Here is a 144,179-nt window from a genome sequence, read left to right on the forward strand (position 1 = left end):
AATAATAATAATAATAATAATAATAATAATAATAATAATAATAATAATAATAATAATAATAATAATAATAATAATAATAATAATAATAATAATAATAATAATAATAATAAAAGAAATAAGGAACTTAAATAACTACCTCAAAAAGAACACTGTTGCGAACCAGACTCGAACTCGCGACTTCCCGCTACACCAAAACACCCCTAAACCATCTCACTACTTCCATTTTTCTGAAAATAAGATCGCCCCAACGGTATATAACCCATTTTCAATATCTTCCTACATAATGCCCAACTTCTTGGCCCAACTACAAAAACGGCCCACCCTAAAAGAAAGATCTCGGCCCAACTTATTCATAAGCCCAACTCGAAAATCCCTTTAAGTACACCAGACTCATTTTATGATTTGATTAAACATTCGTGGTTGTGGGGCTGTAGGTTTCGACAAAAGTAGAAAACATAAACCGAATTACTTTTCATCATCGTTCTTTTTGATTCGTTTACCCGGTTCATTATCATCGTATTAATCTTAATCATCTTCAATCATATCATTTGATCTTCTTCATCCCTAAACTAATCAATTTTTATCATCATATATCATCTTATCATTATCATACAAAAAATCATAATCATGATTTTCGTTTTCGTCTGTCACCTTCACTATTGGATTCACGATTTATCCTCCTCATTAGTTACCTTTTCTTTTAACCTACTAATCTTCTTATCCTATTACTAATTGCCTCGTAAAGAAACAAGGATTGTGATGATTTCTGACCAAATCCAAAACATAGACCCAATTTGTAACGTGGCAAACCAATCGGCCCAACAACTAAAAGGTTTCTACGGCCAAAAAGAAGGAAGCAAGTGGCTCAAAACACAACACCATAAACATTACGGTTTGCAAAAAAAATAATAATACCATTGTCATCTCATAACCCCACTGGTCGACCAAAATTTCCACACGCACATGTGCCAGAACTTTTAATAAAGTGTTTTATAAAGAAGTATTAAACAAACTATGTGTATGTAATACTCAATTCATCAACTTCCTTACTTTTCTATTTGTAATATAAAAGAGTAGAGGTTGAGCCAAGAAAACTTACCTAATCCCACTTGCTTATTGATAAACGTATTTTATATATTTATAACAAGGTTGGCAAACTTTAGACTATAACTCTTTCTATCTTCTCAATTCTTTATATTGCTCACCAAAAAAAATCTACATATGGAGTGGAGGTTTTTACGAAAAAGGAACCCAAGAGAATAGGAGGTGTCAATGGTTATTGGTGATTGTGGTGTTGGTCTAGGTGGCTCGAATGATAGCAATTTCCAAGTGGGTTTGGGTTTGGTTTGTAGTCGACTAAAGTTGATTTGTTCGTTGTTTTAAAAGTCACCAACAATAAATATATATATGCTCATGTGTCCGCAAACGAGAGAATAAGGTGGGTTCAAGGTGATTAAATGGGTTTGGTGGTTGTGATGATGGTGTTGACTTTCGATTTGTTAACATGAAGGGGTGTTCATGGTGGTTTATCTAAGGTGGTTTTGGGTCTCGGTTCAGCAAAGTAACGAGTACTTATTGTGTGGTGCCGATGAAGGTGATGATGTTGGTCTCCGGTGATGATATGGTAGGTTTCGTTCCTTTGATAAACCAAAGGTGATATTCGAATGATAATGGTTATGGTTGGTTTGGTTTAGGTTTCACCGAATACAAGTTGATCGATGGTGTGTTTAAAGATGGTAGCAAACAATAGATTGGATGATGGTTGAGTGTTGAGTGAGTTGTGGGTACACGAATGAAAAGCAAGAACTCGGGTTTTAGTTTGTTAACTAACTCACAACAATAGTGAGATGTTGAAACATATGATGGACAGTTGCGGTGGTGGTTTGTGAAGGTGTAGGGTTGTGATGGTTCAATGAGGATTCAAGTGATCTTCATATAGCAATAACCGAAGCAAGAATGATTCGGTAGTGATAGTTTCGTTTTCATTGATATTTGAATTCCCTAAGGATATACATATATGTTATGTATATATGAAATAAGAGATCTTTTAGATATAGATATTGGTAAATGGCAGACAGCAAGTACGCGCATAATGTATTAGGTAGATAAAAGTTTAAAACAGATATGCTAAATCTAACATATTTGGATTGGTCTGTGAATGAACTGTGAATTGTACTGGATTGAGGTCATAAAGCAATACTTCATTCATCATGACAGTGATGCAAAAACAGAACATATTTATCTTTATATCTATACGCTATATAATTATATTTAGGTATATATTTATATATATTCTGTTTACGTATTTATAAAAACCTATGACAGTATTTATCAATATACTATATCTACAATTTTATATATCATAGTTAAAATTTATCTTTTATATATATTTCATAGAAGTCATATATAGATTCATAATAACACACATATATATATATATATATATATATATATATATATATATATATATATATATATATATATATATATTTTAACAGTAACTTAATTATACTATGTATTATTTTACATTTTTAAATTAAAGTATACTTTATTAATCCAAAATATTATATATATATATATATATATATATATATATATATATATATATATATATATATATATATATATATATATATATATATATATACTTATAATTATATTTATATTTACATATTTATTTACAAACAATTGTTCGTGAATCGTCAAGAATGGTCAAAGGGCAAATGCATTCATGTAACTGTTTCAAAGTTTTCGAGACTCAACTTTACATAATTTGCTTATCGTATCAAAATCATATAAAGATTAAGTTTAAATTTGGTCGGAAATTCCCGGGTCATCACAGTACCTACCCGTTAAAGAAATTTCGTCCCGAAATTTGAGTGAGGTGGTCATGGCTAACAATAAAAATGTTTTCATGACGAATATGAGTTGATAAATTGAGTTTTATCATCATTGACTAATATAGATAAAACAATTCGATTAGGTGAAGCTTACGAATGAAGTTGTCACAACAGATTGAGATAGAGATTTAACTTTTGACGTATTCACGGTGGAATTTAGAAAATAAGGTGCGTCTTAACTTTTGACGTAGAGGGTTGAATTTCGGAATTAAAGGGATTTAAAGAAAATCTTCGAAATCTAAAAGATGTGATTATTCGGTGTATAAGAAAATTAAGATCTCTATACTTAAATACGGTGATCTGCTTCGATTCATCGGTCTAATATTTTCCATTATAAATTAAACTCTTTTGTTCCATTATTCTCACCATTCCTATACTTTCTTTCTTAGTTCTTACATCCAAAAGATTTTGAAAATGCTTAATCCCGTTCTAATCCTTGACAATTTTCTAATCTTCATTTCTGTCATCTTTTTTTTTTTTTTTTTTCAATCTTCCACCAGAAGAATCTGTTTACTTCTACTATTACCTTGGGGTGATACTATTCTTAATTCTACCATGTCTTTATTTTGCTATTCGTATTAATATACACGGTTTGTAACCTCTGCGTTGTTATTGGGCTTTATATTTTCTCTTATATTATGGAGCTCTTTGCCTTTTTATTCTCTTCTCGATCTCTAGTAAAGCGAGTAATGGTCCAGAGTTCATAAGTATGGAGTTTCGAATGAACTTAATGTTCTAAACAAGAAAGAACATAATCACACGATTTGATTTGTCAAATTTCCAGAATCACTGAGAATAGAACTATCAAGAATATATTTTCTTGATATGTTCAGAAGTTAAGTAGAATGAAAGAATCATGTAACATGGCATGTGATGACGTTAGGATCTGTGAATCATCACGTCTCATTAGAAACTCAGCATGACTTACTGTAATATAATCACGTTGATCAAGTGTCATTATATTATACTAACTCATGCATCAGTTCCCAACATTAATTCAATAACATTCATATTTTAAGCTCGAAAGTTTACAGAATATAGAAACTAACAGTTTCTATATGATGTAATACTGATAGCACGAAGAGATTAATGATTTCAGATAAGATTAGTTATGAAAATATATTCAGAAATATCGATGATATTTATAATGAAAGATACGATAATATTTCGGAATATCTAAGATCAGAGGATGATAGAAACTATTGTCCGTAAGGGTTTAGAGTAAAGAGCAAGATATTCGCTAAAGACTTTAGCAGGCATTGAATCATTTGGATTCTTTGAAGTCAAACTTATTCTTTATGATTTGTCCACGGTTTCCTTCATAGTTTCGCATAATCCGCTTTTCGGTACTAAATTTTCTATTGAATGTTTCCAATATTCCATTCTTTATCATCAAACCTTCGACGGTTAAGGTCGTGTACAGTTTTTTTTTTTTTTTTTTTTTTAGAATTTGTGGTATTGATTTGTAGACTGGGTGCTTTTCAGAATTTCAGAATGGAATGTCATAATTCTAAGAAATAAATGTCATACATATAACTGTTGATGTAGATATGCTGTGAGTTTTCAAAGTACTGATTGCTGATTCCCGGTAATTGTTATGGCAGTTCTCGTTACAAGATGCGGATGAGTACATGACGAGACTTCAATAGATAAATATAGTGATTTGTTGGAGGGATTTAAACTAAGGAGCGACAAGGTTGCTGGTACATTTGCTGGTAATGTGGTGGAATATAAAGAATTCTCTGGTATCAAAAGGGTAATTGTATATATCAGGATTATAGTAAGGCTACTTCGGATGAAAAGTCGAAGTTGACTTGCTGGAGCTGTGACAAAATTTGCTACTCTGAAAAGGGATCGTAAGTTATTTTATTTTTTTTGCTAATAAATGCTAAAGGATCTGACGCGGCTACATGTTAAACTTTTACCCAGCTGCTGAGAGTTTCTCAGGTGTGTAACTATATGCATAAATCTTTCCTTCCGTAGATGAAGCGCGGTTGATTCATCCTATCGACTGAGGTGTTTTCAAGAATCATGAAAGGTTTGAACGCAGATTGTAATCGTCAAGATACAAATGAGGTTTAAGATGAAATCAAGTGGCAAACTCGAAGAAATGTTTAGTTTCATATGTTATAATCAATATTTTAATTCATTTAATTATTCAATGTCATTAGTCCACAGTCGATAATCCACAGTTAACAGTCCAATAATTCATATATAATTTAATATATAATATTCGAAGTAATTAATACATATCGTGACCCGTGTACATGTCTCAGACTCGATCACAACTCAAACTATATATATTATTATAGAATCAACCTCAACCCTGTATATAGAACTCAATCATTACTGCATATAGAGTGTCTATGGTGATTCCAAATAATATATAGATGCGTCGATATGATATGTCAAAACCTTGTATACGTGTTCCGATATTTAAAATGCGTAAAATAAATAACAGAACATAAATGACGATAAATAAAATTGCGAGAATGTAAATTGCGATAAATAAACTGCGATAAATAAATTGCGATAATTAAATGGTACTACGAAATTAACAGTTAGCTAGGAATAGTTAGCTAGGATTTTGTTAGCGTGGATTCTTAATAGAATTTCATATTGTTAATTAATCTGTTTCTAATCAATTTTTATTGTGTCCATTATTTCTTCATTATGCCACTTGTTGGATTCTGATAGGTCAAAATCCAAATATGAAATTGAACTTGGATGAAAATAGTTATTCTTTGGTGAACAGATACGTATATCGGTGGATGTAAGTAGGATAGTATATGACTGTTGAATTAGATTTAAAGAATGTACAGTGTACTTATTAATGTGAAATCTAAATATTCCTCGGGTATTACCTACCCGTTAAAATATTTTCACCATTAACAGTTTGTACAAGAGAATTTTTAACTACAATCTTTATGAAAACATATATACATATATATATTTTCTTCAGATGTATTTATGGATTTAATGAGTTAATATGATATTAAACTCATTTGCTTTTCAGTTGGAACTAGAATAAATAATCTCTAAAACTTTAGAGATTACATATTAGCCATGTCGAACGAAGATAAATGAGGTAGAACGATACGTAGAACAAAGATCATACTCAAAGTACAGATGATGATATTGAAGCATGGATTGTTGATGGTACTGATGCTGTTATTGATGGTACTATTGGTGTCGGTACTGTTGCTGAAGCTGGTACATTTTGCACCATATTCTCCTAATTGATTATTCGAGCGCGAAGTTCGTTGACTTATTACTCCAGGATGATTGTCGGTTGGAACGAGCGGATGAATAAGATTCAGAATTGTGGTTAGAATATAATCTTGTCGAGTTACCCTGGAAATGAGACTGAAAATGGTGTCTCGAACAGGTTCACCGGTAAACGCTTCAGGTTCATTGTCAAGAGGTGAATTCGGTTGATGGAAGGGATTGCCTTCTGCACGTTTTCATTAATTAAGCCAACTACGAACCCATCAGATGATTTGATAATAGCTGATTGGTTGATTCATGCCGATGACACTGTTTTCAGAGCTTAGGTGAACATCTATGTCGGAATAGCTGTCAGAATAACTATCGGAATAGCTATCGGAATCTGAGGGACTCGAACTGGTTGCAGGATTCATCTCGTACGATCAGATGAAAGATTTTTCGATAAGAAATGGATTATAGGATGTAGATTAGTACCCTGCAATACATAATTTACATATGCATATATAATACTAAAATCCCATAAATTACTGAAGAATCTACGAAAGTTGTCAGGCAAAGTTACAGTAACAGATACGCTAAGATATGAAGTAGCAGATACGCTAGGATATGAATTTTGTCTATACACTATTCATGCAGTCAATGCAGTAAAACGTGTCTAGACTAAGAATGATAAGCAAGTGATATTTTCTAAGAATGATAAGCAGGTAATTTTTTTTTTGACACAAAATGATAAACAAAACTTTTGACATGCAGATACGGTCAAAGTCCAGACTCACTAATGCATCCTAACGACTCATCAGTTAGACACACTAATGCAGACATAGTTCGCTAAGACCACCGCTCTGATACCAACTGAAATGATCCGTCCTAATCCATCTGGACGAAGTCCATATCGATTATAAACGATTTACAACAGTTGATTACATCGCGAGGTACTTGACCTCTATATGATACATTTTACAAACATTACATTCGTTTTTAAAAGACAAACTTTCATTACATCGACAGTTGACAGACATGTATAGCATTTCATAATATATCCAAATATAATTGACTTAATAATAATCCTGATGAACTCAATGACTCGAATGCAACGTCTTTTGAAATATGTCATGAATGACTCCAAGTAATATCCCTAAAATGAGCAAAATGTACAGCGGAAGATTTCTTTCGTACCTGAGAATAAACATGCTTTAAAGTGTCAACCAAAAGGTTGGTGAGTTCATTAGTTTAACATAAATAACCATTATCATCATTTTAATAGACCACAAGATTTCTATATTCAGTTCTCATAAATATACGTCCCATGCATAGAGACAAAATATCATTCATATGGGTTGAACACCTGGTAACCGACATTAACAATATGCATATATAAGAATATCCCCATCATTCCGGGATCCTCCTTCGGACATGATATAAATTTCGAAGTACTAAAGCATCCGGTACCTTGGATGGGGCTTGTTGGGCCCGATAGATCTATCTTTAGAGTTCGCGTCAATTAGGGTGTCTGTTCCCTAATTCTTAGATTACCAGACTTAATAAAAAGGGGCATATTCGATTTCGATCATTCAACCATATAATGTAGTTTTGATTACTTGTGTCTATTTCGTAAAACATTTATAAAAGCAGCGCATGTATTCTCAGTCCCAAAAATATATATTGCGAAAGCATTTAAAAAGGGAATAATGAAACTCACACATATAAATATTGTAAAACAGTTAATAAAGCATTTGCATGTATTCTCAGCCCAAAAATGTATATAAAAAGGGAATAATGAAACTCACCATACTGTATTTTGTAGTAAAAATACATATAACGGCATTGAACAAGTATAGGGTTGGCATCGGATTCACGAACCTATACAATTCGTATATATATTAACACACGTAATTGTAATCGGATAATTATATATATTATTAGTTGTGATATAATTTTTATATTACTAATTTAGCTACTTCATTATATAATCATTTTATATATGAAAATATTTATATATTCAAAATATGAGCATTAATATATTTTTATATAAATAATCTTTTATTTATAAAGTACCAGTTATAATAGTACCAAAATAAGTATAATGATAATAAAAATAATTTTAATAGTATTAGTAAAAATAATGATAATAACTACAATACTAGTCCTAATAACAATAACTAATAATGACAATAATAATAATAATAATAATAATAATAATAATAATAATAATAATAATAATAATAATAATAATAAAAGAAATAAGGAACTTAAATAACTACCTCAAAAAGAACACTGTTGCGAACCAGACTCGAACTCGCGACTTCCCGCTACACCAAAACACCCCTAAACCATCTCACTACTTCCATTTTTCTGAAAATAAGATCGCCCCAACGGTATATAACCCATTTTCAATATCTTCCTACATAATGCCCAACTTTTTGGCCCAACTACAAAAACGACCCACCCTAAAAGAAAGATCTCGGCCCAACTTATTCATAAGCCCAACTCGAAAATCCCTTTAAGTACACCAGACTCATTTTATGATTTGATTAAACATTCGTGGTTGTGGGGCTGTAGGTTTCGACAAAAGTAGAAAACATAAACCGAATTACTTTTCATCATCGTTCTTTTTGATTCGTTTACCCGGTTCATTATCATCGTATTAATCTTAATCATCTTCAATCATATCGTTTGATCTTCTTCATCCCTAAACTAATCAATTTTTATCATCATATATCATCTTATCATTATCATACAAAAAATCATAATCATGATTTTCGTTTTCGTCTGTCACCTTCACTATTGGATTCACGATTTATCCTCCTCATTAGTTACCTTTTCTTTTAACCTACTAATCTTCTTATCCTATTACTAATTGCCTCGTAAAGAAACAAGGATTGTGATGATTTCTGACCAAATCCAAAACATAGACCCAATTTGTAACGTGGCAAACCAATCGGCCCAACAACTAAAAGGTTTCTACGGCCAAAAAGAAGGAAGCAAGTGGCTCAAAACACAACACCATAAACATTACGGTTTGCAAAAAAAATAATAATACCATTGTCATCTCATAACCCTACTGGTCGACCAAAATTTCCACACGCACATGTGCCAGAACTTTTAATAAAGTGTTTTATAAAGAAGTATTAAACAAACTATGTGTATGTAATACTCAATTCATCAACTTCCTTACTTTTCTATTTGTAATATAAAAGAGTAGAGGTTGAGCCAAGAAAACTTACCTAATCCCACTTGCTTATTGATAAACGTATTTTATATATTTATAACAAGGTTGGCAAACTTTAGACTATAACTCTTTCTATCTTCTCAATTCTTTATATTGCTCACCAAAAAAAATCTAGATATGGAGTGGAGGTTTTTACGAAAAAGGAACCCAAGAGAATAGGAGGTGTCAATGGTTATTGGTGATTGTGGTGTTGGTCTAGGTGGCTCGAATGATAGCAATTTCCAAGTGGGTTTGGGTTTGGTTTGTAGTCGACTAAAGTTGATTTGTTCGTTGTTTTAAAAGTCACCAACAATAAATATATATATGCTCATGTGTCCGCAAACGAGAGAATAAGGTGGGTTCAAGGTGATTAAATGGGTTTGGTGGTTGTGATGATGGTGTTGACTTTCGATTTGTTAACATGAAGGGGTGTTCATGGTGGTTTATCTAAGGTGGTTTTGGGTCTCGGTTCAGCAAAGTAACGAGTACTTATTGTGTGGTGCCGATGAAGGTGATGATGTTGGTCTCCGGTGATGATATGGTAGGTTTCGTTCCTTTGATAAACCAAAGGTGATATTCGAATGATAATGGTTATGGTTGGTTTGGTTTAGGTTTCACCGAATACAAGTTGATCGATGGTGTGTTTAAAGATGGTAGCAAACAATAGATTGGATGATGGTTGAGTGTTGAGTGAGTTGTGGGTACACGAATGAAAAGCAAGAACTCGGGTTTCAGTTTGTTAACTAACTCACAACAATAGTGAGATGTTGAAACATATGATGGACAGTTGCGGTGGTGGTTTGTGAAGGTGTAGGGTTGTGATGGTTCAATGAGGATTCAAGTGATCTTCATATAGCAATAACCGAAGCAAGAATGATTCGGTAGTGATAGTTTCGTTTTCATTGATATTTGAATTCCCTAAGGATATACATATATGTTATGTATATATGAAATAAGAGATCTTTTAGATATAGATATTGGTAAATGGCAGACAGCAAGTACGCGCATAATGTATTAGGTAGATAAAAGTTTAAAACAGATATGCTAAATCTAACATATTTGGATTGGTCTGTGAATGAACTGTGAATTGTACTGGATTGAGGTCATAAAGCAATACTTCATTCATCATGACAGTGATGCAAAAACAGAACATATTTATCTTTATATCTATACGCTATATAATTATATTTAGGTATATATTTATATATATTCTGTTTACGTATTTATAAAAACCTATGACAGTATTTATCAATATACTATATCTACAATTTTATATATCATAGTTAAAATTTATCTTTTATATATATTTCATAGAAGTCATATATAGATTCATAATAACACACATATATATATATATATATATATATATATATATATATATATATATATATATATATATATATATATATATATATATATATATATATATATATATATATATATATATATATATATATATATATATATATATATATATATATATATATTTTAACAGTAACTTAATTATACTATGTATTATTTTACATTTTTAAATTAAAGTATACTTTATTAATCCAAAATATTATATATATATATATATATATATATATATATATACTTATAATTATATTTATATTTACATATTTATTTACAAACAATTGTTCGTGAATCGTCAAGAATGGTCAAAGGGCAAATGCATTCATGTAACTGTTTCAAAGTTTTCGAGACTCAACTTTACATAATTTGCTTATCGTATCAAAATCATATAAAGATTAAGTTTAAATTTGGTCGGAAATTCCCGGGTCATCACAGCAGCTGTCCCACGAGCTGCTACTGCTCAACGAAGGAAATGATAAAAAGTGAAGGTTGATGATGAAGATTTTACAGTAGATGATGATGAATGAGGAAGACGATGAATAGTGATGATGATTTAAGGATGATAATAATGATCACGAAGTACTGTTCGGGTGAAGAATAAGATTATGATAGTAATGATATATATTGATATCGGTATGATTATGATATGAAGATGAGTACGTTAATTTTTCTTTGTAATAAAAGATGCTACACTTGAGCATCATTAGTTACAATAAGCACCCTTATTCCGATCCTTTTCTTCGTTCATCAACCCGAGGTTAAAGATAAAACTTAAAATTTGAATCATGTTATGATAAGGTTATGATTATGAGGTTAGATGATGTTAGTTGATGATATAAATGTGGCCGGAGCGAGTCGAAAAAGTAGTGATCGCGTGTTCGGGATTGAACATGAGACCGTGTGATAACGGAGAGTTGCCAAAATGAGCTAATGTTGAGACGATTGAAACATTGATGCTGCCCGTAACAGTCGGGAAGTTACGGACGTTGATGCATTTAGCAGCAATCATTATCAATCGTGTTTTTGTTCTCAACGATTTTATTGATGTAAGTTTATTTTCTATTCAAATTTAAAGCATTCTATTTATGTCTTTTTCATTCGTTTTCAATAGTAGGACTAAATAATTGATTATTGTTGTATATCAACTTCAGTCTCAAAAGAAGTATTATAAAATAAAATTTATCATTGATCATAAAATATAAAATATTAATATTAAAATGTAACTATTATATTACCTAAAACATCATAAAAGAGTATGGTCTAATAATTTACTGATGGTACGCCATGTATGATATAAAGTTTCTATAGCCATATAGCTATTTACTTTGTAAAACACTAACGTAAGATTTTTAAATAATATCATAAATAAATATTGCACAATATCAAACCTAAGATCATATAATTGTCATTAACATTATATCTCAGAGTGTTGGGTTTAAATGAGAGGTCTTGGGTTCGAGCCCTGTCAGAGGCAATTTTTTTTAGGAAAAAGCTTTAGAAAGTAGTTTCCATTACCAAAATTATTATTATTATTAATGTTATTATTATTAGTATTATAAATTATAATTATTATTATTTAATACATAAAATATACTTATTTCATATACTATAATTATATTAATATTTCATATAACTATATATCAAAAATATTAACATTACTTATATAAATACTTAAATATAACAAACTATTGATTTTAAGTATTTATATATAAATACTATAATTGTCTCTCGTATCGTTCGGTGCATCCTGAGGTCATTATGGCTGAGGACGACCTTCTTTGCTCATGAGCTTGAGTGGTTTTCTTTTAGTTGTGTGGCTTCGGGGATGTCTACCGTAAAGGTGCATGAGTGGTGCTTTGGTTTGTTACGGGTGGTTGGCTCTTTGCTTGTGCAACAACTTCCACCCGGCATACCTTTCGTGTTCTGTTTACAAGGTCCCTTGGCTTTAGTTATTGAGGCAACACCAAACGTCGATTAAGTGGCGTCTTGACTGCCGCTTAGAGCCTAAATTGATTTTCAGGCAGGCTTTTAAACCCATGAAAATTTGATTCTACTATTTTCATGGCGTCTCAATTTTTATGTATTTATTTATTTATTTATTAATTTTTTTTTTTTTAAAGGCCGGAGGTCCACTCGGAAGCAATCTCTTTATCCGCCGAATAAAGAGAGGGATGACTTCCTCTACTTTTCTGGGTGGAGAAATGACTTATTTTTATTCTCGGATAAAGGAAAGATTGTCTACATCTCACCTCCCCCATACACCTCTCAAGTGGTATTGGGTACTGTTGTTGTTGTTGTTGTTGTATTGACTTTTTTTACTAAATGTATAGATATTAATCCTTTTAAATATATATACAAAATAAATAAATAAATATATATATATATATATATATATATATATATATATATATATATATATATATAACATATAAATTAAGATATATTATAAGTATATGTTTTTAAATGGAATTTAGTATAAATTCTATATAACTACAAATATATAAATAATATATATTATTAAATGAAATTAAGTGATTTCCATTATATGTTTTAATAGAGATACAATTGATATAGGTTCGTGAATCTGAGGCCAACCCTGCACTTGTTCAGTGCCGTCGTATGCATATTTTTACTACAAAATATCGTATCGTGAGTTTCATTTACCTTTTTACCCTTTATATTTTTGGGCTGAGAATACATGCGCAATTTTTATAACTGTTTTACGAAATAGACACAAGTAATTGAAACTACATTATATGGTTGAATGATCGAAATCGAATATGCCCCTTTTTATTAAGTCTTGTAATCTAAGAATTAGGGAACAGACACCCTAATTGACGCAAACTCTAAAGATAGATCTATCGGGCCCAACAAGCCCCATCCAAAGTACCGGATGCTTTAGTACTTCGAAATTTATATCATGTCCGAAGGAGGATCCCGGAATGATGGGGATATTCTTATATGCATATTGTGAATGTCGGTTACCAGGTGTTCAATCCATATGAATGATTTTTGTTTCTATGTATGGGACGTATGTTTATGAGAAATGGAAATATGAAATCTTGTGGTCTATTAAAATTATGAAATGAATATTTATGTTAAACTAATGAACTCACCAACCTTTTGGTTGACACTTTAAAGCATGTTTATTCTCAGGTACGAAAGAGATCTTCCGCTGTACATTTGCTCATTTTAAAGATATTACTTGGAGTCATTCATAGCATATTTCAAAAGACGTTGCATTCGAGTCGTTGAATTCATCAAGATTATTGTTAAGTCGTTGATAGTCTGATATATTATGAAATGTGATGCATGCCTGTCAACTTTCGATGTTGTCTTCTAAAAACGAATGCAATGTTTGTAAAATGTATCATATAGAGGTCAAGTACCTCACGAGGTAATCAACTGTTGTGAATCGTTTATAATCGATATGGACTTCGTCCGGATGGATTAGGACGGGTCATGAAACATATAACATTTATCCCTTAGAACTATGATCTTTGTGACGACCCGGGAATTTTCGACCAAATTTAAACTTAATCTTTATATAGTTTTGACACGATAAGCAAAGTCTATAATATTGAGTCTCGAAAACTTTGAAACTGTGTTCATGTATTCAATTACCATTCGACCATTCACGAACAACTAAATTACAAATAAATATATATAGATACATGAATAAGTGTGTATATATGTATAAGTATATATGTATATCTATATATATATATATATATATATATATAAATATAAACAAAAGTATATATAATCGTTTGAAATAATAAAATACAATTTAACCAATCCAAATTAAAAATTTAAACTAATGAACAGAATAATTAAGTTGCTATCACTATATGTATTTATGAAACCTATACATAAGTAATGATATATATATATATATATATATATATATATATATATATATATATATATATATATATATATATATATATATATATATATATAATTTATAAATATTCAATATATGATAAAAGATATATATATATATACATATATATATACATATATATATATATATGTATATATATATATATATATATATATATATATATATATATATATATATATATATATATATATATATGTATATATATATATATATAGTGTTTACATATTATATATTATTAGTAAACATTATATAAGTATTAAATTGTAACATTAACATATTAAAAGTAATTACAAGTTAAAATATAGTTGTTATAGTTAATATTATTAATATCATATTGTTAAAATTAGTATTATTATTATTATTATTATTATTATTATTATTATTATCGTTAATTATATTATTATTATCATTATTAATACTATTATTGTTATAATTATAGTAAAATTATAATTCCTGTCATTATTATAATTATTACTATTATGAGTACTACAAATTTGGCAAAAGGTTTAATCTGGCGGAGAAACCCTGATCCCGTGTGCCTTTGGCACCTATACCGCCCACCCAGTAAGGGCTAAGTATACCGTGTAAAGCACCTCCCCCAATACCCAACGAGAACTTGCAGGCTGAATATCGCCCCCGGAGGGATTCGAACCTGCACCTCATTTTTGGCAAAGGGCATATTCTCGTGGGCCCAGGGTTCATAGGTGACTGGTACCACTGAAGCACTGCTTCGTTGGTATGAGTACTACAAATTTATCATTTCCATTTAAAATTATTATTTCATTATTTTTATTACATTTACCATTATTGTTATTATCATTAATAATGTTAATATTAGTATTATTAAATATCTTATCATTAATAATATTAGTAAATCTATTATTATTAATCTGTATTATTAATATAACTATTATTAATTAGAAGTAATACATTTACTTAAATATTTATTAATTGTTAATAGTAATTATATAAATTATAAATTTATAAATTCATACATGGAGTACGAATTGGTTTGCAGTCATTGTCTTACTTTAAATTGCGTCAAATTGTTTGGTAACCAGTTCGAATTAAAGTTACAGATCAAACAAAAATATGTTTAAAGTCTCTATCTTCTTTATATTTTTTTTTTATCTTTTTCTTCTTTGATTCATTCAACTGTCGACACCACAACTTAACATAAATCGATTTGCTTCAGTGTTAAATAACTCATTTAACCTTTTACTACCATTATCAAATACACAAAAACCTTTAACAGCTGTGAAATTAATTTTTTTTTAAAGAAACTGCTCGATATACCTGTTCATGTTCATTTTTTTTCAAACCACGATTTCGAAAACAACTTCAAAATATAATAAAGCCATTTTGTTGGAAATCGTTTACTTAAACAAACTAGAAAGTTTCAAACATCAATTCATCGAATTGAATCTCAATTTTGGAGTCAAAGTTTAGATTTCAAAAAGTCAAAATTTGTTCTTGGATCGAATTCACGTTCGTGTTGCTGTTTTCGATCAAATTGATGATTGATATAGTTTATAGGAATGATTTGAAACAAGTTTGGTGTTTTAACATTTGGCTAAAATATTACCATATTGAAAATTAAATTTTTTGTTTTGTTTATACAGCGAAGAACACAGACGGGTTTTTTTAAGTTTTTTATTTATTTATTATTATTTTTTACTTTATTTAATCTAAATTGATTGTTTATGTAAACGTTTTAAAGCCTTAAACAAAATTTTGTAAAAATTCGTTTTCATGATCTATCTGGTCGACTCGTTTTTTTAAGAAGAAGATGAAGATATAAAGAACAGAATACACGGTTTATATATATATAACTGTACATTAAAAACAGAGTTATGGGGCTGGAGGAGTGGTTAAGCGATGGTGTCGAGTATCGAGAGGTCTCGGGTTCGATCCTAGCTTGGTGCAATTGTTTTTAAAATGGTTCTTTAAGGTAGTCTTTATTTTTTATTTTTTCTTAAATTGATTATTATCATTATTATTATTAATATTATTATTATTATTGTTATTGTTATATTATTATTATTATTAGTATTTACTGTTATTATTATTATAGTTATTACTACCAATATTATTTCTAATGAAAGTATTAGTACGATTTATTATTATTATCATGATTATAATTACAGTTAGGATTATTATTATTATTACTGTTAATACTAATATTATTATCATTAGTAGTATTATTATTAAGTAGAATAGCTATTGACATTATCATTAATACTAAGATTGTTAATATTATTATTACTATTATTATGATTAAGATTATCATTAGTACCACAATAACACAAATTATTAATATTATCACTAATATTAGTATTAGTATCATTAAGTATTTTTTTAGTATTATTAGAATCATTATTAATATATGTATTATCATTAGTATCATTTTTATTATTAGTATTATCGTATTAATAAAGTTATTATTAGAAGAACTATTATAGAAAATCATTAATATCAAAACTATTATTTTTAACAGATAAATATTTTTATACATAAAATGTACTTGTTACATATACTATAATTATATTAAAATTTAACATAACTATATATAACAAACCTATTAATATTATCATATAAATACATACAAATAACAAAATATCAACTTTTAAATATAACATTAAACAATTATGTATATAAATATGAATATATTAATATAACTATATAAATATTAACCATTATGAATATATATACACAGATTAAACATACATAATACATAAATTAAAGATATAATAAATAAATTTATTCATTTACGATTATATGTTTTAATATATATACAAATAATATAGGTTCGTGAATCTGAGGCCAACCCTGCATTGTTCAATGTCGTCATATGTATTTTTACTACAAAATAGAGTATTGTGAGTTTCATTACTCCCTTTTTAAATGCTTTTGCAATATATATTTTTGGGACTGAGAATACATGCGCTTTTATAAATATTTTACGAAATAGACATAAGTAATCGAAACTACATTATATGGTTGAATGATCGAAGCCGAATATGCCCCTTTTGCTTGGTAACCTAAGAATTAGTAAACCAGTCTACTAATTGACGCGAATCCTAAAGATAGATCTATTGGGCCTAACAAACCCCATCCAAAGTACCGGATGCTTTAGTACTTCGAAATTTATATCATGTCCAAAGGAGGATCCCGGAATGATGGGGATATTCTATATGCATCTTGTTAAGGTCGGTTACCAGGTGTTCAATCCATATAAATGATTTTTGTCTCTATGCATGGGACGTATGTTTATGAGAAATGAAAATATGAAATCTTGTGGTCTATTAAAGTTATGAAATGATTATTTATGATAAACTAATGAACTCACCAACCTTTTAGTTGACACTTGAAAGCATGTTTATTCTCAGGTACGAAAGAAATCTTCCGCTGTGCATTTACTCATTTTAGAGATATTACTTGGAGTCATTCATGTCATATTTCAAAAGACGTTGCATTCGAGTCGTCAAGTTCATCAGAATTATTATTAAGTCAATTATAGTTAGATATATTATGAAATGGTATGCATGCCGTCAACTGTCGATGTAATGAAAGATTGTATTTTCAAAAACGAATGCAATGTTTATAAAATGTATCATATAGAGTTCAAGTACCTCCCGATGTAATCAACTGTTGTAAATTGTTTATAATCGATATGGACTTCGTCCGGATGGATTAGGACGGGTCTTCACAGTTGGTATCAGAGCGGTGGTCTTAGCGAACCAGGTCTGCATTAGTGTGTATAACTGATAAGTCATTAGAATGCATTAGTGAGTTTGGACTTCGACCGTGTCTGCATGTCAAAAGTTTTTCTTATCATTAGTGTCAAAAATTATTTGCTTATCATCCTTAAAGTCTAGACACGTCTTACTGCCTCTATTGCATAGACTGTGTATAGATAAATTCATATCTTAGCATGTCTGTTATTGTTACCTTTGCCTGACAGCTTCCGTAGATTTCTCCGTAACTTATGGGATTTTAGTATTATGTATGCATATGTAAATCATGTACTGCAGGGTACTAATCTACATCCTATAATCTATTTCTTATCGAAAATCCTTTATCTGATCGTACGAGATGAATCCCTCCACCAGTTCGAGTCCCTCAGATTTCGATAGCTATTCCGATAGTTATTCCGACAGCTATTCCGACATGGATATTCACCTAAGCTCCAAAAGCGGTGTCACCAGAATGAATCAATCAATCAGTCATCCCCAATTCATCTGATGGGTTCGTAGTCGATTTAAACAAAGGAGACGCAAAGAAGGCGATCCTTTTCATCCACCAAATTGTCCTCTTGGCGAAGAACCTGAAGCACCTACCGGCGAGTTTATCCGAAACACCATTTTCAGCCTCATTTCCAGGATATCTTGACACGATTATATTCTATCCACAATTCTAAACCTTATTCATCCACTTGTTCCGACCGACAATCATCTCGGAGTAATAGCAGAAGTCAACGAGCTTCGCGCCCGAGTTGTAGCCTTGGAAAATATGGTGCAAAACGTACCAGCTTCAACAACATCACCGGCACCAACAGTACCACCAACAACCCAAGTTTCAACATCACATGCCTCAACATCTCATTCTGTACCTCGAGTATAATCATCATTCTACATGACGTTCTACATCATTTATCTTTGTTCGACATGACGATTATATAATCTCTAATGTTTTAGAGATTATATATTCTTATTCTAACGGTAACTCAAATGAGTTTAATATCATATTGACTCATTAAATCCATGATTACATCTGAAGATGATATATATGTATATATATTTTCATAAAGGTTGTAATTGAAAATTCTTTCGTACAAACTGTTAATGATGAAAATATTTTAACGGGTAGGTAATACCCGAGGAATATTTAAATTTCACATTAATAAGTACACTGTACATTTTTTCAAATCTAATTCAACAGTCATTTACTATTCTATTTACAACCACTGATATACGTATCCGTTCACCACAGAATAACCATTTTCATTCAATTTCATATTTGGATTTTGACCTATCAGAATCCAACAAGTGGCATAATGAAGAAAACATTGGACAAAATAAAATTTGTTAGAAACAAACAAATTAATTATGAGAAAAATTTTGTTAAGAATTCACGCTAACTGTTCCTAGCTAACTGTTCCTAGCTAACTGATTACATTTTATTTATCACAGTTTATTTATCGCAATTTAATTATCGCAATTTTATTTATCGTCATTTAATTTCTGTTATTTACTTTGCACACTTCATTTATCGTCATTTAATTTCTGTTATTTATTTTTACGCACTTTAAATTTCGGGACACGTATACAAGGTTTTGACATATCATATCGACGCATATATATATATATATATATATATATATATATATATATATATATATATATATATATATATATATATATATATATATATATATATATATATATATATTATTTGGAATAATCATAGACACTCAATATGCTGTAATGATCGAGTTCGCTATACAGGGTTGAGGTTGATTCTATAATAATATATATACTTTGAGTTGTGATCGAGTCTGAGACATGTACACGGGTTACGATACGTATTAATTAATTCGAATATTATATATTAAACTATATATGAATTATTGGACTGTCAACTGTGGACTATCGACTGTGGACTAATAACAATGGACAATTAAAATGAATTAAAATATTGATTATAACATATGAAACTAAACATTTCTTCAAGTTTGCCACTTGATTTCATCTCCAACCTCATTTGTATCTTGACGAATACAATCTGCGTTCAAACCTTTCATGATTCTTGAAAACACCTCATTCGAGAGGATGAACCAACCGCACTTCATCTACGGAAGAAAAGATCGATGCATATAGTTATGCACTTAAAAACATTCGGAACTTGAGTAAACGTTTAACACGTATCTGTGCTAACTTCTTTGGCGTTGTTATTACCGAAAATAACTTTGCAACTCTTTTTCACAATAGTCAGTTTTGTCACAGCTCCAGTAAGTCAACTTCGACTTTTCATTCGAAACAACCTTATTATGACCATGATATATATGCATACTCTTTTATTGTTACCGGGGAACCTTTTATATTCCACCATATTACCCTCAGCGTTTAATCATCTAAAAACACAATTCTCTTGAAATCACCTCGGATTGATAATCGATGACTCAGATATGGTAGCATTAAATGCAGAGGAAACAGAAAAATTATAGATGGTCTAAACGGCAAAAAGTTTGATGATAAAGAAGGGAGTGTTAGGAACGCTCGATAGAAAATTTGGTACTGAAAAACAGATTGAGCAAACCACGAAGGAGTCTCTGAACGAATCACAAGGACTAAACTTGTACATTAAGAATCCTGATGATTCTGTTTCTGATGAAATCATTAGCGAATACCTTGCTTCTGACTCCAAACTCTTGCGGACAAATTTTCTTCACCATCCTTCGATATTAGAAATTCCAAGATATCATAGTATTTTTTTCATTATAAATATCCTCCATATTTCTGAAGATATTTTTATAACTATTCTTATCTAAAATCATTAATCTCTTCGTGCTATCAGTATTACATCATATAGAAAGTATTAGTTTCTATATTCTGTAAACTTCGAGCTTAAAATATGAATGTTATTGAAGTAATGTTGGGAACTGATGCATGAGTTAGTATAATATAATGACACTTGATCAACGTGATTATATTACATTAAGTCATGCTGAGTTTCTAAATGGGACATGATGATTCACAGATTATAACGTCATCATATGCCATGTTACACGACTCTTACATTTTATCTGATATATAAACATATCAAGAACATATTTTCTTGATAGTTCTATCTTTCCCGGGTATTCTGGTAATTTGACGAATCAAGATCATGTTATTACCATTTCTTTCTTAGAACATTAACTATGTTCATTTCGAAATTCATATCTATGAATTCTGGACCGTTGCTCGCTTTAATAGAGGTCGAGAGGATAATAAAAAGGCAAAGAGATCTAAAATATAAGAGAAAATATAAAGTCCAATGACAACACCAAAATTACAAACCGTGGATATCAGTACGTATAGCAATATAAAGACACGGGAGGATTATAAATACAATAATCCCTAGAGCATAATAGAAATAAACAGATTCTTCAGGTGGGAGTTGGAAAAGAAGAACGATCATTACGATAGTTAGAATAAGAACAAGGATTAGAACAGGGTTAAGCATTTTCATAAATCTTTTGAATTTGGGAATTGAGTATAGAAGTGGTGAATACTAATGGAACGGGAAAGATAAATTTATAGTGGAAAAATCAGACGTAGTAATTGAGGCAGATCACCGTATTTAATTATAGAGATCTTAATTCCCTTAGTCGCCGAAGAATCAAATCTCTCAGATTTTAAAGATTTTCTTTTAAATCCCTTGAATTCCGGAATCCAATCGAGACAACGTCAAAAGTCAAGATGAACCTTATTTTTTTTTCCTAAATTCAACCATGACTAGTCAAAAGTATGATGAAACTTGTCTTTCTTATTTCTCCATTTAGTGATAGCTTCACTCGTACGCTTCAAATAACCGAATCATTTTATCCAAATTCCTCAATGTTGATAAAACTCTATTTATCAACCTATGATCGTCATGAAAACATTTTTATTGTTAGCTATAACCATCCCACTCAAATTTCGGGACGAAATTTCTTTAACGGGTAGGTACTGTGACGACCCGGGAATTTCTGACCAAATTTAAACTTAATCTTTATATAGTTTTGACACGATAAGCAAAGTCTATAATGTTGAGTCTCGAAAACTTTGAAACTGTGTTCATGTATTCAATTACCATTCGACCATTATCGACGATTCACGAACAACTAAATTACAAATAAATATATATAGATACATGAATAAGTGTGTATATATATAAGTATATATGTATATATATATATATATATATATATATATATATATATATATATATATATATATATATATATATATATATATATAAACAAAAGTATATATAATCATTTGAAATAATAAAATACAATTTAACCATTCCAAATTAAAAATTTAAACTAATGAACAGAATAATTAAGTTGCTATGACTATATGTATTTATAAAACCTATACATAAGTAATGATATATATATATATATATATATATATATATAGTAATATATATATATATATATATATAATTTATAAATATTCAATATATGATAAAAGATATATATATATATATATATATATATATATATATATATATATATATATATATATATATATATATAGTGTTTACATATTATATATTATTAGTAAACATTACATAAGTATTAAATTGTAACATTAACATATTAAAAGTAATTACAAGTTAAAATATAGTTGTTATAGTTAATATTATTAATATCATATTGTTAAAATTAGTATTATTATTATTATTATCGTTAATTATATTATTATTATCATTATTAATACTATTATTGTTATAATTATAGTAAAATTATAATTCCTGTCATTATTATAATTATTACTATTATGAGTACTACAAATTTATCATTTCCATTTAAAATTATTATTTCATTATTTTTATTACATTTACCATTATTGTTATTATCATTAATAATGTTAATATTAGTATTATTAAATATCTTATCATTAATAATATTAGTAAATCTATTATTATTAATCTGTATTATTAATATAACTATTATTAATTAGAAGTAATACATTTACTTAAATATTTATTAATTGTTAATAGTAATTATATAAATTATAAATTTATAAATTCATACATGGAGTACGAATTGGTTTGCAGTCATTATCTTACTTTAAATTGTGTCAAATTGTTTGGTAACCAGTTTGAATTAAAGTCACAGATCAAACAAAAATCTGTTTGAAGTCTCTATCTTCTTTATATATTTTTTTTATCTTTTTCTTCTTTGATTCATTCAACTGTCGACACCACAACTTGACATAAATCGATTTGCTTCAGTGTTAAGTAACTCATTTAACCTTCTACTACCATTATCAAATACATACAAACCATTAACAGCTGTGAAATTAATTTTTTTTAAAGAAACTGCTCGATATACCTGTTCATGTTCATTTTTTTCCAAACCACGATTCGGAAAACAACTTCAAAATGTAATAAAGACATTTTGTTGGAAATCGTTTACTTAAACAAACTGGAAAGTTTCAAACATCAATTCATTGAATTGAATCTCAATTTTGAAGTCAAAGTTTAGATTTCAAAAAAGTCAAAATTTGTTCTTGGATCGAATTCGCGTTCGTGTTGCTGTTTCCGATCAAATTGATGATTGATATAGTTTATAGGAACGATTTGAAACAAGTTTGGTGTTTTAACATTTGGCTAAAACATTACCATATTGAAAATCAAAATATTTTTTTTTTATACAGCGAAGAACACAGACGGGTTTTTTTACGTTTTTTATTTATTTATTTTTTTTTTTTACTTTATTTAATCTAAATTGATTGTTTATGTAAATGTTTTAAAACCTAAAACAAAATTTTGTAAAAATTCGTTATCATGATCTGTCTGGTCGACTCGTTTTTTTAAGAAGAAGATGAAGATATAAAGAACAAAATACACGGTTTATATATATAAAACTGTACATTAAAAACAGAGTTATGGGGCTGGAGGAGTGGTTAAGCGATGGTGTCGGGTATCGAGAGGTCTCGGGTTCGATCCTAGCTTGGTGCAATTGTTTTTAAAATGGTTCTTTAAGGTAGTCTTTATTTTTTTTTCTTAAATTGATTATTATCATTATTATTATTAATATTATTATTATTTTTATTGTTATTGTTATATTATTGTTATTATTAGTATTTACTGTTATTATTATTATAGTTATTACTACTAATATTATTTCTAATGAAAGTATTAGTACGATTTATTATTATTATCATGATTATAATTACAGTTAGGATTATTATTATTATTACTGTTAATACTAATATTATTATCATTAGTAGTATTATTATTAAGTAGAATAACTATTGACATTATCATTAATACTAAGATTGTTAATATTATTATTACTATTATTATGATTAAGATTATCATTAGTATCACAATAACACAAATTATTAATATTATCACTAATATTAGTATTAGTATCATTAAGTATTTTTTTAGTATTATTAGAATCATTATTAATATATGTATTATCATTAGTATCATTTTTATTATTAGTATTATCGTATTAATAAAGTTATTATTAGAAGAACTATTATAGAAAATCATTAATATCAAAACTATTATTTTTAATCGATAAATATTTTTGTACATAAAATGTACTTGTTACATATACTATAATTATATTAAAATTTAACATAACTATATATAACAAACCTATTAATATTATCATATAAATAAATACAAATAAAAAACTATCGACTTTTAAATATAACATTAAACAATTATGTATATAAATATGAATATATTAATATAACTATATAAATATTAACCATTATGAATATATACACAGATTAAACATACATAATATATAAATTAAAGATATAATAAATAAATTTATTCATTTACGATTATATGTTTTAATATATATACAAATGATATAGGTTCGTGAATCTGAGGCCAACCCTGTATTGTTCAATGTCATCATATGTATTTTTACTACAAAATACAGTATTGTGAGTTTAATTACTCCCCTTTTAAATGCTTTTGTAATATACGAAATAGACACAAGTAATCGAAACTACATTATATGGTTGAATGATCGAAGCCGAATATGCCCCTTTTGCTTGGTAACCTAAGAATTAGTAAACTAGTCTACTAATTGACGTGAATCCTAAAGATAGATCTATTGGGCCTAACAAACCCCATCCAAAGTACCGGATGCTTTAGTACTTCGAAATTTATATCATGTCCGAAGGAGGATCCCGGAATGATGGGGATATTCTATATGCATCTTGTTAAGGTCGGTTACCAGGTGTTCAATCCATACGAATGATTTTTGTCTCTATGCATGGGACGTATGTTTATGAGAAATGGAAATATGAAATCTTGTGGTCTATTAAAGTTATGAAATGATTATTTATGATAAACTAATGAACTCACCAACCTTTTGGTTGACACTTGAAAGCATGTTTATTCTCAGGTACGAAAGAAATCTTCCGCTGTGCATTTGCTCATTTTAGAGATATTACTTGGAGTCATTCATGTCATATTTCGAAAGACGTTGCATTCGAGTCGTCAAGTTCATCAGAATTATTATTAAGTCAATTATAGTTAGATATATTATGAAATGGTATGCATGCCGTCAACTTTCGATGTAATGAAAGATTGTATTTTTAAAAACGAATGCAATGTTTATAAAATGTATCATATAGAGGTCAAGTACCTCGCGATGTAATCAACTGTTGTGAATTGTTTATAATCGATATGGACTTCGTCCGAATGAATTAGGACGGGTCTTCACAATCTTCCATTCTGAAATTCTGAAAAGCACCCAGTCTGCGAATTAATGCTCTGAATTTTGAAAAGTTGAATGAAGCAACAAAAACTGTAAACGACCTCAACAGCCAAAAGTTGATGATAAAGAATTGTATGTTGGCAAAGCTCAAAAAAAGTTTGAAAATGAAAAACTGATTGAGCAAACTAAGAAGGAGTCTCTGAACAAATCACAAGGACTAAACTTGTACATTAAGAATCCTGATGATTCTGTTTCTGATGAAATCTTTAGCAAATACCTTGCTTCTGACTCCAAACTCTTACGGACAAATTTTCTTCACCATCTTTCGATATTAAAAATTCCAAGATATCATCGTATCTTTCATTATAAATATCCTCCATATTTCTGAAGATATTTTCATAACTAATCTTATCTGAAATCATTAATCTCTTCGTGCTATCAGTGTTACATCATATAGAAACGGTTAGTTTCTATATTCTGTAAACTTTCGAGCTTAAAATATGATTGTTATTGAAGTAATGTTGGGAACTGATGCATGAGTTAGTATAATATAATGACACTTGATCAACGTGATTATATTACAGTAAGTCATGCTGAGTTTCTAAATGGAACATGATGATTCACAATTATAACGTCATCATGTGTCATGTTACATAACTCTTTCATTCTGATTAACTTCTGAACATATCAAGAAAATATATTCTTGATAGTTCTATTCTCAGTGATTATGGTAATTTGATAAATCAAATCGTGCTATTACGTTCTTTCTCGTTTAGAACATTAAGTTCATTCGAAACTCCATACTTATAAATTCTAGACAATTACTCGCTTTACTAGAGGTCGAGAAGAGAATAAAAAGGCAAAAGAGCTCCAAAATATAAGAGAAAATATAAAACCCAATAACAACACGGAGATTACAAACCGTGGATATTAATACGAATAGCAATTTAAAGACACGGTATAATTAAGAATAGTATCATCCCAAGGTAATAGTAGAAGTAAACAGATTCTTCTGGTGGAAGATTGAAAAGAAGGATGACATGAATGATAATTAGGAAAATATCAAGGATTAGAACGGGATTAAGCATTTTCACAATCTTTTGGATGTATGAACTAAGAAAGAAAGTATAAGAATGGTGAGAATAATGGAACGGAAGAGTTTAATTTATAATGGAAATATCAGACAGAGTAATCGAAGCAGATCACCGTATTTAATTATAGAGATCTTAATTTCCTTATTCGCCGAAGAATCAGATCTTATAGATTTTCAAATATTTTCTTTTAAATCCCTTAAATTCCGGAATTCAACCGAGACAACGTCAAAAGTTAAGACGAAACTTTATTTATTCATTTCACTCTTTTATGATAGCTTCATTCGTGCTCTTCGAATAATCGAATTGTTTTATCCATATTACTCAATGATGATAAAACTCTAATTATCAACTCATATTTGTCATAAAAACATTTTTATCGATAACCATGACGACCCCACTCAAATTTCGGGACGAAATTTCTTTAACGGGTAGGTACTGTGACGATCCGGAAATTTCCGACCAAATTTAAACTTAATCTTTATATGAATTCGATACAATAAGCAAAGTCTGTTAGGTTGAGTCTCAAAAATTTTGAACTATTTCATATATGCATTTGACTTTCGACTGTTCTCGATGATTCACGAACAATTAATTGTAAATAGATATGTGTGTATATATATATAAATAATAATTCGAAATATAATTTGAAGTATTATATGTTGTTGTTATTAAAAATTAATAAAATAAAAATAGGATATTATAATAATTATTATTTAAAATATATCTCTATATATAAATAAAGTATATTAAAAATAAATATTAAATGATTGTAATACCCGTTTGATGTTTCGATTGATATTAAGCAAGTTAAATTCAAACTTATGTAATTTTAAAATAAACAGTGATACGAAAATGAGCTCTATAAATTTTAGACTTATTAAAAATGTATTTAGGAACTATTTGTTAAATTTTAAAACTTTTTATATTTTACTTGTGGTTAGGAGTGAATAATTAATGTAATTTTTATTTAATAGTTAATGATCGAATTTTATACCATAATGACCAAAATAAATAAATATATCTAAAAGTTTGGGATTTTTCTGAGTCCTTTTTATCCGCCATTGATTTATCAATGGAGCACGAATGTCAGTCCATGAATGAAATAGTAGATGACGGCTAATATTATCACACGTTTATATCTTAAATAATATTATAATTACAATACTGTGCTTAATTGATTGAAAGATTGATATTTATGTGTTTTTTTCTTTGCAATTCTGTTTACCATCTTATCAATATATCTTGTTCTATATTTATGGTCACATATGCATATGGAGAGAAATTGAAAAGCAACCCACTATTCTTACTGTGTAAAATTGGTACTATGTTTTGTCCGTGCTCGTTTGTTTAGAATATGAAATATTCCCACTTGACTTTATGATATCTAAACATATACATATGCCTTACTTTATCACCTATCAATAATATCTATATCTATAAATCTATATGTTATGTATGTGAGAGATATATTGGCCTCTTTACAAACAACTATGATCAATAGATAACCACCCATCACTTGTATTTCTTCTTCCTCTCCCACACCACAACCGGCGGCCAACACTTAATCTTCAACCACACTTTCAATCACCACCCTAACCCCGACCAAGAACCACCCTTATTCCACCACCTTAAACAACAACTGCTACCACCAACTTAAAAATCATCTCAACCTCATCACCTTCGACATGTTTCGTCTCTTTTTCTCTCACCCTCTCTATCTATCTCTCTTTATTGTACATGCTCGAAAACAAACCTAACTAACCATAATCGAGTACCATCATCGACGACCCAAAACTATATGTTAACTACTCGTTGACGTTATTTTCTGTTTTATGAACGGAACCCAAATCAACATCTTCAACATATTCTCAAACACCACCACTAAACCTGCCATCATCGAACACCCACTCCACCACCTCCAATCCCACACCCACCTTCATCTAAACCGTCACCACTTCCGGCAATTCACAACATCAAAATCTATATTTATGTTATTTCTCTTTTCCTTTGCTTTTATTTCTGTTTCAAACATCATAAACCACATACTCACTTGCCTTGTTCTTCTATTTAAAAGCCAATTGCTACTGCTAATATTTCGAAGGGAATGAAGAAGATAATGATAATTGTGGTCATACTTAAATAGTTATTTATTCACACAAAGCATTTTTGTAATTGTCGGTAACATGGCTATTATGATTGCGATAATGGAAATTGACATGGGATGATGTGAAGGTGACGATTACAATCCTTGTATCTGTTTAATATATTTTTTTTCTTCCGGACGTCAAGCTACACCACCAAATGGATCCGAATTATTTAATTAGGTTATTTCATTGGGCCATAGGTTTGTTTAGTTAGTAGACTGTTGGGCCAGAAATCTATTATTCTATTGGGTCGATAGCTGCTAAGGTTGTTTTTGGTTGGGCTGGCATATAGCCCGTTCATGTTTCTGAGTCAAGGTATAACAACACCAGACACTCTCGTCTCTATTTCTATTTTATTGCTATGAGCCGATTGATCCTGATACTATAATAATCAAAGTTGATGTAATAGATTAAGATGATGATATAGATATAATGAAGGGTCGATAAGATACTAAATCATGATTTTAATTATGATCGGGTATTGAGAATGATTATGGTTATGATTATGATAACGATATTATTAGTGATGAAGATGATCGTGAAGGTTATGTATTAAGCTGAGAAAAAAACCAATTTCGATGATGATTGTGTACGTATATTAGGGATAACAATGATATTATAGCCGTAAGGTGATTATGAGGGTTATTAGGACGATAATGAGGAACAGGTTGTATTAAGATGATGATCGTGATAATATATATAAGGTGATGATGACGATCATTCGTTATGATGATGGTAAGACGCGAATATAATGATGATATAGTTATAGCTATGATGATATCTAATTGATGATGATAAAAGAAATATGGTGAATACGAACTGTGTTTAGTATATAATAAATTTATAGTCGAACGGGTTAAAACATAAACAAATGAACGGTCCATTGGTTGGGGGTGTGGACATTAAACGAGAGGTCATGGGTTCGAGCTTAGGCTGAGGCAGTTTATTTTCTTTTTGGAGCTTTTCCTCCTAAGGTAGTCTTATTATTATTATTATTATTATTATTATTATTATTATTATTATTATTATTATTATTATTATTATTATTATTATTATTATTATTATTATTATTATTATTATTATTATTATTATTATTATTATTATCATTATTATTATTATTATTATTATTATTATTATTATTATTACCATTAGGTTATTATTAGTAGCATCATTAGGATTAAAAACCGTTATCATTAAAATTAAAAATTATTATTATAGTTATTATCATTATTATCAAAACTATTAATATCAGTATCATTACTAAATCTAATTATTTTTAGTATTATTATTATCATAAAAAGATACAAATTTTTATTTTCATTATTAATATTATCTTACCAAATAAAATATTAGTTACATAAAAATATATTTAATACGTAGAACATAAATATATTAAAATGTTTATAATAAATAATAATTATTTATTTAAGGCATATATAAAATAAATGCACATAATTAATTAATAAAACCTATAGATTATTAAATATAACAACTATATCACTAATAATACATAAATTTGTTTGATTACTATTATATGTGTTAATATATATATATATGATATAGGTTCGTGAATCCGAGGCCAACCCTGCACTTGTTCAATGTCGTCATATGTATTTTTACTACAAAATACAGTATTGTGAGTTTCATTACTCCTTTTTAAATGCTTTTGCAATATATATTTTTGGGACTGAAAATACATGCGCTTTTATAAATATTATACGAAATAGACACAAGTAATCGAAACTACATTATATGGGTGAATGATCGAAGCCGAATATGCCCTTTTTACTTGGTAGCCTAAGAATTAGTAAACCGATCTACTAATTGACGCGAATCCTAAAGATATATCTATTGGGCCTAACGAATCCCATCCAAAGTACCGGATGCTTAAGTACTTCGAATTCGTTTTTATCATGTCCGAAGAATTTTCCGGAATGATAGGGGATATTCTTATATGCATCTTGTTAATGTCGGTTACCAGGTGTTCACCATATGAATGATTTTTATCTCTATGTATGGGATGTATATTGAAATATGAAATCTTGTGGTCTATTAAAATGATGGAAATGATTATTTATGTTAAACTAATGAACTCACCAACCTTTTGGTTGACATTTTAAAGCATGTTTATTCTCAGGTATTAAAGAAATCTTCCGCTGTGCATTTGCTCATTTTAGAGATCTTACTTGGAGTCATTCATGACATATTTCAAAAGACGTTGCATTCGAGTCGTTGAGTTCATCGAAATTATTATTAAGTCAATTATAGTTGGATATATTATGAAATGGTATGCATGCCGTCAACTTTCGATGTAATGAAAGTTTGTCTTTTAAAAACGAATGCAATGTTTGTAAAATGTATCATATAGAGGTCAAGTACCTCACGATGAAATCAACTATTGTGAATCGTTTATAATGTATACGAACGGGTCCTTTCATGACATTGGCTGGAATACCCCAAAGAAAAATTCTTGCTTCTTTGCGTCAACAGAATCTAAACTTACCAGCTGTATCAAGAACTATCTACAACTTCAAGAAACAAATGCTTAAAGATAACTTAGGAAATCGTTCGATAATTGGTGAATCTGATATGTTCTTTGAGCCGGTAACTCAATAGCCAAAAGGAAGACCTCCAAAACATAAAAAGAAAAGAGGAATAACCTCTACTAAAAGAGATCCTTCAAGATTTGAGCATGTGGAATCATCACAAATGCACAATTCTTCAAGTTCTACTTTTGTATCTAGTCATGGAGACAACTTAATCAATTTAGATGTGTATGGAGGCATTCAAGGTATACCTAAGTCATCTATAATACTAATTATTCATATTTTATCATGACTTAAATAATGATAATTGATGTATTTATCTCTTATTTATATGTTCAGATCAAGATGCTGATTTGAAATTTCGTTAGAGATGGTGGTCATGAGTTTTGATTCACTCAGAATGATGGTTTTTGGTTTTTCTTGTTTGAACTTTTAGTGAAATTATTTTGAAGTTCAATATAGTATATGTGTTGATGTAGTCAAAATTAATATTACTGCAATACATAGCGTATTTATAAGAGTTAGCATTAATTATTTCTTGCGTTTGGCATTGATATTATTGTAATATCTTACTATACCTTAAAAGAGAACTTTTATTAACAAATAAGTCTTCCTAATCTATCCTTTGATCACCATTAGATTAACATTAGACTTTTATCTACCTTTTGATCTAACGGTTCAAATTAATCCTGTAAAACCATTACTTAATCTAGAAATTGCGTACTTAGTGGTACAATAATACCCTTTTTAAATAAATCCATATCAATTTGAATTTTGAATTTTAAATGCACCCTATAATTATGGAATGTTGACCAAAATTTTAAGTCTTCATTTGAACCATCATAAAGTTTTGGCAGTTTAATGTTTATTTATCCAATATCCCTCCCATTTAAATCGATTGAATTGGATCTCCAATACCCCATTTCTTCTACGCTTTTGCTTCCCTTCCGATTATAGGTACACATCTGATGTCATCCAAATCAAAATTTCTTTCTAATTGTTTGCGATTACAACTCATTGTTCTTATCTTTTTTTTTTTAATTTTAAATTGCGCAGATAAGTGTAATGTCGCTCACTAATTAGGTTGTTATTGTTCAATCATAAGTTCATACCTTCTCCATTCGTGATCTTCACAAAGGAATCGCAACCTAAAAAATCTGCTATCCGTGTGCAGCTATGATTCATGGCCATCGAAGCATTCCACTAGATGAAATTAGAGTTCACAAAATTTATTACGTATCCAAGAAATCGACGGGATCCCAAAAATATTATGTATACGATCGAAGCGTTTCAGGGTATGTGTTTTGATTATTGATAGGGTTTTCTTTACCATACCTATTATCGTCATCTTTGTACCGGTGGTATCTCCACCATAAATTCATCACTTACAGGTTCTGGTGGATTTCTTAGTTTTTTTTTTTTTTTTTTTTTTTTTTTTTTTTTTGGAATTAATATTTTTCGTATCCATGGAAGACATTCATCTTCATCTTCTTCGCTTTAATTGTTATATCCTTAATCTTAAATTTTGTTGTTATTTAATCGTACAGACTAAAACCTTAGGTGACCATTTTTAATTTTGTTTACAGATTTTGTTCACATGATGGATTTAGAAGATGATATCAGTGGCCAACGAAGTTGATTCTTATTATGAACACATTATGGTAGTGGTGATATTTCGCTCTTATTCCAGGGTTAATATATGTAAAGGTGATTCAAACTCTGCGCTAAATTATAATATGTTACATATGTCTATATAATTATGTATTCTATATATAATTTTTAATATTTACGGTGAAAAGATGTGAATGGATTCAATGGGTTTGAATCTTAAAGATTCAGTCAGTGGAAATTTATTGTTCTCCTGTAGATTTGATTGAAATCCACATAGAGTTTATTCCTGAATGATGAATTTTTAACTCTTTATGAAACTATTTTGGATGTGCTTTATTCATATATGAACTTATTGCAAGCAGCTTTTATGCAAACCAATTGTTTATTATTTTCTCTATGCCAAATATTTGGGAGCCATGAAAAAAATACCATGATTGAGTTACTGGAAGTTATATGGAGGCCTGTCATATGTAAGTTCAGGACCTGCCCTTCTTACTTATATTGGATGCACCATTCATTTCATTTATTTCAAATTATTATCAATTGGATGTTTGCTAAGATACTATGTAAAATGAATTTTTATTGTCGAAAAGAGCAAGGTTTAAAAAAACGGAAACGTGCCTCGAGGCGTTTTCCCTTTGTGAGGCGAGGCGTACGCCTCGAGGCGAATGGAGGCGTACGTTCGAGGCAGAGTTGACCAACGTTGACTTTTTAATATAAATATATATTTTCTGATATTATATAAATAATAGGGACTGTTATAGTCATTTAATAAAAAGTTCATGGGTGCATATCAAGTTTGTTCTTATTATTAAAGTTTGGTAAAAGTTTATGGGTTGTTATTGTCATTTGATAAAAGAAAAAGAAAAAATATATGTAAAATATATATAAATATATAGATAGATAACTGACCAGGTCCAGATCTAAAAGATCTAAAAAGTAAACCTACTACACCTTCTTTAATATACGGGGTATTCACCAACAACTCTACAGTTACAAACCCTAGAGTACGACTCTCAGTTCACTAACCACTCAACAGCCGCAATTCAATCTTAAGGTATCATCTTCTTCAACCTTGTTTAATTCACCAGTTCTTTGAATCATTCTTCTTCTTCTAGCCGCCCTAATTTACTTTCCCGCTATTTTCAAAGAGGCGTACGTTTTTATCAACCTGTTAGGCGTACCAAAAATCGAACCGCCTCTAAGCTTGAGGCGGACGTTTTTATGTATGCAGTGAGGCGTGCGTTTCAAACCGGTCAATTTCAAAAACGTATCGAGGCGCGCCTTGAGGCGTACGCCTCAACCGTTTTTTTAAACCATGGAAAAGAGATGTGAGGTGTTGTATTTGTATTGATTTCAAGTTTTAATATGTAAGAAAATTTTAAGTTTATGCGAAAGTGTTGATGCAGAGATATACACAACTTATTATTGATCGATTAACAGCATGCCATGTTACTTGTGGGAACTGAATCCATGCAAAAATGAGTAAGCTGTTACCTTTTACGCGCATTATATCTGAATCCATGCTATACTAAATCCATGCTATACTACATTTAGTAGTATAGCATTTGTTAACTGTGGTACAACTTGATTGGTTGTTGAAGCAGTATATATACCTTCTTGATATCCTCGGGTTCGAGTCTGTTCCATTCTTATTTTAGTATTTGCTTAATAATGAGTACTGGTTTATCTATGGCCACGTGTTATGTTTATAATTTATTTTCGAAGCAAAAAGTTCTCCATTGGCGTCTTCTTCGCAACACAGCTATTCTTTGACCCATCATCTGTAGGTTTTTACCACCTTTTTATCTTCAGTTGTTATTCCTCATTTATTTCATCTTATTAGTATTGTGTATTTATTTATATACTCTCTAAATAAACCATATGAAGATATACATGTTTTTTTATTCATCTGTATTTTAATTTTAATTGCAGATTACAGATGCATATGAGATTATATGTTTAATCGATTCCACCTTATTCAGCAGCGATGATGGAAATCCTATTCAGCAGCAATGGTGAAAACCCTTACATATGTGCATCAAGTTCACCTTATTCATATACCATGAGGTAACCCCTTACATCGAGTGCACCGCTGTTCAATTGTATTGATTGGGTCAATTAGATACCCGTTTGAAGGCATAGATTGCACGGTCGATTTTAGCTTAACTGTTGATAATCGTTTTCCTAGCTTGAAAAAGGGTTCGAATATATTCTTTTTGTGGAGTGGAGTAAATATGTGAGCTCTAGAACACTCTTCCAATCATTTTACAATAGTCTGGTCACATTATGGTTGATCCGAGGGCGCTGATTCGATGACAAGGTAAATCATATGTTATGAATATCAGTGAACAAATAGCATATATTGTATTTATGCTGGTAATTTATATATAGGTTCAAATTGAGCGTACTACTTCATTTGAAACACAGAACAGAAATGTCAATGGTTCCTTGAAATATATAGAATGGTACAAGCATCATAAAATAGCTTTGTAGATCAATGCCTTTGCCATTGTTACTAATAAACGTTTTTTTCTTTACCTTATTTTCCAATTTTATAGGGAATTAAACTTCTTTTATAGTTACGCACGTAATGTCTATATACTATTTATTCGTCGGTTGTAGGGAACACTTTACAAATTCGTGATATTGTGTATGTTATATTGAGTACTTTATGTCACCGACTAATGGTATTCATATGTTATGGTATGTTCAGGGTTTGCAAGGGTTGACATTATTGGTCTGACAGTTTGTGATTAAAGGTTTTATCCATTTCCTCTACAAGTAAAAGGTCACATGTATGTGTCTAAAGGCACTATGTTGCAATTAACATGGTCAAATCTTGCCAGGTTTAAAGTTGTATGATTAACGTGATAAAAATTACAGGGTAAAAAAGTCCTATATTGAACATCAAATGGAGTCAAACTCTCTTAACTCTATAGGGATCCTCAACCAGTAAGTGTATTTTTGTTATTTTATCATATATACTATTCATATGTTATTTACAAATCTGAATCCAAATCGATAAGAGAATAAAGGTATTTCTTGATTGACCCATCAAATATGCATAACAATTACACACAAATGAACTACAAGTTTCCATTAATGAGATTAACACCATCAGGTAACAGTATTTCCCGTTGATGACATGTGTTGAGTATTGTTAAATCTTACATCTAGGCATTAAGGTTTATATGCGATGGTTTTGGTACTTCTACAAAGGTGATGATATTGAGAGTTATACCTTAACAGAAGGTACTTCAATGAATAGATGGTTGGTCGTTTAGGTTGTCATGTTTTTCCTGAGAATTACATTCATTTTAAATTTAGATGTTTTTTTTTCTTTTGTTTTTTTTTTTTTTTTGCGTGTGTAAGATTCTTCCAAACGAAGTTTTTTTAATTCTCGAAATTGTAGAGATGATTACATATGATACTATCAGCAAAATCAAAAGCATTTTGATTGACCAAAAGTTGATTGATGGTTCAGATGCTAATGGAAGGGGAAAATGTTCATCTCTCTAATCTTCGAATTTCAGGTAAGCTACAAAACTGTTTTTTTTTTAAGTCTAATATAGTGGTGGCTATATGGGTAGGATAACTATCGTGTTAGTAGGCTAAGCTTTGTGTGAAACCAAAACCATGATACTATGTAATACAACTATTAAAGTATCAAATTAGAATCCAAATGTAATAGTTAAGAAATAATATGTACATGAATGAAGACAATAATTCTGTTAAAACCTATTAGTTAGTTTTTGAGACTGTTATTTTAAAACGTAACAGTTGTTGGGGATGTATATTAGATGATAATCTGCAAGCTTAAAATATGTGATATTATAGTGGTACTAATTGATAAATATAATAGAGGATCATTCTCTGAGACCCTTTGTCTGCATGGATTGCATTTTGTTGTTGCAACTTGCAAGATTAGTGGTGTTTCTTATGAGTCAAACGGGTGGGGTGAACACATACAATTGGTATTGCTTTAATGATATTTGGGTCATATATACATAGAAGCTACTGTCTATTAGTTTAATATATCAATACATTCCATGACATTTTATGACTTGATGTTACATTGTAAGAGACTTTTGACTGGTTTGAGCAATCCAAACCATGTTTTTGGGACCCATTTCTCTTATAGAAGTTGACCATTTTAAGTTTGTATAACTTTGTATATATAACCATTTAGGTCTGTATATGGATAGCCTTAAATCCGCTGATATATAAATATTGCAATCAGATATGATAGATTGGTAAACAGGTGGGTTGAGCCGGTAGGATATGGGTCAAAACTGGTCATCTTTTGTATTACTCCAAACATGCCGGGATGGGTTTGCCTTTAGGAGTTTGCGTTTTTATTATGATTCTTTTCACTTCAACAAGGTTTAGTAATTATTAAACTTTGCATAATGAATGTCAGCTTGGTTAATGTGAATTTTAACCCGTTATTCTTAAGGGTTTTCCTTGACAAGCTGAAGCTTCTTCGAAGTTTCTTTTTGATAGCCGATTCTTGAGTTCTATAATGGCTATAAATTTTAACCTGCTTATCTTTGGATAGTGAAATGCATTAGTATGGCCGTTTCTATGTACCTAATCAGGCTCAAAGAAAAAAGATGTGTAAGCTAAACTATATGCCTTTATAGGGTACATGAAATGCATCAGTATGGCCGTTTGCCCGTTTCCATGTGCGTAATCAGATTCCTGATTATATAGAAGTGTTAAAGTGGGCGTTTTAGGTGACGATTGAAATAAGGTTAATATAAGGTTATAGGTGAACAGTGAAATAAGATTTGGGTCATGACTAATGGTGCAATCAAACTTACTGGTGACAGGTAAGGAGAGGCTCTTGCCTTTGCAATTGTTTTTATTTCTCCCTTTAAAAAGTTTATTATTATTTTTAGTTGTTAAATAATAATTTTTGTTAAGATTGACTAATTGAGCAAAAACTGATTACTTTTGTATGCAATCATTAGGGCAAATCAAATGTGTTTGTCTTATAAATAATAGTTTGATCTTAGTAATAGTAATATGCATATCATCATAATGACTTTTTATTAAAGCAGGTGTGGATTATTGGAGTTGCTAATGGGATATAGCTGATTGACCAGTCATTTTTTTTATGATGTGGTCAATGCAGGAAGATGTATAGTATGTCATCTGACTCTACAAGATTTATTATTGTAGGTTATGAACATTTTATGAGTAGATTTTGATTAAAAAAATGTTTTTTCAAGAAGCATGTTATATCAAATGACATGTTTGGACATACCAAAGGTCTTGGTACTGAAATAGAGCGTCTTGGTATTCACATATTTTTTTCCCTTATTTTCTCAAACATCTAATAAATTATTAAATGTAGTTTGTAATATGTAGTTTATGACATTGTATGTATTGTCAACTTTTTGTGCATGTTTCTTGTGATTATATTACATACCTTTCAAAGAGCATTTGCACTCCATTGCATGGAGATCTTGCAAGGGTAATAATTATGATATAACCTTATGAAATATAAAAGATCGGGCTATATTAATGTTATTAAATTGGATCAACCTCATTGACAGGGAACGCACTTCATAGTTCAAATGAAGTACACTACTACTTTAAATTAATACATTGATTATAAATATTAATCGTCAATAAACCCTCACAAAGCCCCGCGAATTCATGATCACCTAAAACGGTCAACTACTTTGTCAGACATGTGGGAAAGTACAATAAACCTTTGAGAAAACAGCACCAACACATGAAGATTATTTCACTTATTTAAATTTTAGGAATAATTGTTGCTAATCTTTTTATTGCAATTTCAATATGTAACGCATAATTCGCTATTATTTATTTCGTTATTTCTAAATAATCTAAACGTGCACAAATCACTCAAACTATTTGAATGTGTGACCCATAATTCATTATGAGTATAATGTACGTTCATCATTGTTGGTATATTTTGTGTACATTAATATACACCGTTTATTGTTCAACAAACATAACTACAAAAGTCCTGCGAAATCGCGGGTCTTTAACTAGTATAGCTTGATAATTTCGCATGTGAAGTGAGCAAAGCAAGTGGGCCTTTATGGTGCCTTTTAATTAGTTTATTAGTGTTAAGTTTAAAAAGAATTAAAAAGGTTAATAGATGAATAATTAGAGGATAGATTAAGCAAATTAATGTAAAGGGTATTTATTGTCATTATATATCATGTTTTTCCTACTCACTTGATTATTTAATTTAAAAAGGGCAATATAGTAATTTTATATTCCCATTAGTTCCCCACCAGTGCTTCCAGATGTTTCTAGCGAGTTTTAGCACCCTGTCTCACTTTCACCCAAATATAAACCGTAATAATTACATCTGCCTTCGTTCCATTTGATCCCAGTAAAATTGCTTCAGCTCCTTGCTGTCGTCTTCGTCAAACGTTCTCCCATTAAAAACTTAGGGTTTAATCAGTTTGAAAAGCTAGGATTTCATCAGTTTGAGGAGATTTGCAAAGTTATGAAAAATAGGTTTCATCAAGCTGCCGATAATATGTTGCGAATCCAGTTGTTTTCCAAGGTTCAATTTTTTATTTTTATTTTTATTTTTTTGGCTTCTTTCTGATTTGTCTTCGTATGTGAATATCTGTGATTTTGTTATTGATGAACCTCCACGTTGTTTTCGTAATATGTATACAAACACACGTATTCCGTGATTATCAACTTGGTTGTAAGCTTCGTGTACGTAATTGGCATCTGTTTTCAGGTATTGTAATGTTTACATTGAACTGTAGTCTTTTTTATTTATATATTTGTATTTTTTCCTTGAGATTACTACTATAAGTATTTGCACTCTTCTCTTTATGCCTAAAAGGTGTTATATGAAATGCTCTAACAATGGTAGTTACATATAGCTTCATGGGGTAGTCTATATTTCTATTTGCTTTATGAATTTGTTTACAAATGTTTTGTTTCATACTAATATAAATTTTAACTTTTTAATTTTTATACTACAGTTAATCAATTTTGTTTTTGTAGAGATTCTTAAACTCTTATGAGTTATATGGCCCCTTAAAAAATCAGGCGTCAATATTTATTCATGAAAAAGTACTAACTTAATAAAGAATTTTCGATATTTGATAGTTTCATGGATGAATAATTGAAATACTTTACTTCTGATTTGAGCAGCTCCAAATATGAGGCAACCACAAAGTTGCAAAAAGTATATAGAAGCTTCCGAACGTGAAAAAAGATGGCGGATTGTGCAGTTTTAAATGAACACAGGTGGTTAGTATTTATGATCTTTATAAGTATTCTGATTTGTTTAATGATTTTCCGCTAACGCGTAGGTTGCTAAATGATTGATACGATATACGAATATAATTGAATTTGATCAAGACGTAGTTGGGTGAGAGTGGTTTTGTATTAGTGAGTATACTTTATCCTATTTATAACTCTCAATTGCAAAGGTTTTGAAAAGAGAGGTTGTGATGATGAATATATGGGAGCTGGGTTGGGCAATGAGATGGAAAGGTGTTCGTATCTTGGCGGGGCAACTTATCGATTGCAGCCATGGCAATTCGCGTTCCATTTCCTATTTTGTACACAAAATGTGAACCAAACTTTTCTTTCTAATTATTTTTGAAATTAGTGTTATCTTTGTTAGCTACTGTTAATGGTGGCACACATGATGTAGGTTGCTTTTAAATTGAAAACTCGATCCCATGCTGTTTATGTGTGTAATTATTTTAGTATATGTATGTTAGCTATATTCTAAGTTTTGTTTGTGTTAACCTCTTATATGTCTATTATTTTTTAGGAAAAAAATATCCATTAAGTAGAGTTGTTGCTGTAGTTGTTCATATCTTTATTGTATTTCTCGGGTTCATCGGCATCTCTTCGAAAAACTTATTAGAGATAAGGTATAGTTCAAGGCTATGAGTATGAGCATTTTGTTCACCTTTTTAATATGTTTCTGGCTTACTATTCCATTGTATTTGATTTTTACAGATCTTTAAATGGTATATTGAGATTGAGCCACAACTTGGTGACGTAGATTGTTATCGGAAGCTATATGAAAAATATCTGGAATGATTTTCTGAAAATTTCTACACCTGAAGCAATATGGTAAGTTGGAGAGGTCTGTAAGTGAAACTTAGCACTTGACATGCCTACTTTGTTGTGGAAGGCAATTACTTCTTCTTAAAACTTTATATTCGTTTGCATTTAAAGTATAAAGTGTAATGTGATATGAATTAATGTTTTTAAAATATATAGTTGGAGACTAAAAAAAAATTGTAGCATAAAAATAAGGGGTATGCCGCCGCAATGCGCGGCTGACCCCAAAGCTTGTTTTATATAAAAGTGTGTAGATGGATGAAAAAAAAGAGTACAAGTATCACCTACCTTACTTTTAATATGCTTTTTTATTTTATATAAAATAAGTGCACTTTTTAAAGACAAACTTACAAACACATTACATATATATATTTAATATAATCTACGAAATATATCTACCACAGAACATCATGTCAAATAAAACAAACTTTACCTCATTTTTTCTATCTATTAATGAAAATAAATAAAATTAACTTGCAACAACTTAAAATAAAATATTGTACAATGATTTAGACAAACTTTAGTTATTAAAATAAAAAATCTTATAGAAATAGAACATTGAAAAAAAAAACTTTAGAATATGGGTTAAAATTAATTTTAATTACTCTCTTCTCTTATACATAGACTAGGTGATCTTCGACCGTGCATATGCACGGCCCAGCCCGACTCAAGATTTGAAAGCGATTTGCAAGTAACAGCTACGCCCTAGGCAAAAATACAATAAGCTTTGCTACGCTACATGGAACACAATTGTTATTCTTTGATATGAAATATGCAATATCAAAATTTTGCTTCTTTGAACTTATTCACACACTCTAAACTGCACGTTCAAAATACCAAAGGCCGATTGCTATCTTCTTTATGACACAATTACACATCATGACAACGTTAAGTTAATTAACCTAAGCTATTATTTCCATCTACAAAGCCTAACTGTGTTAACATGACATAGACATGTTCTTAAAACTACTACACAACTTTTTTTTTTAAAAAGATTTTACTGGTAAATATTGTTAATAAAATTAATTAAAAAAATAAAAATAAGAATAACGACCAGAAACAAGCCTTGCGACCGCACAACTTATGATATCAAGATCCGAAACATAAAGCATTCATGTACCTCGCTCTAGTTCAGAAATAATACAAATTAGTAACTTGTAACCTTGTACCCTTGCTGAAAAAGTGAAAATCCTAATCTTACCTGACAATACTTCCATCAGCACCCACAAGTTTCGTTTTTAACTAACTCCGAAAACCAATAATGATTAGTTAAAATAATTTTCTACCACTTCTACTTTATTAACTAAATTTCTACATCTAATACCAAATAAAATCCTTCCATCTATGAGCAAATGCAAATATTTTCTATTGTGGAATACCTCAAATCAGCTTTGGAGGCTTAAAGATTGTCTGCACATTATATAAATATTATATAAATATAGTTATACTAAAAAAAATGTGAACGAATTACAACCAATTCTTTTTTTTTTTTTTTTTTGAAAGCAGAGAGTATTATTAGTCCGTATTAAAAAAATGAAGATTCACGCATGTACAATATATAACTCACATATGAGAGACAAATCACATGAATGAAAACAAAACAGCAGCTTCCATACGCGAATATACTTATTAGCTAATGCGACCAATCCTACTCTAACAAAATCAAAAGCTAGAATGATGTAAAAGAAACACAAAAACACCTGCAACCCAAAATAAGAAGAGTGCAAGAGAAACGAAAAGGAAACAAATTATAAGAACAATTTTTAGATAAAATGATAGCATCCTTTGTCTAAATCTACACAACTCAAATAAAAAATGAAATACTAACCAGTAGACGTCGCAAAACAGGTTTTGACAACGTTCCCACTTCAATTCTCTGATAATATATGGTTCCGGTAACCACCTGCAACCCCGTTTTCATTACTTGAAAAACTTCATTCCTCCGTCACCGTCGTTTGGCAACCGATACCAGCTGAATACCTTTCGAATTCCCGAGTATCCTTATTTGATTAGGCATCTGAAATGAGAAAACAACATCGAGATCAATTATCATCCACCTAAAGTATACACGAAGATCACTACTATTCGAATGAAGTACATAGTTGAAGCTATAGCAACGAAATTAGTCCTAAATCTCAATGAGGGTAAAATCATAATACTAATGTGTTAAGCACAGAACAATAACTAATAGCAACCTAATTACACAAATATAAAACAAATTGTAAGAGAAAAAATCTACCCAATTTGACAAATAACAACAAACCTAAAACCCCAATTCACATAATATTACATAACTTCAATAAAACCGATCCAAATAAAAGATACGGAGTAGTTTCTCATTCACTTCATGAATTCAAGAAACCATTTAGAGTTCTAGATAAAATTTACGGCTAAATGAACTAAACCTCATTTTTAGATTTTTAATTTCCCCACCTAACCCTTAGATAAAAACCCCAACTTGCTGAAATCTAAGAGATACACAGCTGCAGCTGCACAAGTAGTCCCAACAACAACATCAACAATATATGCAGCCTGAACTCATCTTAATTCAAGAGAAGATGGAAACATCTTACTTCATGTAGCTTTATTTAGCTAGTTTGTTAGACACGTGTACTCTGCTAGTTAGAGTTAGTTATTCAACTAGTTAGATATTTTTGGTATATATATGTACAATGTCGTCTTCTTCATTCTCTGTAACAGAATATTATGAATGATACGAAATCCTTTGTTCAGTCAATTTCTTCTTATGGTAACAGAGCTGAGATACGATCTCTGTGACAAATCTCACATCTAAATTCATCAAATTCTTCATCCAAAATCAAATCACATCACTCGATTTCACAAATCACTCAGCAAAACTCAAAATCAAATTAAGGAAAATTAACCTAATTTGGACAAATGACGATCAATTCTGCAGAAACATCAACGGAAGATGATTTCAATTCACCGAATCATCCACTATTTCTTCATCAATAAGATCATCCAGGCTTGATTCTCATCTCGAAGAAGCTCACTGGATCTGACAATTACAGCACATGGAGGCGATCGATGATGATTGCACTGAATGCCAAAAACAAATTGAAACTCATCAATGGCGAATTTGAAGAACCAGATTCTAACTCAAGAACAAGAGCACTCTGGGAACGAAATAACGATATGATTATATCGTGGATCCTCAATACAATTTCAGATCAAATAGGTAATTTCTTAAACTTTGTTAACACAGCTAAGGACATGTGGAATGAATTACAGGAACATTATGCTCAATTAGATGGACATAGGGTTTATCAATTGACTCATGAGATTGCATAGTTGAAACAAACTAATTGCATAATTGAAGTGTACTATCATAAGCTGAAAGATTATTGGGATGAGATTGATGCCCTAGAATCTCCATAGATCTGTTCATGTCCATGTACCTGTGAAAATGGGAAATTGAATGAGGAAAGGGATCAAATGAAGAGACTAATGCAGTTTCTCATGGGCTTGGATGAATGTTATTCTAATATTAAGGGACAAATACTTCTTATGCAACCATTACCTACTGTTGCACCGGCCTAAGATATGATTAGGCAAGAGGAAAGGCAAAGGGAGAACTCCACTATCAAAACATCCATCTCTGCAACCTTATCCATGCAATCAAACAACAGAAGCTACAACAATTCATCTAGGTGGAATTCAACCAAAGTTACCACAAATAATGCAGCCTATGAAAAGAAAAGCAAATTCAAGAAAGGAGTGATATGTGGAAACTGTGGATTTGAGGGACACATGAGAGAAGAATGTTATAAACTGGTTGGGTATCCAGTGGGTCATCCACTTCATGACAAATACAAACCTCCAAGCAAAGTCTCAACCTACTCTGCAGCTCAACCATACTCTACACAGCCATCAAAGAATGTCAATATGGTGATTGGAAAAAGCAATGAAAACAACATAGAAATGGCCATGAATGCTAGAATGGATCAACTTCAAAATCAACTCAATCAAATGTTATTAATGATGCAGGCATCTCAACCAGAATCTGAAACTAATATGGGCAGTGCCGCAACAGGTATTCACAGAATCATTGCCTCTCATATAACTGCACAAAAGTACATATTCGTTACTTCTATTATTTCACATTTAAAAGATGCTTGGGTGGTTGATAGTGGTGCTACTGACCATATGTCTACATCACTCACTTCCATGAAAAATGTCTACACCTGCACAACACCAATATATGTAACTCTACCAAATGGCCTAAACACTCAAGTCACAAAATGTGGCACTATCACAATTAACTCCAAAATTACACTTCATGATGTTGTCTACATTCCAAGCTTTTCATACAATCTCATATCTGTTAGCAAATTAGGATCACATCATCTACCTCTATCTGTTGTGTTTACTCATTTGTCTTGCTATTTTCAGAACCACAACAAGAGGATTGCTCATGGCACCCTCTTTAATGGTCTTTATGTGATTCAACAAGAAAAACCAGCTCAAATCAACTCATTCCATCATTCTGACAACACATCTATCAAGGATTTTAATGAAGCAACTCTGTGGCACTATAGATTAAGGTCATTCATCTTTTCATGTATTAAAACACATCAAAAACATACCATCTGTAATAAAGTGTACTCATCATTCATGTTCCTGTAATGTTTACACATCATGCTTTACCATTTACTTTAAGCAATTCTCATGCATCATCTTTATTTGAACTCATTCATGTTGATATTTGGGGCCCCTATAAACACTTCACACTCAATAGCTGCAAATATTTTCTAACCCTAGTTGATGATCATTCAAGGGCCATCTGGACTTACATCATACCAAGCAAACACCATGCAATCTCACACATCAAAATCTTCAACACTTGTGTCCAAAACCATTTCAACACAACCATCAAAACCATCAGATATGATAATAGGTCAGAATTTGTCAACCACAACCTAAATGAATACTTCACTATGCATGGAATTGTACACCAAACCACATGCCCCTACACCCCTTAACAAAATGCTAGAGTTGAAAGAAAACATAAACAACTTCTTGAAATAGCTAGAGCTCTTCGTTTTCAATCACACATTCCAATTCATCTATGGGGATACTGCATTCTTGCAGCTACTTATATCATATACAGACTACCATCACAACCTTTAAACAACAAAAGTCCTTATGAAATCATATATAAAACACCACCAGATCTACTGTGACAACCCGGAAATTTCTGACCAAATTTAAACTTTATATTTATATTATTCCGACACGATAAGCAAAGTTTATTAAGTTAAATCTCAAGAATTTTAAAATTTTGTTCATACATTCATTTAACCTCGACCAAACTCCGACGATTCATGAACCATTATATAAATGGATATGACTGCATATATATATATATATATATATATATATATATATATATATATATATATATATATATATATATATATATATATATATATATATATTATAACTGGAGAATATTAACAAAGTATTAAACGTATAATACTTTACATGAACATATTTTTTTCAATATGATTATTGATGGAAGTAGAAGATAATATCAAATGATTGATTTATCAGATACATTGTATGATTACGAGTCTCTGTTGAGAGGTCCACTTTGATTTAGGAAACCTGGCCTTTTTAACGGTATTCGGAATAATTGGTAAAGTGAATTACAAGTAAGAACAAATGTGTCAATTAACGAAAACTAGATAAGGGTTAGTGGAGATTCCTGTTTGAATTTCAATTTATGATTTACAATATTATCCTAGTGACTTTTAGTACGGTAATTATTAGCTTTCATAATATTTAATGTGAAAATAATATTATGGAATATAGATAACTTAGAAAATAAATATCGACATTTATGTATAATTTCATACGTTCCTTTAACCTCTTAACGTTATCTCACACTTCATCATCAAATGGTAATTTAAAAACTTGAAACCTATTATGAGTATTTATAATTTTATTTTCTAATATATTTTATGATATAACAATTTCTATTATTTTAACTTTTAAACAAAATGATTCTGAAATACAGTTAGTTTTGGAAAACAAAATCTTTATATTTATTTGATATAGTTTCAAACGTACAAAACGTTTTCAGTTTAAAAAGAACGTTATTATTAAAACATTTTATAAGATAATTTGTTTTTGAATTTTGAAGGATTTTAATTAAAGCTTATATTATAAATTACAAGTATATATATAGTATTTCAAAAACGAAAAAGAAATACGACATAATATATTTCCTATTATTTAAACGATTATAAATGAACTTCGAAATATAATTATTTTTGAAAAACTAAAATATAATATCTTAATTCTAAATGATATGTACAGATATATATATATATATATATATATATATATATATATATATATATATATATATTACAAAGTGATTAATTATAATATTAACTTAATACAAAACGTTTTGGATTTAAATTAATACTATCATGTGTATATACAACGAGACGTCGATTTATAGAAGCAAATGACCACAACACTTATACGTTCAAGTTACATTTAGAGTGATATAGTTTATTAATAACTTAAGTTATATTTTGTTAAAGGTACACGTCGCGAAACGTAAAGCACTAGTTTTCTAAGCGTACGAAAACGCGTTCGAGAAACCGGAACCGAGACATAGGTCGACTGACAACGTACGAGTCATTGGAACTAAAATTATGAGTCAACTATACACGTAAATATAATATAATATATAAATAATTATATAGATTTAATATATAAATATATAAATAATATAATAAAAGTGTCGGCAGTTTTGATTGATCGAGCATGAGCTGGAGGTAGCACCCATGTGATCGCAAGGCTGCACCACACAAACCCCATGCGATCGCATGGGGGGTTTGGTGGGCTGAAGTGTTTATAAATCGAATTCGAGGCAGTTTGATTCATTCATTACACATACTCCGTAATATTATTAACTATATTATTATTATTATTATTATTATTATTATTATTATTATTATTATTATTATTATTATTATTGTGACGACTCGAAAATTCTCGACCAAATTTAAACTTGATCTTTATATGTTTGTGACATGATAAGCAAAGTCTGTAAGATAGAAGTCTCAAAATTTTTGAACTGTTCAATTGACCTTCGACCAATCTCGACGATTCACGAACAATTATTTGTAAATAGATATGTATATATTTAATTACATATATGTATAATAATATTAAATGACTTAATTGTTAGAATGAAATATATAAATAACTTACGATAAAATAAAACGCATTATTTAAAAATGTGTTTATATATATTGAATATATATATATATATATATATATATATATATATATATATATATATGGTTTTGAATCTATTTAAGAAAACGATAGTAACACTCGTTATCATTCAATGATTATTTAAACAAGTTAAATTTCAACTTATGTGATTTTTAAAAATAAACAGTAATTCGAAATAAGTTATATCAATTTTAGCTTTATTGATGAGCTGAGTTTTAATACTCCGTACATATTACTTGGAACTACAAATAAATATTAGATGAACCTTTTTAATCAGGTTTCAAACAATAAATGAGCGAAATAATTAAATGTACTTAATCTAAAAACATGAAATTTTTTTGGAAAACTTTTATGTTAAACTGTTTAGCACAGAAGCACGAAATAAGATCTGTAAAATTCGATGACGATGACATACATCCAAATCTATGGCTGTTATAATTTAAACATGTTTACTTAATTATTATACTTTATTAATTATGATTGATAACTTGCTAGTGACATATGAAAATTAACACACACACTATATTATGCGTTTACAATCTCATGTTCTCCTTTATTTTTTTTTGAAGTAATTAGTTTAGTTATTATAATAGTTAGCACACCCTTGATTATGAGTCAGGCACTGTTTTTACTTTTTAATCATCATTCAATTATTATATATACATGATACATTTATAATTGATAAATCACTCACTACCATCAAAATGAAACCCACTTAACAAACATCACCATCTTCGGTTCTTTTTCTTTTCTTTTTCCGGTTTATAACCCATCACCAAATTAAATGATGCTACACCTAATTACATTTTTGTTCTTGATCGAGTACCATCCCCAAAACAACACTCTAAACCCATTAAAACATGATTCATTGTTTGCTATTACCTGCTACAACCATCACAAACCTACAACCCAATTAAGTGAAACCATCTATCAATCACTCTATCCTTCCTACTTCTGTTTCTTCTTCTTTTGGTCGATTCACAACCATCAACCACCGGCTACATCAATCCACGAGAACAACTTTTCTAGCTTCATAGTCATCACCACCTTTGTGAACTCTAGCACCTCCGTAGTACACAACAACCACGACCACTATTAGAAACCATGTAAGTCTTGCTGTTTTAGGTTCAATTCGAACAACCACCACCGAGCAATAGCTGCTGCTACAACCGAGAACATAAGCACCAACACCCATCACCGTTTTGCTGTTTTAGTCGTAAACCTCACAACACCCATTTGTTGCTCCATCGAAACCTACCGTTTTCCCTTCTTGTTGCTATCAACCAAACACAAACCCAACCCACTTGAATTATCACCATGTGTGTATGCAAGTCATCACCATCATTTATTAACAATCAAACCTAAACAAAACCGCCACCATCAATATCACTTACTACTATATGCTTCTATCTGTTCTTGTTCGAAAGCATCAAAAACCCACAATCACACATAAGCAACCACCTTTAATCTAAGTTATATATACTTGCATATGCAATGAAAAATAATCACCATACAACCCACTTCTCCATCAAAACCCATCACCACGATCACCTTTGAACAATGATCACCCTACATCAACCACCACTACAATCATCAACGTGAAAAATTCTTTTCTCTCTTCTTTCTTTTCTGTCCGAGAGTATATCACGACCAACCAATACTCAAAGTCACTATGTTACCATGTTTACATTGTTACTATTTATCTCCTGTCAACCACGAAGGCCACCACACCATCGTGAATATTGTTTACTGTTTTCTGTCCAAGACCTATTCATCTTCTTCGTGATCCTGCTGCTCGAAACCCACCTACATCAACACACTTGTTGCTTGTTGTTAAACGGAAACAAGACCTCCACCACACACACCTAGTTATTGCTGCTACTTTGTTTATTTTTTTTTACAAGATGATGGTATATTTGAGGAAAGATGATGATGGTCGACAAACAGACAAACCCCACTTGAAGATTTTTGAGCTGTTTCATTTTTTTATTTGGAATTCCTTTTGAGTCGGGTAACAAAACATAAATCCGGAAAAGATAATTAGTGGACTGATGTGTTATTTTGGGCCGATATCCTTTTCTTCTAATGGGGCCGTTTAAGCTTAATTAACTCTAAGTAAGCCCAAAATTTGAAGTCCACTTTGTGTGGGCTGCTGTGACTAGTCGACCTGTTACCACTGCAGTTTCACAATCCATTTCCCTGTTCAAACAGCCCCTTTGTTGAAGACGCTACTCATATTCTGTTTCGAGCTATTACCTTTCGGTTTTTCCTGTTCCGATCACAACAAACCCACTTGATTAAATGGGTTTGTTTGTGTACTGTTTCCATTTCTACTTCTTTGCCTGTACGAGTGTAATGATGGGATTAACGATGACATGATTCTGTTAATGAAATGATGAAACGTTGTTGATGATGAGGTTATGATTAGAAAATGATAATATGCATATGATGATTGTGATTAAAGTCTTGATGATTAAGAAGAAGGCACGAAAATAAGGGTTATATACATTTAGTGTAATAATAATTTTAGAAAAACAAGGAACCACTTAATGGTTCAGGGTGTTGGGTGTAACCGAGAGGTCTTGGGTTCGAACCCAGGCATAGGAATTTATTATTACTCTTATTATTATTATTATTATTATTGTTATTATCATTGTTATTATCATTGTTATTATTATTATTATTATTATTATTATTAAGTATTAGGTATTAATTATTATTATTATTATTAATATCATCCTTATTATCATTGTTAGTAGAAGTATTATTATTATTATAGATATTATAGTCATTATTATTACTACTATTATTATTATCATTATCATTTTTTTTATTAAAGTCATCAATATTACTAAAATTATCATTAAGATCATAATTATAATTATTATTATCAATATTATTATTATTATTATTATTATTATTATTATTATTATTATTATTATTATTATTATTATTATTATTATTATTATTTTCATATTAACAATATTATTATTACAAAATAAATATTTTCTATATAAAAGTATATTTATTACAACTACCATAATATTACATATAATTATATATATTAAAATTATTTATATAAAGATTTACATATAACAAATTATTGATTTTTAATATAATATTAATTATATATATATATATATATATATATATATATATATATATATATATATATATATATATATATATATATATATATATATATATATAAAACTATATAAATATTAATTATTTTAAATACATATACAAAATTAAATATATAAGATATATAATCTGAGATATAATATATAACTATCTGATTACCATTACATGTGTTAATATATATATAAAAGATATAGGTTCGTGAATTCGAGGCCAACCCTGCATTGTTGATAATGCTAAAAACGAACATATATTTCATAGCATTATTCCTCAAGAAAGACAAGCTTTTAGTTGCAATTGTTCTATTTACAAGTGATATTCGTTTAAATAATAAAAGGTGAAGACAAAAGACAGATTCGACGATTTGAAGACGCAAACGACCAAAAAGCTCAAAAGAACAAAAGACAATCAAAAAGGTTCCAATTATTGATAAGAAACGTCTCAAAATCACAAGAGTACAAGATTCAAAACGCAAAGTACAAGATATTAAATTGTACGCGAGGACGTTCGAAAATCCGGAACCGGGACTAGAGTCAACTCTTAACGCTCGACGCAACGGACTAAAAATTACAAGTTAACTATATATATAAATATAATATAATATATAATTAATTATATTAATTATATATATATTATATATATATATTTAAAACCGTCGGCAGCAGGAAACTCCAAGGGTGTAAAATGAAAATACCTCTCCGCGACTCGCGGAGTTTGAAGGGCTTTTTGCCGCGAGTCGCGGAGCCCCAAAAATCATTCCTGGCTATAAATCAACCCGAATTCTGATCAAAATAACATCTTTTTTTTCTCAATCTCTCTCAATATATACGTAATATATATTTATATTTATAATTTATATTTTAATTTTAATTATAATTCTAATAATAAGGGTATGTTAGCGAATGTTGTAAGGGTGTAAGTCGAAATTCTGTCCGTGTAACGCTACGCTATTTTTAATCATTGTAAGTTATGTTCAACCTTTTTATATTAATGTCTCGTAGCTAAGTTATTATTATGCTTATTTAAAACGAAGTAATCATGATGTTGGGCTAATTACTAAAATTGGGTAATTGGGCTTTGTACCATAATTGGGGTTTGGACAAAAGAACGACACTTGTGGAAACTAGACTATGGGCTATTAATGGGCTTTATATTTGTTTAACTAAATGAAAGTTTGTTAATGTTAATATAAAGATTTACAATTGGGCGTCCCTATAAACTACCATATACACTCGATCGGACACGATGGGCGGGGTATTTATATGTACGAATAATCGTTCATTTAACCGGACACGGGAATGGATTAATAGCCACTAGAATAATTAAAACAGGGGTGAAATTACATTCAAGGGTAATTGGTGTAATTGTTAACAAAGTAGTAAAACCTTGGTTTACACGCAGTCGATAACCTGGTGTATTCATTAAACAAAGTATTAAAACCTTGTTACAATTCGAATCCCCAATTAGTTGGAATATTTATCTTCGGGTATAATAATAATTTGACAAGGACACTTGCAATTTATATTTATGACTGATGGACTGTTATGGACAAAAACCAGACGGACATATTGAATAATCCAGGACAAAGGACAATTAACCCATGGGCATAAAACTAAAACCAACACGTCAAACATCATGATTACGGAAGTTTAAATAAGCATAATTCATTTATTTCATATTTAATTTCCTTTATTTTATATTTAATTGCACTTCTAATTATCGCACTTTTATTTATTTTATTTTATCGCACTTTTAATTATCGTACTTTTTAAATTATCGCAATTTAATTTTATCGCATTTTTATTATTCGCAATTTCATTATCGTTATTTACTTTACGCTTTAATTTAAGTCTTGTATTTATTTTATATTTTACATTAGGTTTTAACTGCGACTAAAGTTTTAAAATCGACAAACCGGTCATTAAACGGTAAAAACCCCCTTTATAATAATAATATTACTTATATATATATTTGTATTTTTATAAAAGTAAATTAATATAGCGTTGAGCTTTGTTTAAAGATTTCCCTGTGGAACGAACCGGACTTACTAAAAACTACACTACTGTACGATTAGGTACACTGCCTATAAGTGTTGTAGCAAGGTTTAAGTATATCCATTCTATAAATAAATAAATATCTTGTGTAAAATTGTATCGTATTTAATAGTATTTTCCTAGTAAAATAATAACTATTTTATATACACCTCGCGAAACATCAAGTATTTTTGGCGCCGCTGCCGGGGAATATCTTAAAAGCCGGAAGCGCAACGCTAATATATAAAAAAAAAAAAAAAAAAAGATTTTTATCTACTTTTATTAAAAGTCGTTTTTGTAAAAATTACGTTTTAATTATTCAAAAATATAAAAAGAAAAACAAAAATATAAGTATTTTTAGGATTTTGTTAAATATTTAAGTTTTATAAGTTTCTTTATCTTTGTTTTAATTTATAAAAATATAAATTTTATTAAAAATCGTTTATTAAAAACAGAAAACAGAAAATAATAAAAAAAAAAAATAAATAAATAAAGAAAACGCGTAAAAGTGAAACCTGTCAACTGTTTTTCTGAACCCCGCGACTCGCGGGGTTTTCTTCTCTTTTTGCCGCGACTCGCGGAGGTCTTCTGACACACGGACAAAACCCTAAAGTTGCATTAATTACGGAGTTTTAATTTATTATTATTATTATTTAACTTAATTATTATTATTATTATTATTAATTTTAGTTTTATTTTTACTTTTTACTTTATATATGTATTTTGTTTAATTAGTTTTATTAAAATTGTAAAATTAGTAGTTTTATTAAATAAATAATATAAAAATAATATTTTTATAAAAATTGTACTTTTTATAACTTTTTGTATATTTTTATATTTTGTCCCTTTTTAATCGTTGTAGCGTAATATTTGTATTTTTTAGCTCATAATTAATTTTAAACTTAGTTTTTGCTATAATTATTTTTACTCCTATATTTTTAGGCTTTGCCGTAGAATTCCTTAAGTGCTTTTTCTTTAGACTAAGATTTAGGTGCTTTAGAATTTTGCGACGCCTTTTTAAGTTTTAGTTTCTTTTTAAGTTATTTCCATTTGGGATTTAGTTTTTTTTTTCTTGTAAGCTTTAATATTTTTAGACCTTTTACTATGTACCAATTATCATTCCAATTAGTAATTTCAATTTGCGATTATAATTTTAAGTTAGTTATAGTAATAAGGTTAAATTAGTTAAGTATTTTTAAGTTTTTATAAGTTTCTTTTATTTTTCCGTCACCTTTTATTTTTCAACCATTTCTTTTTCGACATTTTGCGACGAACTCTTTGTCTTTCTTATTTCTCGCTATTCTAGTTTTTAGGACATAGAATTTTTTCTACTTCTTATCTAAAATTCTTAAAATTACGAAAATTTATTTTAAGTGGTTAAATTGATAGACATCAAAATTTTCTGGTTCGTAGTAATAGTTGGATTTGTACGTGGACCGGGTTATTGGAGCCAAACAGTCCTCAATTATATTGAGACCAAACGAATCCTGCCCCTCTGCTGCATCTTTTGGCTATTCGAAACGTGGGCAAAATCAGAAAAGTCTATTGATTGGATAACTTATTATAATTTTTCTTTCCTTTTTAAAACTAATAGGATATTCTGTGAATGCACCGAGCAAGACGTTCACCACCTTTTGTACGTTCACCACCTGTAACTAGATCAAGACATCGTTTAACAAATATAACCGCCGTTGATTTTTCTTTAGAATCGTCATCCAGTCGACCAAGTACTTCAGTTCAAATTTCCGATAATCCAGTTTTTGAAACAAACCTCACAATTGAGAATCCAGAAAATATTCAGGAACGGTTCATAGATCCTGAACCACTAAACTTTCCTCCGGAACCACCAATCATTCAAACAGAGATTGTTGAGGAACGAACTATTAAATCAGAATCATCTAGTGATACTGATTCTACAAATTCAATTATGGAGAATCTGGAACCTTTAAGTATGGAAGACCGAATGAGAGCTAAACGCACTGGCCAAGGTCACGCAATTACTCATCCAGACATTAATGCGCCAGATTATGAAATCAAAGGACAAATTCTACACATGGTGACTAATCAATGCCAATTTAGTGGTGCGCCGAAGGAAGATCCAAATGAACATCTACGTACCTTTAATAGGATCTGCACACTATTTAAAATACGAGAAGTGGAGGATGAACAGATATATCTCATGTTATTTCCCTGGACTTTAAAGGGAGAAGCCAAAGATTGGTTGGAATCATTACCTGAAGGGGCGATTGATACATGGGACGTTTTAATTGACAAATTTCTTAAACAATTCTTTCCTGCATCTAAAGCCGTAAGACTTCAAGCAGAAATTGTTACGTTCACACAGAAACCAAATGAAACTCTATATGAGGCGTGGACAAGATATGGAAAGTTATTAAGAGGATGTCCGCAACATGGTTTAGACACCTGTCAAATAGTACAAATATTCTACCGAGGATGCGACATCACTACAAGAAAAGACATAGATATAGCAGCTGGTGGTTCTATTATGAAGAAAACCGAAACTGATGCTTACAAAATTATTGATAATACTGCTTCCCACTCACATGAGTGGCACCAAGAAAAAGATATCATTAGATCATCTAAAGCAGCTAGAGCCGATTCTAGCCATGACTTAGATTCCATTTCCGCAAAGATAGATGCTTTCGAGAGACGAATGGAAAAGATGACTAAGGATATTCACTCAATACGAATTAGTTGTGAGCAGTGTGGAGGACCACATTTGACAAAAGATTGTCTCAGTATTGAATTAACAATGGAACAAAGAGAGAATATTTCATACATAAACCAAAGGCCTGGAAATAATTATCAGAATAATTATCAACCGCCAAGACCGATTTACAATCAAAACCAGAATTATAACCGAAATATTCCATACAACAACCAACAAGGTCCTAGCAATCAACAAGTATCCAACAATACTTATAATCAGCAAAGACCGAATTTTCAAAACAAACCACCACAACAAACCGATGATAAAAAGCCGAATTTAGAAGATATGATGACGAAGCTAGTTGAAACTCAAACGCAGTTTTTCACATCTCAAAAACAAACAAATGAACAAAATGCTCAAGCATTTAGAAATCAACAAGCTTCTATTCAAAATCTGGAACAAGAAGTAAGTAACCTAGCAAGGTTAATAGGTGAAAGAAAACCGGGAAGTTTACCTAGTGATACAAATGCTAACCCCCGGAATGAAACAGCTAAAGCTATTACCACAAGAAGTGGTACAACACTTAAACCACCTGAAATACCTGTAACTTCTGATGAAACTATTCCTACTACACAAGAACCACAACCTGATCAAGATAAGGAAAAAGAACCGGTAGTTGAGAAGGTTAATGAAGATAACACAGTTAAAAATAAACCTTATGTTAAACCATACCAACCACCACTTCCTTACCCGAGTAAAATGAAGAAGGAAAAACTTGAAGCCGAGCAATCCAAATTCTTGGATATGTTTAAACAGATAAATGTAAATCTTCCTTTCATTGATGTGATTTCAGGAATGCCAAGGTATGCTAAATTCTTGAAAGATCTAATCACGAATAGAAAGAAAATGGAAGAACTCTCGGCTGTTACTATGAATGCTAATTGTTCAGCAGTGCTGTTGAATAAGATACCAGAAAAACTATCTGATCCAGGAAGTTTCACAATTCCATGTTTTCTGGGTAGTCTTAGTTCAATAGAAGCATTAGCAGACTTAGGTGCTAGTATAAATCTAATGCCGTATTCACTATACGCTAAACTAGACCTTGGAGAATTAAAACCAACAAGAATAAGCATACAACTAGCCGATAGATCAATAAAATATCCTAGAGGGATAATGGAGAACATGCTAGTTAAAGTTGGTACTTTAGTATTTCCAGTAGACTTTGTTGTTTTGGACATGGAAGAAGATTCTCAAGTTCCTCTCATATTAGGAAGACCATTCTTAAACACGGCTAAAGCAATGATAGACGTGTTCGGTAAGAAACTGACCCTAAGTATAGAGGATGAGAGTGTTACCTTTTCAGTTGATAGAGCAATGCAACAACCAATATCTGCAGATGATACATGTTATTATATTCAAACTAAAGATGCACATGCAGAATTATTAGAAGAATTTCCAGAATTACAAGGAACAGGAGAATGTTCTTTAGGAGAAGGAAATGAACCAATTGATGAATCTGAAATGTTAGCTACACTTATAGCTAATGGATATGAACCAACAACAGAAGAAATTCAAATGCTAAAAGAAGAAGACAGATATCGATATAAATCATCGATAGAAGAACCTCCGAAATTAGAGTTAAAGCCACTTCCAAACCATTTGGAATACGCTTATTTACATGGTGAATCTGAATTACCTGTAATAATATCGTCTTCTCTTACTGAAAATGAGAAATCACAACTCATTTCTGTGTTGAAAGCTCATAAACCAGCCATTGCATGGAAGATTCATGATATTAAAGGAATAAGTCCTTCGTATTGCACACATAAAATCCTTATGGAAGAAGGTCATAAAACGTATGTGCAACGCCAACGAAGACTAAATCCTAATATGCAAGATGTAGTTAAGAAAGAGATTATTAAACTGCTAGATGCAGGTTTGATATATCCAATTTCTGATAGTCCATGGGTAAGCCCAGTTCAATGCGTGCCTAAGAAGGGTGGCATGACTGTCATCACAAATGAGAAAAATGAGCTTATTCCTACTAGGACTGTAACAGGATGGCGTGTATGTATTGATTATAGAAAATTAAATGACGCCACCAGAAAAGATCACTTTCCCTTACCTTTCATAGATCAAATGTTGGAAAGATTAGCCGGAAATAGTTACTATTGTTTTCTAGATGGATTTTCCGGATATTTTCAAATTCCAATAGCACCCGAAGATCAAGAGAAAACCACATTCACGTGCCCTTATGGTACTTTTGCTTACAAACGCATGCCATTTGGACTTTGCAACGCCCCTGCAACCTTTCAAAGGTGTATGATGGCGATTTTTCACGACATGATAGAAGAATGCATGGAAGTATTCATGGATGACTTTTCAGTCTTCGGGGATACATTTAAATCATGTCTAGTTAATCTAGAACGAATGCTAATTAGATGCGAAAAATCAAATCTAGTACTTAATTGGGAGAAATGCCATTTCATGGTTAAAGAAGGCATCGTTCTTGGACATAAAATTTCAAAAGAAGGAATTGAAGTGGATAGAGCTAAAGTAGATGTAATTGCTAAACTTCCACATCCCACCAATGTTAGAGGAGTTAGGAGTTTTCTAGGGCATGCCGGTTTTTACCGACGTTTCATAAAAGATTTTTCTAAAATTGCCACTCCTATGAATAAACTCCTAGAAAAGGATGCGCCATTCATCTTTTCAGATGAATGTATCAAATCTTTTAATATTCTTAAAGAAAAACTCACTAATGCACCGATCATGATAACACCAAATTGGAATCTACCATTTGAACTAATGTGCGATGCAAGTGATTTTGCAATGGGAGCCGTTTTAGGACAAAGGATTGAAAAACGATTTCAACCTATATATTATGCTAGTAAGACATTACAAGGAGCACAAACGAACTATACAACTACTGAAAAAGAACTCCTTGCTATTGTCTTTGCTTTTGACAAATTTCGATCATATCTAGTTCTAGCAAAAACGGTGGTCTATACCGACCATTCTGCTCTTAGATACCTATTTTCAAAACAAGATGCTAAACCAAGATTAATCCGTTGGATCTTACTCTTACAAGAGTTTGATATTGAAATCCGAGATAAAAAAGGAGCAGAAAATCTCGCCGCTGATCATCTTTCTCGTCTTGAAAATCCCGAATTAGAAGTTCTGAATGAATCGGCCATACAAGACAACTTTCCTGATGAATATCTATTGAAGATAGATTATAAAGAAATCCCATGGTTTGCAGACTATGCAAACTACTTAGTTTGTGGATTCCTTGAAAAAGGATTATCGTACCAAAGACGAAAGAAATTCTTCAGTGATATAAAACACTATTTCTGGGAAGATCCACATCTGTTTAAAAGTTGTCCCGATGGAATAATACGCCGATGTGTATTTGGAGATGAAGCTAGTAAAATTTTAAACCATTGTCACACAGGACCAACAGGAGGGCATTATGGGCCTCAACTAACAGCAAGAAAAGTTTATGAAGCTGGATTCTATTGGCCTACAATTTACAAAGACGCACACCTTCTTTGCAAATCCTGTGATGCATGTCAAAGGGCCGGAAAAATAAGTCAACGTGATGAAATGCCACAAAATGTCATCCAAGTATGTGAAGTATTTGACAATTGGGGTATTGACTTTATGGGTCCATTTCCAAAATCTCATAATAATCTATATATACTCGTAGCCATTGATTATGTATCTAAATGGGCGGAAGCACAAGCTCTCCCAACTAACGATGCACGAGTTGTAGTCAACTTTTTGAAACGTCTTTTTGCAAGGTTTGGAACACCGAAAGCTTTAATAAGTGATCGGGGTACTCATTTCTGTAATAATCAACTTGAGAAAGTTCTTAAAAGATATGGAGTAACTCATAAAATCTCCACCGCATATCATCCACAAACAAGTGGACAAGTTGAAAATACCAACCGAGCTTTAAAACGTATACTAGAGAAAACCGTAGGATCAAATCCAAAGGAATGGTCCATTAAATTGGAGGATGCACTCTGGGCTTTTAGAACAGCCTACAAAACTCCAATTGGAACCACACCTTTTAGACTTGTGTATGGAAAAGCGTGTCATCTTCCAGTAGAAATTGAACACAAAGCATTTTGGGCTTTGAAGACATGTAATCTTGATTTACATGAAGCCGGACGTCTACGATTAAGTCAACTAAACGAATTAGAAGAATTAAGACATGAAGCATACGAAAATTCGTTAATCTATAAAGAAAGAACGAAGAAATGGCATGATAAAAGAATCAGAAGTTCAAAAGAATTCAAAGAAGGAGACAGAGTTCTTCTTTTCAATTCACGATTCAAGCTATTTCCTGGAAAATTGAAATCAAGATGGTCTGGACCATTCATAGTAAAAAGAGTTTTCCCATACGGAACGATAGAATTGATAAATTCAAATGGGATTGAATTTAAAGTTAATGGTCACAGAGTTAAACATTACATACATGGTCCGATGGAAGTCGACAACGAAGTTAATCACAATTTCGACACCACAGCTAACTAAGTGTGGGGAGAATCAAGTCTTTAAAGGATAATATGAATTTCTGTTAGAGTTAGATTGTCTGTTTTCGTATAGTTCTCGAAAATGGAACACGTATGGTCTTTCCCTAGCAGACCCTAAAGAACTAGTCTTCTCCCCCCATTCTGAATTTTTATTTTTTTTAGGTTTTTACGAAATGAAGACTGCCTGTGAACTAAACCATGGTCTAATGCTACACGCTTTGATCACTAAACGTAATAATGACATACTACCGAGTGAATTAGTATCAGTAATCAGAGAAAGAATGGACGGAGTTAGAAAAGGATCCAGATGCGAAGATAATAAGTTACAATTTGGTAAAGGAAAATCAAAATCCGCAGCAAAAAGAAGAGCACGACACCTAGAAAAATGTCACAAATGCGGAAAATGGTCACATGGAGGTAAATGTTCAAATAATCAAACCTATTCAAATACCGAATTTGTTACTTTATGCAGAGACGGACCGTTCATATGTTTAGAAGAAAAGACAATGAATGCTCGAGGTTACGCCTATGCAGCCATGGAAGACCAATTAAACCGACTATCTTATGAATATAATAGATCATATAACTAAGAAATCTATTTCACAGGTATGTCTGTACAGTTTTTATTTTTATTTTTATTTTTAACCTTTTGATAATAAACGCTAATTTGTTCGCTAAAAAGTATTAAATTGGTATTAAATAAAATTAGGTTTGGCGACCGAAATTATTGATATCGTTCAAAAATTTATTACATCACTGCGAAATTTAACGTTTATTCTTAAGGTATAAATATCTTTAATCAATCAACCCAAAATATTTCAAAAATTCGTCATGAGTTAAATTAGGTCTTGGAACCGAAATTACTTTACCGAAAAGAGGGGCGCATATTTTTGATAATATTTGATTAATTAAAGTGGGATAAAAAGACAAAAAGATTTTTAATTTTATTTTTACCATGTTTTTAATCTTAATATTTAAATCTTAAATTAATATTGTAAACTTTGTAAAAACAATATTTTTAAAATTGTAAATATTTGAAAAATTAATATAAGTTTGGTATGAATTTATGAATTTTTAAATTAAGTTTGGTGTGAATTTTTAAGTTTTAAAATATGAAATTTTAATTTTATGCATTTCAAATTTTAAGTTTGGTGTGAATTTTGAATTTTTAATATTAATTTTGAATTTTATATTTAAGTTGTGTGAATTTAAAAACAAAAATTTACTTTATCTCATTAAGTTAAAAATATGATTTTTAAAATTCGTCGTAAGTTGAAGACTAGGTCTTTGAACCGAAATTGCTTTACCCGAGGGAGGGACGAGAACTTTTATTATCATTATTTTTAATCTTATTGATTTAAAGTATGCCAAAAACATTGAAAAAACCCAAAAATCTTAGCTTTTAAAACAATCGCTACAAAAAGACAAATTTTAAAATTTTGTCGAGGGACGGACTAGGACATCAATCCGAAACGACCTCGTCCTAAATAACAAGGGAAACAAAATTTTAAAATTAATTTCTTAATTGTTTTATAAGTTAAAGATTATAAAAAAAAAAAAAAAAAAAAAAAAAAAAAAAAAAAAATAACTCCGCGACTCGCGGAGTTTTGAGTGAAAACCTCCGCGACTCGCGGAGGGACAAAAATACAGAAAAAAAATAAAACAGCTGCACACGATCTGTACACACCACACACACATACTGCACTTCGAAAAAACCCGAAAAAACCCACGAAAATCATCCCAAAAACTCGATTTTTCACCGTTAATCTTCAAATTTTTCACTACAATCATGTTGAGAAGGATGATATCTAGGAACTACTCAAGAAAACAGGTACAATTACACCCCAAATCACCTTTAAATCCGAATTTTAGTGTGTTCTTGAGCATATTTTCATAATTTGAATTTTGTTAATTTTTAGTGTAATTAGTGTTAAAATGTTAGTATATTATGCATGTATAACCTAGATTGATGCTTGTTAACATGATTTGAAGCCAAAAACTTCAAAATCTTTAGAATCTAGGGTTTGTGTTCTTGAGCAATTTGGGGCTTTTTGATATAAACAGGTTATGGCCGATTTTTGTCATGAATTGTTGCTAAATTGAGTAGTGTAACATGTCTAGGTAGTTAAATGATCCAAACTTTGAGCCTAAACATGATTTTGAGAATTAAAGTGGACTTTTTCAAGTCCAAAATTCATGAACTTGATTTTTGAAAGATAATGCCATTTGAGACTTGTTTATTTGCTAGTAATGATTATTTTGACATGTTATTTGAGTTGAATGCTTATGAACTTGGTGAAAATTTTCGTATATGCTTATTTGAAAAAGTGTAGATTTGATAAAAATGTGAAAATAAGCTTAAGTTTAATATAAATTGATAATGTCATTGTAATTATTTTGATTGATGATTTTGCTGACACTAATGCATATTTGGATGCACAAAATTTGTGTTTGATGTGTTTTGCAGACTGAAAGGGGTGAATCTTCATCCCAAGCCCGCCATGCTCCTGCTGAGAACTTGGAACAACAGGAGGTAGATAACTACTACAAGCAGGATGTACCTCATCCAGTCATGACCTTTTCAGATATGCACTTGGAACAGTTGCACCCGAACCTGCGATTTGACAGACTTTGGATAGATTATCCAAAATATCAACGGGGTTTGCATACTCTTCACTCAAAGGTTGTTGAGGTACCGAGGGTCATAGAATGGGGACCCTTGGAAGCTGTAGAATTGGCTGGGCCAATTAGGGAATTACTGGTACAGAGGTATGGTAATTCTTCTTTTAATGACTGGATATGTTTATTCACCATACGCAGACCTGTATATAAAGTATGGTGTGAAGAGTTGTTATGTAGTATAGAGTTGAATGATCGGGTAGCTAGTTTAACCGATCGTTCTTTTATTAGATTTTTGTTAGGCGGTTCGATGCGCCACATGTCTTTACTGGACATGGCTCAGGCTTTACGTATATATACGCCTGAGGAATTAGCGTCTGCCGATTGTAGAGGATTGATACTAAACGGTAGGAAAATAGATGAGAATTTTGATACACACGGTGTGTGGAGTCAAATGACAAGCCACCACCGTTTTAAAGGGGGAAACTACTCTTATTTGGATATAGATAGAGCCGAATTAAGAGTAATACATAGGTTTTTAGCTAACTCGATTACACAAAGGGGTAAAAACAAAGAAAAGGTAAATGAACAAGATTTGTTTTACCATATGTGTATTCGAGACCCACACAGCGCTGTAAGTATACCATATTGTGTGGGTTATTATTTATCAGCTATGGTTCGAGGGATGCGTCCACATAGCATAATAGGGGGTGGTATTTTTATTACTTTGATTGGTGAATATCTCGGTGTGGATATAAGTCGGGGGGGATTATTAGTAGAAGAGCCGGAACCCCGCGACACTATAGGATTAAATGTATACCATGGTGCGAAAGTGTTAAAGCGGCGAAACAACGCCGCAGTACGATACAATGGTAGACATCCACAGGTAGAGAGAAACCAGGAACAAGGTAATGTAGGAGGGGGGCAAGAAATGCATAGGTTTATAGCTTCTCAGGAATACGAAAATGCTAGACAGAGAGCATTTGAAGATTGGCAAGTTCATCAGAACCAGATCATAGCGCATTGCCAACATATAGGTAGAAACTATATTCCTACACCGAAACCCGTCTTCCCTCCTTGGTCGATAGAGATGCAGCCACCATATCCTACGTATGACCCTGCCGAGGCATTCTATAGCACTTATGGTTATGCGTGGAACCCCTATTGGTACCAATATCATCCTTAGTTTACTTATTTTTATTTTTATTTTGTAATTTGTAAGTATTGATATGTTTAATATTTTTTGTTAATATTGTAATCATTTTTATAATTATCTAACTTTTATTCTTAGATTTTAATAATTTTTGAATGTGGGGTAATAAACCAAACTTCAAAAATATGTATATATGTTTGCAGTTTATCTTATGTACACAACAGGGTAAAACAACGCATTTTCAAAGACTGGCATTAAGTTCAGCAAAAGCAAGTAATTTTGACGACAAAGATGCAAAATATATGTGAAATAACAACAAGACGGAATGAACAAATGATGTGCACCATTTATCATTCAGCAAACAAACGCCAATATATTTGGAAACTTTGGTAAAAATTTAATCATTTTCACACAAATCACCCTCAATAATTTAAATTGTTACTGATTTCTTGCAAATGAGGGCATTGCAAGATCTTAAGTGTGGGAAGGGGTTAAATTCTTTCGGATTTTAAAATTTTTATATTAAACACTTGGTTACCATTAAAAATACTAGTAAAGCAGTAGTTGTATTAGAATCTAGTGCTCTCTGATAAAAAAGAACAGCCCTAGTCTTATATACTGACTACCCAATTCTAGTAAAATTTTTCAAAATTTTCAATTAAATGAATTCAAAATCATGTTTATACATATTTATGAACGATAAAACTAGGTTTCAAACACCGAAATTATTGTTACCTCGGAAAGGACATAAATTGAGAAACAAACTAAAATGTTAAAATTCATTTAAAATGGAATAGAGGACGATAAAAAGAAAAATAAAAAGCCAAGTGTGGGAAAATTTACCAAATTATTTTAAACATATGCCACATATATTTGTAACAAATAACTGAAAATACTTTTGCTTTGAACTAAACTAAACTGTTTTACCCAATGAAAGAAAAGAAGAGATGGATCTACACGATGAATCAATTCCATCATTAAAAGGAAGTAAAGTCTTCCGAAAAAGACACGCGCTTCTTGATTTAGGTCATGAAGTTGTCGTCCAGACCAGCTGTAGGTTGACGAAAAATCTAGAAAAGTCATCTCTAAAATCAGCAGGAAATCCACGGACCTCAGCATTAAACAGGGTCGCCAAGTGGTCAGATTTATCCTAACCATGAGAAGGATTTATCTCGTACAATGGGGGGGCACTATGCAAATTAGCTGGATAAGACTAATGAATCAGATCCCCAGAAAGGATAATCTCCTTAAAGATTAAAAATCAGCTTTTAAGACTGATATTACTCAATCCTAGAGATTGACCTTAAAGATTGAGAATTACAAACTCATGGAATTCGATGATATCTAAACTCGAGCTTGAACGAGAAAATATTTTGATCAAAAATTACAAACCGATTTGTTTTCTGAAAACCCTATTTTCAATGCGTTCATTACCATTGAACGTAAAATCCTAGGAATTCACCTGGAATTCATTAGGTCACCTGAACCAAATCGGGTGTCAACCGTAAGAACGGTGGTTGCATAGCATGGTCAAAGACAGGACCTTGTGCCAGACCGAAAAATTATAAGGGTGAGCTTTACTATTGCTCCTACCAAGGATAGTAATTGCGTCCGACACGTTATAAACCATAATCAAAAGCATGTCACGGGAAATTGCCTTAACAGTTGCTTGTTCAACGCTTTCCTTTACAACCGGACGGTAGTTTGCCGAAAGGTAATATACGGAACAAGTAAACTGGACGTGTTGCTTTCCAAATACAAGGATAGCAAGTGGGTGACACAAAACCGCAAGTTTTGAGCTAAAATTTTCAAATCTGAAACCCACCAAACCCACAAATATTTTGCAAACACCGGTAAAGGGTTATTCCGGAAAACTTATCTAGGGTAAAAACTAGATTTAATTTTCAAAAGATCAAATGTTTTCATAAAGATCCAATTTCCTTAATGGATCTAAATTTTTATAGTCATGTGGGACTGTAAACCATATCGTTACTACCATTGTTTATACCGCCGTATAGAAATCACTGATGTACAAAGTGTGAAGAATAAAAAAGTGATTCTAGTATTTCAAGACAATATTGCTTGAGGACAAGCAACGCTCAAGTGTGGGAATATTTGATAATGCTAAAAACGAACATATATTTCATAGCATTATTCCTCAAGAAAGACAAGCTTTTAGTTGCAATTGTTCTATTTACAAGTGATATTCGTTTAAATAATAAAAGGTGAAGACAAAAGACAGATTCGACGATTTGAAGACGCAAACGACCAAAAAGCTCAAAAGAACAAAAGACAATCAAAAAGGTTCCAATTATTGATAAGAAACGTCTCAAAATCACAAGAGTACAAGATTCAAAACGCAAAGTACAAGATATTAAATTGTACGCGAGGACGTTCGAAAATCCGGAACCGGGACTAGAGTCAACTCTTAACGCTCGACGCAACGGACTAAAAATTACAAGTTAACTATATATATAAATATAATATAATATATAATTAATTATATTAATTATATATATATTATATATATATATTTAAAACCGTCGGCAGCAGGAAACTCCAAGGGTGTAAAATGAAAATACCTCTCCGCGACTCGCGGAGTTTGAAGGGCTTTTTGCCGCGAGTCGCGGAGCCCCAAAAATCATTCCTGGCTATAAATCAACCCGAATTCTGATCAAAATAACATCTTTTTTTTCTCAATCTCTCTCAATATATACGTAATATATATTTATATTTATAATTTATATTTTAATTTTAATTATAATTCTAATAATAAGGGTATGTTAGCGAATGTTGTAAGGGTGTAAGTCGAAATTCTGTCCGTGTAACGCTACGCTATTTTTAATCATTGTAAGTTATGTTCAACCTTTTTATATTAATGTCTCGTAGCTAAGTTATTATTATGCTTATTTAAAACGAAGTAATCATGATGTTGGGCTAATTACTAAAATTGGGTAATTGGGCTTTGTACCATAATTGGGGTTTGGACAAAAGAACGACACTTGTGGAAACTAGACTATGGGCTATTAATGGGCTTTATATTTGTTTAACTAAATGAAAGTTTGTTAATGTTAATATAAAGATTTACAATTGGGCGTCCCTATAAACTACCATATACACTCGATCGGACACGATGGGCGGGGTATTTATATGTACGAATAATCGTTCATTTAACCGGACACGGGAATGGATTAATAGCCACTAGAATAATTAAAACAGGGGTGAAATTACATTCAAGGGTAATTGGTGTAATTGTTAACAAAGTAGTAAAACCTTGGTTTACACGCAGTCGATAACCTGGTGTATTCATTAAACAAAGTATTAAAACCTTGTTACAATTCGAATCCCCAATTAGTTGGAATATTTATCTTCGGGTATAATAATAATTTGACAAGGACACTTGCAATTTATATTTATGACTGATGGACTGTTATGGACAAAAACCAGACGGACATATTGAATAATCCAGGACAAAGGACAATTAACCCATGGGCATAAAACTAAAACCAACACGTCAAACATCATGATTACGGAAGTTTAAATAAGCATAATTCATTTATTTCATATTTAATTTCCTTTATTTTATATTTAATTGCACTTCTAATTATCGCACTTTTATTTATTTTATTTTATCGCACTTTTAATTATCGTACTTTTTAAATTATCGCAATTTAATTTTATCGCATTTTTATTATTCGCAATTTCATTATCGTTATTTACTTTACGCTTTAATTTAAGTCTTGTATTTATTTTATATTTTACATTAGGTTTTAACTGCGACTAAAGTTTTAAAATCGACAAACCGGTCATTAAACGGTAAAAACCCCCTTTATAATAATAATATTACTTATATATATATTTGTATTTTTATAAAAGTAAATTAATATAGCGTTGAGCTTTGTTTAAAGATTTCCCTGTGGAACGAACCGGACTTACTAAAAACTACACTACTGTACGATTAGGTACACTGCCTATAAGTGTTGTAGCAAGGTTTAAGTATATCCATTCTATAAATAAATAAATATCTTGTGTAAAATTGTATCGTATTTAATAGTATTTTCCTAGTAAAATAATAACTATTTTATATACACCTCGCGAAACATCAATTGTTCAGTATCGTCGTACGAATATTTTTACTACAAAATATTGTATTGTGAGTTTCATTTGCTCCCTTTTTAAATGCTTTTGCAATATATATTTTTGGGACTGAGAATACATGCGCTGCTTTTATAATTGTTTTACAAAATAGACACAAGTAAATGAAACTACATTCTATGGCTGGATTATTAAACCGAATATGCCCCTTTTTAGTCTGGTAATCTAAGAATTAGGGAACAGACACCCTAATTGACGCGAATCCTAAAGATAGATCTATCGGGCCCAACAAGCCCCATCCAAAGTACCGGATGCTTTAGTACTTCGAATTTATGATGTCCGAAGGGAGTCCCGGAATGATAGGGGATATTCTATATGCATCTTGTTAAGGTTGGTTACCAGGTGTTCACCATATGAATGATTTTTGTCTCTATGCATGGGACGTATATTTATGAGAACTGGAAATAAAATTCTTGTGGTCTATTAAAATGGTGAAAATGAATGATTATGATAAACTAATGAACTCACCAACCTTTTGGTTGACACTTGAAAGCATGTTTATTCTCAGGTATGAAAGAAATCTTCCGCTGTGCATGTGCTCATTTTAGAGATATTACTTGGAGTCATTCATGACATATTTCAAAAGACGTTGCATTCGAGTCGTTGAGTTCATCAAGATTATTATTAAGTCAATTATAGTTGGACATATTATGAAATGGTATGCATGCCACCAACTTTCGATGTAATGAAAGCCTGTCTTTTAAAAAATGAATGCCATGTTTGTAAAAATGTATCATATAGAGGTCAAATACCTCGCGATGTAACCAAATGTGATGTATTCGTCCAGATGGATTAGGACAGGTCGTTACAGTTGGTATCAGAGCGGTGGTCTTAGTGAACCAGGTCTTGCATTAGTGTGTCTAACTGATAGTTGTTTAGATGCATTAGTGGGTCTGGAATTCGACCGTGTCTGCATGTCAAAAGTTTTGCTTATCATTTAGTGTCGAAAATTATTTACTTATCATCCTTAAAGTCTAGAGACGTATTAGTGCCTCTATTGCATAGACAGTGCATAGACAAATTCATATCTTAGCGTAATTGTTATTGTTACCTTTGCCTGACAGCTTCCGTAGATTCCTCCGTAACTTATGGGATTTTAGTATTATATATGCATATGTAAATTATGTGTTGAAGGGTACTAATCTACATCCTATAATCTATTTCATATCGAAAATCTTTCATCTGATCGTACGAGATGGATCCCTCAACTAGTTCGAATTCCTCAAATTCTGACAGCTATTCCGATATGGATTTCTACTCGAACTCCGAAAGCAGTATAACCGGAATGGATCAACCAATCAGCCATTCCCAATTCATCTGATGGATTCGTAGTCTACTTAATCATTGGAGACAAGAAGAAGGCGATCCTTTCCATCCATCACATTGCCCTCTTGGCGAAGAACCTGAAGCACTTACCGGCGAACCTGTCCGAAACACCATTTTTTCTCTCATTTCCAGAGTATCTCGTCACGACTATATACTATACCAAATTCTAGATCTTATTTATCCGCTCGTCCGAACCGACAATCACCCCGGAGTATTAGAAGAAGTTAACGAAATTCGTGCCCGAGTTGTAGAATTGGAAAATATGGTGCAAAACGTACCAGCTTCAGCAACATCACCGACACCAACAGTACCAGCAACATCAACACCAGTACCACCAACAAACCAAGTTTCAACATCACATGCCCCAATATCTCATTCTGTAACTCGAGTATAATTATCGTTCTACATCATTTATCTTCGTTCGACATGGCGATTATGTAATCTCTAATGTTTAGAGATTATATATTCTTATTCTAACGGTAAATCAAATGAGTCTAATATCATATTGACTCATTAAATCCCTGACTACATCTGAAGAAAATATATATGTATATATGTTTTCATAAGGATTGTAATTAAAAATTCTTTTGTAAAAACTGTTAATGGTGAAAATATTTTAACGGGTAGGTAATACCCGAGGAATATTTAGATTTCACATTAATAAGTTACACTGTACATTCTTCGAATCTGATTCAACAGTCATTTACTATCCTACTTACATCTACCGATATACGAATCCGTTCACCACAGAATAACCATTTTCATTCAATTTCATATTTTGATTTTGATTTATCAGAATCCAACAAGTGGCATAATAAAGAAAAATATTGGACAAAATAAAAATTTGTTAGAAACAAACAAATTAACTATAAGAAATTCTGTTAAGAAACCACGCTAACAAAATCCTAGCTAACTGTTCCTAGCTAACTGTTAATTCCTTATTACATTTTATTTATCGCAATTTATATTCTCGTAATTTTATTTATCGTCATTTAATTTCTGTTATTTATTTTACGCACTTTAAATATCAGGACACGTATACAAGGTTTTGACATATCATATCGACGCATCTATATATATTATTTGGAATAACCATAGACACTCTATATGCTGTAATGATCGAGTTCGCTATACAGGGTTGAGGTTGATTCTCAAATAATATATATACTTTGAGTTGTGATCTAGTCTGAGACATGTACACGGGTCACGATACGTATTAATTAATTCGAATATTATATATTAAACTATATATGAATTATTGGGCTGTTAACTGTGGACTGCTAACTGTGGACTACCAACATTGGACAATTAAAAATGAATTAAAATATTGATTATAACATATGAAACTAAACAATTCTTCAAGTTTGCCACTTGATTTCATCTTAAACCTCATTTGTATCTTGACGATTACAATCTGCGTTCAAACCTTTCATGAATCTTGAAAACACCTCAATCGAGAGAATGAACCAACTGTATCTTATCTACAGAAGGAAAGATTTATTCATATAGTTATGCACCTGAAAAACTCTCAGAAACTGAGTAAATGTTTAACACGTAGCTGTGCTAATTCCTTTAGCGTTATTATTACCCAAAATAACTTTGCAATTCCTTTTCGAAGTAGCAAATTTTGTCACAGATTCACCAAGACAATTTTGACTTTTCATCCGGAGTAACCTTATTATAACCCTATCATATACTCATCCATATCTTGTAATGAGAATTTCCATACCAAGCACCGGAAAATCAGCAATCAGTATTTTGAATCTCGTAGCGTTACTACATCAACAGTTATATGTATATATATAACATGTATCTCTTAGAATTATAATCTTCCATTCGAAAATTTTGAAAAGCACCCAGCCTACGAATCAGTATATTGAACTTTGAAAAAGCTGAATGAAATAGCAGAAACTGTAGACAACTGTAAACGACCTTAATCGTCGGAAGTTTGATAATAAAGAATGGTTTGTTGGAAAAGCTCAGAAAAATTGGAACTGGAAAACGGATTGAGCTAACCACGAAGGAGACCAAGGACAAATACAAGGACCATACTCCATATTCAAAGAATCCAGGTAATTCTGGATCCGTTGAAATCTTTAGAGAATATCTTGCTCCGAAGTCATGTTAAAATCTTGCGGAAAATTTTTCTTCATCAACCTTCGAACTTGGAAATTCCAAAATATCATCATAAATATCTTAGATATTTCTGAGGATATTTTCATAAATATTCTCGTCCGATATTAATTATCTCTCCGCACTATCTGTGATATCTCATAAAAGGAAACTGTTTTAGTTTCTATATTCTGTAAATCTTTGAATTTAAATTAAGAATGTTTTTGAAGTAGTGTTGGAAATTGATGCATGAGTTAGTATAATATAATGACACTTGATCAACGTGATTATATTACAGTAAGTCATGCTGAGTTTCTAAATGGAACGTGATGATTCACAGATTATAACGTCATCATATACTATGTTATACGACTCTTACATTCTATCTAATCTATAAACATCTCAAGAACACATTTTTCTTGATAGTTCTATATTTTCTCTTGAATTCTGATAACTTAACCACTCAAGATCGTGCTATTACAATCTCGCTCTTAGAACATTAGTCATGTTCATTCGAAACTTCATACCTACGAATTCTGGAACGTTATTTGCTTGACTTGAAGTCGAGAAGAGAAAAACAAAAACATGGAGCTTCGGAATATAAATAAGAATAGGAGCGACATCAAACAAAAAATTACAAACCGTGAATATTAATACGAATAGCAATATAATGACACGGTATAATTAAGAATAGTATCATCCCAAGGTAATAGTAAAAGTAAACAGATTTTTCTCATGGAAGATTGAAAAGAAGGATGACAGAAATGATAATTAGAAAAATATCAAGGATTAGAACGGGGTTAAGCATTTTCATAATTTTTTGGATGTATTAACTAAGAAAGAAAATATAGGAATGGTGAGAATAATGGAGCAGAAGAGTTTAATTTATAATAGAAATATCAGACAGAGTAATCGAGGCAAATCACCGTATTTAATTATAGAGATCTTAATTTCCTTATTCACCGAAGAATCAAATCTTTTAGATTTCGAAGATTTTCTTTAATCCCTTGAATTCCAAAATTCAAAACGTAACTTCGTCAAAAGTTAAGACGAATTTGCATTTAATCAGTTCGCTCGTTTGTGATAGCTTCACTCGTACGCTTCACATAAATCGAATCGTTTTATCTATATTAGTTAATAATGATAAAACTTTATTTATCAACTCATATTCGTCATGAAAACATTTTATTGTTAGCCATGACGACCTCAATCAAATTTCGGGACGAAATTTCTTTAACGGGTAGGTACTGTGACGACCCGAAAATTCTCGACCAAATTTAAACTTGATCTTTATATGTTTCTGACATGATAAGCAAAGTCTGTAAGATAGAAGTCTCAAAATTTTTGAACTGTTCAATTGACCTTCGACCAATCCCGACGATTCACGAACAATTATTTGTAAATAGATATGTATATATTTAATTACATATATGTATAATAATATTAAATGACTTAATTGTTAGAATGAAACATATAAATAACTTACGATAAAATAAAACGCATTATTTAAAAATGTGTTTATATATATTGAATATATATATATATATATATATGGTTTTGAATCTATTTAAGAAAACGATAGTAACACTCGTTATCATTCAGTGATTATTTAAACAAGTTAAATTTCAACTTATGTGATTTTTAAAAATAAACAGTAATCCGAAAATAAGTTATATCAATTTTAGCTTTATTAAGAATATTTTTACTTTGATGAGTTGAGTTTTAATACTCCGTACATATTACTTGGAACTACAAATAAATATTAGACGAACCTTTTCAATCAGGTTTCAAACAGTAAATGAGCGAAATAATTAAATGTACTTGATCTAAAAACATGAGAATTTTTTCGGAAAACTTTTATGTTAAACTGTTTAGCACAGAAGCACGAAATAAGATCTGTAAAATTCGATGACGATGACATACATCCAAATCTATGGCTGTTATAATTTAAACATGTTTACTTAATTATTATACTTTATTAATTATGATTGACAACTTGCTAGTGACATATGAAAATTAACACACACACACACACACCATATTATTCGTTTACAATCTCATGTTCTCCTTTATTTTTTTTAAGTAATTAGTTTAGTTATTATAATAGTTAGCACACCCGTGATTATGAGTCAGGCACTGTTTTTACTTTTTAAACATCATTCAATTATTATATATACATGATACATTTATAATTGATAAATCACTCACTACAATCAAAATGAAACCCACTTAACAAACATCACCATCTTCGGTTCTTTTTCTTTTCTTTGTTCCAGTTTATAACCCATCACCAAATTAAATGATGCTACACCTAATTACATTTCTGTTCTTGATCGAGTACCATCCCCAAAACAACACTCTAAACCCATTAAAACATGATTCATTGTTTGCTATTACCTGCTACAACCATCACAGACCTACAACCCAATTAAGTGAAACCATCTATCAATCACTCTATCCTTCCTACTTCTATTTCTTCTTCTCTTGGTCGATTCACAACCATCAACCACTGGCTACATTAATCCACGAGAACAACTTTTCTAGCTTCATAGTCATCACCACCTTTGTGAACTCTAGCACCACCGTAGTACACAACAACCACGACCACTATTAGAAACCATGTAAGTCTTGCTGTTTTAGGTTCAATTCAAACAACCACCACCGAACAGTAGCTGCTACTACAACCGAGAACATAAGCACCAACACCCATCACTGTTTTGCTGTTTTAGTCGTAAACCTCACAACACCCATTTGTTGCTCCATCGAAACCTGCCGTTTTCCCTTCTTGTTGATATCAACCAAACACAAACCCAACCCACTTGAATTATCACCACGTGTGTACGCAAATCATCACCATCATTTATTAACAATCAAACCTAAACAAAACCGCCACCATCAATATCACTTACTACTATATGCTTCTATCTGTTCTTGTTCGAAAGCATCAAAAACCCACAATCACACATAAGTAACCACCTTTAATCTAAGTTATATATACTTGCATATGCAATGAAACATAATCACCATACAACCCACTTCTCCATCAAAACCCATCACCACGATCACCTTTGAACAAAGATCACCCTACATCAACCACCACTACAATCATCAACGTGAAAAATTCTTTTCTCTCTTCTTTCTTTTCTGTCCGAGAGTATATCACGACCAACCAATACTCAAAGTCACTATGTTACCATGTTTACGTTGTTACTATTTATCTCATGTCAACCACGAAGGCCACCACACCATCGTGAATATTGTTTACTGTTTTCTGTCCAAGACCTATTCATCTTCTTCGTGATCCTGCTGCTCGAAACCCACTTATATCAATACACTTCTTGCTTGTTGTGAAACAGAAACAAGACCTCCACCACACACCTAGTTACTGCTGCTACTTTGTTTATTTTTTTTCTCAAGATGATGGTGATATTTGAGGAAAGATGATGATGGCCGACAAACAGACAAACCCCACTTGAAGATTTTTGAGCTGTTTCATTTTTTTATTTAGAATTCCTTTTGAGTCGGGTAACAAAACATAAATCTGGAAAAGATAATTAGTGGACTGATGTTTTATGTTGGGCCGATATCCTTTTCTTCTAATGGAGCTGTTTAAGCTTAATTAAGTCTAAGTAAGCCTAAAATTTGAAGTCCACTTTGTGTGGGCTGCTGTGACTAGTCGACCTGCAACCACTGCAGCTTCACAATCCATTTCCCTGTTCAAACAGCCCCTTTGTTGAAGACGCTACTCATATTCTGTTTCGAGCTATTACCTTTCGTTTTTTCCTGTTCCGATCACAACAAACCCACTTGATTAAATGGGTTTGTTTGCGTACTGTTTCCATTTCTACTTCTTTACCTGTACGAGTGTAATGATGGGATTAACGATGACATGATTCTGGTAATGAAATGATGAAACGTTGTTGATGATGAGGTTATGATTAGAAAATGATAATATGCATATGATGATTGTGATTAAAGTCTTGATGATTAAGAAGAAGGCACGAAAATAAGGGTTATATACATTTAGTGTAATAATAATTTCAGAAAAACAAGTAACAGCTCAATGGTTCAGGGTGTTGGGTGTAACCGAGAGGTCTTGGGTTCGAACCCAGGCATAGGCATTTATTTTGCAGCTATTACTTGTGAGGTAGTATTATTATTATTATTATTATTATTATTATTATTATTATTATTATTATTATTATTATTATTATTATTATTATTAAGTATTAGTATTATTAAGTATTAGGTATTAATTATTATTATTATTATTATTATTATTATTATTATTATTATTATTATTATTATTATTAATATCATCCTTATTATCATTGTTAGTAGAAGTATTATTATTATTATAGATATTATAGTCATTATTATTACTACTACTATTATTATTATCATTATCATTTTTTTTATTAAAGTCATCAATATTACTAAAATTATCATTAAGATTATAATTATTATTATCATTATTATTATTATTATTATTATTATTATTATTATTATTATTAGGATTATTATTTTCATATTAACAATATTATTATTACAAAATAAATATTTTCTATATAAAAGTATATTTATTACAACTACCATAATATTACATATAATTATATATATTAAAATTATTTATATAAAGATTTACATATAACAAATTATTGATTTTTAATATAATATTAATCATATATATATATATATATATATATAAATATTAATTATTTTAAATACATATACAAAATTAAATATATAAGATATATAATTTGAGATATAATATATAACTATCTGATTACCATTACATGTGTTAATATATATATAAATGATATAGGTTCGTGAATCCGAGGCCAACCCTGCATTGTTCAGTATCGTCGTACGAATATTTTTACTACAAAATATTGTATTGTGAGTTTCATTTGCTCCCTTTTTAAATGCTTTTGCAATACATATTTTTGGGACTGAGAATACATGCGCTGCTTTTATGACTGTTTTACGAAATAGACATAAGTAAATGAAACTACATTCTATGGCTGCATTATTAAACCGAATATGCCCCTTTTTAGTCTGGTAATCTAAGAATTAGGGAACAGACACCCTAATTGACGCGAATCCTAAAGATAGATCTAACAGGCCCAACAAGCCCCATCCAAAGTACTGGATGCTTTAGTACTTCGAATTTATCATGTCCGAAGGGAGTCCCGGAATGATAGGGGATATTCTATATGCATCTTGTTAAGGTCAGTTACCAGGTGTTCACCATATAAATGATTTTTGTCTCTATGCATGGGACGTATATTTATGAGAACTGTAAATGAAATTCTTGTGGTCTATTAAAATGATGAAAATGAATGATTATGATAAACTAATGAACTCACCAACCTTTTGGTTGACACTTGAAAGCATGTTTATTCTCAGGTATGAAAGAAATCTTCCGCTGTGCATGTGCTCATTTTAGAGATATTACTTGAAGTCATTCATGACATATTTCAAAAGACGTTGCATTCGAGTCGTTGAGTTCATCAAGATTATTATTAAGTCAATTATAGTTGGACATATTATGAAATGGTATGCATGCCGTCACCTTTCGATGTAATGAAAGTTTGTCTTTTAAAAAACGAATGCAATGTTTGTAAAAATGTATCATATAGAGGTCAAATACCTCGCGATGTAACCAAATGTGATGTATTCGTCCAGATGGATTAGGACGGGTCGTTACAATTATTATTAAGATTAATATTATTATTAATCTTATAGTTAGGAGTATTATTATTATTTATACATAAAATACTACGACGAGGTTCTGCTCGCATGTTTTCAAAATGGGTTTTTCGAGAGGGATAGAGCTAAGGAAATTATGGGTTATAGCTATGAAGGTTATGGGTATGGTTCATGGGTTTTGTTCATGAGGTCAACCTAGTGTTTATCATCTCCGTTGCATCTACGTACTTTCCTGCAATATTGAATCTCAATATTAATACGTGAGCATTCATACCTTATCTTTTATATATTAATAGTGCATCCTTGACTAGTGCTCGAGTATATATATTTATGCATGCTTGAATATTTAACTTCGTCGTTAGATAGTATATGTTGAATCACGAATTTATTATATATATTATTGATATAAGGTATATGTTATGCATGCCGTTAGAAAGCCGTCGAAAAATTAATAACTTTTCATTTAGAAGTCGTGTGAATTCGATGAACGGATTTAATGATATAGTCAACTGAATTATCATTAATCTTAGTATTATCATTAAAATGATTATTATTATTACATCATCGTTATTATCGTCATTATTATCTGATTGTTATTATTATTATCATTATTGTATTATCATTAAAATTGTTATTGTTATTATTATTACTATAATTATTATTAAAAGTTAACATTTTTATAAAAACTACTAATTTATTATTTTTATCATTATTATTACGATTAAAAGTATCATTAATATTAAAACAATCACTTTTATTAAAATTACCATTTCTAATAAAAATATTATTTTTATTATCATTATAAGGTTATTATTAAAAATTGTCATTTTTGATGGGATTATTTTTATAAAATATTATTATTACTATTCTTATTATATATATATATATATATATATATATATATATATATATATATATATATATATATATATATATATATATATATATATATATATATATATATATATATATATATATATATATATATATATATATTATTAAGATAAATTATATTATTGAAAATTATTATTATCAATATTATTAATGTGTCGTTAATATTAAAACTATCATTTTTATTAAAATTATCATTTTAATAGAGAAATCATTGTTATTATAAAATGTCATTATTATTATCATTTTAGTATTATTATTATTAAAAATTATCATGTTTGTTTGAAAATATCATTATAAATCTTAAAACATATATTTTCATTAAAATTACCATTTTTACTAATATTATTAATAACAACAATATTATTATGTTATTGTCATTAACATAAATATAATATTTTTATCAGAAATATTATTATTATTATAAAATTAGTATTACTACAAAACATTATTAATTATTATCAAAATTACTACTATCATTAGTAAATATAAATATTGTTATCATTATTATTATTAAAATAATTAATATTATTAATACAAAATAATACAACTTTTACTCATTATTATTATTATTATTATTATTATTATTATTATTATTATTAGTATATCAAATAAATATGTGATACAAAGATATTTTTATCAAACGCGTGATAATTATATTAATAATACATACCACTATATTTTTATGATATTAAGTGAATATTATAAATTTTATGACTTAAGATATATAAAAGTATATTTTTATCATATATAAATTTTAATATAATTTTTTTATTTATTAATAAATGACTTGTATTAATTACTCTAATAAAATCTGTTAAATATATGTAAATACATATAATGACTATATTTAAATTATATAGACATGTATAGATTTTGGAAGCCATTTTGGGTCAAGTTGACTTTTGTTGACTTTTGCATGATAATCTCGAGCATTTGGATTGTGATACACTATGACTTGACCTAAATTGTTAGACAGATATTGACCAACATATAAATATATATAATTAATATAGGTTCGTGAATTCGAGGCCAACCCTGCACTTGTTCAGTGCCGTCATTTGCATTAATGCTACGAAATAAAGTATTGTGAGTTTCATTTGCTCCTTTTTTAAATGCTTTTGCAATATATATTTTTGGACTGAGAATACATGCGCTGATTTTATAAATGTTTGACAAAATAGACACAAGTACTTAAAACTACATTCTATGGCTAGATCATTATACTGGATATCACCCTTTTAGCTTGGTAGCCTAAGAATTAGGGAACAGACCCCCTAATTGACGCGAATCCTGAAGATAGATCTATGAACTTTGACACATCCCATTGATGATGTAGCGTGAGGGTACGAAATAGTATTATTTTTAATACAAAATACTACAAAATATGACACAAGTTTTATTAATTTACGGATGGGATATACCTAAACCTTGCTACAACACTATAGGCAGTGTACCTAATCGTAGAGTAGTGTAGTTTTTAGTAAGTCCGGTTCGTTCCACAGGGAGCTGGTGATACTTACTATATTTTTAACTATATTTATACAAAATATATATAATTATATAAGTAGTAATATTATTATAAAAGGGGGGTTTTACCGTTTAATGACCGGTTTGTCGATTCTATATTTTAAGCGTAAAGATAAATGACGATAATTAAAGTGCGTAAAATAATGACAATAAATAAAATGACAGTAAATAAAATTGCGAGTAATAAAATGACAGTAAATAAAGATACGATGAGAAATATAATAAAAGAATTATGCTTATTTAAACTTCCGTAATCATGATGTTTGACGTGTTGATTTTAATTTATTACTATGGGTTAATTGTCCTTTGTCCTGGTTTATTTGATACATCTATCTGGTTTTTGTCCATAATAGTCCATCGGTCATAAATATAAAGTGAGAGTATCCTCGTCAAATTACCCTTATACCCGAAGTCAAATATTCCAACTGATTAAGGATTTAAACTGTGACGCAGTTATCACTTCTGTCAACAATTACACCAGTTATCACTGTATGTAATCCACCCCTGTTTTAATTAGTTTATGAATATTAATTCATCCACTTGATCAGAATGAATAATCAATTACCCAACCCAATTGATTAATTAAATGATTATAACAGATTCCATATGAACGTCACTAAATAGGACAACCATAATCATTATTAATTATTAGGTTAATTAATTTGAAGATAGGTTCGACAGACTCCAATGAGTTGTCACTCAATTAGACAATACCCCCCATCTATTAATAGTCAATAGTCCAATTTTCACAAGTGTCGGTCTTTTGCCCAAACCTTAATTATGGTCCAAAGTTCAATAACCCCATCTTAGTAATTAGCCCAACATCATGATTACTTCGTTTTAAATAAGCATAATAATAACTTAGCTACGAGACATTAATGTAAAAAGGTTGAACATAACTTACAATGATTAAAAATAGCGTAGCGTTACACGGACAGAATTTCGACTTACACACTCAAACGATCTCTATCATAAATCTTATTATTATCATAATTTAAAATTAAAATTAAGATTATTGTTATATCTTATTAAATTAACATTATGATAGAGATATAGAATATAGATATTGATATTGATAGATAGAAAAATAAGAAAAAGATAGAAGAAAAAAAAGAGATCGAAAAAAAAAAGTCTTCCTCCTTCATCGTTACATATCGTTCCTTTTATAGGCGAAATTATAAATTGAATTTTCATTTACGACCCCTGAACTATGCTCAATTAACAACTTTTTATTATTTAATATTATTCTTATTATGATTTATTTAAATATTATATTTTATTCTTGTGCATAGTTGACTCGTAATTTTTACACCGTTGCGTCGAGCGCTGAAAGTTGGTTCATGCCTCGGTTCCGGATTTTCGAACGTCCTTTCGTACAATTTTATATTGTGTACTTTGCGTTTTGTAACTTGTACTCTTGTCATTTTTAGACATTCTTCATCAATAATTTGAACCTTTTTGATTGTATCTTGTACTTTTGAGCTTTTTGGACCTTTGCGTCTTCAAATCTTCGTTTTCGCCTTTTGTCTTCGCACTTATTTAAAATAAACGAATATTACTCGAAAATGGAACAATTGCAACTAAAATCTTGTCTTTCTTGGGGGATTTTGCTATGAAATATATGTTCCTTTTTAGCCTTATCAATATCCCCACACTTGAGCGTTGCTTGTCCTCAAGCAATACAGTCTTGAAATAATATAATACATCACACGAATCACTTCTTTATTCTTCACACTTTGTACATCAGTGATTTTGATAGAGCGGTATAAACAATGATATTAACAATAGAACCATGGTTAAAGGTGGGTGTGTCATCCACAGTTGCCTTGGGTTTAGGTCAACGACACTTGCAATCAAATAGCCGATTTACTTTCGGTTTCCAAAGCAAAGTGCACATCAAAGCAAAGTGCACATTTGAAAGGCGGTTTACAGTCCCACATGACTATAAAAATTTAGATCCTTTAGGAAATAGGATCTTTATGAAAACATTTGATCTTTTAAAAATTCAAGCTAGATTTTACCCTAGACAAGTTTTCTGATTTGATCCACCATTGGTGTTGCAAAATATATTTGTGGATCAATATTTTGGCTAAAAACATTTAGGTTCGTGTAATCCACTGCTATCCCGGTATCGGAAAGCACACATCCAGTTTACGTGTTCCGTATATTACCTTTCGGTAAACTACCGTCCGGTTGTAAAGGAAAGCGATGAACAAGAAACTGTTAAGGCAATGTCCCGTGACATGCATTTGATTATGGTCTTTTAACATGTCGGATGCTAGAACTATCCTTGGTAGGAGCGATAGTAAAGATCATCCTATGATTTTTCGGTCTGGCACAAGGTCCTGTCTCCGACCATGCTATGCAACCACCGTTCTTACGGTTGACACCCGATTTGGTTCAGGTGACCTAATGAATTCCAGGTGAATTCCTAGGATTTTACGTTCAATGGTAATGAACGCATTGAAAATGGGTTTTCAGAAAACAAATCGGTTTGTATTTTTGATCAAAATATTTTCTCGTTCAAGCTCGAGTTTAGATATCATTGAATTCCATGAGTTTGAATTCTCAATCTTTAAGGTCAATCTCAAGGATTGAGTAATATCAGTCTTAAAAGCTGATTTTTAATCTTTAAGGAGATTATCCTTTCTGGGGATCTGATTCATTAGTCTTATCAAGCTAATTTGCACGGTGCCTCCCCATTGTACGAGATAAATCCTTCTCATGGTTAGGATAAATCTGACCACTTGGCGACCCTGTTTGATGCTGAGGTCCGTGGATTTCCTGCTGATTTTAGAGATGACTTTTCTAGATTTTTCGTCAACCTACAGCTGGTCTGGACGACAACTTCTTGACCTAAATCAAGAAGCGCGTATCTTTTTCGGAAGACTTTACTTCCTTTTAATGATGGAATTGATTCATCGTGTAGATCCATCTTTCTTTCAAATATATTACAGTAAACCGGGTAAAACTGATTAGTATCGTCCAAAGCAAAAGTACCTGCAATAATCTTGTACAAAAATATGTGATATATGTTTTAAATTGAATAACTTGGTACATTCTTCCCACACTTAGTTTCTTTCTTTGCCTTTTTATTTTCTTCTATTTCATTTTAAATGAATTCAAACGTTTTAGGGTATTTCTCAATTTATGTCCTTTTCGAGGTAACGATAATTTCGGTATTATCACCTAGTTTTCATCGTTCATAAATATGTATAAACATGATTTTGAGTTCATTTAGTTGAAAATTTTTCAAATTTTCACAAAATTTGGCAAATAAACAAAGTATAAACCTGAGAGAATTTATAACCCTTCCCCACACTTAAGATCATGCAATGCCCTCATTTGCATGAAATCAGACTATAATTTAAATTCATGAGGGTGATTAGTGTAGAAAAGTGATTAAAAATACCGAGTTTGCAAACATATTGTTATTTCACATTTGATTTTTTTTTTTGCGTCTTGTCAAAATCAGTAGCTTTTGCTGAACTTCATGACAGTCTTTGAAAGTGCGCTGTTTTACCCTGTTGTGTACATAACATAAAATACAAACATATATATACATATTTTTGAAGTTGGGTATATTACCCCACGTTCAAAAATTTATAAAGTCTAATATCTTTTTGGCATACTTTAGATCAATAAAATTAAAAATAATGATAACAAAATTTGCCGTCCCACCCTCGGGTAAAGCAATTTCGGCTTAATGACCTAGTCTTCAACTCACGACGAATTTTAGAAATCATTTTTTTCAACTTAATGAATTAAAGTAAATTTTGTTTTTAAAATTCATACAAAACTTAAATTTAAGAAAAAAAAATATTAATTTTATATAAAACCTACAAAACAAAAATTCAGAATGGAGGGAGAAAACTAGTTCTTTAGTGTCTGCTAGTGGAAAAGACCACTCGGATTCCATTCTCGGAACTACACGAGAACAGAACAACTAACTCTCGACAACATTTTCCTTTTAGAACATTTGAATCTCCCCACACTTAGGTAGCTGTGGTGTCGAAATTGTGATTAGCTTCATCGTCAATTTCTCTTGGTCCATAATCAACTTGCATATCTGTGACTTTTTCTTTAAGCCATTGGTCGGATTCATGTGTTATATCCACAATTTCAACTAGCTTTGCCTTTTCTTTAGGCGACAGATTGGATACTAATCGGTTACATAACTTAAAGTTCCCCTTGGTTATAGCATCGCGAATCCGTTTAATAAGTTTCTTCATTGAACTATTAATAACGGGGTAATTTAATTTCGTATCAACAACGGGGTTCTTTGTTATCATGTCATCATTAGGTGTTACTTCATTTTCCCCACACTTAGGCGTTTCATTATTGTTAAGCACTACCGTTGGAGTTGGTAAAACAAAATGGTTCTTACCAATCGTTTTTGCTGGTTCAACGGTTTTGGTTGGTGGAGATTTAGACTTTCGAATCATAAAGGTGATCGATTTGTCACCACTACTAAGTGTCATTCTACCGTTTCTTACATCAAAGAACGCCCCGGTGGACGCTAAGAATGGTCGACCTAAAATTAGAGGAATGTTTGGGTCCTCTTCTATGTCAATGACAATGAATTCGACTAGAAAGGTTAAATTACCTACTTGAATGGGTAGGTTGTCAGCAATTCCAACTGGGTGCTTAATGGTTTGATCAAAGAGTCGAACACTCATATCCGTTGGACTTAACTTACCTACACCTAATCTCTTATATAAGGAAAGAGGCATAACACTTACACTTGCACCTAAATCTGCTAGTGCATCATACATGACACAATCACTAAGTAGACAAGGAACAATAAATTCACCCGGATCACCTATTCTAGGAGGAGGTTTTGGTGGAACTGTCTTCACCGGGTTTACTTCTACGGCTTTTGTTTCTTGTACTTTCTTATTCTTTTTCTTCTTCTTCTTTCCAGAGGTATCACAATCTTTATTACCTATTACTTGCTCATACTCAACTCTTTTTCTTGGAAACGGGATGGGTGGTTTGTATGGTGCCACCATTGGCTTTACATACTCGGGTGGTGGTGGTGTAACTTCTTCATTGTTACTCTCATCTAAAACCTTCCCATCTTCTGGTGCTGGTTTTTCAGAATTCGTTGAAATCATATTAACATTCTCATTCCGAGGATTTACTTCAGTATTACTCGGTAGCTTTCCTTGTTCCCTCTCACTCATCATGCTAGCAAGAGTACCTACGTGTTTTTCAAGATTCAAAATGGAAGCTTGTTGAGTTCTTAATGACTGATCAAACCTCTCGTTCGTTTGGGTTTGAGATGTAATGAATTGTGTTTGAGATTCAATCAGCTTTGCCATCATTTCTTCAAGATTTGGCTTTTTCTCTTCGGGTTGTTGTGGTGGTTTATACAAGCTAGGTCTTTGTTGATTGAAAGTGTTGTTTTGAGTTGGTTGGTTATTCGGACCTTGTTGGTTATACCAGTTATTTTCGGGTCCTTTTGGATTGTAAAGAATGTTTTGATTTCGATTTAAGTTTAGCCTTGGCGGTTGATAATTATTTTGATAATTATTTCCCGGCCTTTGGTTCATATAGAAAACATTCTCTCGTTGTTCCAATGTTGGTTCAATGTGACAATCTTTCAATAAGTGTGGTCCACCGCATAGCTCACAACTGATTCGTATTGCGTGAATATCTTTATTCATCTTTTCCATTCGTCTTTCGAAAGCATCTATTTTTGCGGAAACGGAATCAAAGTCATGGCTAGAATCGGCTCTAGCCACTTTAGATGAACGAAAAATATCTTTTTCTTGGTGCCACTCATGCGAGTGGGAGGCTGTGTTATCAATAATTTTGTAAGCTTCAGTTGCGGTTTTCTTCATAATGGATCCACCAGCGGTTATGTCGATGTCTTTTCGTGTGGCGATGTCTACGCCTTTATAGAAGATTTGTACTATTTGAAAAGTATCTAATCCGTGTTGAGGACATCCTCTCAACATCCTTCCGAATCTTGTCCACGCCTCATATAATGTTTCATTTGAATTTTGCGCGAACGTAACAATTTCTCCTTGAAGTCTCACGGCTTTGGATGCCGGAAAGAATCGTTTAAGAAATTTTTCAACTAAAACATCCCATGTGTCAATCGCCCCTTCAGGTAACGATTCTAACCAATCTTTGGCTTCTCCCTTTAAAGTCCAGGGAAATAACATGAGATAGATTTGTTCGTATTCCACTTCTCGGATTTTGAATAGTGTACAAATTCTATTAAACGTACGAAGATGTTCGTTTGGGTCTTCATTCGGCGCACCACTGAATTGGCATTGATTAGTCACCATGTGTAGAATTTGTCCTTTGATTTCATAATCTGGAGCATTAACTTCTGGTTTAATAATGGCATGACCTTGGCCCGTGCGTGTAGCTCTCATTCGGTCTTCCATACTTAGAGGTTCTAGATTTTTCATGATTGGAAGTGTTGTATCTGAATCACTAGAGGTTTCTGATTTAATGGTTTCTTCCTCAACAATCTTTGTTTGAATGATTGGTGGTTCCAGAGGAATAATTAATGGATCAGGGTCTCGGAATTGTCCCTGAGTATTCTCCGGATTCTCAATTGTGATATTGGTTTCAAAAACTGGATTATCGGAAATTTGAGTTGAAGTACTCGGTCGATTTGATGACGAGTCTAAAGAAAAATCAACGGCAGCTATATTTGTTAAACGATGTCTTGATCGAGTTACAGGTGGTGAACGTACAAAAGGTGGTGAACGTCTTGCTCGGTGCATTCACTGAATATCCTATTAGTTTTAAAAAGGAAAGAAAAATTATAATAAGTTATCCAACCAATAGACTTTTCTGATTTTGTCCACGTTTCGAATAGCCAAAAGATGCAGCAGAGGGGCAGGATTCGTTTGGTCTCAATATAATTGAGGACTGTTTGGCTCCAATAACCCGGTCCACGTACAAATCCAACTATTACTACGAACCAGAAAATTTTGATGTCTATCAATTTAACCACTTAAAATAAATTTTCGTAATTTTAAGAAATTTAGAGAAGAAGTAGAAAAAATTCTAAGTCCTAAAAACTAGAATGGCGAGAAATAAGAGAGAAAAAGATTGCGCGTCGAAAAGTGTCGAAAAATGAAAAAGACGAAGAGTGGTTTGTAAACACGCGGTTAATCCAACCTTATAACGATCACTATCTTAAAATTAAAACTACAAATAGAGATTACTAATTGGAATTGTAATTGATACATAGGTAAAAGGCGTCGAAAAATAAAAATAAGAAAATAACTATGGCAAAACTAAACTTAATACTAAAAGTTGCGACTATAGTCTAAAAATCTAAAGGTAATAAAACTAAAAAAAACATTTTTTTTTTATAGACAAAATTTTAAAAATATATATTTTTTTTTTAATAATTTTTTTTTTTTTTACGTTTTTTTTTTTTTTTTACGTTTTTGTTTTTTTTACGTTTTTTTTTTATTTTTTTTTTTTCGTTTTTTTTTTAAATTTTTTTAAAAAAAAACGATTTTTTTTTTTACAAATTTTTTTTTTTTAAAACGAATTTTATTTTTTTTTTAAAAAAAAAACGATTTTTTTTTTTTTACACAAATTTTTTTTTTTTTTTTTTTTTTTTTAAAAAAACGAAATTTTTTTTTTTTTTTTTTTAAAAAAACGATTTTTTTTTTTAAAAAAAACGATTTTTTTTTTACAAATTAATAATTTTTTTTATAATTATAATTTTTTTTTCAAAACTATTTTTTTTTTAATTCATTTACTATTCATGAATAGTAAATGAAAATAAATTAATTAATTTACTATTCACATGAAAGCGACATGATAGCAATTATTAATTATAAGTTACATAATATAACTCTGAAGTATTTAATAAATATGACTTTTTTAAAATTTACGTATAAATTTTTGATTCTTAAATATTATTATATTATTATATTCTATTTCAATATTATTATATTATTATATTCTATTTCAATATTATTATATTATTATATTTTATTTCAATATTATTATAATTAAAAATATAGCGTTTTAGCGCTCCCCGGCAGCGGCGCCAAAAACTTGATGATGTAGCGTGAGGGTACGAAATAGTATTATTTTTAATACAAAATACTACAAAATATGACACAAGTTTTATTAATTTACGGATGGGATATACCTAAACCTTGCTACAACACTATAGGCAGTGTACCTAATCGTAGAGTAGTGTAGTTTTTAGTAAGTCCGGTTCGTTCCACAGGGAGCTGGTGATACTTACTATATTTTTAACTATATTTATACAAAATATATATAATTATATAAGTAGTAATATTATTATAAAAGGGGGGTTTTACCGTTTAATGACCGGTTTGTCGATTCTATATTTTAAGCGTAAAGATAAATGACGATAATTAAAGTGCGTAAAATAATGACAATAAATAAAATGACAGTAAATAAAATTGCGAGTAATAAAATGACAGTAAATAAAGATACGATGAGAAATATAATAAAAGAATTATGCTTATTTAAACTTCCGTAATCATGATGTTTGACGTGTTGATTTTAATTTATTACCATGGGTTAATTGTCCTTTGTCCTGGTTTATTTGATACATCTATCTGGTTTTTGTCCATAATAGTCCATCGGTCATAAATATAAAGTGCGAGTATCCTCGTCAAATTACCCTTATACCCGAAGTCAAATATTCCAACTGATTAAGGATTTAAACTGTGACGCAGTTATCACTTCTGTCAACAATTACACCAGTTATCACTGTATGTAATCCACCCCTGTTTTAATTAGTTTATGAATATTAATTCATCCACTTGATCAGAATGAATAATCAATTACCCAACCCAATTGATTAATTAAATGATTATAACAGATTCCATATGAACGTCACTAAATAGGACAACCATAATCATTATTAATTACTAGGTTAATTAATTTGAAGATAGGTTCGACAGACTCCAATGAGTTGTCACTCAATTAGACAATACCCCCCATCTATTAATAGTCAATAGTCCAATTTTCACAAGTGTCGGTCTTTTGCCCAAACCTTAATTATGGTCCAAAGTTCAATAACCCCATCTTAGTAATTAGCCCAACATCATGATTACTTCGTTTTAAATAAGCATAATAATAACTTAGCTACGAGACATTAATGTAAAAAGGTTGAACATAACTTACAATGATTAAAAATAGCGTAGCGTTACACGGACAGAATTTCGACTTACACACTCAAACGATCTCTATCATAAATCTTATTATTATCATAATTTAAAATTAAAATTAAGATTATTGTTATATCTTATTAAATTAACATTATGATAGAGATATAGAATATAGATATAGATATTGATAGATAGAAAAATAAGAAAAAGATAGAAGAAAAAAAAGAGATCGAAAAAAAAAAGTCTTCCTCCTTCATCGTTACATATCGTTCCTTTTATAGGCGAAATTATAAATTGAATTTTCATTTACGATCCCTGAACTATGCTCAATTAACAACTTTTTATTATTTAATATTATTCTTATTATGATTTATTTAAATATTATATTTTATTCTTGTGCATAGTTGACTCGTAATTTTTACACCGTTGCGTCGAGCGCTGAAAGTTGGTTCATGCCTCGGTTCCGGATTTTCGAACGTCCTTTCGTACAATTTTATATTGTGTACTTTGCGTTTTGTAACTTGTACTCTTGTCATTTTTAGACATTCTTCATCAATAATTTGAACCTTTTTGATTGTATCTTGTACTTTTGAGCTTTTTGGACCTTTGCGTCTTCAAATCTTCGTTTTCGCCTTTTGTCTTCGCACTTATTTAAAATAAACGAATATTACTCGAAAATGGAACAATTGCAACTAAAATCTTGTCTTTCTTGGGGGATTTTGCTATGAAATATATGTTCCTTTTTAGCCTTATCACCCATCCAGGTTATGAATGCATTAGTACTTCGATTTTATATACAGATGAGTGTACCTGTATATTTGGGAATATTCTAGATGCATTTGTTAATGCCGGTTATCAGGTGTTCACCATATGAATGATTTTTAATTCGCAGGTTATGCGTACTATTTTGTACTCGGGTTACGTGTTCAATAAAATATTCGAAATCTTGTGGTCTATTAAAATGATGGAAATGAATGTTTATGATAAACTAATGAACACACCAACCTTTTGGTTGACACTTGAAAGCATGTTTATTCTCAGGTTTGAAAGAAATCTTCCACTGTGCATTTGCTCATTTAGAGATATTACTTGGAGTCATTCATGGCATATTTTAAAAGACGTTGTATTCAGGTCATTGAGTTCAATAAAGATTATTATTAAGAAGATAACAGATTATGTCATTTATAGATTGGATATATTATGAAAGGGTATGCATGCCTGTCAACTTTCAATGAAATGAAAGTTTGTCTTTGAAAAACGAATGCAATGTTTGTAAAATGTAACATATAGAGGTCAAGTACCTCGCGATGTAACCATAGGTTATTGTATTCGTCCTTATGGATTAGGACGGGTCGCTTCATCTATCACATCTCAGAATCATTGGATGTCAAGCAAATGTTCACACTCATCCACATGACAAATTTGCACCTAGGTCTAGACCATCTGTTCTCATAGGCTATCCAACAACTCAAAAAGGCTACTTACTCTATGATCTTCATACTCATCAAACTTATGTCAGCAGACATGTTATCTTCAATGAAACAATCTTTCCATTCAAGCAATCTATCTCATCTTTAGACATCACCACAAATTCTATTAATCCAGAAATTGAATCCACATCTATGAATAATGCAAATATCTCCCAACACATCATCCATACCTCTCTACACACCTCAATGCACAACAAATAAAAGTACACCAACTAACTCTAACTCAACACCACTCTCACATCAATCAACAAATCATTTCACCCCAACACAAATCTCAATTCAATCCACAAACCATACTGCTAACTCTCCGTCAGTTCCTTCTATCCATCCTGACACTACAACTACCAATCCAAAACCTAGTCCAACTACACAACACCAACCACAACCTTCCAGAAAATCACAAAGAATAACCAAACCACCAGCTAAATTTCAAGATTACCACTGCTCCATTCCTAACACAAACACTTCAATCAACTCAATTTCCAAATTCCATCACTCCAAATTCTTAAACTACTCAAATGTCAAAAATCTACACACTAGACATCTCATTTGCACTATTAATTCTGTCAATGAACCATCATCATACACTCAAGCATCCAAAAATGTAAAATGGCAAGAAGCAATGAAAAATGAACTTAATGCACTTGAATCAAATGGCACATGGGAAATCACTTCCCTTCCACCAAACAAGACAGCAGTAGGGTGTAAGTGGGTGTACAGGGTTAAACTTAAAGATGATGGATCTATTGAAAGATACAAAGCAAGATTAGTAGCAAAAGGCTACACACAAAAAGAAGGTATTGATTACAAAGAAACCTTTGCTCCTGTTGCTAAAATGGTTTTTGTTAGAACACTTCTTACTACTACTGTACACAACAACTGGTTCATAGAACAACTTGATGTCAATAATGCTTTTCTCCATGGTGATCTTTTAGAAGAAGTATACATGACTCTACCACAAGGTTATTGATCAAACCAAAATCGTCTAGTATAAATATATTTCGGGTTTGAGTGCTTGATTTGGGAAAAAGAGTAGATCGAATGTTTTAACTCCAATAATTGTGCGTACCCCGATTTGGAATCTGGATTCCAAGGGCGTAAAACAATCGATTGAATTAACCTTATTCGACCGGAATTGAATAAGTTAATATCTTAGAGCGAGGATTAATTCCGACGATGATCGGAGCACCGGCCGGAATTGGTTTTAACGATTGGAGTAATGCTATCGCAATTGATTTGGGCAGAGTAACATTAATGCATCTAGTGTTGTCCTTCATGAAAAATCTTTTTTACGTATTTATAGATGTTTTTAGAGGGAATGGTGACGTGACACATGTCCCTTTCATGGTTATAACGAACTTTGCTAATTCCGAGGGGTGACGTGGCACCTGTCCTTTTCATGGGAATAACAGAACCTAACAAACTTCCCTAGATTCGCGGGCTGACGTGGCATGCAACTTGCTTGCATGCTTGTTCTGTTGTCAGGTACTCGTTCCGGGATGAAGTGTCTGCTCCGGGACAATGTACTTTCTCCGGGACGTCGTGCTTGTCCCGGGAGAGTATCCTTGTGTCGGGTTTCAATGCCGTGACGATACTGACGGCATTTTGGTTTCGGGAAAGTGGTCATATGTCAGTTTGGAATGCTGAACCGGGAGATGGTCCGGCTAAGGCGTCACGGTGCTTTCAGTCTACCCGGAAAGGTTTTGCTTTCTATTTGTTCCAAGTGTTTCTTCACGGTTATAGTTATCATGACTGGCTACATGATGCCGGTTACGTATATGTCATCCGAGCTCTCAGTCTAGCCATTCGCCCGGCGTGGTAAAGTTGCTGAGATGTCATCGGATAAGGGTCCGTATTTCGGGACGTGCGGTGACGGGTAGGATCTTTGCCGAGATGCTTGCCTGTTTTTGAGATGGATCGTTATGCGTATCATTAAGTCCCCCAGTTTGGTGGTGGTAGCCAGAACGGTTTCCGTCTCCAAACTTAGGAAATTTTGCTAAGCGCTTGAGTGGACGTGCATTAAATGCGTATGTCTCCTGAAAAGACGTTTTTCTTTGCAACTGTGTCGTTTTTAGTGATTACGTTCCGTTTATCGATATCTTGAAACAGTTTCCAAGAGACAATTGTATGCCACTTTCATCATTGCTTTTTGTTTACTTTGTGGCTATAAATAGCTTTGCTTTTCTCCTGAGTTTTTCACTTTTTTACTTCCAACTATTCTACATTTGTGTCTTCAACACTGCTTCACTTTATAAATTCTCAGCCTTCGAAAATTGCCTTTTGATGTTATGAATAACCCCTTTGCTTGATTAATCATTGATCTTGTTGTTGTTGTTGTTGTCGTTGATGCTCGAAAGATGGGGTTGCCGTTATTCGCTGAGGTATATTACTCACAATATTGGTAAGTGTTTGTGTTTTCCTTTTTCTGTCTTATTTTCTTGTGCGGCCTTCTTATTGCTCTTTTTTTTTTGTTATGTTTCAGGCTTCGGTTTGGATCTGAAGATTTGTTTCGCATCTTTGAACTTTTTCGAATGTATTCCGTCCTTAACTGCGAATAGATTAGAAATTACCGAACGCCGATGGTCGTTCGATGTATCTTATGTCATCTGATTGGTCGCCGCGTTGTTGGATCTTCCGGACTCGAGGAATACGATTCGTTTACGCTCGGATAACGATGTGCTATGCGCATATCTTGCGAACGAAAGTTGTTTCTTGTGCTTCTGAATGATTTAGAAACTCGAATTACAACCCGTGGGGCTATCAGACATTTGTCTGTCTTGCGATCTTCCAAATACCAGCCGGGCTATGTTAGTGATTGCTCGTTGAGAGCTTTTGATTTCTTTCAACATATGTGCCCATTTTCACTTCTTTTTGGGGGTGACCTTTGACAGATCATATATGAGGGTTTCCTTTTGTTTGTATAAGATTTGATGATATTTTTGTGCTGAAACCGGTTTTCAGCTTTTATACATGTAGCTTTCGTTCTTAGTAATGAAATAAACTGCGTTTATCTTCTGTCTTGAAATAAACTTCTATACAGGATATTGGTGGCACATACGCTTGATGAACTGCTTTTCTTTCTGTCGTTTCTTATGTGACTTATTTTGATATTTTGTAACTGTAACTGCGGAGTCATCCGTGAATCCCCTTGCCTTTCGTTTGTGTGATCAAAGCAAAGACCCACCGTAACATGCTCGTGTTTTCTATAGCGTCGGGTGGTTCTTTGTCCTGACACCACTTACCTGTAAAGACCCGTCCCAATCCATAAGAACGAATACAATAACATATGTTACATCGCGAGGTATTTGACATCTATATGATACATTTTACAAACATTGCATTCATTTTAAAAGACAAACTTTCATTACATCGAATGTTGACAGGCACGCATACCATTTCATAATATCCATTATCCAATTATAAATTGACTTAATAGTAATCTTTGATGAACTCAATGACTCGAATGCAACGTTCTTCGAAATATGCCATGAAAGACTCCAAATAATATCTTTAAAACAAGTAAATGCACAGCGGAAGATTTCTTTTATACCTGAGAATAAACATGCTATAAAGTGTCAATCAAAAGGTTGGTGAGTTCATTAGTTTATCATAATCATTCATTTTCATCATTTTAATAGACCACAAGAAATTCATTTCCAGTTCTCATAAATGTACGTCCCATGCATAGAGACAAAAATCATTCATATGGATTGAACACCTGGTAACCGACATTAACAAGATGCATATAAGAATATCCCCTATCATTCCGGGACATCCATCGGACAAGATAAAAATACATCGAAGTACTAAAGCATCCAGTACTTTGAATGGGGTTCGTTAGGCCCAATAGATCTATCTTTAGGATTCGCGTCAATTAGTAGACCGGTTTACTAATTCTTAGGTTACCAAGCAAAAGGGGCATATTCGGCTTCGATCATTTACCCATATAATGTAGTTTCAATTACTTGTGTCTATTTCGTAAAACAGTTATAAAAATTGCGCATGTATTCTCAGCCCAAAAATATAAAGGGTAAAAAGGCAAATGAAACTCACCATACTGTATTTCGTAGTAAAAATAAATATAACGTCATTGAACAAGTGCAAGGTTGACCTCGGATTCACGAAACTATATCATTTGTATATTTATTAAACATATAATCGTAGTTGAACAAATTTTATATATTATATCTATATATATATATATATATATATATATATATATATATATATATATATATTTCAGATGCTCAATATATATATATATATATATATATATATATATATATATATATATATATATATATATATATATATATATATATATATATATATATATATATATATATATATATATATTTATCTCATATTAGTATTATTTTGAAAATATCGTACTTATTATTTATGAATATTTATATAAAAATTGTTATATGATTAATACATACTTATAATCTTAATAATATCCTTAACTTTTATTTTCAATAAAAACTTAATGTTAATAATATTGATAATACTAATAATAATAATACTGGTAGTTTTAGTGATAATAAAATGATAATTGTTAATTATGATAATAATTTTTATTATTAACAATATTAATAATGGTAAATATATTAATAATAATAATGATAATATTTATGATGATACTTATGTTAATAATATTAATAGTAATTCTAATAACTATAAAGTGATACTAATATACTAATATTAATAAAAATAATAATAAATTTAATTATTTTCATAATGATAATAATAATAATCATGTTCATAATAATAATAATACTTAAATGATAAAATTAATAATAATATTAATAATACTTACAAAAATATTAATGATCATAATGTTTCTAATATTTATAAATATAAGTATGATATTAGTAATAATAATAATTATAACACTAACAATATCAATAATAATAATAATCATAACAATAATAATGATATTAATAATAATAATAATAATAATAATAATGATAATATTAATAAATGAATAGATAAATAACTACCTCAAAGGGGTTATCCTGAAAAAAATGCCCAAGTCCAGGTTTGAACCCGCAACGTCTCACTTAACAACAACACCCTTAACCATCCATCTATCTTTGTTTTTCTGTTATTATTCGTATTTTAAATACAAGTAATACGTATTTTCTGTTTTCATTTCCTTCCACCAAAACACTCGACATCCAAATCTTTATTTAGTTGATTAATGGATCATGGAGCCCAACTGTTAAACCTTGGCCCAAATATTACACCGTAAACATGGCAGCCCATTATTGTTTGGTTTTTGGTCTTGGCTCGTCATCATACCGAAACAAAAGCAGATACAAATCAATAGTGTAATCTTTATTGTCATTGTTTATCATGTGGACACACCACTTCATTTCCCATTAGCTATCCTAATCAGCTTTTTCCTGGTTCACTTAAACTAACTCGATTGCATCATTCAACAATATTACTCGAAGGGTCTGTTTCACAATCAAAAAAAAATATTTATAGCAGCAGCCAACAACAGTAGAATACTTCGGTCTCTCTTCTACTTGCATCATTATAGTCATAACCATCGTGATATACATATCACCATCATCATTTAATACTATCTTAATCACGTATCATTATTATAATCATCATCTTCAAATATTTTACGCATCATCTTTATTTAATATAAACGTTCCCATGATCGTCATCATAATTATACTTTAAACCAAATCAAGTTTAGCTTGTTGTGTTTGTTTATGAAATGAGCTGGCTACCAATATAACTTAAGTAACCGAATATTTATCCAACGGAATGTCAATATCACTTTGGTGATATTTTATTAGCACACTAGCACAATTGGGTCCCGGTGTGTGTTTGGTTTGGCTTAGAATTTTCAACAAAAATACAGAAAATATAAATGAGAAAGAAAAGATGAGTGAGAGAAAAGCATGTGGAGTTAGTGGGTAGGAAAGTGTCTGCCATACAAGTTATGCAATAGCAGATAGTTTAATTCGATTAGATTATAGGAATAAAGGCTGCTGCAGTATCTGTCATAGTGGATTAAAATATAATAGGTGTGCATCCAGAAGGAATAAAACTCAATGACTTCGGACTGCATAAAGAAAGGAAGAAAAAAAATAGCGATGGTGGTTGTAGAGGGTTTTCGTACAGCAACACCAATCATAAAGGCTTTGAGCTTGTTATTATTCGAATAGCAATCACAAGAGTTCGATGGTGATTATAGAAATAAGCAAGTACGTATAGCAGCTGAGTTATGGGTAGTTCACGGTTCAAGACAAAAGAAGCTCTAGACAAAGTGAGTGGATCACATAATGGTGACGCAACAATCGAAGTAATATACGCTGTTATGGAAATTTTTATGATTGCAGATTCAAAAAAAATCTCTATTAATTAAATCAAGCTTTATTGTCACCTTTGAAATCCCACTAGCGAAAGTGTTGTTATTTGTCGTCCAAGAAGAAAAGTAGCAGTAAACAACAATGGAAAGGCTTCACTTTTTGAGGCTGGGAATCGACAGAAAATAGCAGCAACAATAGCTGCTATTACAGCTTCGAATACAAGGCAAAATTGATAACAATTCATGGTGTGAAGTGTTGGTGTTCGGTTCTTGTTTGGTTCAATTAGAAACAGCAAAACTCAGCTGCAATTAATGGGGTTTCGTGGGGTTCCAAGGTGGCGTTTTATGGTGAAAGTGTGGCGATGGTGATGGGTTCATGATCATAACAGAAACATAAATTGGAAACTCAAGGTGGTGGTTTATAGTTGCAAATCGGTAGCAACGAAGAAAGGAAAAAAATATATAAAACAGAAGTAGTAGTCGCATGCTTGGTGTGTTTACAAGTAATAGTAAATGGGTTTTGTAATTGCAATAAATCGGCTGTTTGCGTAGTGGTTAACAGTTTTGGTGAGGGTTTAAACAAGAAACTGGTTTTGGTGTTTTAGATGGGTTTCATAGGTGATGAAATAGGTTTCGTTGGTCTTCAACGATAGTTGCAACCAAGAGCGAGTTGGGTTTGAGTAGGAAACAAGATAAAAGAATTGGTGATGTTGTGGGTGGTGATCAAACGAAGAGAATCAGAAATTTGTTAGCAGCCGTAGTGAAGTGGTGGCGTGTGGATGGAAAGATAAGAGAGGTCATCGAATAGCAATAGAAGTGGGATAATATTAGAGGAGAGTTGAAAAGAGATGGTAATATGGTCATTCACTTGTAACTGATTGACAAATATGAAATGATTGATTCATATATAAAAATCTATATAAAAATTAATTGAAGACAATGATCATCAATCAAGCATAGTATATTTTAAAGTCTTTAATCAGACACAGTATTATAGGAATCAATTTTTGTAACTAAGTCATAAAAAGTAGTAATAGAATAATTTAAGTGGATTAGTGTGTACCAAAAAAAATAAAATATATACAATTTCATTGCAATCTGCGTAAATAATAGCATCCCACTTTGTTGACTTATACACCTCATGACATGGAGTAACATGGGGCTAGATGTCAAAGTCTATACTCATTGTAAAACACGGGTCTTTTAAATGTAATGGGCCAATCGACAAAACAAAAATTTGGAGCCCAACGGTTTTTAATATTTTATTTATAAAAGGTTAAATTGCATTTTATCATGTTGATCATATAGTAATATATATCCATGACATTTTGACGACTCAGTTTTAATAAGGTACCCCGTATATATATTTATTATTTAATTTATTTGTTAATAACTAAACTAAATGCTCAATTATTGTCATAATTAAAGTGGGTTGTGAGTCATAAAAGGAAATGTACAAACCAATCGACTATTGAAATTCCAATTCACATTCACGATTTCATTAATTGATATACTTAATATTTATAGAGTACTTAAGTAATATTTATTTTGTATAGTATAATAACAGTAATATAGAGTAATCATATCTATTTATAAACAGTTGTCCGTGAATCGTCGGGAATAGTTGAAGGGTAATTTGAATATATGAACATAGTTCCAAAATTTTTGAGACTCAACATTACATACTTTGCTTATCGTGCCAGAAATATGATATCTTATCGAGAGTTTGGTTTTAAAATTAGTCGAAAATTTCCGGGTCGTCACATTACCGAGCTCATAAGCCTCCCGCAGGCGTGGTCGCCTTTTATGGTGCGTCCATCACCGTGGTCAACTTTTGGTTGCCCTGTTCTTACTTTATGCATAGATTCTCCACGTACTATGGAGTGGCACCTGCTTAGGTACATTCCATTTGTACCGAAAATTGGTAATGCGGGAGATATACCTTAATCATTATCATATACTTCTATCAGTTCGTATGTTCCGATGCTTTTTCTTCGTCTCAAGGTTAAGAGTGTCCTGGTTGACCCGGGAGGCCAGCCGGATATTGGTCTCCCCGGGACCAAATGTGCCGGAGGGGCATACAGTCATGAAGTATTCAAGACCTTCCTCAACTATAGACGAAAAGGGGGCAGGGGTAATTGCCTTGTTCTTTTTGACCCATCTTTACTTTTTGTTGTAATTTGTCTCATGCCTTCTTGATTTTTAAAGATGTTGCCAGGCCTTTCAATTGTGTCGGGGCAATCGAGACAGAGTTCATTGACTTGGATTTCGAAGAGGCCTGGAACGTCAGCTAAATGTCGCCCGGGAAACTGTTGATGACCTGGATAGCGAGCCGAGGTCTGCTCAGGGAGGCATTCCCAGGTAACTGCTGAGAAGGAGAAGGATAAGGAGGTATCCTCTGCTGTCCTAATGAAAAAAGTTGCTACAGGGGAGCGTAACAATTGCAGGGTTGTCCCCCTTATATGATGTTAGGTTGATGCAGAAGCATCACATTAGCGGTGTCGTCCCCTTGCATCCGAAAATTATCGGGAAGGTGAATGCAACTGCTGCGCAGGAATTTCAGGCTGCTCAAAAGGCCTTGGCGGAGATCCGATTTGGTAATTTTAGGGATCTTTGTTCCAGTGATGGTACAACCGTGCAGCAGCTCTTGGATTTTAATTTTTAATTTGCTGTACTGCACATTGTTGCATATTTATGGAGAAACTTGTAATGAATCACATGTAATTATTGAAAGTTTAATTTCAAGTATTTTGTGCCGAATTTTTCTTCAGTTGAACTAGTTCATATCTTCATATGTAGGTCTAGACTACAATTGTGTTAGTTTTGGCGTGTACACCGTGCAGTCACGCGTGTTTATGCCATCTACTCATTGGCCGTTTATCAGTATAAGCTTGTACCGACGAGGGCTAGACAATCACCTCTTAAGGGGGTACAAAATAACTAGCGTGGGACTTACGTGGATGCCAAAATCCGTCTGCCGCTAACCGGTTATTAATACATGAACATCGTTTGTAAATAATATACTGAACAAGTTATTGTAAACGGTAAAATGCTTTTGTTCATTCCTGAAAATGAAAAACATACATAGATTCTTTATTGAAAAAGAAAGACATAAACATCAAGATAGCCGTAAGTTGAAGTGATCAGTTTCAGTCACGGTATCCATCTAAATTTCAGTGTAGCATCTAGCCACTTTTGTTTCCCTTAGCGGGCGTTCCATCTCGGTTGGAGCTTTCATAACTTTCTGGCCTGGAACGTTTTGGTGCCGGACTAAGGTGTTCAGTTGTTCCATGGTTATTGATAAATTGTTCTTCCCATCCCGGCTGATAGCGCCAGCCAGCACTCCCGTTTTCGATTTTGTAAGAGTTAGTTGGGCTCTTTCTGTTAGAGTATGATGCTGGAGGGAAGTAACTTAGCCGTTTAAGCACTGACACACATTTTTCTTCCAAGATGTGTGGTGTCTTACTTTCTTGTGTTCTTCGTGTGACTTGAGTATTGCCTCTTACCGGGAAAGGCTGTCGGGTGGATTCGACTGTAGCCACACCTTTCCGGGTTGGAAATTTAAGCAAGCCATGAGCGGTAGAGGTTATGGCACTAAAATTTCTGAAAAAGTTTCTCCCCAAGATCGCGTTTGTAGTGGTCACAGATTTGATCACATAAAAGTCAATGAATTCACTGCGGAGGTAGGGCTGTGTGCCTACCGTCACCGTTGCTTTGAGTCTTCCTATGGGTTCTTCAGTAGAGCCCACAAATCCAGAGATGATGGCGTTAGAGTGCCTCATTTTTCTACCGACATATTTTGGGAGTTGGGAAAGGAAATGGGCGTACAAGACATCATCCTCACTCCCGGTGTCAGTGTACATTTCCTGGACACGAAAGCAGTCTATCAAGCCGTCAATCACCACAGATTCTTCCCGAGTGTATCGTGTCGGTAACCTAGGAAATGTGATTGACGCGTATCTCCAGGGGTCGAGCTCATCTTTTTCAATACTGATAATGTTGATTGCAACTTTATCTTTCGCCTTCTCACGTTTCTTACCGTCTTCCTTCTGCCAACTGAATGTTTTGTTGGGGTCGACCTTCTTGAACTTCCGTCCTGACAACAAGTGATTGAGTTCGCCTGCTTTGATTTTGGCGATGATTTCGCATATCAACGCCTTGCATTCATCGGTGTCATGGCCATTGTCTTCGTGGAACTCACAATACTTGTCTGACTTTTGACCGTCACGTTTTTCCAGTGGTGCCGGAGGGGTAAACTTTGCCTTTACGGGTTCTGTTAACAGTATTTCCCTTGGAGTTTTGGATAAGATGTCGATCAGGGACCCCTTATCATATGGTGTAACAACCAAACCCGTTAACCAACCAATTACGAGGAATAAAAAAAAAATTTCTTTGTGCAGCACATGGCGCGGCGCGCCATGACCCCGCGCGGCGCGCTAAAGGGCCTGGACAGGCTGCTGTCCCAAAAAGTCCCAAATGCGAAAATGTTTGACCACTTCCCGACACATTTAGACTAAACGGTTTTCACAACATATTATAATAGATAAAACTAACACGTGCCATTAATAAAAAGGGTTTTACGACACCGGGCCCACATATGCCCAAATTACCCTTTAAGTACCAATTTCAAGTTTTCGACCACACGACTTTTAACACAAAATAAAGCCGAGCATGGCGATTGGGGTTACGCTACCCAATCCTAATCAATCCAAAAGCAAGCCTTCTAAAGCAACTACGCGAGTCCACTAGTCCCACGCTTACCCGAGCCACCGAATCCATGCAAATCTATAAAAAGGTAAACAACGAGAGGGTAAGCTAACGCTTAGTGAGTGAGAATATACTACATACATATATATGCATAAAATGGACACGCCACACAAAACCAAATACCGCATACCGGAGCATCCAAGCATAAAAGCAAGCTAGTCTAAGCATACCGTAAGATCACTAAGCAACGAGCTAAAGATTTATCAACAAAATATAAGTTAACCAGCAACGATGTGAACAATGCCAATAAGCTACACCCGGAGGGTTAGCTACATCACGACAATACAACATTATACGTATTCAATATTTAACATGCTAACAATATCCAACAACATAATACGATACATCACAACATATACATAAACAACTATATGGTTAACCATAAACGCGTCATGGTGTTACCGGCTCCGTGGTTCACACCGTACGCAATGCTATGACGCTACCGGCTCCGTGGTTCACGTCACTACGCATTTGAGTCATACTCTTTTATAGTGCTACCGGCTCCGTGGTTCACACTTTGGTGCTACGGGCTCCGTGGTTCACACCTCATTTTATAGTGCTACCGGCTCCGTGGTTCACACTCCGATGCTACCGGCTCCATGGTTCACATCTCAAACATGCACTATGATGCTACCGGCACCGTGGTTCACATCATAGCACATTCACACACACACTATGGCATTCCCGGCTCCGTGGGTCACACCATAGCTTACAAATAAATATACCATATACATACATGTATAATTACTCCACTCACAATATTAACCCTTCGCCATTGGGGTTATATAATCCACATCACACGCCCATTTGATAACGTACACACAAAGTGTGCACCTCGCCAAAGGTGGTCAACCAAAACGCACAACCATGCCAATTGGACCTATACACAAGTCAATCAAATCCACCTATATGTGAAGTGAGCTCTATAACCGAGAACCACTTCACCCGACCCGCACCCATCCTACACATACATATGCATATAGTATATTAACACTCACCTTGTCGCCTTGAAGAATGCCACCGAATAATCCGCAACTCGTCAATGGAAAGTACCTATTCCATTTTCACAAATACATCAACACACTTAGAGTGGATTTACAAACCAACCCAAAACAACACTTAGTGCAATTTCGACCCAAATGCACTTCCAAGCACAACCGTGCCCAAACTAACCAATTATCACTAACACAAGTGAGAATGGTCCTAATATGCCAATTAAACCCGAACACAAGTGTTAAACACCTATCGTTCTCAAAATCGCCCATAAACCCTAATTTTGACCCATAAAGTCAAAATCTCACCAATTACAAGTTTTGACACCAAAACATATTTAACCCGATTTTATACTTCAACTTAATCCATTTTAAGTTTATAAACCTTATTAAATTGACAATTGGGTCATAATCATCACCAAACCTTAATTTTGACTCTAGTCAAAATTAGTCAACCAAACACACCTAAAAGTGTTCCAACACTTCCATAATCACTAAACCTAGTGATTAAACCCAATTACAAGTCCTAATCAAGGCCAATTTGTTCACCAACCCGAAATCCACCAACACTAACATTAATCCCGATTACTAGCATCACTAAACTCACTTCATGAGCTTAAATGGGTTTCTTAACAATTTAAGTTCAAACCTTAACTTTGAATATCAAATCAAACAATGAAATTCCGAGTTAGAACTTACCACAACAACCAAAACGTAGCTAGGAACGAGGTGAACAACTTTAAAACCCGAGACTTTGATCAATTCAAGCTCCTTCTTCTCCAATTCAAGCTCTCTCACTCTAGAACTCTTCCTCTCTCTCTATATGTGGATGAGAGTGTTTGTGTGGGTGAGAAATGAGCTCCAATGGAGTTCTAGATCAGCTTTGATGACCCCAAACCGACCTCAAGTGAAAAGACCAAAGTACCCTTCATTTAAACCTTTAAAAAAGGCTGAAAATTGCATCAGACGGGTTCGGCGCGCCGCGCCGAAAGGTGGAGCGCCGCTCCAACCTACAGGTCAGTTTTCAGAAACTTGTTTTGGCCATAACTTTTTGACCGTAGCTCCGTTTTCGATCAATCAAATATCGTTGGAAACGTAATAAGATTTCCTTTCCAATGGTAAGGCTTTGAAACATCAACACAAACATTATTTGGGGTTGAAAAGATACGTACACACCTTGTCACTTCAGACAACGTCCAGTTTCCTTCGGCGTTCGAGCAAACAACACGTACACTTCATACACGCATCGTACACCATAAATACATTATGTACAATAAATATTTGGGTCTTACAACTCTCCCCCACTTAAACTCGATCACGTTCTCGTGATCTTTGAAATGTCCCGTTCTTATTGATTAAAAACGTTCCATATTAATTGATTTCGTTGCGAGGTTTTGACCTCTATATGAGACGTTTTTCAAAGACTGCATTCATTTTTAAACAAACCATAACCTTTATTTCATCAATAAAGGTTTAAAAAGCTTTACGTAGATTATCAAATAATGATAATCTAAAATATCATGTTTACACACGACCATTACATAATGGTTTACAATACAAATATGTTACAACAAAATAAGTTTCTTGAATGCAGTTTTTACACAATATCATACAAGCATGGACTCCAAATCTTGTCCTTATTTAAGTATGCGACAGCGGAAGCTCTTAATAATCACCTGAGAATAAACATGCTTAAAACGTCAACAAAAATGTTGGTGAGTTATAGGTTTAACCTATATATATCAAATCGTAACAATAGACCACAAGATTTCATATTTCAATACACATCCCATACATAGAGATAAAAATCATTCATATGGTGAACACCTGGTAACCGACAATAACAAGATGCATATATAAGAATATCCCCATCATTCCGGGACACCCTTCGGATATGATATAAATTTCGAAGTACTAAAGCATCCGGTACTTTGGATGGGGTTTGTTAGGCCCAATAGATCTATCTTTAGGATTCGCGTCAATTAGGGTGTCTGTTCCCTAATTCTTAGATTACCAGACTTAATAAAAAGGGGCATATTCGATTTCGATAATTCAACCATAGAATGTAGTTTCACGTACTTGTGTCTATTTTGTAAATCATTTATAAAACCTGCATGTATTCTCATCCCAAAAATATTAGATTTTAAAAGTGGGACTATAACTCACTTTCACAGATTTTTACTTCGTCGGGAAGTAAGACTTGGCCACTGGTTGATTCACGAACCTATAACAATATATACATATATATCAAAGTATGTTCAAAATATATTTACAACACTTTTAATATATTTTGATGTTTTAAGTTTATTAAGTCAGCTGTCCTCGTTAGTAACCTACAACTAGTTGTCCACAGTTAGATGTACAGAAATAAATCGATAAATATTATCTTGAATCAATCCACGACCCAGTGTATACGTATCTCAGTATTGATCACAACTCAAACTATATATATTTTGGAATCAACCTCAACCCTGTATAGCTAACTCCAACATTCACATATAGAGTGTCTATGGTTGTTCCGAAATATATATAGATGTGTCGACATGATAGGTCGAAACATTGTATACGTGTCTATGGTATCTCAAGATTACATAATATATAATACAAGTTGATTAAGTTATGGTTGGAATAGATTTGTTACCAATATTCACGTAGCTAAAATGAGAAAAATTATCCAATCTTGTTTTACCCATAACTTCTTCATTTTAAATCCGTTTTGAGTGAATCAAATTGCTATGGTTTCATATTGAACTCTATTTTATGAATCTAAACAAAAAAAGTATAGGTTTCTAGTCGGAAAAATAAGTTACAAGTCGTTTTTGTAAAGGTAGTCATTTCAGTCGAAAGAACGACGTCTAGATAACCATTTTAGAAAACATACTTCCACTTTGAGTTTAACCATAATTTTTGGATATAGTTTCATGTTCATAATAAAAATCATTTTCTCAGAATAACAACTTTTAAATCAAAGTTTATCATAGTTTTTAATTAACTAACCCAAAACAGCCCGCGGTGTTACTACGACGGCGTAAATCCGGTTTTACGGTGTTTTTCGTGTTTCCAGGTTTTAAATCATTAAGTTAGCATATCATATAGATATAGAACATGTGTTTAGTTGATTTTAAAAGTCAAGTTAGAAGGATTAACTTTTGTTTGCGAACAAGTTTAGAATTAACTAAACTATGTTCTAGTGATTACAAGTTTAAACCTTCGAATAAGATAGCTTTATATGTATGAATCGAATGATGTTATGAACATCATTACTACCTTAAGTTCCTTGGATGAACCTACTGGAAAAGAGAAAAATGGATCTAGCTTCAATGGATCCTTGGATGGCTCAAAGTTCTTGAAGCAAAATCATGACACGAAAACAAGTTCAAGTAAGATCATCACTTGAAATAAGATTGTTATAGTTATAGAAATTGAACCAAAGTTTGAATATGATTATTACCTTGTATTAGAATGATAACCTACTGTAAGAAACAAAGATTTCTTGAGGTTGGATGATCACCTTACAAGATTGGAAGTGAGCTAGCAAACTTGAAAGTATTCTTGATTTTATGAAACTAGAACTTTTGGAATTTATGAAGAACACTTAGAACTTGAAGATAGAACTTGAGAGAGTTCAATTAGATGAAGAAAATTGAAGAATGAAAGTGTTTGTAGGTGTTTTTGGTCGTTGGTGTATGGATTAGATATAAAGGATATGTAATTTTGTTTTCATGTAAATAAGTCATGAATGATTACTCATATTTTTGTAATCTTATGAGATATTTCATGCTAGTTGCCAAATGATGGTTCCCACATGTGTTAGGTGACTCACATGGGCTGCTAAGAGCTGATCATTGGAGTGTATATACCAATAGTACATACATCTACAAGCTGTGTATTGTACGAGTACGAATACGGGTGCATACGAGTAGAATTGTTGATGAAACTGAACGAGAATGTAATTGTAAGCATTTTTGTTAAGTAGAAGTATTTTGATAAGTGTATTGAAGTCTTTCAAAAGTGTATAAATACATATTAAAACACTACATGTATATACATTTTAACTGAGTCGTTAAGTCATCGTTAGTCGTTACATGTAAGTGTTGTTTTGAAACCTTTAGGTTAACGATCTTGTTAGATGTTGTTAACCCAATGTTTATAATAACAAAAGAGATTTTAAATTATTATATTATCATGATATTATGATGTACGAATATCTCTTAATATGATATATATACATTAAATGTCGTTACAACGATAAACGTTACATATATGTCTCGTTTCAAAATCATTAAGTTAGTAGTCTTGTTTTTACATATGTAGTTCATTGTTAATATAATTAATGATATGTTTACTTATCATAATATCATGTTAACTATATATATAACCATATATATGTCATCATATAGTTTTTTTTTTACAAGTTTTAACGTTCGTGAATCACCGGTCAACTTGGGTGGTCAATTGTCTATATGAAACCTATTTCAATTAATCAAGTCTTAACAAGTTTGATTGCTTAACATGTTGGAAACATTTAATCATGTAAACATCAATCTCAATTAATATATATAAACATGGAAAAGTTCGGGTCACTACAGTACCTACCCGTTAAATAAATTTCGTCCCGAAATTTTAAGCTGTTGAAGGTGTTGACGAATCTTCTGGAAATAGATGCGGGTATTTCTTCTTCATCTGATCTTCACGCTCCCAGGTGAACGCGGGTCCTCTACGAGCATTCCATCGAACCTTAACAATTGGTATCTTGTTTTGCTTAAGTCTTTTAACCTCCCGATCCATTATTTCGACGGGTTCTTCGATGAATTGGAGTTTTTCGTTGATTTGGATTTCATCTAATGGAATAGTGAGATCTTCTTTAGCAAAACATTTCTTCAAATTCGAGACGTGGAAAGTGTTATGTACAGCCGCGAGTTGTTGAGGTAACTCAAGTCGGTAAGCTACTGGTCCGACACGATCAATAATCTTGAATGGTCCAATATACCTTGGATTTAATTTCCCTCGTTTACCAAATCGAACAACGCCTTTCCAAGGTGAAACTTTAAGCATGACCATCTCTCCAATTTCAAATTCTATATCTTTTCTTTTAATGTCAGCGTAGCTCTTTTGTCGACTTTGGGCGGTTTTCAACCGTTGTTGAATTTGGATGATCTTCTCGGTAGTTTCTTGTATAATCTCCGGACCCGTAATCTGTCTATCCCCCACCTCACTCCAACAAATCGGAGACCTGCACTTTCTACCATAAAGTGCTTCAAACGGCGCCATCTCAATGCTTGAATGGTAGCTGTTGTTGTAGGAAAATTCTGCTAACGGTAGATGTCGATCCCAACTATTTCCGAAATCAATAACACATGCTCGTAGCATGTCTTCAAGCGTTTGTATCGTCCTTTCGCTCTGCCCATCAGTTTGTGGATGATAGGCAGTACTCATGTCTAGACGAGTTCCTAATGCTTGCTGTAATGTCTGCCAGAATCTTGAAATAAATCTGCCATCCCTATCAGAGATAATAGAGATTGGTATTCCATGTCTGGAGACGACTTCCTTCAAATACAGTCGTGCTAACTTCTCCATCTTGTCATCTTCTCTTATTGGTAGGAAGTGTGCTGATTTGGTGAGACGATCAACTATTACCCAAATAGTATCAAAACCACTTGCAGTCCTTGGCAATTTAGTGATGAAATCCATGGTAATGTTTTCCCATTTCCATTCCGGGATTTCGGGTTGTTGAAGTAGACCTGATGGTTTCTGATGCTCAGCTTTGACCTTAGAACACGTCAAACATTCTCCTACATATTTAGCAACATCGGCTTTCATACCCGGCCACCAAAAATGTTTCTTGAGATCCTTGTACATCTTCCCCGTTCCAGGATGTATTGAGTATCTGGTTTTATGAGCTTCTCTAAGTACCATTTCTCTCATATCTCCAAATTTTGGTACCCAAATCCTTTCAGCCCTATACCGGGTTTCGTCTTCCCGAATATTAAGATGTTTCTCCGATCCTTTGGGTATTTCATCCTTTAAATTTCCCTCTTTTAAAACTCCTTGTTGCGCCTCCTTTATTTGAGTAGTAATGTTATTATGAATCATTATATTCATAGATTTTACTCGAATGGGTTCTCTATCCTTCCTGCTCAAGGCATCGGCTACCACATTTGCCTTCCCCGGGTGGTAACGAATCTCAAAATCGTAATCATTCAATAATTCAATCCACCTACGCTGCCTCATATTCAGTTGTTTCTGATTAAATATGTGTTGAAGACTTTTGTGGTCGGTATATATAATACTTTTGACCCCATATAAGTAGTGCCTCCAAGTCTTTAATGCAAAAACAACCGCGCCTAATTCCAAATCATGCGTCGTATAATTTTGTTCGTGAATCTTCAATTGTCTAGACGCATAAGCAATCACCTTCGTTCGTTGCATTAATACACAACCGAGACCTTGCTTTGATGCGTCACAATAAATCACAAAATCATCATTCCCTTCAGGCAATGACAATATAGGTGCCGTAGTTAGCTTTTTCTTCAATAACTGAAACGCTTTCTCTTGTTCATCATTCCATTCAAATTTCTTCCCTTTATGCGTTAATGCAGTCAAGGGTTTTGCTATTCTGGAAAAGTCTTGGATGAACCTTCTGTAGTAACCAGCTAGTCCTAAAAACTGGCGTATGTGTTTCGGAGTTTTCGGGGTTTCCCACTTTTCAACAGTTTCTATCTTTGCCGGATCCACCTTAATACCTTCTTTGTTCACTATGTGACCGAGGAATTGAACTTCTTCCAACCAAAATGCACACTTTGAAAACTTAGCGTACAATTCTTCCTTCCTCAATACTTCTAACACTTTTCTCAAATGTTCATCGTGTTCTTGGTCATTCTTTGAGTAAATAAGTATGTCATCAATGAAAACAATGACAAACTTGTCAAGGTATGGTCCACACACTCGGTTCATAAGGTCCATGAACACAGCTGGTGCATTAGTTAAACCAAACGGCATGACCATAAACTCGTAATGACCGTAACGTGTTCTGAAAGCAGTCTTTGGAATATCATCTTCTTTCACCCGCATTTGATGATACCCGGAACGTAAGTCAATCTTTGAATAAACAGACGAGCCTTGTAGTTGATCAAATAAGTCGTCGATTCTCGGTAGTGGGTAGCGGTTCTTGATGGTAAGTTTGTTCAACTCTCGGTAGTCGATACACAACCTGAATGTACCATCTTTCTTCTTGACAAACAAAACAGGAGCTCCCCACGGTGATGTGCTTGGTCGAATGAAACCACGCTCTAAAAGTTCTTGTAATTGGCTTTGCAGTTCTTTCATCTCGCTGGGTGCGAGTCTGTAAGGAGCACGAGCTATTGGTGCAGCTCCTGGTACAAGATCTATTTGAAATTCAACGGATCGATGTGGGGGTAATCCCGGTAATTCTTTCGGAAATACATCGGGAAATTCTTTTGCAATGGGAACATCATTGATGCTCTTTTCTTCAGTTTGTACTTTCTCGACGTGTGCTAGAACAGCATAGCAACCTTTTCTTATTAGTTTTTGTGCCTTCAAATTACTAATAAGATGTAGCTTCGTGTTGCCCTTTTCTCCGTACACCATTAAGGGTTTTCCTTTTTCTCGTATAATGCGAATTGCATTTTTGTAACAAACGATCTCCGCTTTCACTTCTTTCAACCAGTCCATACCGATTATCACATCAAAACTCCCTAACTCTACTGGTATCAAATCAATCTTAAATGTTTCGCTAACCAGTTTAATTTCTCGATTCCGACATATATTATCTGCTGAAATTAATTTACCATTTGCTAATTCGAGTAAAAATTTACTATCCAAAGGCGTCAATGGACAACTTAATTTAGCACAAAAATCTCTACTCATATAGCTTCTATCCGCACCCGAATCAAATAAAACGTAAGCAGATTTATTGTCAATAAGAAACGTACCCGTAACAAGCTCCGGGTCTTCCTGTGCCTCTGCCGCATTAATATTGAAAACTCTTCCGCGGCCTTGTCCATTTGTGTTCTCTTGGTTCGGGCAATTTCTAATAATGTGGCCTGGTTTTCCACATTTATAACAAACTACATTGGCATAACTTGCTCCGACACTACTTGCTCCGCCATTACTCGTTCCGACACCATTTGTTCCTTTCGTTCTATTAACCCCTGGTCCGTAGACCTCACACTTCGCCGCGCTATGACCATTTCTTTTACACTTGTTGCAAAATTTGGTGCAGAACCCTGAGTGATTCTTTTCACACCTTTGGCATAGTTGCTTCTGATTGTTGTTGTTGTTGCGGTTATTATTGTTGTTGGGATGATTGTTGTAGTTGCTGTTGTTGTTGTTGTTGTTGTTGTTGTTGTTGTTGTTGGGCCGTTTGTTGTAGTTGCGATTGATGTTGCGATTGTTGGGATAATTGTTGCGATTATTGTTGTAATTGCTGTTGTTGTTGTATTGGTGATTCTTATCACCGTTTTCCTCCCACTTTCTTTTGACTTGCTTCACATTGGCCTCTTCAGCAGTCTGTTCTTTAATTCTTTCTTCAATCTGGTTCACTAGTTTGTGAGCCATTCTACATGCCTGTTGTATGGAGGCGGGCTCGTGTGAACTTATATCTTCTTGGATTCTTTCCGGTAATCCTTTCACAAACGCGTCGATCTTCTCTTCCTCATCTTCGAATGCTCCCGGACACAATAGGCACAATTCTGTGAATCGTCTTTCGTACGTGGTAATATCAAATCCTTGGGTTCGTAACCCTCTAAGTTCTGTCTTGAGCTTATTGACCTCGGTTCTGGGACGGTACTTCTCGTTCATCAAGTGCTTGAATGCTGACCACGGTAGTGCGTACGCATCATCTTGTCCCACTTGCTCTAGATAGGTATTCCACCATGTTAACGCAGAACCTGTGAAGGTATGCGTAGCGTACTTCACTTTGTCCTCTTCAGTACACTTACTTATGGCAAACACCGATTCAACCTTCTCGGTCCACCGTTTCAATCCGATCGGTCCTTCGGTTCCATCAAATTCCAAAGGTTTGCAGGCAGTGAATTCTTTGTAGGTGCATCCTACACGATTTCCTGTACTGCTAGATCCAAGGTTATTGTTGGTATGTAGCGCAGCCTGTACTGCGGCTATGTTTGAAGCTAGAAAAGTACGGAATTCCTCTTCATTCATATTCACGGTGTGTCGAGTAGTCGGTGCCATTTCCTTCAAAATAGTTAAATGGAACAAGTTAATCATACAGAATATTAAGAGTAGTTAATAGTATTTCGTAGCATAATATGAACTCATTTATAAAAGCTTTTTCTTCATATTAGCGTTTTATAAGTTTAAATTCGGGTAGTACCTACCCGTTAAGTTCATACTTAGTAGCTAATATACAATTCAACTACTACAATTCTATATGAAAAACTGATTATAATAATATTTCGCGTTCAAACTTTTATACAATATTTTACAAACTTACAATACCGCTTATTTTACATAAAGCATGAAATATAGCACACAATAACTTTGATACAAGATAGTTGTGAAGACAATTCTAGCTAGTACACAAGTCGTTCAGCAAAGGCAATAAATACACGTAATTCATACGTCCAGAAACAAGTCATGCATTCTGGTTTTACTAGGACTACTTCCCATCCTTGGTCTTGTGCAACATAACCGTTATGGCCGTTGATAAGACAGCGTGTTGTAACGTCATCAAAGGGACGAGGGTTACGTAATGTCCAACAGTCCCGTAACAATCTAAAAACCTCATTTCTTACCCCAATTACCGACTCCGTCACTTGTGGAAACGTTTTGTTTAATAGTTGTAGCCCGATGTTCTTGTTCTCACTTTGGTGAGAAGCGAACATTACTAATCCGTAAGCATAACATGCTTCTTTATGTTGCATGTTAGCCGCTTTTTCTAAATCACGAAGTCCAATATTCGGATATATTGAGTCAAAATAATTTCTTAACCCGTTGCGTAAAATAGCATTTGGGTTCCCCGCAATATATGCGTCAAAGTAAACACATCGTAACTTATGGGTTTCCCAATGTGATATCCCCCATCTTTCAAACGAAAGTCTCTTATAAACCAAGACATTCTTGGAACGTTCTTCGAATGTCTTACAAACTAATCTCGCCTTAAATAGTTGTGCCGAAGAATTCTGGCCGACTCTAGACAAGATTTCATCAATCATATCTCCGGGTAGGTCTCTTAAAATATTGGGTTGTCTATCCATTTTGTATTTTTAAACTGTAAAATAGACAAGAGTTAGATTCATAAAAAAAATACTTATTAATACAAGCAATTTTTACATATATCATAAAGCATAAGGACACTATATTCCATATATTACACCACACGAATACAACTATCTTATTCCGACTCGCTCGTTTCTTCTTCTTCGGTTTTGGTTCGTTTTGCCAAGTTTCTAGGGATATATGATGTTCCCCTAATACGAACCGTCGTTGTCCACATTGGTTTAGAAAAACCTGGTGGTTTAGAGGTTCCCGGGTCATTGTTACAACTTAAGGACTTCGGGGGTTGACGATACATATAAAGTTCATCGGGGTTGGAATTAGATTTCTCTATTTTTATGCCCTTTCCCTTATTATTTTCTTTTGCCTTTTTAAATTCAGTTGGGGTAATTTCTATAACATCATCGAAATTCTCGTCGGAATCCGATTCATCGGAGAATTGGTAATCCTCCCAATATTTTGCTTCCTTGGCGGAAACACCATTGACCATAATTAACTTTGGTCGGTTGGTTGAGGATTTTCTTTTACTTAACCGTTTTATTATTTCCCCCACCGGTTCTATTTCTTCATCCGGTTCCGATTCTTCTTCCGGTTCCGATTCTTCTTCCGGTTCCGACTCTTCTTCCGGTTCCTCTTCGGGAACTTGTGAATCAGTCCACAAATCATTCCAATTTACATTTGACTCTTCATTATTATTAGGTGAGTCAATGGGACTTGTTCTAGAGGAAGACATCTATCACATAATATCAAACACGTTAAGAGATTAATATATCACATAATATTCATATGTTAAAAATATATAGTTTCCAACAAAAATGTTAAGCAATCATTTTTAAAGAAAACACGGTCGAAGTCCAGACTCACTAATGCATCCTAACAAACTCGATAAGACACACTAATGCAAATTTTCTGGTTCTCTAAGACCAACGCTCTGATACCAACTGAAATGTCCCGTTCTTATTGATTAAAAACGTTCCATATTAATTGATTTCGTTGCGAGGTTTTGACCTCTATATGAGACGTTTTTCAAAGACTGCATTCATTTTTAAACAAACCATAACCTTTATTTCATCAATAAAGGTTTAAAAAGCTTTACGTAGATTATCAAATAATGATAATCTAAAATATCATGTTTACACACGACCATTACATAATGGTTTACAATACAAATATGTTACAACAAAATAAGTTTCTTGAATGCAGTTTTTACACAATATCATACAAGCATGGACTCCAAATCTTGTCCTTATTTAAGTATGCGACAGCGGAAGCTCTTAATAATCACCTGAGAATAAACATGCTTAAAACGTCAACAAAAATGTTGGTGAGTTATAGGTTTAACCTATATATATCAAATCGTAACAATAGACCACAAGATTTCATATTTCAATACACATCCCATACATAGAGATAAAAATCATTCATATGGTGAACACCTGGTAACCGACAATAACAAGATGCATATATAAGAATATCCCCATCATTCCGGGACACCCTTCGGATATGATATAAATTTCGAAGTACTAAAGCATCCGGTACTTTGGATGGGGTTTGTTAGGCCCAATAGATCTATCTTTAGGATTCGCGTCAATTAGGGTGTCTGTTCCCTAATTCTTAGATTACCAGACTTAATAAAAAGGGGCATATTCGATTTCGATAATTCAACCATAGAATGTAGTTTCACGTACTTGTGTCTATTTTGTAAATCATTTATAAAACCTGCATGTATTCTCATCCCAAAAATATTAGATTTTAAAAGTGGGACTATAACTCACTTTCACAGATTTTTACTTCGTCGGGAAGTAAGACTTGGCCACTGGTTGATTCACGAACCTATAACAATATATACATATATATCAAAGTATGTTCAAAATATATTTACAACACTTTTAATATATTTTGATGTTTTAAGTTTATTAAGTCAGCTGTCCTCGTTAGTAACCTACAACTAGTTGTCCACAGTTAGATGTACAGAAATAAATCGATAAATATTATCTTGAATCAATCCACGACCCAGTGTATACGTATCTCAGTATTGATCACAACTCAAACTATATATATTTTGGAATCAACCTCAACCCTGTATAGCTAACTCCAACATTCACATATAGAGTGTCTATGGTTGTTCCGAAATATATATAGATGTGTCGACATGATAGGTCGAAACATTGTATACGTGTCTATGGTATCTCAAGATTACATAATATATAATACAAGTTGATTAAGTTATGGTTGGAATAGATTTGTTACCAATATTCACGTAGCTAAAATGAGAAAAATTATCCAATCTTGTTTTACCCATAACTTCTTCATTTTAAATCCGTTTTGAGTGAATCAAATTGCTATGGTTTCATATTGAACTCTATTTTATGAATCTAAACAAAAAAAGTATAGGTTTCTAGTCGGAAAAATAAGTTACAAGTCGTTTTTGTAAAGGTAGTCATTTCAGTCGAAAGAACGACGTCTAGATAACCATTTTAGAAAACATACTTCCACTTTGAGTTTAACCATAATTTTTGGATATAGTTTCATGTTCATAATAAAAATCATTTTCTCAGAATAACAACTTTTAAATCAAAGTTTATCATAGTTTTTAATTAACTAACCCAAAACAGCCCGCGGTGTTACTACGACGGCGTAAATCCGGTTTTACGGTGTTTTTCGTGTTTCCAGGTTTTAAATCATTAAGTTAGCATATCATATAGATATAGAACATGTGTTTAGTTGATTTTAAAAGTCAAGTTAGAAGGATTAACTTTTGTTTGCGAACAAGTTTAGAATTAACTAAACTATGTTCTAGTGATTACAAGTTTAAACCTTCGAATAAGATAGCTTTATATGTATGAATCGAATGATGTTATGAACATCATTACTACCTTAAGTTCCTTGGATGAACCTACTGGAAAAGAGAAAAATGGATCTAGCTTCAATGGATCCTTGGATGGCTCAAAGTTCTTGAAGCAAAATCATGACACGAAAACAAGTTCAAGTAAGATCATCACTTGAAATAAGATTGTTATAGTTATAGAAATTGAACCAAAGTTTGAATATGATTATTACCTTGTATTAGAATGATAACCTACTGTAAGAAACAAAGATTTCTTGAGGTTGGATGATCACCTTACAAGATTGGAAGTGAGCTAGCAAACTTGAAAGTATTCTTGATTTTATGAAACTAGAACTTTTGGAATTTATGAAGAACACTTAGAACTTGAAGATAGAACTTGAGAGAGTTCAATTAGATGAAGAAAATTGAAGAATGAAAGTGTTTGTAGGTGTTTTTGGTCGTTGGTGTATGGATTAGATATAAAGGATATGTAATTTTGTTTTCATGTAAATAAGTCATGAATGATTACTCATATTTTTGTAATCTTATGAGATATTTCATGCTAGTTGCCAAATGATGGTTCCCACATGTGTTAGGTGACTCACATGGGCTGCTAAGAGCTGATCATTGGAGTGTATATACCAATAGTACATACATCTACAAGCTGTGTATTGTACGAGTACGAATACGGGTGCATACGAGTATAATTGTTGATGAAACTGAACGAGAATGTAATTGTAAGCATTTTTGTTAAGTAGAAGTATTTTGATAAGTGTATTGAAGTCTTTCAAAAGTGTATAAATACATATTAAAACACTACATGTATATACATTTTAACTGAGTCGTTAAGTCATCGTTAGTCGTTACATGTAAGTGTTGTTTTGAAACCTTTAGGTTAACGATCTTGTTAGATGTTGTTAACCCAATGTTTATAATAACAAAAGAGATTTTAAATTATTATATTATCATGATATTATGATGTACGAATATCTCTTAATATGATATATATACATTAAATGTCGTTACAACGATAAACGTTACATATATGTCTCGTTTCAAAATCATTAAGTTAGTAGTCTTGTTTTTACATATGTAGTTCATTGTTAATATAATTAATGATATGTTTACTTATCATAATATCATGTTAACTATATATATAACCATATATATGTCATCATATAGTTTTTTTTTTACAAGTTTTAACGTTCGTGAATCACCGGTCAACTTGGGTGGTCAATTGTCTATATGAAACCTATTTCAATTAATCAAGTCTTAACAAGTTTGATTGCTTAACATGTTGGAAACATTTAATCATGTAAACATCAATCTCAATTAATATATATAAACATGGAAAAGTTCGGGTCACTACAATCTTCTCCACTTAACCAATCCGGAACTACTCAACGGCCCTCAATCCTAAGTTCCAATCCGAACTTTCCTAGATAATTCTTCCCAATGAATCACCTTTAACAACAAAATCGTCACCCGCGATTTATCAAAACCACTATCCGAGCACTAAAACTTGCTCTTTTCCCCATATAGGGAAAAACTCAACCAATCTCGTACCGAGATATCAATTTCTTAGCGTACCTTTACCAAGGACAATGCTAAAAGTGACCAAGTCTCAACCTAAAGTCAACGATCCGAACGTTGAAGATCGAACCATATGAATCCTTACGGATTACACTTACCACTAAACATCCTTTGTAGTGCGCAATACAACAAATACGCCAATATCCTAACATCTATCCTAACATCATAAGCAACGGCTAAAACCAAAAGGGCCCAAACGACTATGGCAACGCTAAACCTAAATTGCACAAAATCGACTATTGTCACACCCGTAACAACATGTGAGCGAAACACGGCTATCGCCCTACTAATCACACAACATGGTCCTCACGATCCCACCGTCGGTGAATAAAACAACCGATAGATCACACCACACGGTCCTTACGACCCGACCATCGGTGTATAAAACAACCGATAGATCACTCAACACCGGATGAAGTCAGCGGACCCCGTCAACGGTCATGCTTCATCGATATAACACTACACCCATGATGAAGTCAGCGGACCCCGAAGGTCATGCTTAACCAATCAACGATCTCATGATGAAGTCAGCGGACCCCGAAGGTCATGCTCCACCAATCCACGATCCCTTTTGGCCTCGAACAACGAGTAGCGTAACATTGCGCTCTGCTACGCCATAGTGAATTCTAACGGATACCACAAACCATTCACACAATCGAGCAAGAACCGCCTATATCAAACATAGGCACAAAACAAAAATTCTCTAAAAGAGGATCCGATACGCACATCCCTTAACCGAGGGATTTCACCTTGCTCACCATACCCGTCCATTATCTCTCAACGAGATTTACAACATTACTACCTTGGTGATATTTCAAATCCAAAATCATAAGTACAATTTATCCGAAATTGTACTCTACCACAAATCGACCAAATCTAGGTCCCGACACAAATTTCGGATCTACCAAAAGCATTGTCCGAAATCTCACACTAAAACCTCCGCGTGCAGGAGTGTAACTCCCCCACTTGGAACTACGTTCCATAACCGCATCTCGTACACCCGCACAATGATATCAAAGGCAGACTTTACCAATAATTGGGTTCACACGACCCATCACCACGTCTTGCTTCAATTTTGAGCATACCAAGGATCCTAACCTATCCTTAAACACTTCGAACAAAAAGTGTACCACAATTTACACGAACTATACACTCGCAATCATCCAATTGCTTTAGTTTTTCGAATTTCACCTGATCGCTCATGTACCTAAGGGTTTCACTTCGGTACCCTAAGTACAATGTAACCGCAACACAATCGGAGTCGAACACCACGCTAGTAGGTATAAAAAGGCACCTAATGTCGCGTCACGTAGACTCCTTTACCAACATACATCGAGATCAACACTCGATTTCAAGAATTTCAATCCACCCGACGAACCTCATGGTTCATCCACTTCAACGCGAAAGCGAACACGCGCTTAACGACCGAATGCCAAAACCCATTTCCATGGTTTGGTAGAAACATTTCCCAAATACTAAGGGATGCTCGGTTGCACCAAGTCTTACGCCCTTCGCCCGACAATCTAACGTCACTATAGGGTACTTCCATTAGGAACGTCACCCATATCAATAACATGCACAACACAATTGAGACCTTAAGGGTCTCACTCGAACGAGCTTAACGACCCGATACCAACCAAAATGCCTAAGTACCCAAGGATTCGCACCATAGGGTCAAGGCACAACACACCACTTATACACTCTACTGAGAGCAAATCGGAACCATAAACGTAAACCGCCCGCTCGCTACGAATTATCTCCAACGGAGAATAAAGTTTAGCTAAGACTTACGCACATACCGCATGTTATTACAAGCGAACAACATATAATTTCGTACTAAAAGTACCTGATGTAGCGCTGTTGGGCTTCCGTGCTCCACTTTCCATCATGTATTCGCGCTCTAACCTCCTAACCCGATCGTCATGCGATTCGGAACACTCTAACTTTCGGTGTCCCTCCATTCGGCAAATGAAACACCTGATCGAGCCTAAAGGCACCACCATACAATCTTGTGCCAAATGACCTCATTCCCCACACTTATAACACGTAAGCATGTGACCCCTCTTACTCTTCTTCTTCACATTCCTGACGCCATCAGGCGTACTTCGTGCCCTCTTACCAAGAGCACCATGTAATCCTAACCTTGCAAGTACATCTTCATCATCACCACCTCGAGGTTTGGGAAACCTCTTTTCAAACTCTTCCTTTACAACTTTAGTCACTTGGTCTCGAACCATTTCCGTCATTTGTCCTTCGACCAACTCCTTGGTTACTTCCCTAACTTTGTCGGTGAAGACCGAGACATATTGTTCAAACACGGCCTCAATCTTTAACGTTAACTCATCTTTCTCTTCGTGAATAGGCTCACTCGTTCAGCATCCATCTTCCGTTTTCATTCTAAGGAATGCAAACGATTAGTTCACGAACGTATAAACCACATGCACAACACCGCCCCATCTTGCTAAACACTCATCGTACATCACTTGTTAGACACGATTTGCACCCGTAATAAGGTTTGCAAGTCCTTATTACGCACACACACCGTATCAACTCGTTGGTACAACGACCGCCTAGCTCGATGATATAAACAAACACAAACAAAATTCTACGCGATATAAACACACGCGAGAATTATTATCACATCACAATAGCATATTAATAATATCCGCATTACTAATATAAACGTTAGTCCACCTACAACAAGGCACTAACTATAACCCATTCCGACCCGTAATCCTACAAGTCCCGCAACAAATTAAGCACACACAAAAGTCTAAGTCCAGGCACCTATCTCAAGTCACCTAAATCCCTTAGACCATGCTCTGATACCACTTGTAACAACCCAACCCGTTAACCAACCAATTACGCGAAATAAAAAAAATTTTCTTTGTGCAGCACATGGCGCGGCGCGCCATGACCCCGCGCGGCGCGCAAAAGGGCCTGGACAGGCTGCTGTCCCAAAAAGTCCCAAATGCGAAAATGTTTGACCACTTCCCGACACATTTAGACTAAACGGTTTTCACAACATATTGTAATAGATAAAACTAACACGTTCCATTAATAAAAAGGGTTTTACGACACCGGGCCCACATATGCCCAAATTACCCTTTAAATACCAATTTCAAGTTTTCGACCGCACGACTTTTAACACAAAATAAAGCCGAGCATGGCAATTGGGGTTACGCTACCCCATCCTAATCAATCCAAAAGCAAGCCTTCTAAAGTAACTACGCGAGTCTACTAGTCCCACGCTTACCCGAGCCACCGAATCCATGCAAATCTATAAAAAGTTAAACAACGAGAGGGTAAGCTAACGCTTAGTGAGTGAGAATATCCTACATACATATATATGCATAAAATGGACACGCCACACAAAACCAAATACCGCATACCGGAGCATCCAAGCATAAAGGCAAGCTAGTCTAAGCATACCGTAAGATCACTAAGCAACGAGCTAAAGATATATCAACAAAATATAAGTTCACCAGCAACGATGTGAACAATGCCAATAAGCTACACCCGGAGGGTTAGCTACATCACGACAATACAACATTATACGTATTCAATATTTAACATGCTAACAATATCCAACAACATAATATGATACATCACAACATATACATAAACAACTATATGGTTAACCATAAACGCATCATGGTGCTACCGGCTCCGTGGTTCACACCGTACGCAATGCTATGACGCTACCGGCGCCGTGGTTCACGTCACTACGCATTTGAGTCATACTCTTTTATAGTGCTACCGGCTCCGTGGTTCACACTTTGGTGCTACCGGCTCTGTGGTTCACACCTCATTTTATAGTGCTACCGGCTCCGTGGTTCACACTCCGATGCTACCGGCTCCATGGTTCACATCTCAAACATGCACTATGATGCTACCAGCACCGTGGTTCACATCATAGCACAATCACACACACACTATGGCATTCCCGGCACCGTGGGTCACACCATAGCTTACAAATAAATATACCATATACATACATGTATAATTACTCACTCACAATATTAACCCTTCGCCATTGGGGTTATATAATCCACATCACACGCCCATGTGATAACGTACTTACAAAGTGTGCACCTCGCCAAAGGTGGTCAACCAAAACGCACAACCGTGCCAATTGGACCTGTACACAAGTCCATCAAATCCACCTATATGTGAAGTGAGCTCTATAATCGAGAACCACTTCACCCGACCCGCACCCATCCTACACATACATATGTATATAGTATATTAACACTCACCTTGTCGCCTTGAAGAATGCCACCGAATAATCCGCAACTCGTCGATGGAAAGTACCTATTCCATTTTCACAAATACAACAACACACTTAGAGTGGATTTACAAACCAACCCAAAACAACACTTAGTGCAATTTCGACCCAAATGCACTTCCAAGCACAACCGTGCCCAAACTAACCAATTATCACTAACACAAGTGAGAATGGTCCTAATATGCCAATTAAACCCGAACACAAGTGTTAAACACCTATCGTTCTCAAAATCGCCCATAAACCCTAATTTTGACCCATAAAGTCAAAATCTCACCAATTACAAGTTTTGACACCAAAACATATTTAACCCGGTTTTATACTTCAACTTAATCCATTTTAAGTTTATAAACCTTATTAAATCGACAATTGGGTCATAATCATCACCAAACCCTAATTTTGACTCTAGTCAAAATTAGTCAACCAAACACACCTAAAAGTGTTCCAACACTTCCATAATCACTAAACCTAGTGATTAAACCCAATTACAAGTCCTAATCAAGGCCAATTTGTTCACCAACCCGAAATCCACCAACACTAACAATAAACCCGATTACTAGCATCACTAAACTCACTTCATGAGTTTAAATGGGTTTCTTAACAATTTAAGTTCAAACCTTAACTTTGAATATCAAATCAAACAATGAAATTCCGAGTTAGAACTTACCACAACAACCAAAACGTAGCTAGGAACGAGGTGAACAACTTTAAAACCCGAGACTTTGATCAATTCAAGCTCCTTCTTCTCCAATTCAAGCTCTCTCACTCTAGAACTCTTCCTCTCTCTCTCTGTATGTGGATGAGAGTGTTTGTGTGGGTGAGAAATGAGCTCCAATGGAGTTCTAGATCAGCTTTGATGACCCCAAACCGACCCCAAGTGAAAAGACCAAAGTACCCTTCATTTAAACCTTTAAAAAAAGGCTGAAAATTGCATCAGACGGGTTCGGCGTGCCGCGCCGAAAGGTGGAGCGCCGCTCCAACCTACAGGTCAGTTTTCAGAAACTTGTTTTGGCCATAACTTTTTGACCGTAGCTCCGTTTTCGATGAATCAAATATCGTTGGAAACGTAATAAGATTTCCTTTCCAATGGTAAGGCTTTGAAACATCAACACAAACATTATTTGGGGTTGAAAAGATACGTACACACCTTGTCACTTCAGACAACGTCCAGTTTCCTTCGGCGTTCGAGCAAACAACACGTACACTTCATACACGCATCGTACACCATAAATACATTATGTACAATAAATATTTGGGTCTTACATATGGTCTTCGGCTGCTCTTATCATGACTATGGCTGTCATGGCATTTGCCGTGACTATGGTGGCCTTTGTGATGGCTTTCTCTGCGCCTGCTGCTGTCGCTTCTTCTTTCCTCTTCTCTTTTCTTTTCGTCCCGGTGATACCCGACTTGTCTTTCCCTTCCAGAGTGTTGGTACTGCCTTGCTACCGTTACGACATCTGCGAATGTACTCAGGATGTTCCACCGGAGTTCAGAGACGAGCGACGGGTGTGTATCTTTATCCAGGCATGTTATGAATCTGGAAATCTGCTATGTTTCCGGGAGTCCTGGTTTTTTTTGACACTCCAGCATATACCTTGTGATGAAGCTTTCAATTTTCTCTCCCCGGTACATTGGTATTTCATGAGCATACAGGTGTGTATACGTGTGTCGGCGGAGGTTCTGATATTCCATGAGGAACTTTTCCCGCAAGTCTGCGAAGCACGTGATTCCATTAGGTGGTAATTTTGCGAACCATTTGAGACGACCCGTCCTATTCCATAAGGATGAATACAATAACATATGATTACATTGCGAGGTTTTGACCTCTATATGATACATTTTACAAACATTGCATTCGTTTTCAAAAGACAACCTTTCATTACATCGATAGTTGACAGGTATGCATACCATCTCATAATATCCAAACTATAAATGACCTAATCTGTCATTTACTTAATAATAATCTTTATTGAACTCAACGACTTGAATGCAACATCTTTTGAAATATGCCATGAATGACTCTAAGTAATATCTCTAAAATGAGCAAATGCACAGCTGAAGATTTCTTTAATACCTGAGAATAAACAAACTTTTAAGTGTCAACCAAAAGGTTGGTGAGTTCATTAGTTTATCGTAATCAATCATTTTCATAATTTTTAATAGACCACAAGATTTCATTTATTCAATAATCATACACTCGCAAGTGTTTAAAATTCATTCATATGGATTGAACACCTGGTAACCGACATTAACAAAATGCATCTAGAATATCCCAAAACATATAAACATCGAAGTACTAAAGCAGTTCAAATTCTCTGACTGGGGCGTGTCACAGCCCATAGATCTATCTTTAGGATTCGCGTCAATTGGTGGCAATTATAATAAACACCGATTCTTAGGTTACCAAGTTCAACAAGGGCGATATTCGGTATAACAATTCAACCATAGAATGTAGTTTCGATTACTTGTGTCTATTTCGTCAATCATTTATAAAAGTGCATGTATTCTGAGTCCCAAAAATATATATTGCAAAAGCATGTAAAAAGGGAGCAAATAAAACTCACAATACTGTATTTTGTAGTAAAAATACATATGACGGCATTGAACAAGTGTAAGGTTGGCATCGAATTCATGAACCTATATTAAGTTTATATATATTTATATGTTGGTCTATATTTGTCTAACAATTTATGTCAAGTCATAGTGTACCATAATCCTAATGCTCGAGACTAATATGCAAAAGTCAACAAAAGTCAACTTGACCAAAATGACTTCCAAAACCTATACATGATTATTATATAACTTAAATATAGTCATTTTATATATTTAATATATTTAACAGATTTTATTAAAGTAATATATATGATAAAAATATACTTTACACATTAAAAGTCTTTTATTAATTAAAAATTATATTAAAATATATATATGATAAAAATATACTTTACACATTTTAAATAATAAAAATTCATAAAGTTCACTTAATATCATAAAAATATAGTGGTATGTAATATTAATGTAATTATATTACGTGTGGTAAAAAAATATCTTTGTATCATATAACTCTTTGATAAAATAATATTGCTAATAATAATAATAAGTTAAAGTTTTTATTATTTTGTAATAATAATAATTATTATTGTTCTACTAATAATAATAACAATATTTATATTTACTAAAAATTGATATTATGATAAAATGATAATTCTTATTAATAATAATAATAATGAAATTTTATATTAACAATGATATTCCTATTAAGATAATAATTTTTGTAAAAATAATAGTTTTAATATTAATAATACTTTTAATAGTAGAAATGATAAAAATAATAAAAAACAATATTCTTATCTAAATCAATACCTTTAAATTTTAATCTCATGATGATTCATATACTCATTATTTCCTAATCAATTTGCTAATAGCTTTTAGTCGTCTTTTATGTCTCGTTCATATTAATGATAATAATAGTAATCATAATAATGAGGTGTTACTAATATTAATTTTAATTATAATAATACTAATAATAATAAATATTATGATAATATTAATGATAATACTAATAACTATTTTAATGATAATAATAATAATAATAATAATAATAATAATAATAATACTAATTATAACTTTAACGATAATAACGATAGTAATAATAATAATAATAATAAAAATAACAATCTTTAATGATAATACCTGTTATTCATAATGATAATAATAATAATAATAATAATTAGATAAAAACTATAACGACGATAATAATAATCATTTTTAATAATAATACAAAAATTCAATTGACTATAACTTGAAATCTGTTCATCGAAACCATTCGATATCTAAATGAAAAGTTCTTAATTTTTCGCTAGCTTTCCAACGACATGCATATCTTATACCTTATCTCAACCACATATGTAACTAATTCAGGATTCAACATAACCTATCTAACGACAATATCAAAAATACAAGTATGCATAATCCTATATACTCGAGCACTAGTCAGGGATACACTATTAATATATAAAAGTTAAGTTATGAGTGCTCACGTATCAATATTGAGATTCAATATTGCAGGAAAGGTACGTAGACGCAACGGAGATGATAAACACTAGTTTGACCTCACGAGCTATACCTTTGAACCATACCCATAACTTCCATAGTTATAACCCATAATTTCCTTAGCTCTATACCGCTCGAAAAACCCGTTTTGAATTAACTCACTCATGACATCGTAATATTTTATGTATAATACTACTAATAACGCTAGTTAATAATACTAATATCAATAATAATATTAATAATCTTAATATTAATAAAAATATTAATATTAATAATATATATATATATATATATATATATATATATATATATATATATATATATATATATATATATATATATATATATATATATATATCTCTACGAAGATGAAAGATGAAATGAATTACAAACTGGATTCGTTCGATATTTAAAGGACTTGATCTCACCTACCCCCTTATGCGATCGCATGAGAAAGTGAGGGAGGACTCATGCGATCGCATGAGCTCCCTTTCCAGCCCATTTTGATTTCAAACAAACTGCCGACACTCATTATAATACATATATATAAATTATTTAATATATAATATATTTAATCATTAGAATTAATTAAATATTATATTATATTCTCGTGCATAGTTGATTTGTAATTTTTACACCGATGAATTGTACGTTGACACTCGACTTACGTACCGGTTCCGGTTTTTCGAACGCATTTTTGTACGCTTAGAAAACTGGTACTTTACGTTTCATGTAATGTACCTTTATCAATAACAAGACTCAAATCAATGAAAAATTATCCCACTCAAAGTATAACTTATTCATTTGAGTGTTTTGGTCATTTGCTTCTATAAATCGACTGTTCTCGTTATTTACCAATATATATTATAATAATACTATTTTAAATCCAAAACGTTTTACGACTAAGTTAATATTATATTTTATCACTTTGTAAAATTGTTATTAAAAATATAAACTTATATATTTTAGAAATAGTTACTTACTAATATAATATTTAGTTTTTTTCAAAAACTAATTATATTTCAATCGTTTAAATATTAGATATTTTTATATCACCTTACGTTTTACGCTCTAGTACAGAATTTGATATGATTCATTTATGCGCCAACGTTTAATTTAACTTTTCAAACGTTCTAATTAACATATCTATAAATCAATCGAATCAATAAACAAATATTACAATCGTTTACTTAACTTATCGATATTCATTTTTTAAGTTATCTATATTCCCAAATTTTACTTTTACATTAATTAATATGAAGATTAAATAGTTTATCTTATCAAAAGTCACGAGGCAATTATTATAAGGCATGTATTGGAATTCAACAGGAATTTCCACCAATCTGTCTCGCTCTCGTTACCTGACACTTTGTCCTTACTCGAAGATCACTTTACCATTTATTCCGAATACCGTTAAAAAAGGAAAGGTTTCCTAAATCAAAGTGGACCTCTCAACAGAGACCCGTAATCATATCACAATGTATTTAATAATTCAATCATTTGATATTATCTTCTAATTCCGTTGATAAATATCTTGAAATAATTACGTTCATGTAAAGTATTATTCATCTAATACTTTGTTAACGTTCTCAAGTCATATAATAAACTTCGTAACTTATTTTCATATTAATCAAACGTTTAATGTTTCATTAATATTTCTCAAATTAATAATCACACATATGTATATATTCATACATATCTATTTACGCATAATTGTTCGTGAATCGTCAAGAGCAGTCGAAGGGTAAATGAATATATGAACACCGTTCAAAGTTTTTGAGATTTCAACATTACAGACTTTGCTTATCATGTCGAAAACATATAAAGATCAAGTTTAATTTTTTTCAGAAATTTTCGGGTTGTCACACCATTCCCTGGCAGTCGACTGTAGGACAGTCGGAAAGAGATGGCACGCTACCTCATCGCTCCAATGTTGGGTTTTCATGGCGCCCTCAAAGATTTGCAGGAAATCGTCTGGGTCGGTGGCGCCATTGTACACCCCCAAAGTGACCGGTATGACGATGTTAGCAAGGAGTGTACAGCCGGTGATCCGTTCGCAGAGCTTTTGGCTAGTTGCCGACATCTCAACCGGTCACTTTGCTTTGTTACTGGTGATCAGGGTGAACAGATTCTCAAGTTCGGTTCCCTGGACGGCAGGTTGCGACAGGGAGTGTTTGTATGCCGGAGGCGCGGCCTGCACAAGGAGCTCAGTCAACCATGCGTTTGCGGCAGCCTTGGTGACACTCTCGCTTGCCGCACCGATGTTTAACATTGGGCTAGTTTTCAGAATGTCTAGAGTTTACAATTGTTGCTTCTCTGCTAGACTGTTATCGTTCAGCATGGACTTTAGCTTTTCGATCACTTGTTTCTTGACGTCGACTGAGATCATTTTAGTTATCACGTCGGTGTTGTTGTGAGAGGATCCGATGCCGCTTGAACCACCAGTTTTAAGACCAAGAGTTCTGAGCTTCAACCTATCTCTACCGAGTGGTGATCCCTCGTGTGTATCCTCATCATCATCGGAGACATTCATCTCGTCTCCCGACACGTCACCGGATTGAATGTGAGCGATTGATTGCTTTTGAGGTTGAGGTGGTTCCACCAGTGGTGAGCTTCCTTTGTTTATAGGTGGTTGAACGTCGTCGTTTGTTCCTTTCTTGCTTGCCATTTCGCTACTTGGTTTTACTGTGTTGTTCATACCTTTAGGTGGCGCCATTTGATCAAACCAAAATCTTCTCGTATGAATAGATTTCGGGTTTGAGTGCTTGATTTGGGAAAAAGAGTAAATCGAATGTTTTAACTTCAATAATTGTGCGTACCCCGATTTGGAATCTGGATTCCAAGGGCGTAAAACAATCGATTGAATTAACCTTATTCGACCGGAATTGAATAAGTTAATATCTAAGAGCGAGGATTAATTCCGATGATGATCGGAGCACCGGCCGGAATTGGTTTTAACGATTGGAGTAATGCTATCGCAATTGATTTGGGCAGAGTAACATTAATGCATCCAGTGTTGTCCTTCATGAAAAATCTTTTTTACGTATTTATAGATGTTTTTAGAGGGAATGGTGACGTGACACATGTCCCTTTCATGGTTATAACGAACTTTGCTAATTCCGAGGGGTGACGTGGCACCTGTCCTTTTCATGGGAATAACAGAACCTAACAAACTTCCCTAGATTCGCGGGCTGACGTGGCATGCAACTTGCTTGCATGCTTGTTCTGTTGTCAGGTACTCGTTCCGGGATGAAGTGTCTGCTCCGGGACAATGTACTTTCTCCGGGACGTCGTGCTTGTCCCGGGAGAGTATCCTTGTGTCGGGTTTCAATGCCGTGACGATACTGACGGCATGTTGGTTCCGGGAAAGTGGTCATATGTCAGTTTGGAATGCTGAACCGGGAGATGGTCCGGCTAAGGCGTCACGGTGCTTTCAGTCTACCCGGAAAGGTTTTGCTTTCTATTTGTTCCAAGTGTTTCTTCACGGTTATAGTTATCATGACTGGCTACATGATGCCGGTTACGTATATGTCATCCGAGCTCTCAGTCTAGCCATTCGCCCGGCGTGGTAAAGTTGCTGAGATGTCATCGGATAAGGGTTCGTATTTCGGGACGTGCGGCGACGGGTAGGATCTTTGCCGAGATGCTTGCCTGTTTTTGAGATGGATCGTTATGCGTATCATTAAGTCCCCCAGTTTGGTGGTGGTAGCCAGAACGGTTTCCGTCTCCAAACTTAGGAAATTTTGCTAAGCGCTTGAGTGGACGTGCATTAAATGCGTATGTCTCCTAAAAAGACGTTTTTCTTTGCAACTGTGTCGTTTTTAGTGATTACGTTCCGTTTATCGATATCTTGAAACAGTTTCCAAGAGACAATTGTATGCCACTTTCATCATTGCTTTTTGTTTATTTTGTGGCTATAAATAGCTTTGCTTTTCTCCTGAGTTTTTCACTTTTTTACTTCCAACTATTCTACATTTGTGTCTTCAACACTGCTTCACTTTATAAATTCTCAGCCTTCGAAAATTGCCTTTTGATGTTATGAATAACCCCTTTGCTTGATTAATCATTGATCTTCTTGTTGTTGTTGTTGTTGTCGTTGATGCTCGAAAGATGGGGTTGCCGTTATTCGCTGAGGTATATTACTCACAATATTGGTAAGTGTTTGTGTTTTTCTTTTTCTGTCTTATTTTCTTGTGCGGCCTTCTTATTGCTCTTTTTTTTTGTTATGTTTCAGGCTTCGGTTTGGATCTGAAGATTTGTTTCGCATCTTTGAACTTTTTCGAATGTATTCCGCCCTCAACTGCGAATAGATTAGAAATTACCGAACGCCGATGGTCGTTCAATGTATCTTATGTCATCTGATTGGTCGCCGCGTTGTTGGATCTTCCGGACTCGAGGAATACGATTTGTTTACGCTCGGATAACGATGTGCTATGCGCATCTCTTGCGAACGAAAGTTGTTTCTTGTGCTTCTGATTGATTTAGAAACTCGAATTACGACCCGTGGGGCTATCAGACATTTGTCTGTCTTGCGATCTTCCGAATACCAGCCGGGCTATGTTAGTGATTGCTCGTTGAGAGCTTTTGATTTCTTTCAACATATGTGCCCATTTTCACTTCTTTTTGGGGGTGAGCTTTGACAGATCATATATGAGGGTTTTCTTTTGTTTGTATAAGATTTGATGATATTTTTGTGCTGAAACCGGTTTTCAGCTTTTATACATGTAGCTTTCGTTCTTAGTAATGAAATAAACTGCGTTTATCTTCTGTCTTGAAATAAACTTCTATACATGATATTGGTGGCACATACGCTTGATGAACTGCTTTTCTTTCTGTCGTTGCTTATGTGACTTATTTTGATATTTTGTAATTGTAACTGCGGAGTCATCCGTGAATCCCCTTGCCTTTCGTTTGTGTGATCAAAGCAAAGACCCACCGTAACATGCTCGTGTTTTCTATAGCGTCGGGTGGTTCTTTGTCCTAACACCACTTACCTGTAAAGACCCGTCCCAATCCATAAGAACGAATACAATAACATATGTTACATCGCGAGGTATTTGACCTCTATATGATACATTTTACAAACATTGCATTCATTTTAAAAGACAAACTTTCATTACATCGAATGTTGACAGGCATGCATACCATTTCATAATATCCATTATCCAATTATAAATTGACTTAATAGTAATCTTTGATGAACTCAATGACTCGAATGCAACGTTCTTCGAAATATGCCTTGAAAGACTCCAAATAATATCTTTAAAACAAGTAAATGCACAGCGGAAGATTTCTTTTATACCTGAGAATAAACATGCTATAAAGTGTCAACCAAAAGGTTGGTGAGTTCATTAGTTTATCATAATCATTCATTTTCATCATTTTAATAGACCACAAGAAATTCATTTCCAGTTCTCATAAATGTACGTCCCATGCATAGAGACAAAAATCATTCATATGGATTGAACACCTGGTAACCGACATTAACAAGATGCATATAAGAATATCCCCTATCATTCCGGGACATCCATCGGACATGATAAAATAACATCGAAGTACTAAAGCATCCGGTACTTTGGATGGGGTTCGTTAGGCCCAATAGATCTATCTTTAGGATTCGCGTCAATTAGTAGATCGGTTTACTAATTCTTAGGTTACCAAGCAAAAGGGGCATATTCGGCTTCAATCATTTACCCATATAATGTAGTTTCAATTACTTGTGTCTATTCTCAGCCCAAAAATATAAAGGGTAAAAAGGCAAATGAAACTCACCATACTGTATTTCGTAGTAAAAATACATATAACGTCATTGAACAAGTGCAAGGTTGACCTCGGATTCACGAAACTATATCATTTGTATATTTATTAAACATATAATCGTAGTTGAACAAATTTTATATATTATATATCTCTCTCTATATATATATATATATATATATATATATATATATATATATATATATATATATATATATATATATATATATATATATATATATATATATATTTTGTGTATATATTTCAGATGCTCAATATATATATATATATATATATATATATATATATATATATATATATATATATAGTTATATTTATCTCATATTAGTATTATTTTGAAAATATCGTACTTATTATTTATGAATATTTATATAAAAATTGTTATATGATTAATACATACTTATAATCTTAATAATATCCTTAATTTTTATTTTCAATAAAAACTTAATGTTAATAATATTGATAATACTAATAATAATAATACTGATAGTTTTAGTGATAATAAAATGATAATTATTAATTATGATAATAATTTTTATTATTAACAATATTAATAATGGTAAATATATTAATAATAATAATGATAATATTTATGATGATACTTATGTTAATAATATTAATAGTAATTCTAATAACTATAAAGTGATACTAATATACTAATATTAATGAAAATAATGATAAATTTAATTATTTTCATAATGATAATAATAATAATCATGTTCATAATAATAATAATACTTAAATGATAAAATTAATAATAATATTAATAATACTTACAAAAATATTAATGATCATAATGTTTCTAATATTTATAAATATAAGTATGATATTAGTAATAATAATAATAATTGTAACACTAACAATATCAATAATAATAATAATCATAACAATAATAATGATATTAATAATAATAATAATAATGATAATATTAATAAATGAATAGATAAATAACTACCTCAAAGGGGTTATCCTAAAAAAAATGCCCAAGTCCAGGTTTGAACCCGCAACGTCTCACTTAACAACAACACCCTTAACCATCCATCTATCTTTGTTTTTCTGTTATTATTCGTATTTTAAATACAAGTAATACGTATTTTCTGTTTTCATTTCCTTCCACCAAAACACTCGACGTCCAAATCTTTATTTAGTTGATTAATGGATCCTGGAGCCCAACTGTTAAACCTTGGCCCAAATATTACACCGTAAACATGGCTGTAGTGACCCGAACTTTTCCATGTTTATATATATTAATTGAGATTGATATTTACATGATTAAATGTTTCCAACATGTTAAGCAATCAAACTTGTTAAGACTTGATTAATTGAAATATGTTTCATATAAACAATTGACCACCCAAGTTGACCGGTGATTCACGAACGTTAAAATTTGTAAAAACTATATGATGACATATATATGGATATATATATATAGTTAACATGATACTATGATAAGTAAACATATCATTAAGTATATTAACAATGAACTACATATGTAAAAACAAGGCTACTAACTTAATGATTTTTAAACGAGACATATATGTAATGATTATCGTTGTAAATACATTTAATATATATATATATATATATATATATATATATATATATATATATATATATATATATATATATATATATATATATATATATATATCATATTAAGATATATTCATACATGATAATATCATGATAATATAATAATTTAAAATCTCATTTGATATTATAAACATTGGGCTAACAACATTTAACAAGATCGTTAACCTAAAGGTTTCAAAACAACACTTACATGTAACGACTAACGATGACTTAATGACTCAGTTAAAATGTATATACATGTAGTGTTTTAATATGTATTTATACACTTTTGAAAGACTTCAATACACTTATCAAAATACTTCTACTTAACAAAAATGCTTACAATTACATCCTCGTTCAGTTTCATCAACAATTCTACTCGTATGCACCCGTATTCGTACTCGTACAATACACATCTTTTAGATGTATGTACTATTGGTATATACACTCCAATGATCAGCTCTTAGCAGCCCATGTGAGTCACCTAACACATGTGGGAACCATCATTTGGCAACTAGCATGAAATATCTCATAAAATTACAAAAATATGAGTAATCATTCATGACTTATTTACATGAAAACAAAATTACATATCCTTTATAGCTAATCCATACACCAATGACCAAAAACACCTACAAACACTTTCATTCTTCAATTTTCTTCATCTAATTGATCTCTCTCAAGTTTTATCTTCAAGTTCTAAGTGTTCTTCATATATTCTACAAGTTCTAGTTACATAAAATCAAGAATACTTTCAAGTTTGCTAGCTCACTTCCAATCTTGTAAGGTGATCATCCAACCTCAAGAAATCTTTGTTTCTTACAGTAGGTTATCATTCTAATACAAGGTAATAATCATATTCAAACTTTGGTTCAATTTCTATAACTATAACAATCTTATTTCAAGTGATGATCTTACTTGAACTTGTTTTCGTGTCATGATTCTGCTTCAAGAACTTTGAGCCATCCAAGGATCCATTGAAGCTAGATCCATTTTTCTCTTTTCCAGTAGGTTTATCCAAGGAACTTAAGGTAGTAATGATGTTCATAACATCATTCGATTCATACATATAAAGCTATCTTATTCGAAGGTTTAAACTTGTAATCACTAGAACATAGTTTAGTTAATTCTAAACTTGTTCGCAAACAAAAGTTAATCCTTCTAACTTGACTTTTAAAATCAACTAAACACATGTTCTATATCTATATGATATGCTAACTTAATGGTTTAAAACCTGGAAACACGAAAAATACCGTAAAATCGGATTTACGCCGTCGTAGTAACACCGCGAGCTGTTTTGGGTTAGTTAATTAAAAACTATGATAAACTTTGATTTAAAAGTTTTTATTCTGAGAAAATTATTTTTATTATGAACATGAAACTATATCCAAAAATTATGGTTAAACTCAAAGTGGAAGTATGTTTTCTAAAATGGTCATCTAGACGTCGTTCTTTCGACTGAAATGACTACCTTTACAAAAACGACTTGTAACTTATTTTTCCGACTATAAACCTATACTTTTTCTGTTTAGATTCATAAAATAGAGTTCAATATGAAACCATCGCAATTTGATTCACTCAAAACGGATTTAAAATGAAGAAGTTATGGGTAAAACAAGATTGGATAATTTTTCTCATTTTAGCTACGTGAAAATTGGTAACAAATCTATTCCAACCATAACTTAATCAACTTGTATTGTATATTATGTAATCTTGAGATACCATAGACACGTATACAATGTTTCGACCTATCATGTCGACACATCTATATATATTTCGGAACAACCATAGACACTCTATATGTGAATGTTGGAGTTAGCTATACAGGGTTGAGGTTGATTCCAAAATATATATAGTTTGAGTTGTGATCAATACTGAGATACGTATACACTGGGTCGTGGATTGATTCAAGATAATATTTATCGATTTATTTCTGAACATCTAACTGTGGACAACTAGTTGTAGGTTACTAACGAGGACAGCTGGCTTAATAAACTTAAAACATCAAAATATATTATAAGTGTTGTAAATATATTTTGAACATACTTTAATATACATGTATATATTGTTATAGGTTCGTGAATCAACAGTGGCCAAGTCTTACTTCTCGACGAAGTAAAAAATCTGTGAAAGTGAGTTATAGTCCCACTTTTAAAATCTAATATTTTTGGGATGAGAATACATGCAGGTTTTATAAATGATTTACAAAATAGACACAAGTACGTGAAACTACATTCTATGGTTGAATTATCGAAATCGAATATGCCCCTTTTTATTAAGTCTGGTAATCTAAGAATTAGGGAACAGACACCCTAATTGATGCGAATCCTAAAGATAGATCTATCGGGCCCAACAAGCCCCATCCAAAGTACCGGATGCTTTAGTACTTCGAAATTTATATCATATCCGAAGGGTGTCCCGGAATGATGGGGATATTCTTATATATGCATCTTGTTAATGTCGGTTACCAGGTGTTCACCATATGAATGATTTTTATCTCTATGTATGGGATGTGTATTGAAATATGAAATCTTGTGGTCTATTGTTACGATTTGATATATATAGGTTAAACCTATAACTCACCAACATTTTTGTTGACGTTTTAAGCATGTTTATTCTCAGGTGATTATTAAGAGCTTCCGCTGTCGCATACTTAAATAAGGACGAGATTTGGAGTCCATGCTTGTATGATATTGTGTAAAAACTGCATTCAAGAAACTTATTTTGTTGTAACATATTTGTATTGTAAACCATTATGTAATGGTCGTGTGTAAACAGGATATTTTAGATTATCATTATTTGATAATCTACGTAAAGCTTTTTAAACCTTTATTGATGAAATAAAGGTTATGGTTTGTTTTAAAATGAATGCAGTCTTTGAAAAACGTCTCATATAGAGGTCAAAACCTCGCAACGAAATCAATTAATATGGAACGTTTTTAATCAATAAGAACGGGACATTTCAGTTGGTATCCGAGCATTGGTCTTAGAGAACCAGAATTTTGCATTAGTGTGTCTTATCGAGTTTGTTAGGATGCATTAGTGAGTCTGGACTTCGACCGTGTTTACTTGAAAAATGATTGCTTAACAAATTTTGTTGGAAACTATATATTTTTAACATGTGAATATTATGTGATATATTAATCTCTTAACGCGTTTGATATTATGTGATAGATGTCTACCTCTAGAACAAGTCCCATTGACTCACCTAATAATAATGAAGAGTCAAATGTAAATTGGAATGATTCGTGGACTGATTCACAAGTTCCCGAAGAGGAACCGGAAGAAGAGTCGGAACCGGAAGAAGAATCGGAACCGGAAGAAGAATCGGAACCGGATGAAGAAATAGAACTGGTGGGAGAAATAATAAAACGGTTAAGTAAAAAAAAATCCTCAACCAACCGACCAAGGTTAATTATGGTCAATGGTGTTTCCGCCAAGGAAGCAAAATATTGGGAGGATTACCAATTCTCCGATGAATCGGATTTCGAAGAGAATTCCGATGATGTTATAGAAATTACCCCAACTGAATTTAAAAAGGCAAAAGAAAATAATAAGGGAAAGGGCATAAAAATAGAGAAATCTAATTCCAACCCCGATGAACTTTATATGTATCGTCAACCCCCGAAGTCCTTAAGTTGTAATAATGACCCGGGAACCTCTAAACCACCAGGTTTTTCTAAACCAATGTGGATAACGACGGCTCGTATTAGGGGAACATCATATATCCCTAGAAACTTGGCAAAATGAACCAAAACCGAAGAAGAAGAAACAAGCTAGTCGGAATAAGATAGTTGTATTCATGTGGTGTAATATATGTAATATAGTGTGCTTATGTTTTATGATAAATGTAAAAATTGCTTGTATTAATAAGTATTTTTTTTATGAATCTAACTCTTGTCTATTTTACAGTATAAAAACACAAAATGGATAGACAATCCAATATTTTAAGAGACCTACCCGGAGACATGATTGATGAAATCTTGTCTAGAGTCGGTCAGAATTCTTCGGCACAACTATTTAAGGCGAGATCAGTTTGTAAGACATTCGAAGAACGTTCCAAGAATGTCTTGGTTTATAAAAGGCTTTCGTTCGAAAGATGGGGGATATCACATTGGGAAATCCATAAGTTACGATGTGTTTACTTCGGATCGGATCAAAACGTGTAAGTTGGCAGGGACACGCTAACCCTGTGTGCCGTAGCACCCACCAATCCCACCCCGAAAGAGACCTGTGCCGGCAAAGTACCTCCTCCCAGGTACCACAGTGACGGCAAGGCGATTTTTACCCCAGCTAGCTAGACCCCCGAAACACTTCACAAATTTCCCCCCGGAGGGAGAAATAATTCCATGCGGGGCGCCCAGACTGAGAATCGAACTTGCGCCTTTCTTCGGATCAAAGCTTCCCCCACTGTGGGCCCAGGGATCAAAGGCATCGGGTACCACTGAGCTATAAGCTCGTTTTGACGCATATATTGCGGGGAACCCAAATGCTATTTTACACAATGGGTTAAGAAATTATTTTGACTCAATATATCCGAATATTGGACTTCGTGATTTAGAAAAAGCGGCTAACATGCAACATAAAGAAGCATGTTATGCTTACGGATTAGTAATGTTCGCTTCTCACCAAAGTGAGAACAAGAACATCGGCCTACAACTATTAAACAAAACGTTTCCACAAGTGACGGAGTCGGTAATTGGGGTAAGAAATGAGGTTTTTAGATTGTTACGGGACTGTTGGACATTACGTAACCCTCGTCCCTTTGACGACGTTACAACACGCTGTCTTATCAACGGCCATAACGGTTATGTTCCACAAGATCAAGGATGGGAAGTAGTCCTAGTAAAACCAGAATGCATGACTTGTTTCTGGACGTATGAATTACGTGTCTTTATTGCCTTTGCTGAACGACTTGTGTACTAGCTAGAATTATCTTCACAACTATCTTGTATCAAAGTTATTGTGTGCTATATTTCATGCTTTATGTAAAATAAGCGGTATTGTAAGTTTGTAAAATATTGTATAAAAGTTTGAACGCGAAATATTATTATAATCAGTTTTTCATATAGAATTGTAGTAGTTGAATTGTATATTAGCTACTAAGTATGAACTTAATGGGTAGGTACTACCCGAATTTAAACTTATAAAATGCTAATATGAAGAAAAAGCTTTTATAAATGAGTTCATATTATGCTACGAAATACTATTAACTACTCTTAATATTCTGTATGATTAACTTGTTCCATTTGACTATTTTGAAGGAAATGGCACCGAAAACTCGACACACCGTGAATATGAATGAAGAGGAATTCCGTACTTTTCTAGCTTCAAACATAGCCGCAGTACAGGCTGCGCTACATACCAACAATAACCTTGGATCTAGCAGTACAGGAAATCGTGTAGGATGCACCTACAAAGAATTCACTGCCTGCAAACCTTTGGAATTTTATGGAACCGAAGGACCGATCGGATTGAAACGGTGGACCGAGAAGGTCGAATCGGTGTTTGCCATAAGTAAGTGTACTGAAGAGGACAAAGTAAAGTACGCTACGCATACCTTCACAGGTTCTGCGTTAACATGGTGGAATACCTATCTAGAGCAAGTGGGACAAGACGATGCGTACGCACTACCGTGGTCAGCATTCAAGCACTTGATGAACGAGAAGTACCGTCCCAGAACCGAGGTCAATAAGCTCAAGACAGAACTTAGAGGGTTACGAACCCAAGGATTTGATATTACTACGTACGAAAGACGATTCACAGAATTGTGCCTATTGTGTCCGGGAGCATTCGAAGATGAGGAAGAGAAGATCGACGCGTTTGTGAAAGGATTACCGGAAAGAATCCAAGAAGATATAAGTTCACACGAGCCCGCCTACATACAACAGGCATGTAGAATGGCTCACAAACTAGTGAACCAGATTGAAGAAAGAATTAAAGAACAGATTGCTGAAGAGGCCAATGTGAAGCAAGTCAAAAGAAAGTGGGAGGAAAACGGTGATAAGAATCACCAATACAACAACAACAGCAATTACAACAATAATCGCAACAATTATCCCAACAATCGCAACATCAATCGCAACTACAACAAACGGCCCAACAACAACAACAACAACAACAACAGTAACTACAACAATAATAACCGCAACAACAACAACAACAATCAGAAGCAGCTATGCCAAAGGTGTGAAAAGTATCACTCGGGGTTCTGCACCAAATTTTGCAACAAGTGTAAAAGAAATGGTCATAGTGCGGCGAAGTGTGAGGTCTACGGACCAGGGGTTAATAGAACGAAAGGAACAAATGGTGTCGGAACGAGTAATGGCGGAGCAAGTAATGTCGGAGCAAGTTATGCCAATGTAGTTTGTTATAAATGTGGAAAACCGGGCCACATTATTAGAAATTTCCCGAACCAGGAGAACACGAATGGACAAGGCCGCGGAAGAGTTTTCAATATTAATGCGGCAGAGGCACAGGAAGACCCGGAGCTTGTTACGGGTACGTTTCTTATTGACAATAAATCTGCTTACGTTTTATTTGATTCGGGTGCGGATAGAAGCTATATGAGTAGAGATTTTTGTGCTAAATTAAGTTGTCCATTGACGCCTTTGGATAGTAAATTTTTACTCGAATTAGCAAATGGTAAATTAATTTCAGCAGATAATATATGTCGGAATCGAGAAATTAAACTGGTTAGCGAAACATTTAAGATTGACTTGATACCAGTAGAGTTAGGGAGTTTTGATGTGATAATCGGTATGGACTGGTTGAAAGAAGTGAAAGCAGAGATCGTTTGTTACAAAAATGCAATTCGTATTATACGAGAAAAAGGAAAACCCTTAATGGTGTACGGAGAAAAGGGCAACACGAAGCTACATCTTATTAGTAATTTGAAGGCACAAAAACTAATAAGAAAAGGTTGCTATGCTGTTCTAGCACACGTCGAGAAAGTACAAACTGAAGAAAAGAGCATCAATGATGTTCCCGTCGCAAAAGAATTTCCTGATGTATTTCCGAAAGAATTACCGGGATTACCCCCACATCGATCCGTTGAATTTCAAATAGATCTTGTACCAGGAGCTGCACCAATAGCTCGTGCTCCTTACAGACTCGCACCCAGCGAGATGAAAGAACTGCAAAGCCAATTACAAGAACTTTTAGAGCGTGGTTTCATTCGACCAAGCACATCACCGTGGGGAGCTCCTGTTTTGTTTGTCAAGAAGAAAGATGGTACATTCAGGTTGTGTATCGACTACCGAGAGTTGAACAAACTTACCATCAAGAACCGCTACCCACTACCGAGAATCGACGACTTATTTGATCAACTACAAGGCTCGTCTGTTTATTCAAAGATTGATTTACGTTCCGGGTATCATCAAATGCGGGTGAAAGAAGATGATATTCCAAAGACTGCTTTCAGAACACGTTACGGTCATTATGAGTTTATGGTCATGCCATTTGGTTTAACTAATGCACCAGTTGTGTTCATGGACCTTATGAACCGAGTGTGTGGACCATACCTTGACAAGTTTGTCATTGTTTTCATTGATGACATACTTATTTACTCAAAGAATGACCAAGAACACGGTGAACATTTGAGAAAGGTGTTAGAATTATTGAGGAAGGAAGAATTGTACGCTAAGTTTTCAAAGTGTGCATTTTGGTTGGAAGAAGTTCAATTCCTCGGTCACATAGTGAACAAAGAAGGTATTAAGGTGGATTCGGCAAAGATAGAAACTGTTGAAAAGTGGGAAACCCCGAAAACTCCGAAACACATACTCCAGTTTTTAGGACTAGCTGGTTACTACAGAAGGTTCATCCAAGACTTTTCCAGAATAGCAAAACCCTTGACTGCATTAACGCATAAAGGGAAGAAATTTGAATGGAATGATGAACAAGAGAAAGCGTTTCAGTTATTAAAGAAAAAGCTAACTACGGCACCTATATTGTCATTGCCTGAAGGGAATGATGATTTTGTGATTTATTGTGACGCATCAAAGCAAGGTCTCGGTTGTGTATTAATGCAACGAACGAAGGTGATTGCTTATGCGTCTAGACAATTGAAGATTCACGAACAAAATTATACGACGCATGATTTAGAATTAGGCGCGGTTGTTTTTGCATTAAAGACTTGGAGGCACTACTTATATGGGGTCAAAAGTATTATATATACCGACCACAAAAGTCTTCAACACATATTTAATCAGAAACAACTGAATATGAGGCAGCATAGGTGGATTGAATTGTTGAATGATTACGACTTTGAGATTCGTTACCACCCGGGAAAGGCAAATGTGGTAGCCGATGCCTTGAGCAGGAAGGACAGAGAACCTATTCGAGTAAAATCTATGAATATAATGATTCATAATAACCTTACTACTCAAATAAAGGAGGCGCAACAAGGAGTTTTAAAAGAGGGAAATTTAAAGGATGAAATACCCAAGGGATCGGAGAAGCATCTTAATATTCGGGAAGACGGAACCCGGTATAGGGCTGAAAGGATTTGGGTACCAAAATTTGGAGATATGAGAGAAATGGTACTTAGAGAAGCTCATAAAACCAGATACTCAATACATCCTGGAACGGGGAAGATGTACAAGGATCTCAAGAAATATTTTTGGTGGCCGGGTATGAAAGCCGATGTTGCTAAATATGTAGGAGAATGTTTGACGTGTTCTAAGGTCAAAGCTGAGCATCAGAAACCATCAGGTCTACTTCAACAACCCAAAATCCCGGAATGGAAATGGGAAAACATTACCATGGATTTCATCACTAAATTACCAAGGACTGCAAGTGGTTTTGATACTATTTGGGTAATAGTTGATCGTCTCACCAAATCAGCACACTTCCTGCCAATAAGAGAAGATGACAAGATGGAGAAGTTAGCACGACTGTATTTGAAGGAAGTCGTCTCCAGACATGGAATACCAATCTCTATTATCTCTGATAGGGATGGCAGATTTATTTCAAGATTCTGGCAGACATTATAGCAAGCATTAGGAACTCGTCTAGACATGAGTACTGCCTATCATCCACAAACTGATAGGCAGAGCGAAAGGACGATACAAACGCTTAAAGACATGCTACGAGCATGTGTTATTGATTTCGGAAACAGCTGGGATCGACATCTACCGTTAGCAGAATTTTCCTACAACAACAGCTTCCATTCAAGCATTGAGATGGCGCCGTTTGAAGCACTTTATGGTAGAAAGTGCAGGTCTCCGATTTGTTGGAGTGAAGTGGGGGATAGACAGATTACGGGTCCAGAGATTATACAAGAAACTACCGAGAAGATCATCCAAATTCAACAACGGTTGAAAACCGCCCAAAGTCGACAAAAGAGCTACGCTGACATTAAAAGAAAAGATATAGAATTTGAAATTGGAGAGATGGTCATGCTTAAAGTTGCACCTTAGAAAGGCGTTGTTCGATTTGGTAAACGAGGGAAATTAAATCCAAGGTATATTGGACCATTCAAGATTATTGATCGTGTCGGACCAGTAGCTTACCGACTTGAGTTACCTCAACAACTCGCGGCTGTACATAACACTTTCCACGTCTCGAATTTGAAGAAATCTTTTGCTAAAGAAGATCTCACTATTCCGTTAGATGAAATCCAAATCAACGAAAAACTTCAATTCATCGAAGAACCCGTCGAAATAATGGATCGTGAGGTTAAAAGACTTAAGCAAAACAAGATACCAATTGTTAAGGTTCGATGGAATGCTCGTAGAGGACCCGAGTTCACCTGGGAGCGTGAAGATCAGATGAAGAAGAAATACCCGCATCTATTTCCAGAAGATTCGTCAACACCTTCAACAGCTTAAAATTTCGGGACGAAATTTATTTAACGGGTAGGTACTGTAGTGACCCGAACTTTTCCATGTTTATATATATTAATTGAGATTGATATTTACATGATTAAATGTTTCCAACATGTTAAGCAATCAAACTTGTTAAGACTTGATTAATTGAAATATGTTTCATATAGACAATTGACCACCCAAGTTGACCGGTGATTCACGAACGTTAAAATTTGTAAAAACTATATGATGACATATATATGGATATATATATATATATAGTTAACATGATACTATGATAAGTAAACATATCATTAAGTATATTAACAATGAACTACATATGTAAAAACAAGGCTACTAACTTAATGATTTTTAAACGAGACATATATGTAACGATTATCGTTGTAAAGACATTTAATATATATATATATATATATATATATATATATATATATATATATATATATATATATATATATATATATCATATTAAGAGATATTCATACATGATAATATCATAATAATATAATAATTTAAAATCTCATTTGATATTATAAACATTGGGTTAACAACATTTAACAAGATCGTTAACCTA

The 144,179-nt window shown here is 32.6% G+C and overlaps 1 long non-coding RNA gene across 1 annotated transcript; it reads left to right on the forward strand.

The window, feature by feature from the left end:
• The first annotated feature begins 39,865 nt into the window (after positions 1–39,865).
• On the forward strand, positions 39,866–41,786 carry LOC139871538 (uncharacterized). The gene is made up of 4 exons (XR_011766670.1): positions 39,866–39,999; positions 40,608–40,703; positions 41,239–41,341; positions 41,430–41,786. It is a non-coding gene; the product is annotated as an uncharacterized lncRNA (long non-coding RNA).
• Positions 41,787–144,179: the final 102,393 nt, after the last annotated feature.

The sequence above is a fragment of the Rutidosis leptorrhynchoides genome, chromosome 10 (genome assembly GCF_046630445.1).
Source record: "Rutidosis leptorrhynchoides isolate AG116_Rl617_1_P2 chromosome 10, CSIRO_AGI_Rlap_v1, whole genome shotgun sequence".
Classification (NCBI taxonomy): domain Eukaryota; kingdom Viridiplantae; phylum Streptophyta; class Magnoliopsida; order Asterales; family Asteraceae; genus Rutidosis; species Rutidosis leptorrhynchoides.